Source organism: Bufo gargarizans, chromosome 1 (assembly GCF_014858855.1).
Source record: "Bufo gargarizans isolate SCDJY-AF-19 chromosome 1, ASM1485885v1, whole genome shotgun sequence".
NCBI lineage: Eukaryota > Metazoa > Chordata > Amphibia > Anura > Bufonidae > Bufo > Bufo gargarizans.
The window spans coordinates 661,479,706-661,623,458 of record NC_058080.1 but is presented as its reverse complement, the minus strand read 5'-3'; the positions used below and the strand labels follow the sequence as shown (position 1 = coordinate 661,623,458).

Sequence of the window (143,753 nt, the reverse complement as noted above, 5' to 3'; positions counted from 1 at the left end):
AGACACAGAATACATAGGCCACCTATACATTTCATGTGGATACATTCAGCTAATATCTGACCATCCCTTGAAGTTACAGAGTGAGAGACCCCCACCAGGAGGGGAACATCAACCGAGACCTCTGACGGACCTGAGCCCCCTCCAAAAACCTTTAACAGTCCTAGACACTCTACCAATAATGACTGAAACCTCTGACCAGCCCAGGCCCACCCGTGGCATTACAAACACAGAATACAGAGTCCACCCATACATTTCATGTGGATACATTCAGCTGATATCTGACCATCCCTCAAAGTTACACAGGTGAGGAAACGAGGCAGTCAAAAAAGTGGGAGACCCTTACCATGAGGGTAACATCAGCTGAGACCTCTGACTGACCTGGACTCTAACAAACAGCGATATCTGACCAGCTTAGAACCTCACCAACAGCAGCTAAAAACAATGACCAGCCCGGACCCTCAATCGACAGCTACCTGTGACCGGCCCGGACCCTCAATCATTAGCAACCGAAACCTCTGACTGGCGTGGACTCTCAACAGCGACTAGAACCTCTGACCAGGCCCTCATCAGTAGCAGCTGAAACCTCTGACCGGCCTGGACCCTCAAACCTTGTACACCGAACTTGAGAAACGAAACTCGCTTATCCCTAGTTGTCACTTACAGCTGTAAGAACCGCTGTGACACGGGTCATTGATTGTAAATTACATGTACACAGAAAAACATCTTCCTGGCACTGGCTGCAACCCCGCACTGGTGGGCACTTCCTGTCCTCTACCATCGGATGAGTCAGTGAGCAGAACCTACACTGACAGCATCCATAGTGATGCCCGCTCCTAGTGATGGGATATACGTGTATATCACAGGCAGTACACAGGTCACATGGTGCGATAATGAGCACAGGGTAGCCGCACATCGTTACAAGATCCCCAGGAGCAGAACATCCAAGAAATAATTATCCAATTATCTGTATGTGAAGAGCACAGGCACGCAAGGGTCGCTAACCTGAGCACAGAATGACCACTGGGTGGCACCGAGACCACAGGTGACCAGAACTCACAGGGGGCACATATTTATGAAGCTGGAACCAGGATCAGTCAACAGGACAGGCAGGTTGGGAGCTTCTGCTCCATAAGTGTACGGTGACTGCGCCCTGAGGAATGCTCTCTGGATCGTCAGGGGAAGCAGGACGCAGGGATGGGCGAGTTTCACTACAATTAGTTTCACTGTCAGGAGCAGCAGAGAAAGCGCCTGCTCTTCCTCCTCCAAGCTGCGCCTGTTAAGCTTTCCTCGGCCAGGAGCCGCCAAATTTACCAACCCTCAGAATGCATAGGCCAAGGACAGAACGGGACAGGAACAGGCTACTGCTCCCCGTTAGCCTCTCAGGCCAGGAGAAAATGCCGTACAGCAGGAGAATACAGGCTATTGCCACCATTATCAGTCTCTCAGGACAGGAGAATACAGGCTATTGCCGCCTGTTATCAGCCTCTCAGGACAGGATAAGCTGCCGTACAGTAGGAGAATACAGGCTATTGCCCCCATTATCAGCCTCTCAGCACAGGATAAGCTGCCGTACAGCAGGAGAATACAGGCTATTGCCGCCTGTTATCAGCCTCTCAGGCCAGGAGAAAATGCCGTACAGCAGGAGAATACAGGATATTGCCGCCATTATCAGTCTCTCAGGATAGGAGAAAATGCCGTACAGCAGGAGAATACAGGCTATTGGCCCCATTATCAGCCTCTTAGGACAGGAGAATACAGGCTATTGCCCCCCGTTATCAGCCTCTCAGGACAGGAGAATACAGGCTATTGGCCCCATTATCAGCCTCTCAGGACAGGAGAATACAGGCTATTGCCGCCTGTTATCAGTCTCTCAGGACAGGAGAAAATGCCGTACAGCAGGAGAATACAGGCTATTGCCCCCCGTTATCAGCCTCTCAGGACAGGAGAATACAGGCTATTGCCACCTGTTATCAGTCTCTCAGGACAGGAGAAAATGCCGTACAGCAGGAGAATACAGGCTATTGCCGCCTGTTATCATCCTCTCAGGACAGGAGAAGCTGCCGTACAGCAGCAGAATACAGGATATTGTCCCCCATTATCAGCCTCTCAGGACAGGAGAAGCTGCCGTACAGCAGGAGAATACAGGCTGTTGTCGCCTGTTATCAGTCTTTCAGGACAGGAGAAAAAGCCGTACAGCAGGAGAATACAGGCTATTGGCCCCATTATCAGCCTCTCAGGACAGGAGAATACAGGCTATTGTCCCCCCATTATCAGCCTCTCAGGACAGGAGAATACAGGCTATTGTCGCCTGTTATCAGCCTCTCAGGACAGGAGAAGCTGCCGTACAGCAGGAGAATACAGGCTATTGCCCCCCATTATCAGCCTCTCAGGACAGGAGAAGCTGCCGTACAGCAGGAGAATACAGGCTATTGCCACCATTATCAGTCTCTCAGGACAGGAGAATACAGGCTATTGCCGCCTGTTATCAGCCTCTCAGGACAGGATAAGCTGCCGTACAGTAGGAGAATACAGGCTATTGCCCCCATTATCAGCCTCTCAGCACAGGATAAGCTGCCGTACAGCAGGAGAATACAGGCTATTGCCGCCTGTTATCAGCCTCTCAGGCCAGGAGAAAATGCCGTACAGCAGGAGAATACAGGATATTGCCGCCATTATCAGTCTCTCAGGATAGGAGAAAATGCCGTACAGCAGGAGAATACAGGCTATTGGCCCCATTATCAGCCTCTCAGGACAGGAGAATACAGGCTATTGCCCCCCGTTATCAGCCTCTCAGGACAGGAGAATACAGGCTATTGGCCCCATTATCAGCCTCTCAGGACAGGAGAATACAGGCTATTGCCACCTGTTATCAGCCTCTCAGGACAGGAGAATACAGGCTATTGCCACCTGTTATCAGCCTCTCAGGACAGGAGAAGCTGCCGTACAGCAGGAGAATACAGGCTATTGCCGCCTGTTATCAGTCTCTCAGGACAGGAGAAAATGCCGTACAGCAGGAGAATACAGGCTATTGCCGCCTGTTATCATCCTCTCAGGACAGGAGAAGCTGCCGTACAGCAGCAGAATACAGGATATTGTCCCCCATTATCAGCCTCTCAGGACAGGAGAAGCTGCCGTACAGCAGGAGAATACAGGCTATTGCCGCCTGTTATCAGTCTTTCAGGACAGGAGAAAAAGCCGTACAGCAGGAGAATACAGGCTATTGGCCCCATTATCAGCCTCTCAGGACAGGAGAATACAGGCTATTGTCCCCCCATTATCAGCCTCTCAGGACAGGAGAATACAGGCTATTGTCGCCTGTTATCAGCCTCTCAGGACAGGAGAAGCTGCCGTACAGCAGGAGAATACAGGCTATTGCCCCCCATTATCAGCCTCTCAGGACAGGAGAAGCTGCCGTACAGCAGGAGAATACAGGCTATTGTCGCCTGTTATCAGCCTCTCAGGACAGGAGAAGCTGCCGTACAGCAGCAGAATACAGGATATTGTCCCCCATTATCAGCCTCTCAGGACAGGAGAAAATGCCGTACAGCAGGAGAATACAGGCTGTTGTCGCCTGTTATCAGCCTCTCAGGACAGGAGAAAATGCCGTACAGCAGGAGAATACAGGATATTGTCCCCCATTATCAGCCTCTCAGGACAGGAGAAAATGCCGTACAGCAGGAGAATACAGGCTATTGGCCCCATTATCAGCCTCTCAGGACAGGAGAATACAGGCTATTGTCTCCCCATTATCAGCCTCTCAGGACAGGAGAATACAGGCTATTGTCGCCTGTTATCAGCCTCTCAGGACAGGAGAAGCTGCCGTACAGCAGGAGAATACAGGCTATTGGCCCCATTATCAGCCTCTCAGGACAGGAGAAGCTGCCGTACAGCAGGAGAATACAGGCTGTTGTCGCCTGTTATCAGCCTCTCAGGACAGGAGAAAATGCCGTACAGCAGGAGAATACAGGCTATTGGCCCCATTATCAGCCTCTCAGGACAGGAGAAGCTGCCGTACAGCAGGAGAATACAGGCTGTTGTCGCCTGTTATCAGCCTCTCAGGACAGGAGAAAATGCCGTACAGCAGGAGAATACAGGCTGTTGTCGCCTGTTATCAGCCTCTCAGGACAGGAGAAGCTGGCTGCACCGTTCCTGGGTGACAGGAAGTGTAGAAACCTCCAAGCTGACCACTTTATGTCCCAGATCTCCAATATGTCACTAATGTCAGCCAATTCTCTTATAACTCTGCAGCACGGTTATAAACTGCAGACTGTAAGTTTACTGGCCCTTTAAATGTAGCACCCCTGCAGTCTGATGACATCACAAAGACAAGGTTGTTCCTATGACGTCATTATTAATGTAAAGTTGTGGGGGGGGGAGGGGGGGTTAAAGACACAACGGACACCAGCAATGAGAAGTCCATCAGCAGCAGGGGAGGGGACACTGACCATTGTGTACCCCATGCTCCCCTCGTACAGGCGTCCTGGCTGCATAGGATCTGTCACACGATGGATCTAATCTACAAGGCTGATCTCACATGAGCGACACATTGTGCCCATCAGGTTGGGCACCCCTCTTTTATGGGTCTCCTGGTGCAACGTGACCATTTCAAATACACAGGCTCTGCTTGTTCTGACCAGACTTACCGCCGGCAGTGTGTAATTAACCTTGGCCGGGCGTTTATCTGCTCCTAATCTATCATTACCTACAGGAAGATGAACACCCGCAACTAAGCAAGGCTGAGCTTTCGTGTCAGCAGAGCTCCTCCACATATATCAGTGCAGCAAAGCAAAGGTCTCTGGGGATATCAGGTTGGGCCCCTGTAGATTGAGGGCTTCCAGAGTGGCACCCTGACCTGGCATTAGAGACACAGAATACATAGGCCACCTATACATTTCATGTGGATACATTCAGCTAATATCTGACCATCCCTTGAAGTTACAGAGTGAGAGACCCCCACCAGGAGGGGAACAGAGACCCCCATATGTAATGCTAGGGCGGCCCCAACTCTCTGTAATACAGAGACCCCCCCGTATGTAATGCTAGGGCGGCCCCAACCACCCTGTAATACAGAGACCCCCGTATGTAATGCTAGATCAGTCTCTCAGGACAGGAGAAAAAGCCGTACAGCAGGAGAATACAGGCTATTGGCCCCATTATCAGCCTCTCAGGACAGGAGAATACAGGCTATTGTCCCCCCATTATCAGCCTCTCAGGACAGGAGAATACAGGCTATTGTCGCCTGTTATCAGCCTCTCAGGACAGGATAAGCTGCCGTACAGTAGGAGAATACAGGCTATTGCCGCCTGTTATCAGTCTTTCAGGACAGGAGAAAAAGCCGTACAGCAGGAGAATACAGGCTATTGGCCCCATTATCAGCCTCTCAGGACAGGAGAATACAGGCTATTGCCACCATTATCAGCCTCTCAGGACAGGAGAATACAGGCTATTGTCGCCTGTTATCAGCCTCTCAGGACAGGAGAAGCTGCCGTACAGCAGGAGAATACAGGCTATTGTCGCCTGTTATCAGCCTCTCAGGACAGGAGAAGCTGCCGTACAGCAGCAGAATACAGGATATTGTCCCCCATTATCAGCCTCTCAGGACAGGAGAAAATGCCGTACAGCAGGAGAATACAGGCTGTTGTCGCCTGTTATCAGCCTCTCAGGACAGGAGAAAATGCCGTACAGCAGGAGAATACAGGATATTGTCCCCCATTATCAGCCTCTCAGGACAGGAGAAAATGCCGTACAGCAGGAGAATACAGGCTATTGGCCCCATTATCAGCCTCTCAGGACAGGAGAATACAGGCTATTGTCTCCCCATTATCAGCCTCTCAGGACAGGAGAATACAGGCTATTGTCGCCTGTTATCAGCCTCTCAGGACAGGAGAAGCTGCCGTACAGCAGGAGAATACAGGCTATTGGCCCCATTATCAGCCTCTCAGGACAGGAGAAGCTGCCGTACAGCAGGAGAATACAGGCTATTGCCGCCTGTTATCAGTCTCTCAGGACAGGAGAAAATGCCGTACAGCAGGAGAATACAGGCTATTGGCCCCATTATCAGCCTCTCAGGACAGGAGAATACAGGCTATTGTCCCCCCATTATCAGCCTCTCAGGACAGGAGAAGCTGCCGTACAGCAGCAGAATACAGGATATTGTCCCCCATTATCAGCCTCTCAGGACAGGAGAAGCTGCCGTACAGCAGGAGAATACAGGCTATTGCCGCCTGTTATCAGTCTCTCAGGACAGGAGAAAAAGCCGTACAGCAGGAGAATACAGGCTATTGGCCCCATTATCAGCCTCTCAGGACAGGAGAATACAGGCTATTGTCCCCCCATTATCAGCCTCTCAGGACAGGAGAATACAGGCTATTGTCGCCTGTTATCAGCCTCTCAGGACAGGAGAAGCTGCCGTACAGCAGGAGAATACAGGCTGTTGTCGCCTGTTATCAGCCTCTCAGGACAGGAGAAAATGCCGTACAGCAGGAGAATACAGGCTATTGGCCCCATTATCAGCCTCTCAGGACAGGAGAAGCTGCCGTACAGCAGGAGAATACAGGCTGTTGTCGCCTGTTATCAGCCTCTCAGGACAGGAGAAAATGCCGTACAGCAGGAGAATACAGGCTGTTGTCGCCTGTTATCAGCCTCTCAGGACAGGAGAAGCTGGCTGCACCGTTCCTGGGTGACAGGAAGTGTAGAAACCTCCAAGCTGACCACTTTATGTCCCAGATCTCCAATATGTCACTAATGTCAGCCAATTCTCTTATAACTCTGCAGCACGGTTATAAACTGCAGACTGTAAGTTTACTGGCCCTTTAAATGTAGCACCCCTGCAGTCTGATGACATCACAAAGACAAGGTTGTTCCTATGACGTCATTATTAATGTAAAGTTGTGGGGGGGGAGGGGGGGTTAAAGACACAACGGACACCAGCAATGAGAAGTCCATCAGCAGCAGGGGAGGGGACACTGACCATTGTGTACCCCATGCTCCCCTCGTACAGGCGTCCTGGCTGCATAGGATCTGTCACACGATGGATCTAATCTACAAGGCTGATCTCACATGAGCGACACAGATTGAGTCAGAATCTGTTCAGGGAAAACCTGATCGTTCTGCACGTTCTCCAATCCGTTTTTATCTGCGACTGCGTTCAGTGTGTGAATTAGTTCTGTCTGGATTGTATCCGGACAGGCAGTTTTCACATGAGTGGAGTAAAACTGACAGGGGGCACACGCTAACTAACACACGGGGACGGGGGGGGGGGGCACACGATAACTAACACACAGGGACGGGGGGCATATAATAACACACAGGGACGGGGGGCATATAATAACACACAGGGACGGGGGGCATATAATAACACACAGGGACGGGGGGCATATAATAACACACAGGGACGGGGGGCATATAATAACACACAGGGACGGGGGGCATATAATAACACACAGGGACAGGGGGTATATAATAACACACAGGGACGGGGGGCATATAATAACACACAGGGACGGGGGGGCATATAATAACACACAGGGACGGGGGGTATATAATAACACACAGGGACGGGGGGCATATAATAACACACAGGGACGGGGGGCATATAATAACACACAGGGACGGGGGGCATATAATAACACACAGGGACGGGGGGCATATAATAACACACAGGGACGGGGGGCATATAATAACACACAGGGACAGGGGGTATATAATAACACACAGGGACGGGGGGGCATATAATAACACACAGGGACGGGGGGCATATAATAACACACAGGGACGGGGGGCATATAATAACACACAGGGACGGGGGGCATATAATAACACACAGGGACGGGGGGCATATAATAACACACAGGGACAGGGGGTATATAATAACACACAGGGACGGGGGGGCATATAATAACACACAGGGACAGGGGGCATATAATAACACACAGGGACAGGGGGCATATAATAACACACAGGGACAGGGGGCATATAATAACACACAGGGACAGGGGGCATATAATAACACACAGGGACAGGGGGTATATAATAACACAGGGACAGGGGGCATATAATAACACACAGGGACAGGGGGTATATAATAACACAGGGACGGGGGGCATATAATAACACACAGGGACAGGGGGCATATAATAACACACAGGGACAGGGGGCATATAATAACACACAGGGACAGGGGGTATATAATAACACACAGGGACGGGGGTGTATATAATAACACAGGGACAGGGGGTGTATAATAACACACAGGGACAGGGGGTATATAATAACACAGGGACAGGGGGCATATAATAACACACAGGGACAGGGGGTATATAATAACACAGGGACGGGGGGCATATAATAACACACAGGGACAGGGGGCATATAATAACACACAGGGACAGGGGGCATATAATAACACACAGGGACAGGGGGTATATAATAACACACAGGGACGGGGGGTGTATATAATAACACAGGGACAGGGGGTGTATAATAACACACAGGGACAGGGGGTATATAATAACACACAGGGACAGGGGGCATATAATAACACACAGGGACAGGGGGCATATAATAACACAGGGACAGGGGGCATATAATAACACACAGGGACAGGGGGCATATAATAACACACAGGGACAGGGGGCATATAATAACACACAGGGACAGGGGGCATATAATAACACACAGGGACAGGGGGCATATAATAACACACAGGGACAGGGGTATATAATAACACAGGGACGGGGGGCATATAATAACACACAGGGACAGGGGGCATATAATAACACACAGGACAGGGGGCATATAATAACACACAGGGACAGGGGGTATATAATAACACACAGGGACGGGGGTGTATATAATAACACAGGGACAGGGGGTGTATAATAACACACAGGGACAGGGGGTATATAATAACAAACAGGGACAGGGGGCATATAATAACACACAGGGACAGGGGGTGTATAATAACACACAGGGACAGGGGGTATATAATAACACACAGGGACAGGGGGCATATAATAACACACAGGGACAGGGGGCATATAATAACACACAGGGACAGGGGGCATATAATAACACACAGGGACAGGGGGTATATAATAACACACAGGGACGGGGGGTGTATATAATAACACAGGGACAGGGGGCATATAATAACACACAGGGACAGGGGTATATAATACAACAGGGACAGGGGTATATAATAACAAACAGGGACAGGGGGCATATAATAACACACAGGGACAGGGGGTATATAATAACACACAGGGACAGGGGGTATATAATAACACACAGGGACAGGGGGTATATAATAACACACAGGGACAGGGGGTATATAATAACACACAGGGACAGGGGGTATATAATAACACACAGGGACAGGGTGTATATAATAACACACAGGGACAGGGTGTATATAATAACACACAGGGACAGGGGGTATATAATAACACACAGGGACAGGGGGTATATAATAACACACAGGGACAGGGGTATATAATAACAACAGGGACAGGGTGTATATACTAACACACAGGGACAGGGGGTATATAATAACACACAGGACAGGGGTATATAACAGGGACAGGGGTATATAATAACACACAGGGACAGGGGGTATATAATAACACACAGGGACAGGGGTATATAATAACACACAGGGACAGGGGTATATAATAACCACAGGGACAGGGGTATATAATAACACACGGGACAGGGGGTATATAATAACACCAGGGACAGGGGGTATATAATAACACACAGGGACAGGGGGGTATATAATAACACACAGGGACAGGGGGTATATAATAACACACAGGGACAGGGGGTATATAATAACACACAGGGACAGGGGGTATATAATAACACACAGGGACAGGGGGTATATAATAACACACAGGGACGGGGGGCATATAATAACACACAGGGACAGGGGGTATATAATAACACACAGGGACAGGGGGTGTATATAATAACACACAGGACAGGTGTAATACACAGCATATAATAAGACACAGGTCGGGGTACTACCGGAACACAATCAGACGTTACCTTAGGTCCGGCTCTCACCTCCTTCCTTGGTCCTCTCCAACCTGACACTGAGCTGCACCTCCAGCCGCACAACGCCCCTCCCTGCGGACCCGCCCCTCAAAACACCGGTACCAATTACAACCCTCCATCCTCTTTCCCCACACCCTTTCCTCCATATCATTGGTGGGAGGGAGGAGGAGGCGGAGACAGAAGGTGAGCTCGCGCACAACCTGAGGCAGAGCGGGTCACGTGACGGGCGCCATGTTTCTGGTTGTTAAGCAACCATGGTTTGGTGACACCTGTCCGCGACTCGGAGCTGTCACCCGGCAGAGCTGTCACCCGGCAGAGCTCTAGCGCAGTGACCGAGCGGAGACGCATGGCTGTCACACCGGCAGTGCAGGGCAGCGCTCCCCGCGGCTCATCGTCCGTAGCCCTGCACCTCAGTATACGGCGGGGGACGGCTCAGGCTAATATCCTCCGCAGCCAGCAAACAGGTCTCAGCCTCCATGCTGTGTGGTGCCTCCTTAGTGCCCCCATGCAGTATGATGCCTCCTTAGTGCCCCCATGCAGTGTGATGCCTCCTTAGTGCCCCCATGCTGTGTGGTGCCTCCTTAGTGCCCCCATGCTGTGTGGTGCCTCCTTAGTGCCCCCATGCGGTATGATGCCTCCTTAGTGCCCCCATGCAGTATGATGCCTCCTTAGTGCCCCCATGCAGTGTGATGCCTCCTTAGTGCCCCCATACAGTATGATGCCTCCTTAGTGCCCCCATGCAGTATGATGCCTCCTTTGTGCCCCTATGCAGTATCCTGCCTCCATGCTGTGTGGTGCCCCCATGCAGTATGATGCCTCCTTAGTGCCCCCATGCAGTATGATGCCTCCTTAGTGCCCCCATGCAGTGTGATGCCTCCTTAGTGCCCCCATGCTGTGTGGTGCCTCCTTAGTGCCCCCATGCTGTGTGGTGCCTCCTTAGTGCCCCCATGCGGTATGATGCCTCCTTAGTGCCCCCATGCAGTATGATGCCTCCTTAGTGCCCCCATGCTGTGTGGTGCCTCCTTAGTGCCCCCATGTAGTATGATGCCTACTTAGTGCCCCCATGTAGTATGATGCCTCCTTAGTGCCCCCATGCAGTATGATGCCTCCTTAGTGCCCCCATGCAGTATGATGCCTCCTTGGTGCCCCCATGCTGTGTGGTGCCTTCTTAGTGCCCCCATGCTGTGTGGTGCCTCCTTAGTGCCCCCATGCAGTATGATGCCTCCTTTGTGCCCCTATGCAGTATCCTGCCTCCATGCTGTGTGGTGCCCCCATGCAGTATGATGCCTCCTTAGTGCCCCCATGCAGTATGATGCCTCCTTAGTGCCCCCCATGCAGTATGATGCCTCCTTAGTGCCCCCATGCAGTATGATGCCTCCTTAGTGCCCCCATGCAGTATGATGCCTCCTTTGTGCCCCTATGCAGTATCCTGCCTCCATGCTGTGTGGTGCCCCCATGCAGTATGATGCCTCCTTAGTGCCCCCATGCAGTATGATGCCTCCTTAGTGCCCCCCATGCAGTATGATGCCTCCTTAGTGCCCACATGCAGTATGATGCCTCCTTAGTGCCCCCATGCAGTATGATGCCTCCTTAGTGCCCCCATGCAGTATGATGCCTCCTTAGTGCCCCCATGCAGTATGATGCCTCCTTAGTGCCCCCATGCTGTGTGGTGCCTCCTTAGTGCCCCCATGCAGTATGATGCCTCCTTAGTGCCCCCATGCTGTGTGGTGCCTCCTTAGTGCCCCCATGCAGTATGATGCCTCCTTAGTGCCCCCCATGCAGTATGATGCCTCCATGCAGTATGATGCCTCCATGCAGTATGATGCCTCCATGCAGTATGATGCCTGCATTGCCCACAGACTGCTCACCTACCGCCCATCTCCCAGTGTCGCCCCCACTCCACGCTGGTGGTTCAGGGCCGGCAGGCAGGACGCAGTGAGGTGATCACGCCCGCCCAGGTGGCGGTACTGTCTGTGGCTCCGCGCATCATGGCCTCATGGTGGGGGACAGAGCTGTATTCAGCGGTATGTGCGTCCTCAGGGCATGCAGGGGTCCGGACGGCGGTATACCCCCGGATATTACACACCAGATATACTGCTGCACACCAGGCCATACATCTGCTGCACGGGCCGCACCATAAAGCCTTATCTGCCGCCATAAAGTCATTCCAGGAGTCAAAATCCACAGATCCGCAGCACCATGTAGCAGGAGGTGGAGGAGCAATGCTCTGCACAGATCAGGGGTGTGATCATCTGCAGGATACAGTGCCTTCAGCCTCTATCACCTTCCTCACAAAGGGGCCGAAGACTTATGTCCCGAGTAAAGGGGCCGAGGACTTATGTCCTGAGGAAAGGGGCTGAAGACTTATGTCCTGAGTAAAGGGGCTGAAGACTTATGTCCTGAGTAAAGGGGCTGAAGACTTATGTCCTGAGTAAAGGGGCTGAAGACTTATGTCCTGAGTAAAGGGGCCGAAGACTTATGTCCTGAGTAAAGGGGCCGAAGACTTATGTCCTGAGTAAAGGGGCTGAAGACTTATGTCCTGAGTAAAGGGGCCGAAGACTAATGTCCCGAGTAAAGGGGCCGAAGACTTATGTCCTGAGTAAAGGGGCCGAAGACTTATGTCCTGAGTAAAGGGGCCGAAGACTTATGTCCTGAGTAAGGGGCCGAAGACTTATGTCCTGAGGAAAGGGGCCGAAGACTTATGTCCTGAGTAAAGGGGCTGAAGACTTATGTCCCGAGTAAAGGGGCTGAAGACTTATTTCCTGAGGAAAGGGGCCGAAGACTTATGTCCTGAGTAAAGAGGCCGAAGACTTATGTCTGAGGAAAGGGGCCGAAGACTTATGTCCTGAGTAAAGGGGCTGAAGACTTATGTCCTGAGTAAAGAGGCCGAAGACTTATGTCCTGAGTAAGGGGCCGAGACTTATGTCCCTGAGTAAAGGGGCTGAAGACTTATGTCCTGAGTAAAGGGGCTGAAGACTTATGTCCTGAGGAAAGGGGCTGAAGACTTATGTCCTGAGTAAAGGGGCCGAAGACTTATGTCCTGAGTAAGGGGCCGAAGACTTATGTCCTGAGGAAAGGGGCCGAAGACCTTATGTCCTGAGTAAAGGGGCTGAAGACTTATGTCCTGAGGTAAAGGGGCCGAAGACTTATGTCCTGAGGAAAGGGGCCGAAGACTTATGTCCTGAGTAAAGAGGCCAAAGACTTATGTCCTGAGTAAAGAGGCCGAAGACTTATGTCCCGAGTAAAGGGGCTGAAGACTTATGTCCTGAGTAAAGAGGCCGAAGACTTATGTCCTGAGGAAAGGGGCCGAAGACTTATGTCCTGAGTAAAGGGGCCGAAGACTTATGTCCTGAGTAAAGGGGCTGAAGACTTATGTCCTGAGGAAAGGGGCTGAAGACTTATGTCCTGAGTAAAGGGGCTGAAGACTTATGTCCTGAGGAAAGGGGCCGAAGACTTATGTCCTGAGTAAAGGGGCCGAAGACTTATGTCCCGAGTAAAGGGGCCGAAGACTTATGTCCTGAGTAAAGGGGCCGAAGACTTATGTCCTGAGGAAAGGGGCCGAAGACTTATGTCCTGAGTAAAGGGGCTGAAGACTTATGTCCTGAGTAAAGGGGCCGAAGACTTATGTCCTGAGTAAAGGGGCTGAAGACTTATGTCCCGAGTAAAGGGGCCGAAGACTTATGTCCCGAGTAAAGGGGCCGAAGACTTATGTCCTGAGGAAAGGGGCCGAAGACTTATGTCCTGAGTAAAGGGGCCGAAGACTTATGTCCTGAGTAAAGGGGCCGAAGACTTATGTCCTGAGTACAGGGGCCGAAGACTTATGTCCTGAGTAAAGGGGCCGAAGACTTATGTCCTGAGTAAAGGGGCCGAAGACTTATGTCCTGAGTAAAGGGGCCGAAGACTTATGTCCTGAGTAAAGGGGGCCGAAGACTTATGTCCTGAGTAAAGGGGCCGAAGACCTATGTCCTGAGGAAAGGGGCCGAAGACTTATGTCCTGAGTAAAGAGGCCGAAGACTTATGTCCTGAGTAAAGGGGCTGAAGACTTATGTCCTGAGTAAAGGGGCCGAAGACTTATGTCCTGAGGAAAGGGGCCGAAGACTTATGTCCTGAGTAAAGGGGCCGAAGACTTATGTCCTGAGTAAAGGGGCTGAAGACTTATGTCCTGAGTACAGGGGCCGAAGACTTATGTCCTGAGTACAGGGGCCGAAGACTTATGTCCCGAGTAAAGAGGCCGAAGACTTATGTCCTGAGTAAGGGCGGCTGAAGACTTATGTCCTGAGTAAAGGGGCCGAAGACTTATGTCCTGAGTAAAGGGGCCGAAGACTTATGTCCTGAGTAAAGGGGCTGAAGACTTATGTCCTGAGTAAAGGGGCCGAAGACCTATGTCCCGAGTAAAGAGGCCGAAGACTTATGTCCCGAGTAAAGGGGCTGAAGACTTATGTCCTGAGTAAAGGGGCCGAAGACCTATGTCCCGAGTAAAGAGGCCGAAGACTTATGTCCCGAGTAAAGGGGCTGAAGACTTATGTCCCGAGTAAAGGGGCCGAAGACTTATGTCCTGAGGAAAGGGGCCGAAGACTTATGTCCTGAGGAAAGGGGCTGAAGACTTATGTCCTGAGTAAAGGGGCCGAAGACTTATGTCCTGAGTAAAGGGGCCGAAGACTTATGTCCTGAGTAAAGGGGCCGAAGACTTATGTCCTGAGTAAAGGGGCCGAAGACTTATGTCCTGAGTAAAGAGGCCGAAGACTTATGTCCTGAGTAAGGGCGGCTGAAGACTTATGTCCTGAGTAAAGAGGCCGAAGACTTATGTCCTGAGTAAAGGGGCTGAAGACTTATGTCCTGAGTAAAGGGGCTGAAGACTTATGTCCTGAGTAAAGGGGCCGAAGACTTATGTCCTGAGTAAAGGGGCTGAAGACTTATGTCCTGAGTAAAGGGGCTGAAGACTTATGTCCTGAGTAAAGGGGCCGAAGACTTATGTCCTGAGTAAAGGGGCCGAAGACTTATGTCCTGAGTAAAGAGGCCGAAGACTTATGTCCTGAGTAAAGAGGCCGAAGACTTATGTCCTGAGTAAGGGCGGCTGAAGACTTATGTCCTGAGTAAAGGGGCTGAAGACTTATGTCCTGAGTAAGGGCGGCTGAAGACTTATGTCCTGAGTAAAGAGGCCAAAGACTTATGTCCTGAGTAAAGGGGCCGAAGACTTATGTCCTGAGTAAAGGGGCTGAAGACTTATGTCCTGAGTAAGGGCGGCTGAAGACTTATGTCCTGAGTAAAGGGGCTGAAGACTTATGTCCTGAGTAAGGGCGGCTGAAGACTTATGTCCTGAGTAAAGAGGCCGAAGACTTATGTCCTGAGTAAGGGCGGCTGAAGACTTATGTCCTGAGTAAAGAGGCCGAAGACTTATGTCCTGAGTAAAGAGGCCGAAGACTTATGTCCTGAGTAAGGGCGGCTGAAGACTTATGTCCTGAGTAAAGGGGCTGAAGACTTATGTCCTGAGTAAGGGCGGCTGAAGACTTATGTCCTGAGTAAAGAGGCCGAAGACTTATGTCCTGAGTAAGGGCGGCTGAAGACTTATGTCTTCAGAGGGCAGCACGATGGGGGAACTGATGGCACAAGGAGCGAGAGGACAGAATGTGAGGACAGTGGAAGGGTGTGAGGACTTTCCCAATGCATATCACCAAGTCTCTGTCAGGAGGTAGAGGGGTCAGAGTGATTCAGTCCAGGGTCTTCTTCGCTCCTGAGCGCCCTCCTGTGGTTCATGGCTCTCAGCGCTGACTGTTGGCTCCTTCTCGCATGTGGAGAAGGATCAGGGAGCGGTTAATAATCCTGTGGTGTTTGTGGCAGCGTTTTGTCATGTCTGGGCGGCTTCAGCGACCTATCACTCTCATCATTTGTGTAGAATAGGAAGCATGATCGGAGAATGCTAATCCCTGTATAAGAGTATAATGCTCTCCCTGTAATCCGCCGCTTCATCCTGATAATCCAGAACAGGTCCATGCTGCTGGGGTGCCAGTGAGTGCCGGAGGAGCAGCCGCAGTGTGTTTGTAAGAGGGCTGCCAACTCTGACCCCTGCGGGATGGTGCAGTCATGCTTCCCATCCGTCCTGGGTCTAGAGTGTGCCCCCCGTACACCCTAATATTGTATGACCAGGAGACCCACAGATAAGCGTAATCACTTACTGTCATCGATCGGCGCCACTCATCACAGTCCTGACAGCGGAGCTTACAGTCACATTCACCAACAAGGCACACCTTGTACCCCCCAGTGCGGGGCCCCTGAGCCATCGCTCTCCCATGCCTCTCCTGACAATCGTGTCTGGTGTGAACTGTGTCTCCACCTGCTGGTCACACGTGATACTGCAGCAGTGAGGATCTGCAGACAGGGCAGAACTGACACCTGATATTCTTCTGATGGGGAGTGCTATAAAAATATCCATTATGTAAACGTGTAAATAATGATCAGATATCATCGCGCCTCCGCAGAGCGAAATACAGAGAGGAGCCAGTCACTGTGTACGTGTCGCCCCCATAATGAGAAGGGATCGTGAACCCAGGGTCCCTGCCACCAGCTCTTACAAGATGCTGGCACAGTATAAAACAAGGTGGCGTTCCCACCAGCGCCAATGACTGCCACATCCGACACTTCACTGACAGCGCCAAGCAAACCACCTCCGACTATAATGGCACAGCAGAGTGCGATATTTCTTCTGATAAATAGATTTTTGTCTGATATTTTTGGTAGAATCTGGAGCCCCATGAGATGCACCCAGCCCCAGAATCTGAATACTTATAACTGCAGATAAATAAAGTGCGGGGCTTACCTCTGTATAGCGCCACCTGCTGTTTGTTCTTTCCCTTATTTCTCTGGCTGTTTAAAGGATGAGCTGGTTACACATGCTCAGTTCTATCTTTCAACTTCCAAAAGCCATATTTACTGTGAATCTGTGACAATTACAGGGAGGGAGCTGCAGCACAAAGGGCACGCCTCCTAAGCTGTAATAGGGAGAGAGCTGCAGCAGATAGGGCACGCCTCCTAGGCTGTAATAGGGAGAGAGCTGCAGCAGATAGGGCACACCTCCTCATTTGTGATAGGGAGAGAGCTGCAGCAGATAGGGCACACCTCCTCATATGTGATAGGGAGAGAGCTGCAGCAGATAGGGCACACCTCCTAAGCTGTAATAGGGAGAGAGCTGCAGCAGATAGGGCACACCTCCTCATATGTGATAGGGAGAGAGCTGGAGCAGAAAGGACACATCCCCTGATCCGTGATAGAGAGAGAGCGCTGCAGCAGAAAGGACACACCCTCTGCCCTGTGATAGGTAGAGAGCTGCTTATTTATATGTGTATTTCACGGGCACTAAATGTTCTTATACACTTCTCTTTAATGTAACCATTCAAGGTACAAATCGCAGCAAATATCCAGAGGTGTAGGAGCAACATACCGCACCTCACCACGTGACGCCCGAGAGCTATGCCCCCTTCTTCAAGCTTGTGCCATTGCTACGTTTCATGCATATTTAAACTCCCTTTGTGGTGACGATTCTCAGTATATTCAGGTAGAAATATAATAAAACTCCTAGTCTCTGAGGATTAACGCTCTGAGTACCACCACACCACCGACTATTTGTGTAAGGTCTAGGTGTATGAGGACTATTTGTGTAAGGTCTAGGTGTATAAGGACTATTTGTGTAAGGTCTAGGTGTATGAGGACTATTTGTGTAAGGTCTAGGTGTATGAGGACTATTTGTGTAAGGTCTAGGTATATAAGGACTATTTGTGTAAGGTCTAGGTGTATGAGGACTATTTGTGTAAGGTCTAGGTGTATAAGGACTATTTGTGTAAGGTCTAGGTGTATGAGGACTATTTGTGTAAGGTCTAGGTGTATAAGGACTATTTGTGTAAGGTCTAGGTGTATGAGGACTATTTGTGTAAGGTCTAGGTGTATAAGGACTATTTGTGTAAGGTCTAGGTGTATGAGGACTATTTGTGTAAGGTCTAGGTGTATAAGGACTATTTGTGTAAGGTCTAGGTGTATAAGGACTATTTGTGTAAGGTCTAGGTGTATGAGGACTATTTGTGTAAGGTCTAGGTGTATGAGGACTATTTGTATAAGGTCTAGGTGTATGAGGACTATTTGTATAAGGTCTAGGTGTATGAGGACTATTTGTATAAGGTCTAGGTGTATGAGGACTATTTGTATAAGGTCTAGGTGTATGAGGACTATTTGTGTAAGGTCTAGGTATATAAGGACTATTTGTGTAAGGTCTAGGTGTATGAGGACTATTTGTGTAAGGTCTAGGTGTATGAGGACTATTTGTGTAAGGTCCTAGGTGTATAAGGACTATTTGTGTAAGGTCTAGGTTATGAGGACTATTTGTGTAAGGTCTAGGTTTATAAGGACTATTTGTGTAAGGTCTAGGTGTATAAGGACTATTTGTGTAAGGTCTAGGTGTATGAGGACTATTTGTGGTAAGGTCTAGGTGTATAAGGACTATTTGTGTAAGGTCTAGGTGTATGAGGACTATTTGTATAAGGTCTAGGTGTATGAGGACTATTTGTATAAGGTCTAGGTGTATGAGGACTATTTGTATAAGGTCTAGGTGTATGAGGACTATTTGTATAAGGTCTAGGTGTATGAGGACTATTTGTATAAGGTCTAGGTGTATAAGGACTATTTGTGTAAGGTCTAGGTGTATAAGGACTATTGTGTAAGGTCTAGGTGTATGAGGACTATTTGTGTAAGGTCTAGGTGTATGAGGACTATTTGTTAAGGTCTAGGTGTATGAGGTACTATTTTGTATACGAGGACTATTTGTATAAGGTCTAGGTGTATGAGGACTATTTGTATAAGGTCTAGGTGTATGAGGACTATTTGTATAAGGTCTAGGTGTATAAGGACTATTTGTGTAAGGTCTAGGTGTATAAGGACTATTTGTGTAAGGTCTAGGTGTATGAGGACTATTTGTGTAAGGTCTAGGTGTATGAGGACTATTTGTATAAGGTCTAGGTGTATGAGGACTATTTGTATAAGGTCTAGGTGTATGAGGACTATTTGTATAAGGTCTAGGTGTATGAGGACTATTTGTATAAGGTCTAGGTGTATGAGGACTATTTGTATAAGGTCTAGGTGTATGAGGACTATTTGTATAAGGTCTAGGTGTATAAGGACTATTTGTGTAAGGTCTAGGTGTATGAGGACTATTTGTGTAAGGTCTAGGTGTATGAGGACTATTTGTATAAGGTCTAGGTGTATGAGGACTATTTGTGTAAGGTCTAGGTGTATGAGGACTATTTGTGTAAGGTCTAGGTGTATGAGGACTATTTGTGTAAGGTCTAGGTGTATAAGGACTATTTGTGTAAGGTTGTGGTGTATGAGGACTATTTGTGTAAGGTCTAGGTGTATGAGGACTATTTGTGTAAGGTCCTAGGTGTATGAGGACTATTTGTGTAAGGTCTAGGTGTATGAGGACTATTTGTGTAAGGTCTAGGTGTATGAGGACTATTTGTGTAAGGTCTAGGTGTATGAGGACTATTTGTGTAAGGTCTAGGTGTATGAGGACTATTTGTGTAAGGTCTAGGTGTATGAGGCTATTTGTATAAGGTCTAGGTGTATGAGGACTATTTGTATAAGGTCTAGGTGTATGAGGACTATTTGTGTAAGGTCTAGGTGTATGAGGACTATTTGTATAAGGTCTAGGTGTATGAGGACTATTTGTATAAGGTCTAGGTGTATGAGGACTATTTGTATAAGGTCTAGGTGTATAAGGACTATTTGTGTAAGGTCTAGGTGTATGAGGACTCTTGTGTAAGGTCTAGGTGTATGAGGACTATTTGTGTAAGGTCTAGGTGTATGAGGACTATTTGTATAAGGTCTAGGTGTATGAGGACTATTTGTATAAGGTCTAGGTGTATGAGGACTATTTGTATAAGGTCTAGGTGTATGAGGACTATTTGTATAAGGTCTAGGTGTATGAGGACTATTTGTATAAGGTCTAGGTGTATAAGGACTATTTGTGTAAGGTCTAGGTGTATAAGGACTATTTGTGTAAGGTCTAGGTGTATGAGGACTATTTGTGTAAGGTCTAGGTGTATGAGGACTATTTGTGTAAGGTCTAGGTGTATAAGGACTATTTGTGTAAGGTCTAGGTTTATAAGGACTATTTATATAAGGTCGTGGTGTATAAAGATTATTTGTAGAAGGTCTAGGTTTATAAGGACTATTTGTGTAAGGTTGTGGTGTATGAGGACTATTTGTGTAAGGTCTAGGTGTATGAGGACTATTTGTGTAAGGTCTAGGTGTATGAGGACTATTTGTGTAAGGTCTAGGTGTATGAGGACTATTTGTGGTGTATGAGGACTATTTGTGTAAGGTCTAGGTGTATGAGGACTATTTGTGTAAGGTCTAGGTGTATGAGGACTATTTGTGTAAGGTCTAGGTGTATGAGGACTATTTGTGTAAGGTCTAGGTGTATAAGGACTATTTGTGTAAGGTCTAGGTGTATGAGGACTATTTGTATAAGGTCTAGGTGTATGAGGACTATTTGTATAAGGTCTAGGTGTATGAGGACTATTTGTATAAGGTCTAGGTGTATGATGACTATTTGTATAAGGTCTAGGTGTATGAGGACTATTTGTATAAGGTCTAGGTGTATAAGGACTATTTGTGTAAGGTCTAGGTGTATAAGGACTATTTGTGTAAGGTCTAGGTGTATGAGGACTATTTGTGTAAGGTCTAGGTGTATGAGGACTATTTGTATAAGGTCTAGGTGTATGAGGACTATTTGTATAAGGTCTAGGTGTATGAGGACTATTTGTATAAGGTCTAGGTGTATGAGGACTATTTGTATAAGGTCTAGGTGTATGAGGACTATTTGTATAAGGTCTAGGTGTATAGGACTATTTGTGTAAGGTCTAGGTGTATAAGGACTATTTGTGTAAGGTCTAGGTGTATGAGGACTATTTGTGTAAGGTCTAGGTGTATGAGGACTATTTGTATAAGGTCTAGGTGTATGAGGACTATTTGTATAAGGTCTAGGTGTATGAGGACTATTTGTATATGGTCTAGGTGTATGAGGACTATTTGTATAAGGTCTAGGTGTATGAGGACTATTTGTATAAGGTCTAGGTGTATAAGGACTATTTGTGTAAGGTCTATGTGTATAAGGACTATTTGTGTAAGGTCTAGGTGTATAAGGACTATTTGTGTAAGGTCTAGGTGTATGAGGACTATTTGTGTAAGGTCTAGGTGTATGAGGACTATTTGTGTAAGGTCAAGGTGTATAAGGACTATTTGTGTAAGGTCTAGGTTTATAAGGACTATTTATATAAGGTCGTGGTGTATAAAGATTATTTGTAGAAGGTCTAGGTTTATAAGGACTATTTGTGTAAGGTTGTGGTGTATGAGGACTATTTGTGTAAGGTCTAGGTGTATGAGGACTATTTGTGTAAGGTCTAGGTGTATGAGGACTATTTGTGTAAGGTCTAGGTGTATGAGGACTATTTGTGTAAGGTCTAGGTGTATGAGGACTATTTGTGTAAGGTCTAGGTGTATGAGGACTATTTGTGTAAGGTCTAGGTGTATGAGGACTATTTGTGTAAGGTCTAGGTGTATGAGGACTATTTTGTGTAAGGTCTAGGTGTATGAGGACTATTTGTGTAAGGTCTAGGTGTATGAGGACTATTTGTGTAAGGTCTAGGTGTATGAGGACTATTTGTGTAAGGTCTAGGTGTATGAGGACTATTTGTGTAAGGTCTAGGTGTATGAGGACTATTTGTGTAAGGTCTAGGTGTATGAGGACTATTTGTGTAAGGTCTAGGTGTATGAGGACTATTTGTGTAAGGTCTAGGTGTATGAGGACTATTTGTGTAAGGTCTAGGTGTATGAGGACTATTTGTGTAGGTCTAGGTGTATGAGGGACTATTTGTGTAAGGTCTAGGTGTATGAGGACTATTTGTGTAAGGTCTAGGTGTATGAGGACTATTTGTGTAAGGTCTAGGTTGTATGAGGACTATTTGTGTAAGGTCTAGGTGTATGAGGACTATTTGTGTAAGGTCTAGGTGTATAAGGACTATTTGTGTAAGGTCTAGGTGTATGAGGACTATTTGTGTAAGGTCTAGGTGTATGAGGATATTTGTGTAAGGTCTAGGTGTATGAGGACTATTTGTGATAGAGTCTAGGTGTATGAGGACTATTTGTGTAAGGTCTAGGTGTATGAGGACTATTTGTGTAAGGTCTAGGTGTATGAGGACTATTTGTGTAAGGTCTAGGTGTATGAGGACTATTTGTGTAAGGTCTAGGTGTATGAGGACTATTTGTGTAAGGTCTAGGTGTATGAGGACTATTTGTGTAAGGTCTAGGTGTATGAGGACTATTTGTGTAAGGTCTAGTGTGTATGAGGACTATTTGTGTAAGGTCTAGGTGTATGAGGACTATTTGTGTAAGGTCTAGGTGTATGAGGACTATTTGTGTAAGGTCTAGGTGTATGAGGACTATTTGTGTAAGGTCTAGGTGTATGAGGACTATTTGGTGTAAGGTCTAGGTGTATGAGGACTATTTGTGTAAGGTCTAGGTGTATGAGGACTATTTGTGTAAGGTCTAGGTGTATGAGGACTATTTGTGTAAGGTCTAGGTGTATGAGGACTATTTGTGTAAGGTCTAGGTGTATGAGGACTATTTGTGTAAGGTCTAGGTGTATGAGGACTATTTGTGTAAGGTCTAGGTGTATGAGGGACTATTTGTGTAAGGTCTAGGTGTATGAGGACTATTTGTGTAAGGTCTAGGTGTATGAGGACTATTTGTGTAAGGTCTAGGTGTATGAGGACTATTTGTGTAAGGTCTAGGTGTATGAGGACTATTTGTGTAAGGTCTAGGTGTATGAGGACTATTTGTGTAAGGTCTAGGTGTATGAGGACTATTTGTATAAGGTCTAGGTGTATGAGGACTATTTGTATAAGGTCTAGGTGTATGAGGACTATTTGTATAAGGTCTAGGTGTATAAGGACTATTTGTGTAAGGTCTAGGTGTATGAGGACTATTTGTATAAGGTCTAGGTGTATGAGGACTATTTGTGTAAGGTCTAGGTGTATGAGGACTATTTGTATAAGGTCTAGGTGTATGAGGACTATTTGTATAAGGTCTAGGTGTATAAGGACTATTTGTGTAAGGTCTAGGTGTATGAGGACTATTTGTGTAAGGTCTAGGTGTATAAGGACTATTTGTGTAAGGTCTAGGTTTATAAGGACTATTTATATAAGGTCGTGGTGTATAAAGATTATTTGTAGAAGGTCTAGGTTTATAAGGACTATTTGTGTAAGGTTGTGGTGTATGAGGACTATTTGTGTAAGGTCTAGGTGTATAAGGACTATTTGTGTAAGGTCTAGGTGTATGAGGACTATTTGTGTAAGGTCTAGGTGTATGAGGACTATTTGTATAAGGTCTAGGTGTATGAGGACTATTTGTATAAGGTCTAGGTGTATGAGGACTATTTGTATAAGGTCTAGGTGTATAAGGACTATTTGTGTAAGGTCTAGGTGTATGAGGACTATTTGTGTAAGGTCTAGGTGTATAAGGACTATTTGTGTAAGGTCTAGGTTTATAAGGACTATTTATATAAGGTCGTGGTGTATAAAGATTATTTGTAGAAGGTCTAGGTTTATAAGGACTATTTGTGTAAGGTTGTGGTGTATGAGGACTATTTGTGTAAGGTCTAGGTGTATAAGGACTATTTGTGTAAGGTCTAGGTGTATGAGGACTATTTGTGTAAGGTCTAGGTGTATGAGGACTATTTGTATAAGGTCTAGGTGTATGATGACTATTTGTGTAAGGTCTAGGTGTATGAGGACTATTTGTGTAAGGTCTAGGTGTATGAGGACTATTTGTGTAAGGTCTAGGTGTATGAGGACTATTTGTGTAAGGTCTAGGTGTATGAGGACTATTTGTGTAAGGTCTAGGTGTATGAGGACTATTTGTGTAAGGTCTAGGTGTATGAGGACTATTTGTATAAGGTCTAGGTGTATGAGGACTATTTGTGTAAGGTCTAGGTGTATGAGGACTATTTGTGTAAGGTCTAGGTGTATGAGGACTATTTGTGTAAGGTCTAGGTGTATGAGGACTATTTGTGTAAGGTCTAGGTGTATGAGGACTATTTGTGTAAGGTCTAGGTGTATGAGGACTATTTGTGTAAGGTCTAGGTGTATGAGGACTATTTGTGTAAGGTCTAGGTGTATGAGGACTATTTGTGTAAGGTCTAGGTGTATGAGGACTATTTGTGTAAGGTCTAGGTGTATAAGGAGTATGGGGCACATTTATAAACACGAGCCGTTTAGACACCGGTCTTATTAAGCCTTATACCTCGCGGTGGATCCACCGGAGACATGAAGGTTTCTCCATAACTTTGGCGCATCCACCACCGATTCTATATGCAAGATAGCTTCCTTGCTGTCCTATGTTAAGAACATTTTCTACGCCTAAAACAGGCGTAGGAAATGGTAATTGAGACGGGCCTGCCGGCCCTTCACTGCTCTCGCCATGATGACTTTTTTAGACCAGGCATGATCGGGGAGAAGTCACAGATTGTGGCATAAACTACCCCCAATTTGTTTAAGGTCTAGGTGTATAAGGACTATGGGGGTCATTTATCAAACTGGTGTAAAGTAGAACTGGCTTAGTCGCCCATAGCAACCAATCAGATTTCACCTTTCATTTTTAACAGCTCCTTTGGAAAATGAAAGGTGGAATCGGATTGGTTGCTATGGGAAACTAAGCCAGTTCTAATTTACACCAGTTTGATAAATGACCCCCTATTTGCATAAGGACGGTTTGTGTAAGGAGTAGTAGCGGACATCTCAGATGTGTTGGACGACACGTCAGAGACACAAAATGGCCGCCCATGAACCGCTCACAGCCTGTCTTGAGCTCTGGGCAGGGCCACCATGGTTGTCCTCTGTCTTCCTGCTCTCCGGGAGAGGTTTCTCCATGACAGGAGCAGACATGATGATGAAGTGCTTGCTGTGTACCCCAATACTTTAATTGAGCCCCCACACACTGACGGTGGGGTACATTCAGCTGTGCCAGTTACTGCAAGGTATTAACACACGTGGTTGGGGTGTATAACCCCAGTACCAGTAAAGAAGGCCGCTGTGACCCCAACCAGTGATTCCGGACTTCACTGATCACTGGGATGCCCCAGTGGAGTGAGGAGAATTCAGTGTCAGGGGCTGCCGGGGTTATTGGGGAAATAAACGCTCTTCCTTACAGGCTTCAAGACAAAATCATAATTTCTTGAGATGGACCCCAAAGGATGCAATGTGATTTTGGGGTACAGTGCTATGCTCTTACTTACTCTGCTTCCTGGGTCTCTAACATTTTGGGGTACACATCATATAACAGGGCCACTTTCCATTCTTACTTGTTGGCTCCTATCATTTTTGGGGTGCAGTAGGCCACTCTCCATTCTTGTTTGGTGGGTCCTATAATTTTTGGGGTGCAGTAGGCCTCTCTCCATTCTTATTTGGTGGCTCCTGTCATTTTTGGGGTGCAGTAGGCCTCTCTCCATTCTTATTTGGTGGCTCCTATCTTTTTTGGGGTGCAGTAGGCCACTCTCCATTCTTATTTGTTGGCTCCTGTCATTTTTGGGGTGCAGTAGGCCACTCTCCATTCTTGTTTGGTGGGTCCTATAATTTTTGGGGTACAGTAGGCCACTCTCCATTCCTATTTGGAGGCTCCTGTCATTTTTGGAGTGCAGTAGACAACTCTACATTCTTACTTATTGGGTCCTTTCATTTTTGGGGTGCAGTGGGCCACTCTACATTCTTATTTGGAGGCTCCTGTCATTTTTGGGGTGCAGTGGGCCTCTCTCCATTCTTATTTGGTGGCTCCTATCATTTTTGGGGTGCAGTAGGCCTCTCTCCATTCTTATTTGGTGGCTCCTATCTTTTTTGGGGTGCAGTAGGCCACTCTCCATTCTTATTTGTTGGCTCCTGTCATTTTTGGGGTGCAGTAGGCCACTCTCCATTCTTGTTTGGTGGGTCCTATAATTTTTGGGGTACAGTAGGCCACTCTCCATTCCTATTTGGAGGCTCCTGTCATTTTTGGAGTGCAGTAGACAACTCTACATTCTTACTTATTGGGTCCTTTCATTTTTGGGGTGCAGTGGGCCACTCTACATTCTTATTTGGAGGCTCCTGTCATTTTTGGGGTGCAGTGGGCCTCTCTCCATTCTTATTTGGTGGCTCCTATAATTTTTGGGTTGCAGTAGGCCTCTCTCCATTCTTATTTGGTGGCTCCTATAATTTTTGGGTTGCAGTAGGCCACTCTCTATTCTTATTTGGTGGTTCCTGTCATTTTTGGGGTGCAGTGGGCCACTCTCCATTCCTATTTGGAGGCTCCTGTCATTTTTGGGGTGCAGTGGGCCTCTCTCCATTCTTATTTGGTGGCTCCTATAATTTTTGGGTTGCAGTAGGCCACTCTCTATTCTTATTTGGTGGCTCCTGTCATTTTTGGGGTGCAGTAGGCCACTCTCCATTCTTATTTGATGTCTCCTATCATTTTGGGGTGCAGTGGGCCACTCTCCATTCTTACTTGTTGGCTCCTGTCATTTTTAGGGAGCAGTAGGCCACTGTCCATTCTTATTTGGTGGCTCCTGTCATTTTTGGGGTGCAGTAGACAACTCTACATTCTTACTTGTTGGCTCCTGTCATTTTTGGGGTGCAGTAGGCCACTCTCCATTCTTATTTGCTGGCTCCTATCATTTTGGGGGGGCAGTAGGCCACTCTCCGTTCTTACTTGTTGGCTCCTGTCATTTTGGGGGGGGGGGGCAGCGGGCCACTCTCCGTTCTTACTTGTTGGCTCCTGTCATTTTGGAGGGCAGCGGACCACTCTCGGTTCTTACTTACCTATAATTTTTGGGTTGCAATAGGTCACTCTCCATTCTTATTTGGTGGCTCCTGTCATTTTTGGGGTGCAGTAGGCCACTCTCCATTCTTATTTGTTGGCTCCTGTCATTTTTGGGGTGCAGTAGGCCACTCTCCATTCTTGTTTGGTGGGTCCTATAATTTTTGGGGTACAGTAGGCCACTCTCCATTCCTATTTGGAGGCTCCTGTCATTTTTGGAGTGCAGTAGACAACTCTACATTCTTACTTATTGGGTCCTTTCATTTTTGGGGTGCAGTGGGCCACTCTACATTCTTATTTGGTGGCTCCTGTCATTTTTGGGGTGCAGTGGGCCACTCTACATTCTTATTTGGTGGTTCCTGTCATTTTTGGGGTGCAGTGGGCCACTCTCCATTCCTATTTGGAGGCTCCTGTCATTTTTGGGGTGCAGTAGGCCTCTCTCCATTCTTATTTGGTGGCTCCTATAATTTTTGGGTTGCAGTAGGCCACTCTCTATTCTTATTTGGTGGCTCCTGTCATTTTTGGGGAGCAGTAGGCCACTCTCCATTCTTATTTGATGTCTCCTATCATTTTGGGGTGCAGTGGGCCACTCTCCATTCTTACTTGTTGGCTCCTGTCATTTTTAGGGAGCAGTAGGCCACTGTCCATTCTTATTTGGTGGCTCCTGTCATTTTTGGGGTGCAGTAGACAACTCTACATTCTTACTTGTTGGCTCCTGTCATTTTTGGGGTGCAGTAGGCCACTCTCCATTCTTATTTGCTGGCTCCTATCATTTTGGGGGGGCAGTAGGCCACTCTCCGTTCTTACTTGTTGGCTCCTGTCATTTTGGGGGGGGGGGGGCAGCGGGCCACTCTCTGTTCTTACTTGTTGGCTCCTGTCATTTTGGGGGGGGGGGGGCAGCGGGCCACTCTCCGTTCTTGTTGGCTCCTGTCATTTTGGAGGGCAGCGGACCACTCTCGGTTCTTACTTACCTATAATTTTTGGGTTGCAATAGGTCACTCTCCATTCTTATTTGGTGGCTCCTGTCATTTTTGGGGTGCAGTAGGCCACGCTCCATTCTTATTTGGTGGCTCCTATCTTTTTTGGGGTGCAGTAGGCCACTCTCCATTCTTATTTGTTGGCTCCTGTCATTTTTGGGGTGCAGTAGGCCACTCTCCATTCTTGTTTGGTGGGTCCTATAATTTTTGGGGTACAGTAGGCCACTCTCCATTCCTATTTGGAGGCTCCTGTCATTTTTGGAGTGCAGTAGACAACTCTACATTCTTACTTATTGGGTCCTTTCATTTTTGGGGTGCAGTGGGCCACTCTACATTCTTATTTGGTGGCTCCTGTCATTTTTGGGGTGCAGTGGGCCACTCTACATTCTTATTTGGTGGTTCCTGTCATTTTTGGGGTGCAGTGGCCCACTCTCCATTCCTATTTGGAGGCTCCTGTCATTTTTGGGGTGCAGTAGGCCTCTCTCCATTCTTATTTGGTGGCTCCTATAATTTTTGGGGTGCAGTAGGCCACTCTCCATTCTTATTTGATGTCTCCTATCATTTTGGGGTGCAGTGGGCCACTCTCCATTCTTACTTGTTGGCTCCTGTCATTTTTAGGGAGCAGTAGGCCACTGTCCATTCTTATTTGGTGGCTCCTGTCATTTTTGGGGTGCAGTAGACAACTCTACATTCTTACTTGTTGGCTCCTGTCATTTTTGGGGTGCAGTGGGCCACTCTCCATTCTTATTTGCTGGCTCCTATCATTTTGGGGGGGCAGTAGGCCACTCTCCGTTCTTACTTGTTGGCTCCTGTCATTTTGGAGGGCAGCGGACCACTCTCGGTTCTTACTTACCTATAATTTTTGGGTTGCAATAGGTCACTCTCCATTCTTATTTGGTGGCTCCTGTCATTTTTGGGGTGCAGTAGGCCACGCTCCATTCTTATTTGGTGGCTCCTGTCATTTTTGGTGTGCAGTAGGCCTCTCTCCATTCTTATTTGGTGGCTCTTATCTTTTTTGGGGTGCAGTAGGCCACTCTCCATTCTTATTTGTTGGCTCCTGTCATTTTTGGGGTGCAGTAAGCCTCTCTCCATTCTTGTTTGGTGGGTCCTATAATTTTTGGGGTGCAGTAGGCCACTCTCCATTCTTATTTGGTGGCTCCTATAATTTTGGAGTGATGTAGGCCACTCTCCATTCTTATTTGGTGGCTCCTGTCATTTTTGGGGTGCAGTGGGCCACTCTCCATTCCTATTTGGTGGCTCCTATAATTTTTGGGTTGCAGTAGGCCACTCTCCATTCTTATTTGGTGGCTCCTGTCATTTTTGGGGTGCAGTAGGCCACTCTCCATTCTTATTTGGTGTCTCCTATCATTTTGGGGTGCAGTGGGCCACTCTCCATTCTTATTTGATGGCCCCTGTCATTTTTAGGGAGCAGTAGGCCACTGTCCATTCTTATTTGGTGGCTCCTGTCATTTTTGGGGTGCAGTAGACAACTCTACATTCTTACTTGTTGGCTCCTGTCATTTTTGGGGTGCAGTGGGCCACTCTCCATTCCTATTTGGTGGCTCCTGTCATTTTTGGGGTGCAGTAGGCCACTCTCCATTCTTATTTGGTGGCTCCTATAATTTTTGGGGTGCAGTAGGCCACTCTCCATTCTTATTTGGTGGCTCCTGTCATTTTTGGGGTGCAGTAGGCCACTCTCCATTCTTATCTTGTGTCTCCTATCATTTTGGGGTGCAGTGGGCCACTCTCCATTCTTATTTGATGGCCCCTGTCATTTTTAGGGAGCAGTAGGCCACTGTCCATTCTTATTTGGTGGCTCCTGTCTTTTTTGGGGTGCAGTAGACAACTCTACATTCTTACTTGTTGGCTCCTGTCATTTTTGGGGTGCAGTGGGCCACTCTGCATTCTTATTTGGTGGTCCCTGTCATTTTTGGGGTGCAGTAGGCCACTCTCCATTCTTATTTGCTGGCTCCTATCATTTTGGGGGGGCAGTAGGCCACTCTCCGTTCTTACTTGTTGGCTCCTGTCATTTTGGGGGGCAGCGGGCCACTGTCGGTTCTTACTTGTTGGCTCCTGTCATTTTGGGGGGCAGCGGGCCACTGTCGGTTCTTACTTGTTGGCTCCTGTCTGTCACGGTCCCTCAGGTGACTGATATAAGGAAATCAAGGAGATTGGCTGAGCATGGAGGAATGTGACTGCCTCCTTGATTTCTGTTGATTCAGTGTTGCTAGGGTTAATGACCACTTCCCTTTTCTCAGCTGTTGCTCAGTGGTCATCACTTCTACCCTTTATAGTCTCACCCCACCCTTCTGACTGTGCGGTTGATAGCTACATTTGGGTTTGGCTAAGCTGGTGGTAGATCCTCTCTTGTGTTCCGATTTTTCCATCTCTACAGAAGTTAAGTGTCGGATCATATGTCTGCACTGCCCGAACAGCTGCAGGGACTGTCTTTGGAGGTAGCTGACCTCCGCGCGACAGTCTAACGGATTCAGAGACCACAGGCGGCTGGTTCCAATGGTGGGTACCGGGCCTGCCCTCAACCTAAGGTTGCCCTCCTGGACAGATTTTCTGGGGGTAGTGACAATTTTATTCGGTTCAGGGAATCGTGCAAGTTATACTTTAAGCTGCGTCCATACTCTTCTGGGGATGAGAGTCAACGTGTGGGTATGATCATTTCTTTTCTTAAGGATGATGCACAGTCTTGGGCTTTTTCTCTATCGACCGGATCACCGTACCTCCAGTCGGTAGATTAATTTTTTAGAGCCTTAGGTCTTATTTCTGATTACCCAGATCGGATCTCTCAGGCTGAGACCAAGTTACGCGGTTTACCGCAGGGAGAGCGCTCTGCAGAGATCTATGAATTTAGGAGATGGGCTATGGAAACGGGGTGGAATGATCCTGCTCTCCGTAGCCAGTTCTGTCAGGGTCTCTCTGAGAGGCTGCAGGACGCGTTAGCCTGTCATGAAAAACCTGAGTCATTGGAAGCAGCTACAGTATGTCCCTTGCTGTACATCTGGATAGACCCCTGAGGGGTAGATCTAAGGGTCCTCATCTTCAGGACGTACGGTCAAATATGGTGGCTGCTTCCTTTGACACTTATGGTAAAGAGACACCTATGGTCACGCCTTGGGATGAGCCTTTGCAGTTTGGGGGAGCGACTCCTGGGACTGCTGGTAAGAGCTCTGGTCATATGAAGGGAGTCTGTTTTTGTTGTGGAAAGAAGGGACATTTCGTGAATATTTGTCCGTACATTCAGCGTCAAGGTGTAACAGTGACCGCTGTGGGGATTTGTTCCAGTAGACAGGCTTGTGGACGCAGTACAGAGGCAACGACAACGTCTTCAACTTAAACAGTGCAGTGTTTTATTCACACATAAGGAAAGTGACAACAAAGAGTCAGTTTCAAGGAAACAACAGTCACCTTGAGTCTAGTGTTTTTTCACACCAGGCAGCAACACATGAGTCCTTGGGTGAAGCAGAAGTCCACGTGCTTTCATCCAAACAAGATAGCAGACCTTAATCCCGGCCCAAACTCTCAGGCCCCAACACAGAGACTCCAGAGCTCCACAGTCAGATGAGACTGCTGGCTGGGTTTTATATCCCTAACCAAAACCCGGCCTGGAACATGGGAAACAGCCACCCACCCTGGACTTTGGCTGCTCCCAGTAAGACCCGGCCCGGATCGGCTCTACAGCCATGATAACAAGTAGTGTCAGTCAGCACTAGCTGACTCTTACCTTACCGAGGCCAGGAACCTCGGTGACACATATCTTCTGTTAATGATGGCCCCTTGCGCTTTCCTACACCACCTAACAGTGACTTTCACTGTGACCATCCCTTTAACAGTGACAGCCCCTTTAACAGTGACTTTTACTGTGACCATCCCTTTAACAGTGACTTTCACAGTGGCCACCCCTTTAACAGTGACTTTCACAATGGCCGCCTCTTTAACGGTGACTTTCACAGTGGCCACCCCTGTAATGGTGACCGCCCGTTTAACAGTGACTTTCATAGTGGCCGCCCCTTTAACGGTGACCCCCCTTTAACAGTGACTTTCACAGTGGCCGCCCCTTTAATGGCGACTGCCCCTTTAACAGTGACTTCTGTGACCGCCCCTTTAACAGTGACTTTTACATTGGCTGCCCCTGTAACGGTGATCGCCTGTTTAACAGTGACTTTTATAGTGTCCGCCCTTTTATTGGTGGCTGCCCCTTTAACAGTGACTTTTATAGTGCCCGCCCTTTTATTGGTGGCTGCCCCTTTAACAGTGACTTTTATAGTGTCCGCCCTTTTATTGGTGGCTGCCCCTTTAACAGTGACTTTTATAGTGTCCGCCCTTTTATTGGTGGCTGCCCCTTTAACAGTGACTTTTATAGTGTCCGCCCTTTTATTGGTGGCTGCCCCTTTAACAGTGACTTTTATAGTGTCCGCCCTTTTATTGGTGGCTGCCCCTTTAACAGTGACTTTTACATTGGCTGCCCCTGTAACGGTGATCGCCTGTTTAACAGTGACTTTTATAGTGTCCGCCCTTTTATTGGTGGCTGCCCCTTTAACAGTGACTTTTATAGTGCCCGCCCTTTTATTGGTGGCTGCCCCTTTAACAGTGACTTTTATAGTGTCCGCCCTTTTATTGGTGGCTGCCCCTTTAACAGTGACTTTTATAGTGTCCGCCCTTTTATTGGTGGCTGCCCCTTTAACAGTGACTTTTATAGTGTCCGCCCTTTTATTGGTGGCTGCCCCTTTAACAGTGACTTTCACAGTGGCTACCTTTTTAATGGTGACCGCCTAACAGTGACTTTTACGGTGGCCATCCCTTTAACAGTGACTGCCCCTTTAACAGTGACCTCCACGGTGCCCGCCCCTTTAACAGTAAAATCCGCGGTGCCCATCCGTTTAATAGTGGCCCCTGCCGCCCATGCATGTAGCAGTGTAGTTTTGCCGTAATACGTCATATGACTGAATATTTAAGGACCTGAGCACTGCTAAAACCTGTGATCAGTTGTTATGGCAACCTGGAGTAGGACCTGTGAGCTTCTATTGGCTGATAAGGGACATGTGACCGTGTATATGGCAGTTAGGATTTCAGTGAAAGGCTGGCAGGCTTGTATTGGATAATGTAGGTCATTTTGGGGGAATATCTTTTGAACGGTACATCCTAGACGAGAGCTGAGACCCCCGCAAGATTTCTTTCCAGGTAGCAAGGGATGTGCAGACTGTCAGCTTTACCTGCAGACTGTCAGCTTTACCCGCAGACTGTCAGCTTTACCCACAGACTGTCAGCTTTACCCGCAGACTGTCAGCTTTACCCGCAGACTGTCAGCTTTACCCGCAGACTGTCAGCTTTACCCGCAGACTGTCAGCTTTACCTGCAGACTGTCAGCTTTACCCACAGACTGTCAGCTTTACCCGCAGACTGTCAGCTTTACCCGCAGACTGTCAGCTTTACCCGCAGACTGTCAGCTTTACCCGCAGACTGTCAGCTTTACCCGCAGACTGTCAGCTTTACCCGCAGACTGTCAGCTTTACCCGCAGACTGTCAGCTTTACCCGCAGACTGTCAGCTTTACCCACAGACTGTCAGCTTTACCCGCAGACTGTCAGCTTTACCCACAGACTGTCAGCTTTACCCGCAGACTGTCAGCTTTACCCGCAGACTGTCAGCTTTACCCGCAGACTGTCAGCTTTACCCGCAGACTGTCAGCTTTACCCGCAGACTGTCAGCTTTACCCGCAGACTGTCAGCTTTACCTGCAGACTGTCAGCTGTAATCTGAGGTATTTACATCCAGATCAGGTGACCGGTGCAGGAATTACAGCAGTTACATCTGTGCCTCCCACTTGTTAAGGGACCAGAAGTAATGGGACGGAATAATAATCATAAATCAAACTGTCACTTTTTAATACTTGGTTGCGAATCCTTTGCCGTCAATCACAGCCTGAAGTCTGGAACGCATAGACATCACCAGACGCTGGTCTCATCCCTGGTGATGCTCTGCCAGGCCTCTACTGCAACTGTCCTCCGTTCCTGCTTGTTCTTGCACCAATTTCTACTGGTGTGATTTACCAGTTGCCCCCCCCAAAAACTGATTGAGGCCTGCGATATACCTTCTTCCACAAATACTGCTCTTCGCTAGAGACTTTTGTCACAGGGTCATTTTTAAAATGACAGGCAGATGAAGAGGCAGGCCGCTCCTCGGGGTGGTGGGGTCGGGCAGGTGCACCAGGCCGCAGCCTAAGTGGGAAGTTGGAGAAGGTGCCTGCGATTACGTCAAAGGACGCACCAGACTTGGTTGAGTGGCTCACTCAGACTTCCGCTTCTGCACCCTCTTCACTCTCTGCTGTGTGCACCACCACCACCATATCCCCTCTGCCCGAGGAATTATTTTCCCATCCATTCCCAGACCTTACCGATGCGCAGCCATTCTTGGCATCGTATGAGGAAGAGGAGGTAGCAACGGTGGCCACCCAGCGGTCTGACGACAGTACCCAGATCAGCCCAAGGAGGGAGGTCCCCGCTGTTGCTGCCTACTCCGAGATCTCTAATGTCAGTGGTGGTGAAGGTGACGATGATGTCATGTTGATGGACGTCACATGGATGCCCACAAGAGAGGAAGAGGAGGGGAGTTCAGAGGGAGAGACGGAGCAGCAAATTGGGGGTAGAAAGAGGAGAAGCAGGCAGAACTCGCAGTGCACAGGAGGCAAAAAGCAGACTGCTAATGTATCTGGAGCGAGCCATCCACCATGGCCACATCTGGCGCTCCCAGGACGCCGGAACATGGCTCCGCAGTGTGGGCTTTTTTTAACATGTCCGCTGCTGACAATAGTGTTGCCATCTGCAGCCTGTGCGGTCAACGCATAAATCGCAGTAAGCCCAACACTCACCTAGGGAAGACCGCCTTAAGAAGGCACCTGGCCTTTCATCACTGAGCCGAGTGGGAGCATTACCATCAGAACCCACAAAGCCACACTCCCGGCGCTCCCCGTCCTGCCTCTTCTCCTTCTCCTCCCATTTGTCCTTCACTCCACCTTTCACCATGCCTTCGTCGCATTCATCTGGCAAAAGGCAGTCTTCCGTGGCCCAAATGTTCGAGCGAAAAAAAATGATGACGCCAGATAACCCTATTGCCCAACGGCTGACCGCTGGCTTTTCGGAACTTCTAGCCCGCCAACTACTGCCATATAAACTGGTGGACTCGGAGGCCTTTAGAAAATTTGTGGCCATTGGCACACCGAAACGGAAGGTCCCCAGAAGGAAATAATTCTCCCAGAAGGGCATCCCGGAGCTATATGGCCACATTCAGCGGCAAGTGAATGTATGTCTGGCACACAGTGTCGGTGCCAAGATACATCTGACCACAGACACATGGTCTAGCAAACAAGGGCAGGGAAGGTACATAACTCTTACTGCCCAAAGGGGTGAACCTTCTGACGGCCGTCAAACATGCAACCCGTGGCACCCATGTGGATTTGGTGTTACCGCCACGGATTGCATGCAGGCCGGCCTCTACTTCTCCTCCTCCTACTCCATTCTCCGTCTCCTCCTCAGCTGACTCCTCCTTTTCCACTGCTACCGCCTCTTCCGCTGCACCCCCCAAGCTCCCCAGAACCTATTCGACGTGCCAGGTGAGACGTTGCCATGCTGTGCTGCGGCTGTTGTGCCTGGAAGCCAAGAGCCACACCGGTCCTGCACTGCTTTCAGCTCTGCGGTCACAGGCCGATCAGTGGCTAACCACGCTAAATTTGACAGTTGGCAAAGTGGTGTGCGACAACGGTGCCAATCTGCTGAGCGTGCTGAAAGAGAGCAAAATGACACATGTGCCTTGCATGGCACACGTCCTGAAGTTAGTCGTGCCGCAATTCATTGACAAATACCCTGGGGTCCAGGACGTCTTGCGGCAGGCCAGGAAAATCTCTGGCCATTTTAGAAGTACACGGCTATGGCTCGCCTTGCTGACGTTCAGCACCGGCACCGCCTGCCTATAAGACTACTTTCACACTGCCGTTTTTGGGTCCGCCTGTGAGATCCGTTTCAAGGTTCTCACAAGCCGCCCAAATGGATCAGTTTAGCCCCAATCCATTTAGCCCCAATCCATTCCGCTCTGGAGGCGGACACCAAAACGCTACTTGCAGCGTTTTGGTGTCCGCCTGGCGATGCGGAGCCAAACTGATCCGTCCTGACTTACAATGTAAGTCAATGGAGACGGATCCGTTTACAATGACACAAATATGGTGCAATTGTAAACGGATCCGTACCCCATTGACTTTCAATATAAGTTAGGACGGATCCGTTTGACATAGACTTAGACTTAGATTTTTTTTAGAGACAATAATGCAGACAGATACGTTCTGAACAGATACCAGCGTTTGCATTTATAGGTGCGGATCTGTCTGTGCAGATACCAGACGGATCCGCACCTAACCTGTGAAAGTAGCCTAAGATGATTCGTGACTGCCCGAGGCGATCGAACTATGCGGCAGGACAGGTTCTGGGAAACTTAGTTTTTTTTTCACCATGCCAGTGGCTACTCATGCGCGACGCATGCAGACTTCTGAGGTCATTTGATGAAATCACCAAGCTGGTCAGTCGCAGTGTAATGACCATGTAATCTACCTCCAGCCACATACTTACTTGTTCTTTTCTGTCTGCTGAATGCATAATTTTTGGGGCCTTTAGTACACTGGCCTACTGTAAAATTGATATCCAATGACTGTGTAATCTACCTCCAGCCACATACTTGTTCTTTTCTGTCCGCTGAATGCAACATTTTTGTGGCCTGTAGTCCATTTACCTGCTGTAAAATTGATATCCAATGACCGTGTAATCTACCTCCAGCCACATACTTACTTGTTCTTTTCTGTCCGCTGAACGCATAATTTTTGGGGCCTGTAGTCCACTGGCCTGCTGGAAAATTTATATCCGATGACCGTATACTCTACCTCCAGCTACATACTTGTTCTTTTCTGTCCGTTGAATGCTAAATTTTTGGAGCCTGTATTCCACTGGCCTGCTGGAAAATTGATTTCCAATGACCGTGTAATCTACCTCCAGCCACAAACTTGTTCTTTTCTGTACGCTAAATGCATAATTTTTGAGGCTTGTATTCCACTGGCCTGCTGTAAAATTGATATCCGATGACCGTGTAATCTACCTCCAGCCACATACTTGTGTTTTTTTCTTTCCGATGAATGCATAATTTTTTGGGCCCGTAGTCCACTGGCCTACTGTAAAATTGATATCCAATGACTGTGTAATCTACCTCCATTCACATACTTGTTATTTTTTGTCCGCTGAATGCATAATTTTTGGAGCCTGTAGTCCACTGGCCTGCTGTAAAATTGATATCCAATGACCGTGTAATCTACCTCCAGCCACATGCTTGTGTTTTTTTCTTTCCGATGAATGCATAATTTTTTGGGCCCGTAGTCCACTGGCCTACTGTAAAATTTATATCCAATGACTGTGTAATCTACCTCCATTCACATACATGTTATTTTTTGTCTGCTGAATGCATAATTTTTGGAGCCTGTAGTCCACTGGCCTGCTGTAAAATTGATATCCAATGACCGTGTAATCTATCTCCAGCTACATTCTTACTTGTTCTTTTATGTACACTGAATGCATAATTTTTGGGGCCTGTAGTACTAGTACACTGCCCTACTGTAGAATTTATATCCAATGACCATGTAATCTACCTCCAGCCACATACTTGATCTTTTCTGTCTGCTGAATGCAACATTTCTGGGGCCTGTAGTCCATTGGTCTGCTGGAAAATTGATATCCAATGACCGTGTAATCTACCTCCAGCCACATACTTACTTGCTCTTTTCTGTATGCTGAATGCATAATTTTTGGAGCCTGTAGTCCACTGGCCTGCTGTAAAATTGATTTCCAATGACCGTGTAATCTACCTCCAGCCACATACTTGTTCTTTTCTGTACGCTAAATGCATAATTTTTGGGGCTTGTATTCCACTGGCCTGCTGTAAAATTAATATCCAATGACCGTGTAATCTACCTCCAGCCACATACTTACTTGTTCTTTTCTGTCAGCTGAATGCATAATTTTTTAGGCCTGTAGTCCACTGGTCTGCTGTAAAATTGATATACAATGACCATGTAATCTACCTCCAGACACATTCTTACTTGTTCTTTTATGTACGCTGAATGCATAATTTTTGCGACCTGTAGTACTAGTACATTGGCCTGCTGGAAAATTGATATCCAATGACTGTGTAATCTACTTCCAGCCACATACTTGTTCTTTTATGTCCGCTGAAAGCAACATTTTTGGGGCCTATATTCCGCTGGCCTGCTGTAAAATTGATATCCAATGACCGTGTAATCTACCTCCAGCCACATACTTGTTCTTTTCTGTACGCTGAATACATAATTTTTGGGACTTGTATTCCACTGGCCTGCAGAAAAATTGATATCTAATGACCGTGTAATCTATCTCCAGCCACATACTTGCTTGTTCTTTTCTGTACGGTGAATGTATAATTTTTGAGGCTTGTAGTCCATTGGCCTGCTGAAAAATTGATTTCCAATGACTGTGTAATCTACCTCCAGCCACATACTTATTTGTTATTTTATGTACGCTAAATGCATAATTATTGGGGCCTGTATTCCACTCGCCTGCTGTAAAATTGATATCCAATGACCGTGTAATCTACCTCCAGCCACATACTTACTTGTTCTTTTCTGTACGCTGAATGCATAATTTTTTAGGCCTGTAGTCCATTGGCCTGCTGGAAAATTGATATCCAATGACCGTGTAATCTACCTCCAGCCACATGCTTGTTCTTTTCTGTCCGCTAAATGCATAATTTTTGGTCCTGTAGTCCACTGGCCTACTGTAAAATTGATATCCAATGACCGTGTAATCTACCTCCATCACATACTTATTTTTTGTCTGCTGAATGCATAATTTTTGAGGCCTGTAGTCCACTGCTCTGCTGCAAAATTGATATCCAATGACCATGTAATCTACCTCCAGACACATTCTTACTTGTTCTTTTATGTACGCTGAATGCATAATTTTTGCGGCCTGTAGTCCATTGGCCTGCTGGAAAATTGATATCCAATGACCGTGTAATCTACGTCCAGCCACATGCTTGTTCTTTTCTGTCCGCTGAATGCATAATTTTTGGGGCCTGTAGTCCATTGGCCTGCTGTAAAATTGATATCCAAAGACCGTGTAATCTACCTTCAGCCACATACTTACTTGTTATTTTCTGTCCGCTGAATGCATATTTTTGGGGGCCTGTAGTCCACTGGCCTGCTGTAAAATTGATATCCAATGACCATGTAATCTACCTCCAGCTACATACTTGTTCTTTTCTGTCCGCTAAATGCATAATGTTTTGGTCCTGTAGTCCACTGGTCTTCTGTAAAATTGATATCCAAAGACCGTGTAATCTACCTCGAGCCACATACTTGTTCTTTTATGTACGCTGAATGCATAATTTTTGGGGCCTGTATTCTACTGGCCTGCTGGAAAATTGATATCCAATGACCGTGTAATCTACCTCCAGCCACATACTTACTTCTTCTTTTCTGTATGGTGAATGAATAATTGTTGCGGCCTCGGAGGAAAAAGAACACCAGTGACGACCATGTGTTTTTGAATTTCAACTATTATCCTTAAGGGTTTTTTCAAGAAGAGGGATTTCGTTAGCCACGTTTTTAATCCAATTTTATATTTTTACTTCTTTTAAATATATGTATTTGACCTGTATTTGTTCTGGCCTGCAGTAAAATTGTTATCCATTGACCATCCAATATACCTCCGGCCACATAATCACTTGATCTTTTCTGTCCGGTGAATGCTTAATGTTTGGGGCCTGTAGTCCAGTGGCCTACAGTAGAATTTTTATCCATTGACCGCATAATGTACCTTGAGCCACATAATCTGAATTTATTTTATATGAGGTGAATGCTTAATTTTTAAGGCCTGTACTCCTGTGGCCTAAAATAAAAAATGTCTAGGCTCCAGCAGGGCACATTTTAGAGAATTTCCCTTTAAGATGCATAAAAATGTCCCCTGATTAAGATACATATTTTTTATTTCTTTTTTGTCATTGCTCCCCCTCTAGTATGTCACGGTCCATGTTGTGGGACTATTTGTACACTTCTACTAAGTATTTGGTGGCTGCAAATATGAGCTGAAGGTATTTCAGGTTTGCCTGCCATTAAAGTGAATAGGGCTCGCCGTGAACTTGCGGTTCGCAAACATTTGATTGCATGTTCGCGAACCGCCCCGGCCGATGTTCATCCATCACTACTCCTGAGGGTCATTTTGAAAACCTGGTCATGCCCTTTGGGTTAAACAACGCTCCAGCGGTTTTTCAACACTTTATCAATTACATCTTTCATCATGTGGTGGGGAGATTTGTTGTTGTATATCTGGATGACATACTAATTTATTCTCCAGACATGGATCGTGTGAGACAGGTGTTACGGATCCTAAGAGAGAATAAATTGTATGCGAAGATGGAAAAATGTGTTTTTGCTTTTCAGAAAGTGCAATTCCTGGTTTACCTGCTCTCACCCTCAGGTTTTCGTATGGATCCCGAGAAAGTCAGTGCGGTTTTGGACTGGGATTGATCTGAAAATCTGAAAGCGCTTATGCGGTTTTTGGGATTCACCAACTACTACCGTAAATTCTTCTTGAACTATTCAACTGTGGTTAAACCTTTAACAGACATGACTAGGAAGGGGGCAGATTTCTCTGTTTGGTCTGAAGCAGACTTACAAGCCTTTTCTGCTGTGAAGGAATGTTTTGCTTCAGCCCCTATTCTGGTGCAACTGGACGTGTCTCAGCCATTCATTGTAGAGGTTGACCCATCCGAGATAGGGGTGGGAGCAGTTTTGTCGTAAGGTCCTTCACCTAGTAAATGGCGCCAATGTTCTTTTTTCTCTAAAAAACTGCTGAAAGGAATTATGACGCGGGTGATAGGGAATTGCTGGCCATTAAGTTGGCTTTTGAAAAATGGCGCCATTGGTTGGAAGGAGCAATTCATCCTATTACGGTAATTACTAATCACAAAAATCTGGCTTACCTTGAGTCGGCTAAACGACTGAACCCAAGGCAGGCCAGATGGTCGCTGTTTTTCATCACATTGAACTTCCTTGTCATCTATCGCCCTGGGGTTAAGAACGTCAAGGCGGATGCTTTGCCGCGCAGCTTTCCTAAGATCCTAACCCTATTATTTCTGAAGGGGTAGTCATATCTGCCCCCTATATCCTGATCTTGAGGCTAACATGTTGGAGGCCCAAGAGGATGCTCCGGACTCTTGTCCTCCAGGGAAATTGTTTGTTCCTTCAGACTTACGTCATAAGGTGTTTGAGGAACATCACTGTACTGTCGTGGCTGGACACCCTGGGAGGAGATCCACTGTCAATCTCATCTCGTGCAGATTTTGGTGGCCGGGGCTGCGTAAGTGTGTTGAGGACTATGTGTCAGCCTGTTGTACCTGTGCTCGTGATAAGGTGACACATATTTGGCCTTCTGGATCTTTTCTTCCGTTACCCATCCCGTCCAGACCTTGGACGCATTTGTCAAGGGACTTTATCACGGATTTACTGAATTCTTTGGGAAATAACGTGATCCTGGTGGTAGTTGATCGGTTTAGCAAAATGGCGCATTTTATAACATTGCCTGCTCTACTTAATGCCAAGACTCTTGCACAAGTGTTTGTCGATAACCGTGAAACTACACGGCATTCCCTCTGATGTGGTGTATATAAGCAAAACTTCGTGGCACTCTGCCGTCCGTTTGCCGCTGGAAGTCGGGTTCCCACCCCGTTTCAGTAAGAATATAAAAACTCCAGCAATTGCGTTGCAAAAAAGGAACTTTTTAATAGACATTTGCGGCTGTGTACAATTCGTGACGTTTCGGCCACATGTGGTGGCCGATCAGGGGACTCAGTTTGTTCCCAGATTCTGGAAAGCGTTCTGTACTCGACTGGGTATACAATTTTCCTTCTCTTTGGCTTTTCATCCTCAGTCGAACAGACAGATGGAGCGCATCAATCAGAATCTGGTGACTTACTTGAGATTTTTTGTTTCAGAGAACCAGGAGGAGTGGTCTTCATTCTTATCGTTAGCCGAATTTGACATAAATAACCGTAGACAGCAGTCCACTAATAAATCACCATTTGTGGGGGCATATGGATTCCATCCACAGTTTGGAACATTTTCTGGTTCTCAAACTTCCGGTATTCCTGAGGAGGAACGATTTTCCTCTTCTTTGTCTTTGATTTGGCAGAAAATTCAAAATAACCTGAAAAAGATGGGCAGCAGGTGTAAGAGTGTGGCTGAGGGGAGACGTATGAGTGGTCCGGACCTGAGAGTGGGTGATTCTGTGTGGTTGTCTACAAGAAACATTAAACTTAAGGTACCTTCTTGGAAGTTGGGCCCAAGATTTATTGGTCCATATAAGATCACTGCCATTGTTAACCCTGTAGCCTTCCATCTTGAACTTCCTCAGGCTTTGAAAATTCATAACGTATTTCATAAGTCATTGTTGAAGAAATGTGTTGAACCAGTTGAACTGTCCTCCTTGCCGCCCGCTCCTGTCATGGTGGACGGCAATTTGGAATTTCAGATCAGCAGGATTGTGGACTCCCGAGTTCTCCATAGATCCCTCCGGTATCTCGTCCACTGGAAGAGTTACGGACCAGAGGAGAGGATGTGGGTTCCAGCGGCCGATGTTAATGCGAACCGTCTGATGAAGGCCTTTCGCAGAGCCCATCCTGATATGGTCGGTCCTGGGTGCCCGGAGGTCACCCGTAGAAGGGGGGGGGGGGTACTCTCACGGTCCCTCAGGTGACTGATGTCAGGAAATCAAGGAAATTGGCTGAGCGTGGAGAAATCTAACAGCCTCCTTGATTTCTCTTGATTCAGTGTTGATAGGGTTAATGACCACTTCCCTTTTCTCAGCTGTTGCTCAGTGGCCATCACTTTATAGTCTGACCCCACCCTTCTGACTATGTGGTTGATAGCTTTATTTGGGTTTGGCTGAGCTGGTGTGAGGTCGTCTCCGGTGTTCCTGTTCGTCCGTCTCTACAGAAGTTAAGTGTCGCGTTTGTGTTTGTTATATTCCCTGTTGTTGTATCTGGGCCTGAGACAGAGACTTCCTTTCATCCATCTGGGGAGGAATGGGTTGTCTCTGGTCCTATACTTATTCCAGGGCCTTATAGGAAAATCAGGGCCTAGGTATCCTGCCTATGAATATTCCTACCTTCAAGGTCTAGTCATATTGATAGGTGGTCATGGCCCGGATTAGGGTTGTCTAGGAGGTGACCTGTTTTCAGGCCCAGTTACTGTTCCCCTTCCCTCCTGTGTTCAGTGTGGAGCCCCCCCCGCCCACACACTGATCGTGATACTGTCATTTTGGAGGGCAGTAGGCCCCTCTCCATTTATATTTGGTGGCCCCTGTCATTTTTGGGGGGCAGCGGGCCACTCTTCACTATTATTTGGTGGCCCCTGTCATTTTGGGGGGCAGCAGGCCACTCTTCATTCTTATTTGGTCACCCCTGTCATTTTGGGGGGGCAGTGGGCCACTCTCCATTTTTACTTGTTGGCCCCTGTCATTTTGGGGTGCTGTAGGCCACTCTCCATTATTATTTGGTGTCCCCTGTCATTTTTGGGGGGCAGCGGGCCACTCTCCATTCTTATCTGGTGGCTCTTGTCATTTTGGGGGTGCAGGGGGCTACTTTTCATTCTTATTTGGTTGCCTCTGTTTTTTTGGGGGGGGGGGGGGGTGCTGTAGGCCACTCTCTATTATTATTTAGTGTCTCCTGTCATTTATGGGGGCAGCGGGCCACTCTCTATTCTTATCTGGTGGCTCTTGTCTTTTTGCGGTGTAGGGGGCCACTCTCCCTTCTTATTTGGTGGCTCCTATCATTTTTGGGGTGCAGTAGGCCACTCTTTATTCCTATTTGGTGGCCCCTGTCATTTTAGGGTGCAGTAGGCCACGCTTCATTATTATTTGGTCGCCCCATCATTTTAGGGTGCAGTAGGCCACTCTTCAATATTATTTTGTGGCCCCTGTCATTTTAGGGGGCAGTAGGCCACTGTTCATTATTATTTGGTTGCCCCTGTCATTTTAGGGGTGCAGTAGGCCACTGTTCATTATTATTTGGTGGCCCCTGTCATTTTAGGGGGCAGTAGGCCACTGTTCATTATTATTTGGTGGGCCCTGTCATTTTAGGGTGCAGTAGTATTATTTGGTGGCCCCTGTCATTTTAGGGTGCAGTAGGCCACGCTTCATTATTATTTGGTGGCCCCTGTCATTTTAGGGGTGCAGTAGGCCACTGTTCATTATTATTTGGTGGCCCCTGTCATTTTAGGGGTGCAGTAGGCCACTGTTCATTATTATTTGGTGGCCCCTGTCATTTTAGGGGTGCAGTAGGCCACTGTTCATTATTATTTGGTGGCCCCTGTCATTTTAGGGGGCAGTAGGCCACTGTTCATTATTATTTGGTGGCCCCTGTCATTTTGGGGGTGCAGGGGGCTACTTTTCATTCTTATTTGGTTGCCTCTGTTTTTTTGGGGGTGCTGTATGCCACTCTCTATTATTATTTAGTGTCTCCTGTCATTTATGGGGGCAGCGGGCCACTCTCTATTTTTATCTGGTGGCTCTTGTCATTTTGCGGTGTAGGGGGCCACTCTCCCTTCTTATTTGGTGGCTCCTATCATTTTTGGGATGCAGTAGGCCACTCTTTATTCCTATTTGGTGGCGCCTGTCATTTTAGGGTGCAGTAGGCCACGCTTCATTATTATTTGGTGGCCCCTGTCATTTTAGGGTGCAGTAGGCCACTCTTTATTATTATTTTGTGGCCCCTGTCATTTTAGGGGGCAGTAGGCCACTGTTCATTATTATTTGGTGGCCCCTGTCATTTTAGGGGGCAGTAGGCCACTGTTCATTATTATTTGGTGGGCCCTGTCATTTTAGGGTGCAGTAGTATTATTTGGTGGCCCCTGTCATTTTAGGGTGCAGTAGGCCACGCTTCATTATTATTTGGTGGCCCCTGTCATTTTAGGGGTGCAGTAGGCCACTGTTCATTATTATTTGGTGGCCCCTGTCAGTTTAGGGGTGCAGTAGGCCACTGTTCATTATTATTTGGTGGCCCCTGTCATTTTAGGGGGCAGTAGGCCACTGTTCATTATTATTTGGTGGCCCCTGTCATTTTGGGGGTGCAGGGGGCTACTTTTCATTCTTATTTGGTTGCCTCTGTTTTTTTGGGGGTGCTGTATGCCACTCTCTATTATTATTTAGTGTCTCCTGTCATTTATGGGGGCAGCGGGCCACTCTCTATTTTTATCTGGTGGCTCTTGTCATTTTACGGTGTAGGGGGCCACTCTCCCTTCTTATTTGGTGGCTCCTATCATTTTTGGGATGCAGTAGGCCACTCTTTATTCCTATTTGGTGGCGCCTGTCATTTTAGGGTGCAGTAGGCCACGCTTCATTATTATTTGGTGGCCCCTGTCATTTTAGGGTGCAGTAGGCCACTCTTTATTATTATTTTGTGGCCCCTGTCATTTTAGGGGTGCAGTAGGCCACTGTTCATTATTATTTGGTGGCCCCTGTCATTTTAGGGGTGCAGTAGGCCACTGTTCATTATTATTTGGTGGCCCCTGTCATTTTAGGGGGCAGTAGGCCACTGTTCATTATTATTTGGTGGCCCCTGTCATTTTGGGGGTGCAGGGGGCTACTTTTCATTCTTATTTGGTTGCCTCTGTTTTTTTGGGGGTGCTGTATGCCACTCTCTATTATTATTTAGTGTCTCCTGTCATTTATGGGGGCAGCGGGCCACTCTCTATTTTTATCTGGTGGCTCTTGTCATTTTGCGGTGTAGGGGGCCACTCTCCCTTCTTATTTGGTGGCTCCTATCATTTTTGGGATGCAGTAGGCCACTCTTTATTCCTATTTGGTGGCGCCTGTCATTTTAGGGTGCAGTAGGCCACGCTTCATTATTATTTGGTGGCCCCTGTCATTTTAGGGTGCAGTAGGCCACTCTTCATTATTATTTGGTGGCCCCTGTCATTTTAGGGGGCAGTAGGCCACTGTTCATTATTATTTGGTGGCCCCTGTCATTTTAGGGTGCAGTAGGCCACTGTTCATTATTATTTGGTGGCCCCTGTCATTTTTAAGGGTGCAGTAGGCCACTCTTCATTATTTGGTGGCCCCTGTCATTTTAGGGGGCAGTAGGCCACTCTTCATTATTATTTGGTGGCCCCTGTGATTTTAGGGGGCAGTAGGCCACTGTTCATTATTATTTGGTGGCCCCTGTCATTTTTAAGGGTGCAGTAGGCCACTCTCCATTATTATTTGGTGGCCCCTGTCATTTTAGGGGTGCAGTAGGCCACTGTTCATTATTATTTGGTCGCCCCTGTCATTTTAGGGGGCAGTAGGCCACTGTTCATTATTATTTGGTCGCCCCTGTCATTTTAGGGGGCAGTAGGCCACTGTTCATTATTATTTGGTGGCCCCTGTCATTTTGCGGGTAGTAGGCGACTCTCCATTCCTAGTTGCAGCTTCTATCATTTTTTGGGGGCAGCGGGCCACACTCCAATATTATTTGATGGCTCCTGTCATTTTGGAGGGCAGGGGGCCACTCTCCATTCTTATTTGGTGGCCCCTGTCATTTTGGGGGGCAGTGGGCCACTCTATTATTTTTTTTATGGCTCCTGTCATTTTGGAGGGCAGGGGGCAACTCTCCATTCTGATTTGGTGGCCCCTGTCATTTTGGGGGGCAGGGGGCCACTCTCCATTCTGATTTGGTGGCCCCTGTCATTTTGGGGGGCAGGGGGCCACTCTCCATTCTGATTTGGTGGCCCCTGTCATTTTGGAGGGCAGGGGGCCACTCTCCTGTCAGGTGCACACATTTGGGGTGTGGCGTGTGATTTGGCGGTTCAGCAGAGCGGGGGTATCATGCTGCAGGCCCCTCCCTCTTTAGGGGAGGGACACACCATGCGCAGGCGCAGTAGCCATATTGACGGGTGGGCGGGGTTACTAGCCGTTACGTCAGCGCCCGCTCCAGTGTCTCGGCCATTCAGCGTGTGCTGAGGAAATGACGCCATGATATACCTCCGCCGTGACTGAGCCGTGTTCCTCCGCTAGCCTCTCTTTGTACGCAGTGCGCTTGGCTTGGTGGTGGCGGGTGTGAGGCGGCGGAGGAATCCCGGGGCGTGACCGGGCCTACGACCGAGGAGGAGAATCCGGGGCGAGGAAGAGGTGAGTGGCGGGGCAGGGCGAGCACAATCTGGGGGGGAAATCGTTGTGGGACCACGGCAAGCTAGGCCGAGACGTAACTCTCCGCCGCCATGTTGCCTGTGGGGACTATTTTGCGAGGAGGAGCATGATTTGGGGGGCCCTTAGAGGAGCCTAGTGAGGGCCCCCATAGTCAGCGCCTACTCCTGTATGGAGCTCAGAGGTGCAGCACCCGAGGTGTAGACAGCGCCCCCAGGTGGGGGAGATGCTGGCAGAACAATGGAGAAGCCCCAGAAGCTGAGCTGCAGCTCAGGGGCCCCATTACCTGACATCCCTGGGGGTGGAGCCGACCCCGGCGTGTCACGGACATCGCTCGTCACATGTCCACGACACGCATGTAACACGCGCTGTATATAATGTTACCTGCGACTGGATTTTTATACTTTTCTTATTTTTTTCTAGATCTTGGAGGAGAGAATCTGAAATCTTCAGGAGATCCAGAGAGGTAATGAGCGTGGGGGGAATAGCCTGTCCTCTGAGATGGGGGGTGTCCCTCTATGACGTGACATTGAGGACACGCCCCTGAGCGTCCAGTTGTCAGGGTCCTACTGCATTGCTATTGGGATTAATAGAGGAGCACAGTCAGCAGAGGTGAGCGGTCCTTGTCATGTCCTGCCCGTAAGCCCCGAGTAACAGGAGCGAGCGCCATACCAAATCACCCGTCAGATATAAACGGAAAATAAAAGCAGTACCGAATGTTTTACCATGAAGACGGGCGCCGGTTCTGTGGCATCAGATGAATGGCGCCAGAACATTAGAAACTCCTTCAAAGTGACCATATGTTCAGGGATGGCTAACCTCCGGCTTTGGTGAGACTACGACTCCCAGCGTTATCCGTTCATTTCTAGGGAGTTCTGAGAACAGCAAGGGAGCATCTTGGGAGTCGTAGTTGTACCACAGCGGGAGTGCCGCCATCACAGCCCTAAGGTTTGGACACGTTAACCCTTTCACTACAGGAGGATTTTTTTTTCGTTTTCATTTTTCTTCCCCATCTTCCTTGAGCCATAACTTTTTTATATTTCCAGTCACATAGCCGTAGGAGGGCTTATTTTGTTAGCGGGACGAGTTGTACTTTCTAATGCTGCCGTTAATTATGGTATAAAATGTAGTGGGAAGCGGTAAAAAAAATCCAAATGGGGTGGAATTGGAAAAAATAGCAATTCCTCCACTGTTTTATGGGTTTGTTTCCGCGGCGTTTCATTCTCTGGGTCAGTACGATTTCCATCACCATATTCTGACCCCCACTACTTATTTTGTATAGTTTTATCTACTGAGCGGTGTGGGGCTCATTCTACTGAGCGGTGTGGGGCTCATTCTACTGAGCGGTGTGGGGCTCATTCTACTGAGCGGTGTGGGGCTCATTCTACTGAGCGGTGTGGGGCTCATTCTACTGAGCGGTGTGGGGCTCATTCTACTGAGCGGTGTGGGGCTCATTCTACTGAGCGGTGTGGGGCTCATTCTACTGAGCGGTGTGGGGGCTCATTCTACTGAGCGGTGGTGGGGGGCTCATTCTACTGAGCAGTGGTGGGCTCAGTCTACGAGCAGTGGGGGGCTCATTCTACTGAGCGGTGTGGGGGCTCATTCTACTGAGCGGTGGGGGGCTCTTCGACTGAGCGGTGGGGGGCTCATTCTACTGAGCGGTGGGGGGCTCATGCTACTGACGGTGGGGGGCTCATTCTACTGAGCGGTGTGGGGCTCATTCTACTGAGCGGTGTGGGGGCTCATTCTACTGAGCGGTGTGGGGCTCATTTCTACTGAGGCGGGTGGGGGGCTCATTCTACTGAGGCGGGTGTGGGGGCTCATTCTAACTGAGCGGTGTGGGGGCTCATTCTACTGAGCGGTGTGGGGGCTCATTCTACTGAGCGGTGTGGGGCTCATTCTACTGAGCGGTGTGGGGCTCATTCTACTGAGCGGCGTGGGGGCTCATTCTACTGAGCGGGCGTGGGGGCTCATTCTACTGAGCGGCGTGGGGGCTCAGAGCGCGTGGGGGGCTCATTCTACTGGAGCGGCGTGGGGGCTCATTCTACTGAGCGGCGTGGGGGCTCATTCTACTGAGCGGCGTGGGGGCTCATTCTACTGAGCGGTGTGGGGGCTCATTCTAACTGAGCGGTGTGGGGGCTCATTCTACTGAGCGGTGTGGGGGCTCATTCTACTGAGCGGTGTGGGGGCTCATTCTACTGAGCGGTGTGGGGGCTCATTCTACTGAGGCGGTGGTGGGGGCTCATTCTACTGAGCGGTGTGGGGGCTCATTCTACTGAGCGGTGTGGGGGCTCATTCTACTGAGCGGTGTGGGGGCTCATTCTACTGAGCGGTGTGGGGGCTCATTCTACTGAGCGGTGTGGGGGCTCATTCTACTGAGCGGTGTGGGGGCTCATTCTACTGAGCGGTGTGGGGGCTCATTCTACTGAGCGGTGTGGGGCTCATTCTACTGAGCGTGTGGGGGGCTCATTCTACTGAGCGGTGTGGGGGCTCATTCTACTGAGCGGTGTGGGGGCTCATTCTACTGAGCGGTGTGGGGGCTCATTCTACTGAGCGGTGTGGGGGCTCATTCTACTGAGCGGTGTGGGGGCTCATTCTACTGAGCGGTGTGGGGGCTCATTCTACTGAGCGGTGTGGGGGCTCATTCTACTGAGCGGTGTGGGGGCTCATTCTACTGAGGCGGTGTGGGGGCTCATTCTACTGAGCGGTGTGGGGGCTCATTCTACTGAGCGGTGTGGGGGCTCATTCTACTGAGCGGTGTGGGGCTTTGAGCGGTGGGGGGCTCATTCTACTGAGCGGTGTGGGGGCTCATTCTACTGAGCGGTGTGGGGGCTCATTCTACTGAGCGGCGTGGGGGCTCATTCTACTGAGCGGTGTGGGGGCTCATTCTACTGAGCGGTGTGGGGGCTCATTCTACTGAGCGGTGTGGGGGCTCATTCTACTGAGCGGTGTGGGGGCTCATTCTTGGCAGGAGGCCATTTTGGAGTGTGTGTGACTTTTTGATCAAATTTTATTACTTTTATTTGGATAAGAGAAGCAATGAAAAAATAGCAAATTGTCCATTTTGACCCATTTTCCATTAGACCATTCGCCGTCTTGTATTTTTTTGATATATTTTTTAATAGTACAGGTGTTTCCGGTCTCTGATACCTATGATGTTCATATTTGTTATTTAGGTTTTTTAATTTTTATTTTATTATACGAAAAGGGGGTGATTTAAACTTTTTTTTTTTTTTTTATATATATATATATATTAACTTTTTTTTGTGTTATTATTTTAAAGCGCATATGTGAACCTATAAATTCAGATTTTTTTTTTATTTTGTGCCATCAGGGTTTTTTAAAATTTAGTTTTAGACCGCAAATCTGCCACCTGGTGGCCAAAATAAGAATTGCAGCATGATCACTATAGGCCATGCATCGGGGCTTAGTGTTCAGCGCAACTACCGATTCCCCCTTGGCTGCATGGGGTAGGAAGCCTAGAAGCCCCCGATACACCCCCACACGCACTCTCCGGTCCTCACAAGACCTCCTTCTGTCCCCTCCCTACATCTCTGAGCCCCCGATACACCCCCACACGCACTCTCCGGTCCTCACAAGACCTCCTTCTGTCCCCTCCCTACATCTCTGAGCCCCCGATACACCCCCACACGCCATCTCCGATCCTCACAGGACCTCCTTCTGTCCCCTCCCTACATCTCTGAGCCCCCGATACACCCCCACACGCACTCTCCGGTCCTCACAAGACCTCCTTCTGTCCCCTCCCTACATCTCTGAGCCCCCGATACACCCCCACACGCACTCTCCGGTCCTCACAAGACCTCCTTCTGTCCCCTCCCTACATCTCTGAGCCCCCGATACACCCCCACACGCACTCTCCGATCCTCACAAGACCTCCTTTTCTCCTCTTCCCACAATCGCCTCCAGGATTTCTCCCGTCCATCCCCCATTCTCTGGAACTCGCTGCCCCAACATATCAGACTCTCACCGACAGGGGAAGAAACCTGACAAGCTGACAACCAGTGACCCTGCTGCCTCTATACCGCCATGACCTGCTTCACCCGCACCGACTGTGTCTTTCCCCCACACCATGTAGACTGTAAGCCTCGCGGACAGGGCCCTCTCTCCTTCTGCACCAGTCTGTAACTCGTCTTGTTCATGCTTAGTGCACTTGTCTGTATTATGTGTGTGCACCGCTTATCATATGTACAGCGCCATGGAATGAATGGCGCTTTAATAATAATTGCCGTTCGCGGTAATTAGCCGCAGAGATCTGCCGGCCATTGTGCCTGTGGCAGGTGCGAGCGGGCGCCATGTTTACACATCGCTCCAGCGCCGTACATGTACGATGCTGGTAGCGAAAGGGTTAAGCTTTTTTTGCGCTTGTATACTTTACGTAAAAAACAAAACAAAAACCTGGGAATAATAAATATTGCTAGAATAATCTATTTTAAAAAATGTTATGAAAGAAAAAAGAGAAGTGTCCGTTTGTATATCTTACATACAGTGTCTGCTGTATTATTGCTAAAACTAATTTTTGGGTTTTTTTATGAACAAAAAAGGGAAAACTGTATGTAGTCGACTATACCATTTCTTTTTGTATTTTTTCTTTTAATTCATTATTTTTATGAAAAAAGTGAATTATTCCCTTCTGCCACAGAATATACCGACTGCAGGCCCTCAGTTAACTTTGCAGCCAGCAGGTGGCGCTCTCACATCAATGAGCACGCCCCCTGCCAGCCTTCTCGCTTCACATGGCGATGGATCATATGTCATACGACGCAGGGAGACTGTATAGACTGCTCTCCAGGATACTCTGTGTGAGCGCAGCTGTCTCATGACTGCGCAGTCACCGAGATCTGCTGTAACCTGCGTCAGATAACGGATAAGAGCTTACTACTACGTCTAGAGTCGTGCAGCGGTGAGCTAGGGAGCACAGCAGGCATCATAGCAGCAGGTTCCTTCTAATTTAAGCAGAAAGCACCTGGGGTTAATGTCTGTGATCGGCGATGAGGCCAATCGTAGACGTCTAACCCCGCAGATGCTTCCCTGCGCCATTAGTTTTTTGTGGTAGCCTACCACCACCGCAATAGTTCAGACATGGCTCCATAGGAACATATTGTATGTCCCATAGGCTGCAGTGTTCATTGCAGTCTATGGGACAAGGAATCTACCAATGGCATGTTCCCGTCCCCTAAGGAAACGCAAAGGGGTATTCTGGTTACAATACGTTATCTCCTATGCACAGGATAGGGGGTAACGTGGGAGTCCTACTGCTGGCACCCAGACAGGTACGGCGCAGGCACCAGATTCTGAATCCAGACAGACTTTAGTGGGGTGACAGAAGCCCTTTAAACAATCTGGGCCCCAGAACAGACCCCTGAGGTCCCCACTGGTAACAGGACCCTGGTCTGAATATACTCCAACCCTCTGTCTGTCCCTCAGCCACTGCAGTGCTCCAGCCATTGGCTCCTAAACTAAAAAAATTAGGAGCCAAATTACATTTTTTAGTCGCCAAATTTAAAATGCATATAATAATAATAAAAATAAAAAAAGGACTTTGAGAGGATGAGAGGCAGGTCACAGTAGTGAGCCAGCACTACATCTAGGAGAAAACCACATGGCGCTCACATCCAGGGACATCTTCTGGGGGACAAGGTGACTAAAAATGGAGAAATTGCTTCACCGAGCGGAAATATTTTGTAATATTTTAATAGCTCACACTTTCTGGGACGTGGCGATATGTAATATGTTTATTCTTTATTGTTTGTAAATTTTATATATAAAACTGGGAAGGGGGCCATTTAAACTTTTTTAGTATTTTGGTGTTTTTTTTTTTAACTTAAAAAAAAAAAAATTTAATAACCATTTCTTCCCTTATGGACTAGAACCTGGATCTTTTCATCCCTTGTGCTATTCACCCTGATAGAGATCTATCAGGGTGAATAGGAGCTCACTCTGTCCCTGCTGCCCTGTGCATAGTACACACAGCAGCAGGGAGGTTACCATGGCAGCCAGGGCTTCAGTAGTGTCTGATAGAGATCTATCAGGGTGAATAGGAGCTCACTCTGTCCCTGCTGCCCTGTGCATAGTGCACACAGCAGCAGGATGGTTACTATGGCAGCCAGGGCTTCAGTAGTGTCTGATAGAGATCTATCAGGGTGAATAGGAGCTCACTCTGTCCCTGCTGCCCTGTGCATAGTACACACAGCAGCAGGGAGGTTACCATGGCAGCCAGGGCTTCAGTAGTGTCTGATAGATCTCTATCAGGGTGAATAGGAGCTCACTCTGTCCCTGCTGCCCTGTGCATAGTACACACAGCAGCAGGGAGGTTACCATGGCAGCCAGGGCTCCAGTAGAGTCTGATAGAGATCTATCAGGGTGACCAGGACCTCACACATCTCCCTGTTTCCCTGGGCTCTGTACACACAGCAGCAGGGAGCTGAACATGGCAGCCAGGGCTCCAGTAGCGTCTGATAGAGCTCTATCAGGGTGAATAGGACCTCACACTCTCCCTGCTGCCCTGTGCATAGTACACACAGCAGCAGGGAGGTTACCATGGCAGCCAGGGCTCCAGTAGAGTCTGATAGAGCTCTATCAGGGTGACCAGGACCTCACACATCTCCCTGTTTCCCTGGGCTCTGTACACACAGCAGCAGGGAGCTGAACATGGCAGCCAGGGCTCCAGTAGCGTCCTGGCTGCCATGGTAACGATCTGAGCCCCAGCAGTACAATCTGCCACTGCCACCAATGGAGGGGATGGGACCCTGTGGCCAGTGATAATAGGGGGGCGCACTGCATCACCAATTAATGTAATTAAAGAGGACCTTTCGTGGGTCCAAAGAATATGAACTTAGTAGTAGGCTGCATAGAGCGGCGCCCAGGGATCTGAGTGCACTTACTATTATTCCTGGGCGCCGCTCCGTTCACCCGCTGTGGCCCCCGGTATTTTCAACATTCAGAGCAAGGAGGAGGAGACGCCAGTGTCTCTCTGTCTCCATGACAGCAGCGCTGACCAATCGCAGTGCAGAGCTCAGAGCCAGGGAGAAGAAAAAACTCCCTCGCTCTGAGCTCTGATTGGTCAGCGCTGCTGTCATGGAGACGGAGAGACACTGGCGTCTCCTCCTCCTTGCTCTGAATGTTGAAAATACCGGGGAACGGAGCGGCGCCCAGGAATAATACTAAGTGCACTCAGATCCCTGGGCGCCGCTCTATGCAGCCTGCTACTAAGTTCATATTCTTTGGACCCATCTGCAGCGGTATCACAGACCAGGCACCCGGCATCAATAACAGGGCATGCGATCTGTGGCACCTGAGGGGTTAATTGGCGCATATGGCATGCCCTGTTATTGAGGCCGGGTCTGTGATACCGCTGCCTATACTTATGTTTTACATTCATTAGTGGCGACAGCTCCTCCCCTCCTATCTCCCCATTGGTGGTAGTGGCGACAGCTCCTCCCCTCCTATCTCCCCATTGGTGGTAGTGGCGACAGCTCCTCCCCTCCTATCTGCCCATTGGTGGTAGTAGGGAGGGAGGGAGGGACTCCTTCCTTCTCCACTGTGCTACTGAGGCTGCGCAGGATCGCCGCGATACAGTCGCAAATGGCGACAAGACTAAAGTCTTGTCGCCTTCTGCAAATTTTAAGGCGCATTGGCGACCATGTTGGTCGCCATCTGTAGCCCTGTACTGCCTAATCCATTCCACAATATGGGAGTCCACGTACAGCCTTATTCTACATAATTAAAAAACAAATCTTTATTTCATGATGGAATAACCTTTGGATGGTAATATATTTTCCTCCAAAAAGCATTTTGTATTTTTAAAAAAATCCGATTTAAATTAAAAAAATATATATTTTTAATCATTGATTTTTATCCTCCGTAAATAAAGATAATTTGCACCGCCGCGTCCCCAAAATACCTGCACTATTAAAATATAAGCGTGTTTATCCTGTACAGTGAATGCAGTAACAGAAAAAAAATCTAAATCTCCATTTGGCCACTTGTTCATTGCTTTGCAATGGGAATTATAATAAATATTTTATTTTAACTATAATAATAAAAATATATATATATATATATATATATATATATATTTATACACACGGTTGAAACCGGAAGTTCATACACTATATAAAAAGACACAGATGAAATCAGAATAAACCTTTCCTGGTTTTGGTCAGTTAGGGTTACCGTAATTATTATTATTTGCCAAATTCCAGAATAATGAGACAGAGGATGTTTTAAGGCATTTTTATTACTTTATGCAAAGTCAAAAGTTTACATACATTTCATTAAAGGGGTTGTCCACTTTCTGGTTATTGTTGACCAATGTGTATATAAGCTTATTATGGCACTTAGTAATATAGCCTATGTGGAAATTCTGCACCATTTTCTATATTTCATAAAGTACATCTATTGTACTGTCCACACAGACATCTTGTCCATAAAATGGCTGCTGAGGGAGGGTCATGTGACCAGGCAAATCACCTCCATGTGACCTTTCATTACAATAACAAATCTAAACTAAGTATACAGACATGGAGAGCGGCGCCCAGGGATCTCCCTGCACTTACTATATTATCCCTGGGCGCCGCTCCGTTCTCCCCATATAGGCTCCGGTATCTTCAGATTTTCAGCTCAACTGGGAGGAGCCTGCTCTTGTTCTCCTGGGCGTCTCCTTCTCCCGGGCTAGAGTGCTGGCCAATCGCAGCGCTCAGCTCATAGCCTGAGAGTTTTTTTTGTTTTGTTTTCCTCCCATGCCATGAGCTGAGCGCTGCGATTGGCCAGCACTCTAGCCTGGGAGAAGGAGACGCCCAGGAGAACAAGAGCAGGCTCCTCCCAGTTGAGCTGAAAATCTTTATTGTAATGAAAGGTCCTCTTTAATCATAGATTGATAGAACACAATATAAGGCCCCTATTCATCCATCCCAGTGATAAGCAGGGTTTTCTAGTGATGATAGATAATCAGTTCTCACCTCTCCTGTCCTTATACTATACACAGTGATGGGTGTTCTAGTGATGATAGATAATCAGTTCTCACCTGTCCTGTCCTTATACTATACACAGTGATAAAGCAGGGTGCTCTAGTGATGATAGATAATTAGTTCTCACCTCTCCTGTCCTTATACTATACACAGTGATAAGCAGGGTGTTCTAGTGATGATAGATAATCAGTTCTCACCTGTCCTGTCCTTATACTATACACAGTGATGGGTGTTCTAGTGATGATAGATAATTAGTTCTCACCTCTCCTGTCCTTATACTATACACAGTGATGGGTGTTCTAGTGATGATGGATAATTAGTTCTCACCTCTCCTGTCCTTGTACTATACACAGTGATAAAACAGGGTGTTCTAGTGATGATAATCAGTTCTCACCTCTCCTGTCCTTGTACTATACACAGTGATAAGCAGGGTGTTCTAGTGATGATAGATAATCAGTTCTCACCTGTCCTGTCCTTATACTATACACAGTGATAAAGCAGGGTGTTCTAGTGATGATAGATAATCAGTTCTCACCTGTCCTGTCCTTATACTATACACAGTGATGGGTGTTCTAGTGATGATAGATAATTAGTTCTCACCTCTCCTGTCCTTATACTATACACAGTGATGGGTGTTCTAGTGATGATGGATAATTAGTTCTCACCTCTCCTGTCCTTGTACTATACACAGTGATAAAACAGGGTGTTCTAGTGATGATAATCAGTTCTCACCTCTCCTGTCCTTGTACTATACACAGTGATGGGTGTTCTAGTGATGATAGATAATTAGTTCTCACCTCTCCTGTCCTTATACTATACACAGTGATGGGTGTTCTAGTGATGATGGATAATTAGTTCTCACCTCTCCTGTCCTTGTACTATACACAGTGATAAAACAGGGTGTTCTAGTGATGATAATCAGTTCTCACCTCTCCTGTCCTTGTACTATACACAGTGATAAGCAGGGTGTTCTAGTGATGATAGATAATCAGTTCTCACCTCTCCTGTGTTCTCCCCTGTCCTTATACTATAAACTAGGGTTGTTTTGATACCTTAAAGCAGGGGTGGCCAACCTGAGGCTCTCCAGCTGTTGCAAAACTACAACTCTCAGCATGCCCAGACTGCCTACAGCAGGGCATGGTGGGAGTTGTAATTTTACAACAACTGGAGAGCCACAGGTTGGCCATGCCTGCCTTGAAGTATTGTGATACTCAATACCATGCGAAAAAAATAAAACCTCAAAAAAGCTGTGTGTATTCAGCATTTTATGGGTCGCCCGGCCCATAATTAAATAGTCCTGTCCTATTTTTATTTTTTAGGGGGTGGCAAGGTGACAAAAAAAAAAATTGCGACTAGTCTGGTTCTTATTTTTTTTTTTTCCTGTTATGGCGTTCACCACAGGATTTTTATTTTAATAGTTTGGACTTTTTAGACGTGGCGATATGTAATGTTTGTTTTATTGATTTTGTATGTAAAATTGGGAAAGGGGGCGATTTATACTTTTAAAAAGTTTGAAAAACAAATTATTATTTATTTAATAACTTGCTCTTAGGGGCTAGATCTTTTAATCCCTTAATCCTTGATCTTTAACCCCTTAGTCCTATTCACCCTAATAGATCTCTATCAGGGTGACTAGGACTTGACACTCTCTCTCTGCTGCCTTGTGCACAGTACACACAGCAGCAGGGAGGTTAATATGGACGGCTTCAGTAGCGTCCTGGCTGCCATGGTAATCGTTCCGAGCCCCAGGATTACACTGCTGGGGCACCGATCACAAGCTGCCACTTCCACCAATGAAGAGGGGACCCTGTGGCCACTGCCACTAATTATTTTAATACTGAGGTGGTTGGTGGGGGCGCACTGTGCCACCAATGACTTTAATACTGGGGGGGGGGCCGCACTGCGCCACCATTGATAATTAACCTTTAATACAGATACAGGAGATGGGTACTGCCTCCTTCATTTGTATTAAAGGTTAATTATCATTGGTGGCACGGTGGCCAGGCACCTGCTATGCTGGCTGCTTGACTCTGGGGAGGAGGCTGCTGACGTTCGCCAAGCTCACTAGCTCAGACTGCGCAACAGTGTATTCCCTCCCCCATCCCGTCTCCTGCTTTAATTAATAGTACATTAATTGGTGGCAATGGTGTGGGCGGCTGCGTCATAGGAGGGACTCCCTCCTTCTCAACTGTCTGCGCGCCATAAAAGGAGGGTCTAGTATAAAAAATTAACATCCTGATAACGAATCGATACTGGCATATAAGTATCAATTGGGTATTGAAAGTTCGATACCCGAAACAACCCTACTACACGGTGATAAGCAGGGTGTGATAGTGCCGATAATCAGTTCTCACCTCTCCTGTCCTTATACTATACACAGTGATAAGCAGGGTGTTCTAGTGATAGATAATCAGTTCTCACCTCTCCTGTCCTTATACTATACACAGTGATGGGTGTGATAGTGATGATGATCAGTTCTCACCTCTCCTGTCCTTATACTATACACAGTGATAAGCAGGGTGTTCTAGTGATAGATAATCAGTTCTCACCTCTCCTGTCCTTATACTATACACAGTGATGGGTGTGATAGTGATGATGATCAGTTCTCACCTCTCCTGTCCTTATACTATACACAGTGATGGGTGTGATAGTGCCGATAATCAGTTCTCACCTCTCCTGTCCTTATACTATACACAGTGATGGGTGTGATAGTGATGATGATCAGTTCTCACCTCTCCTGTCCTTATACTATACACAGTGATAAGCAGGGTGTTCTAGTGATGATAGATAATCAGTTCTCACCTCTCCTGTCCTTATACTATACACAGTGATGGGTGTGATAGTGATGATAATCAGTTCTCACCTCTGCTGTGTTTTGTCCCTTATACTCAGTATCTTCATGGTGCTCCCAGGCGAGGGCTGCAGCTAACAATTATTTGAATAATTGATTAGTTGTCGATACTTTCATTGATTAATTGGGAAAAAACACCAAAATGAAAAAAAATAAAAAAAAATTGCGTATCGGTAATTCCCTTTTCATGAATCCTCCATGACGGCATACCATGAGATGACCCGCCTCCAACCAGGTAGGGACAGGAAGTATAAATTTGACTCTCCTCCGGCTCCTCCTCAGTGTCTTTCTGGATCGACAGCCTAGAGAGTGTTCTTTCGAATCATTTTTTTCATTTATACCCTTTTTTTTTTTTTTTTTTTTTTTGCACACCATCACACACACCATAACCTATGTGTAGGCCTATCATATTCTTATGAATATATATATATATAATATTTTAAAGAAAATAATGGCGGTACCGGATGCAGACAATATGGGTGCTAGGTCCAGGGATGTAGCTGCTTACCCCAAATGAACAAAAACGAAGAAAGGAAGGAACTCCATGTAAAAAGTAGTGGTCTTTAATCACCCATGTGGATGGCAACGTTTCAGCTCAAACAAGAGCCTTTTTCAAATATATATATATATATATTTATTTATATATATTTTTTTCTTTTTTGGGTGGGAAACCCCTATGCCGTCATGGAGGATTCATGAAAAGGGAATTACTGGTACGTAATTTGGTTTTTCCCTTTCATCCTCCATGACGGCATACCATGAGGTATAACATATTAAACAACTTAGGGGGGGATTATAGCCTGAAGGACTTTCCTCCCAAAGGCTAGATCTTGACCTGCCTTAACATGGACTCTGTAATGTTTGATAAAAGTATTTGGGCTAGACCAAGTGGCCGCCCTACGGATCTGTTCTAGTGAAGCGTTAGCCCTCTCTGCCCAAGAGGCAGAAACCGATCTCGTAGAATGGGCTGTAAAGGCTTCAGGAGGCGATTTCCCTAGCGCTTTATATGATTCTGAGATCGCTGTTTTAATCCATCTGGAAATAGTATTTTTTTGTCGCTCTCTGCCCTTTATTTGTGCCAAGAAACTGAACAAATAAGGAATCCGTCTTTCTGAAAGCCTTCGTGGCCTCTAAATATATTAGCACTGCTCTCCGCACGTCCAACTTATGAAACCTCTCCTCCCCTTCTGTTTTCGGGTTGTCACAAAACGAGGGAACCAATATTTCTTCTTGCCTGTGGAAATTAGACACAACTTTGGGAAGGAAGGAGTAATTCTATCTGAAGAAATAACACAGAAAGGTTCATTAATTTCCAGGGCCTGGATTTCCCCCACCCTGTGGGCTGATGTAATTGCTACTAAGAACAGGGTTTTAAGTGTTATATATTTTACTGAGACAATGATAAGGGTTCAAAGGGGGCTTTCTGCTAAGCCCGATAAAACTACATTGAGATCCCAGGGGGGAGTCATAGCTTTCAATGACGGTCTCAGTCTATCTGCCCCTTTAAGGAATCTGACAACCCAAGAATGATTGGCAATTTTTTCATCAAAAACTGCACTAAGGGCTGATACGTGAACCCTCAGAGCATTGGGACGAAGACCTTTCTCCAGCCCAGATTGTGAAAAACCTAGAACTGAAAGGACTGAAAATTTTTCAGGGGATACTTTCTCTTTTATACACCAGGTATTAAAGGCTCTCCATACTTTATTATAGATCTTTGAGGTTGTCTCCTTTCTACTAGCCGACATAGTATTGATGACAGGATCTGTCAGGCCTTTAGCTTTTAAGATCAAATGCAGCTTTTCCACCTCTGGATGGAGAAGTGGACCCTGCGACAACAAATCCTGATCCCAAGGAAGGATCCATGGACTTTGGATGGACATGATCTTCAAGAGAGGAAACCATGATTTTTTTTGGGCCATAAGGGGGCTATCAAAATAACATGAGCCCTGTCTTGCCTTATCATCTTTATCACTCGAGGAATTAGGTGCGGGGGGGGAGGCATAAGCTAGATGGAAACTCCATTTTATTGAAAAGGCATCTATGCCTTCGCTTTTGTCTCTTGGATTGAGGGAAAGGAAACTACCTACTTTTGCGTTTGTGGCTGATGCAAAGAGGTCTATCTGGGGAACCCCCCACTTTTTGGTTATTTGGAGAAAAACTTGTTCCTTCAAACTCCATTCTGTTCGACATATTTTGACCCTGCTTAGGAAGTCTGCTTTTACATTTAAGCTTCCTTTTAAATGGACTGCTGAAAGGGATCTTATATTTCCTTCTGCCCAGGAAAAAATCTTTTCTGTTATTTGGCTCAGACATTGGCTTCTTGTTCCACCCTGATGGTTTAAATATGCTACCACTGTTGTGTTGTCTGATCTTATTTGGACATCTTTTCCTTCTATGTATTGACTCGCCACTTTTATAGTCTCCCAAACTGCCATCAATTCCTTTTGGTTTGAGGACCAAGTCTTCTGGTGGTCTGCCAGGCCCCTTGGAAATAGTGATGAGAGTAATGCGCTCCCCACCCCCAAGGACTTGCATCTGTAGTGACGAACACCTGTTCCTCCGAATTCCATGGAATTCCCTGGCATAGGTGACTTACTTGTTTCCACCACAGAAGACTCTGGTTTACTGTAAAGGGAATCAGAACGGTTTGTTCCAATGAGCTTTGGTTTCTGTCCCAGCAGGCTAATATCCAATGTTGCAGAGTTCGAGAGTGGAACTGAGCCCACTTTACTGCAGGGATGCAAGAGGTCAAGGTCCCTTGTAGTCTCATAGCCTCTCGTATCGAACAAGATGGATGACTCTGAAACTTTGAGCCCTTTTCTACCACTCCAGAGACTTTTTGCTCTGTAAGAGACGTCCTCTGACGAGTGGTGTCCAGGGAGAGACCCAAGAAAATTATTTCCTGGGACGGGACTGGCTTCGATTTTATATATATTTTTTTCTTCTCCCCCAATTTATCAGCCATCCTGCTAGATACAGCGTCTGGCAGGTCACTAAGAGATTGTTCTCCAGTGACTGTCTTGACTCGCCTACTATCAGTAGGTCGTCTAGATACGGAATAATCAGGATGTTTCTCCTTCTCAAGTGGGCCACCAGCTCCAGCATCACCTTTGTGAAGACCCTGGGGGCCGAGGTTATCCCAAAGGGTAATACCTGGAACTGAAAATGGAGCAGATCTTTCCCCAAATAAACCGCTATCCGCAGGAATTTTGGGGACTGTTTGCATACCGGAATATAGTAGTATGCGTCTCTTAAGTCTAGGGCGGCTAAGAAGTCTCCCTTTTTCAGCAGATTCACGGTTGATCTTATTGTTTCCATTTTTTATTTGTTGTACTGTATGAACGTTTAAGTTTTTTAGGTTTATTATTAACTGAAATTTCCCGTCTGTTTTTTTTACTAGAAAAACGGTTGAATAATATCCCTGACCTTTTTGAGAATAGGGAACCGGAATTATGGCTTTTTGAGCCAGTAGCTTCCGAATCCCTTCTTCCAGATTTGTTTGGAGAACAGCTGTTTTTTAATAGGAGTTACCCTGAAAATATTTGAGGGAGGAGGAAGACGGAAAACTATTTTGTAGCCTTCTGATATTATATTTAAGACCCAAGGGTTTGTTGTAATCTTTTCCCAATAGTCTAGAAAAAAACTTAGTCTCCCTCCTACCTGAGCACTGGCGTCATTGCTTTGACGGTTCCGTATTCTTTGTAGAGAACAGGTGCCCTCTACTCTTCTGGTTTCTTCCCCTTGACCAGCCTGAATCCCTATTCGTTTTCTTTGCTTGAAAGGGGGTCCCTTTTTTTAACCCTCCGAAAGGGAAATTTCCTTTTCCCGGAATCTCTGGGAAAGGTTTTCTTTGAATCGGAAGCCTTTTCTAGGATGGACTCTAAATCTTCTCCAAACAACAAATTACCATGAAAAGGTAAGGTACATAACTTTAATTTTGAACTGACCTCACCTGACCAAGACTTTAACCAGAGGGACCTTCTTGCCACGACCGCTAACCCAGATGCCTTTGCAGCTATCCTGACAGATTCCGCAGTGGCGTCTGATAGGAAATCCACAGCTTTAATTAAGAGCGGAAAGGAATCTTTTAGATCACCATATGTATTTCCGCTTTTCAGTAAGGATTCTAACTGCGCGAGCCATTTCTTTAGTGATCTGGATACCGATGTTGGAGCTAGGTTTGGTTTGAACAGGGCCGCACAAGCTTCCCATGTCTTTTTGAGGGTCTGATCCGTCTTTTTATCCATGGGGTCCCTTAATGATCCCTTATCTTCAAATGGTAAGGCGTTTGGACCCTTCACTAATTTAGATAGGGAAACGTCTATCTTAGGACAGGTTGTTAAGAGCTTCATCTTCACTAGAAAAGGGGAGCCGTCGCCTTATTGTCTTAGGAATGAACAGTTTCCTATCCGGGGACCTCCATTCCCTTTTTATTAGATCGTGCATGTTTTTATGTACCGGAAAGCCTCGGTTAGACCTCTGCTCAAATCCACTGAACATCTCGTCATGGACTGAGCTGTGGCTCTAACTGCCTTAATTAACTCTCTGGTATCCTCAGATGAAAAGAGTTTTTAAATTCTGAATCGGATCCAGAATCTTCAGACCCGAGTTCACCTGACTCTGAATCGGACGTTTTGTCGCTGGTCCCTGCGCCTGTTTGGAGCAGGAAGGGATTAATGAGGTGTCTGACATGGCAGCCCTGATTTCTTCCCTAATTGTGTTTTTAAGTTCTTCTTTTAGGGACGGAACTATTTCCTTAGAAACGTTGTCCGTGCATTTTTTACAAACTTTCCTAGTAGAGGAATCTGAAAGTTTAACAGAACAGAGACTGCACTTTTTTGCCCTCTGACTAGATTTTGCTTTCTGAGCGCTCTTTCTCACTCTGCACACATACAGAAAGAATGAAAATACATAAGGGTTAACTTAACAGAATCTACTGCCTTTACCCTTGTCCTGGTGACATTACTCACTGGTACGGATCCCTGAGTGGTCTCCATAACTTCACCTGGATCCAGCATGATTTTAGGGTAACAAGCCAGCTCAACGTTCCCCCTTAAATAGCTTTACCTTAAGACCTCAGATCAGAGGACGACCTCCGTCATAATCCTGCGCGATTTTGAATCTCCCGCCGCCGGCATGCGATCCACCGCCCTGAAGTGCTCTCAGGCCCCATACCGGAAGTAAGCCTGTGGAACGTATGGAGCGCGTCCACTTCTGGTGACGACACTGTGAGCGCCGGCCATGCCGGATCGCAGTGTGGAGTTTAGCAACCGACCGGAGGGACTCCCTGAGTGTCCGGCCCCACGTGGACCTGTCTGCCCGCGCTACCAGCAGGTAAGAGACAGGTCTTTAGAGCCCGTTTCCCCAACTAGGGTCCGGACTCTGCTGCCTCCTCACATCCTTCTTCTTTCTTCAGGGTCGGCAACCATAAGGGAAAACCCTATCTCCTACCTGTTGGGACAGGAAGACACTGAGGAGGAGCCGGAGGAGAGTCAAATTTATACTTCCTGTCCCTACCTGGTTGGAGGCGGGTCATCTCATGGTAGTGCCATCATGGAGGATGAAAGGGAAAAAAGGAGTTTATGATTTTACTTGAAAAATTATGTTCAAAAGCCATATTAAAACAAATTGTGGATGGCGCTGTTATGGGGAAGGGGGAGATCCGTGGATGGCGCTGTTATGGGGAGGGGGGAGATTAGTGGATGGCACTATATAGCATCCTAGCTGTACAATGACTCTGCTAATACACACAGGATCTTCCCCCTACCTGCAATGCTCTGCAGAACTTCTTTCAGCTCTTGTGCCCAGCATTTGTCTCCTCACTGCCTGCAGCTACACAGTAAACACTTCAGCCCTGAGTCTGTGCAGCTGAAGGGGTTAAGAATCCTGGGAGAGCAATAAGCAGCAGCTGGCAGTGCAGGGGGGCGTGGCCAGCACAGTGGCAGTGCAGGGGGGCGTGGCCAGCACAGTGGCAGTGCAGGGGGGCGTGGCCAGCACAGTGGCAGTGCAGGGGGGCGTGGCCAGCACAGTGGCAGTGCAGGGGGGCGTGGCCAGCACAGTGGCAGTGCAGGGGGGCGTGGCCAGCACAGTGGCAGTGCAGGGGGCGTGGCCAGCACAGTGGCAGTGCAGGGGGCGTGGCCAGCACAGTGGCAGTGCAGGGGGCGTGGCCAGCACAGTGGCAGTGCAGGGGGCGTGGCCAGCACAGTGGGGGGGCGTGGCCAGCACAGTGGCAGTGCAGGGGGCGTGGCCAGCACAGTGGCAGTGCAGGGGGCGTGGCCAGCACAGTGGCAGTGCAGGGGGCGTGGCCAGCACAGTGGCAGTGCAGGGGGCGTGGCCAGCACAGTGACTTCTGGTGTACAGGTCTCTCAGGCTTGTGCACTAACATTATCAGAGCAGGGAGAGGAGCTGACATCACAGGTCATGTGACCCTCGGTGAAATCTGAGAAACCAGCCGCTGCAGATAGTGAGTTCATTGGAAAGCTGTTACATTTGCCAGTTAGAAAGGTAGAATAAAAAATAGGTCGTACAGCCCCTTCAAAGGGGTAGTCTGGTAATACGTAACTTCTCACAGGAGCGCGCATCCTCTGCTATGGAAACAATCATACTTACCTGCTCCGGTTTTGTGCGCTGTGTGTCCGTCTTCTGGTCACTTCCTCCATGAATCTTCCCGTAGCGGAGGTCGGCTGCAGACAAACCCTTTAAGGCTGCGCTGAATATGGCAGCTCCACTTATTACGGGTCTCTCATATTCCCGTTCAGACCGGCACAGCATTTCCAGCACGCAGAAAAGCACGGTGCGCCAGCGTTATTCAGTCCTGCAAACAAAAAACTATGCAGTTATACAGGTCCTTCTCAAAAAATTAGCATATTGTGATAAAGTTCATTATTTTCTGTAATGTGCTGATAAACATTAGACTTTCATATATTTTAGATTCATTACACACAACTGAAGTAGTTCAAGCCTTTTATTGTTTAAATATTGATGATTTTGTCATACAGCTCATGAAAACCCAAATTTCCTATCTCAAAAAATTAGCATATTTCATCCGACCAATAAAAGAAAAGTGTTTTTAATACAAAAAAAGCCAACCTTCAAATAATTATGTTCAGTTCTGCACTCAATACTTGGTCGGGAATCCTTTTGCAGAAATGACTGCTTCAATGCGGCGTGGCATGGAGGCGATCAGCCTGTGGCACTGCTGAGGTGTTATGGAGGCCCAGGATGCTTCAATGCGGCGTGGCATGGAGGCAATCAGCCTGTGGCACTGCTGAGGTGTTATGGAGGCCCAGGAGGCTTCACTGCGGCGTGGCATGGAGGCAATCAGCCTGTGGCACTGCTGAGGTGTTATGGAGGCCCAGGATGCTTCACTGCGGCGTGGCATGGAGGCAATCAGCCTGTGGCACTGCTGAGGTGTTATGGAGGCCCAGGATGCTTCGATAGCGGCCTTAAGCTCATCCAGAGTGTTGGGTCTTGCGTCTCTCAACTTTCTCTTCCCAATATCCCACAGATTCTCTATGGGGTTCAGGTCAGGAGAGTTGGCAGCCAATTGAGCCCAGTAATCCCATGGTCAGTAAACCAGTTACCAGTGGTGTTGGCGCTGTGAGCAGGTGCCAGGTCGTGCTGAAAAATGACATCTTCATCTCCATAAAGCTTTTCAGCAGATGGAAGCATGAAGTGCTCCAAAATCTCCTGATAGCGGCTGCATTGACCCTGCCCTTGATAAAACACAGTGGACCAACACCAGCAGCTGACATGGCCCCTCAGACCATCACTGACTGTGGGTACTTGACACTGGACTTCAGGCATTTTGGCATTTCCCTCTCCCCAGTCTTCCTCCAGACTCTGGCACCTTGATTTCTGAATGACATGCAAAATTAGCTTTCCAGTCCAGTGCTGCTTCTCTGTAGCCCGGGTCAGGCGCTTCTGCCACTGTTTCTGGTTCATAAGTGGCTTGACCTGGGGAATGCAGCACCTGTAGCCCATTTCCTGCACACGCCTGTACACGGTGGCTCTGGATGTTTCTACTCCAGACTCAGTCCACTGCTTCTGCAGGTCCCCCAAGGTCTGGAATCGGTCCTTCTCCACAATCTTCCTCAGGGTCCGGTCACGTCTTCTCGTTGTGCAGCGTTTTCTGCCACACTTTTTCCTTCCCACAGACTTCCCGCTGAGGGGCCTTGATACAGCGCTCTGGGAACAGCCTATTCGTTCAGAAATTTCTTTCTGTGTCTTACCCTCTTGCTTGAGGTGTCAATGATGGCCTTCTGGACAGCAGTCAGGTCGGCAGTCTTACCCATGATTGCGGTTTTGAGTAATGAACCAGGCTGGGAGTTTTTAAAAGCCTCAGGAATCTTTTGCAGGTGTTTAGAGTTAATTAGTTGATTCAGATGATTAGGTTAATAGCTCGTTTAGAGAACCTTTTCGTGATATGCTAATTTTTTTAGATAGGAATTTTGGGTTTTCATGAGCTGTGGCCAAAATCATCAATATTAAAACAATAAAAGGCTTGAACTACTTCAGTTGTGTGTAATGAATCTAAAATATATGAAAGTCTAATGTTTATCAGCACATTACAGAAAATAATGAACTTTATCACAATATGCAAATTTTTTGAGAAGGACCTGTAGTTAGGGGTGCACCGAAATGAAAATTCTGGTCCGAAACCGAAAATTCAGGATACCCCTTGACCGAAACCGAAACTGCCTTTTTGCCCAGATACTTTTAAAAGACCCCCCCCACCTCATAACAGTGCCATCCACAGACCCCCACCCACCCCATAACAGTGCCATCCACAGACCCCCACCCACCCCATAACAGTGCCATCCACAGACCCCCACCCACCCCATAACAGTGCCATCCACAGCCCCCATTGTACAATTAATAGATTAATAGAAAATAGCGGGGAGGGACTGGGAGGAGGAGCTGGGGGCCGGTGCGTTCACTGTGCTCCGCCCCCAGCTCCAGTAGTTATAAAATGTTGTACAATTAATAAGCATTCTATTAATTTGGCCCCCCTCTGCAGTATTACATTCAATACAGCCACATCCTACTCACAGGGCTGTCATCTTAATGCTGGCCGGGCAGACGAGCGGCAGCGTCACGACTGACGTCATGTGCCCGGCCTACTTTCTGAATGAAGGAGGCGGCGCAGGCATGTGACGTCAGTCGTGACGCTGCCGCTCGTCTGCCCGGCCGGCCAGCACAGCCCTGTGAGTAGGATGTGGCTGTATTGAATGTAATACTGCAGAGGGGGCCTCATGAATAGAATGCTTATTAATTGTACAACATTTTATAACTACTGGAGCTGGGGCCGGAGCACAGTGAACGCACCGGCCCCCAGCTCCTCCCCGCTATTTCCGGCCGATATGTAAAAATATCGGCAGAAACAGATTAGGTGCATTCTCGGCCGATATTTTCGGCCGCCGAAATTTCGGTGCACCCCTAGTTATAGTCCATGGGTGCGTCAAGCCATAGGTTTCTATACGAGATGACAACGGCCCCCGTTTCACCCCAGAAAATGACTGGCCGCCAGAATGTGGTTGGAGTCGAGCGTTGGCTTCCAGACTCCACCTCCCTGGTAGTCAGGGGTTTAGTCCTTCAGCCGCCACTAGAGGGAGCTGGTTGGGCTTGGGTAAAGGTTGGTGTCTGCAGGCAGCTCCCCCTAGTGGCCGGTGCAGGCAGGCTGAATGTGGTGGAGCTCATTGTGTTCAGCCGATTCTTCATATATCATTTGGTAATCAAACAATACGTTCTGCAAAATGGCATCAGGGCTGAATCTGCTTCCTGTGACATCACCGCCCTCCTGCCGCGGAACAGCAGCCGCCGCCGGGTCTACAGAGCCAGGACCCCTCACTAGACCTAAGGACAGGCCACCAGCACTGGGGCCTGCAGAACCTCTTTACCAACCAGAACGCCCCCTGCTGATCTCCTGTTGGGTCGACAACTGTGGACTTGTCATGTATTCTGGGACTTGTAGTCCTCACTGCGGCAGCGGTGCGGTCATGTGTGTCTTCCTGTTTGCAGGAGCCATGGACACGGATCTATTCATGGAGTGTGAGGAGGAGGAGCTGGAGCCGTGGCAGAAGATCAGCGATGTGATTGAGGACTCTGTGGTGGAGGACTACAGCTACCTGGACAAGACCAACACAGGTAACCACTGCAGAATCCTGGAGACATCTGACATGATGATCCTGTCTACATACATCCGCTGGGGGTTGTAGTCTGATGAGCACATCATTCTTGTCATATTGCAGTTTCCATCAGCCTCCAGCCAGTCACAGCTTCCCTGCCTGTAATGCAGCCCACCCTGGGCAGTCAGTTTACCACAGCAACCACCATAGCCAACACCCTCACCCAGAATACGGACAACACAAAGAAAACCGTAGTCACTCTGATCGCAAATAATAGCGGTAAGTGGGCAGACGCCTCGCACTCTGTAGACATCTGCAAAACAGTCTTCTGACACTTGTGTCTTTCTGCTTCAGGTCCGACGCCTATCATGCAGCAGAGTCCTCAGCCACTCATTCTGACCCAGAACACAGCGTCGGGCCTGGGCACAATGGTTACTCAGCCTGTACTGCGCCCCATGCAGGTGATGCAGAATGCCAACCATTCTGCCAACAACTCCATCGCAGCGCAGCCCATCTTCATAACAGCGCAGGTAGGAGCGTACCGCAACCTGTCCTCGTTCATGACATATTCCCTGCAGTACTTCTGTGGGACGGCGGTCTGTGAGGATCGTGTCAGGGGGCACTCGTAAATACTTTGTTCTTGTCGCAGGGCTTTCCTGTCCGAAACATCAGACCGGTCCAAAATACAGTGAACGCCATGAATCAAGTAGGCATCGTTCTGAACGTCCAGCAGGGCCAAACTGTTAGGCCCATCACCATTGTACCGGGTAGGTTGGAACACTTAAATCGCTAGTTTACCCTTCCGTTATCGGTGGCCCAGCTTCTCCTAACTCTTCCCTCACTCTTTCCAGCAGCGGGCACACAGTTCATGAAACCAGGCGTTGGTGTTCCTCAAGTGTTTTCTCAAATGACTCAGGTGCGGCCAGCAACCACTGTCGCCGTGCGCCCAGCCACAAACACCTTCACCACGGTCATCCCTGCCACCCTGACAATACGCAGCACGGTGCCACAGTCCCAGAACCAGCTCAACAAATCCATCTGCAGCACTTTGACCACATCCGCACCTAGCCAACAACCTCTCCGGCAAATCACTGTGCAGCAGCCAACGCAGGCGCTGGCCATCACTCAGAACCAGAATAATCCCAACAGCAGCCCCAAGCTGGGTGAGTATATGACTGGGCTCAGGCTGTGCTCCCCTCCCTGTGCCACATCCATTGTGTCTGTCCCCGTTATCCCACTGTATTCCTGCTCCTTGTCGCGTTCCCTCGTCTTACCCGCGCGTTCCCTCGTCTTACCCGCGCGTTCCCTCGTCTTACCCGCGCGTTCCCCTCGTCTTACCCGCGCGTTCCCTCGTCTTACCCGCGCGTTCCCTCGTCTTACCCGCGCGTTCCCCTTTCGTCTTACCCGCGCGTTCCCTCGTCTTACCCGCGCGTTCCCTTCGTCTTCCCGCGCGTTTCCCTCGTCTTACCCCGCGCTGTTCCCTCGTCTTACCCGCGACGTTTCCCTCGTCTTACCCGCGCGTTCCCTCGTCTTACCCGCGCGTTCCCTCGTCTTACCCGCGCGTTTCCCTCGTCTTACCCGCGATGTTTCCTCGTTCTTACCCCCGGGGGGGCGCGTTCCCTCGTCTTTACCCGCGCGTTCCCTCGTCTTACCCGCGCGTTCCCTCGTCTTACCCGCGCGTTCCCTCGTCTTACCCGCGCGTTCCCTCGTCTTACCCGCGCGTTCCCTCGTCTTACCCGCGCGTTCCCTCGTCCCCCGTCCTCTTACCCGCGCGTTCCCTCGTCTTACCCGCGCGTTCCCCTCGTCTTACCCGCGCGTTCCCTCGTCTTACCCGCGCGTTCCCTCGTCTTACCCGCGCGTTCCCTCGTCTTACCCGCGCGTTCCCTCGTCCCATCCAGTGTTCTGTGAGTCGTCTGTCCCCCGCTGGGTAACACTTTCCTCTGTCTTTATGCCATGCAGTAAATATTTCCAGCTTGGTCACTGTGAAGAGACCTGGTGAAACCAATGATGTGGTAAAATTTGTGAATGCGGTCAGTGGCTGCCAGACCACCACCCAGAATTCCACACAGCTCATCTTTTCCAGCACAATTGGCAACAATGGCACAAACGTGGGCACCCTGCAAAGGAGCATCCAGTTAGAGTCTGTTGGCCTGAAAGGTAGGACTTTAGATGGAGCCCTGTAGCCTCACATACAGTAGGTGCTCGTACGGGGTGTGTCCTCATTGATGTTTGCTCTCTGCTCCTCCAGCAGCTGCGCCCTCTGGAGCTCAGATGGAGAATCCTGACTCCTCTAGGAAGTACTGCCCAAGGTGTCAGACGCCATTCCGGGTTACAGAAGCTCTTCGAGGTCATATGTGTGTAAGTGACAAGTTCTGGTAATGGTCGTGTCCGTCACAGACAGGACAGGAGGAGTTCTCGGGACTGAAGGCCCATCGCACCTAACCATAGTCATGGGTGCCTGACATAGTGATCATAGCAGTAGTGATGAGGACTATGCCTACGTGATACGTAACCTATAACTCATCAGCCTTTCCTGAGACCCTCAGTGTGAAAGGCATTACAAATGGTGGAAGCAGCCGTCCATCTCATACTGGACCAGTTACCATGTTAATGGAGGTCACTTGATGTCTCTTTCTAGTACTGCTGTCCTGACCTGGTGGACTTCTCCAAGAAAGGGAAATCTGATTCTGAGCTACCCAGCCAGCCCAGCCCAGATAAAGCGGCCAGTACACTGAGTGGTGCAGCGCCCCCAGCTGGCAAGGCCCAGGATAGCACTGCAGATGATGCCTCACAGGGCAAGCTCATCATGCTTGTAGATGACTTCTATTATGGCCGTGATGTTGGTCAGACATACCAGATGCAAGGAGTTCCTAAAGTGGCCACGACTTTCCGCTGTATGCACTGCTCCAAGCGGCTGAAGAATAATATCAGGTGGGCGCTGGTTGAGTTTGGTCATGACACCCTGGCATTCATCTGCCGTTTTCATAACTCTGAATGTCTCTGGTTTCCTCAAGGTTCATGAATCACATGAGGCACCACGTGGAGTTGGACCAACAGAACGGCGAGGTGGACGGGCACACTACATGCCAGCACTGCTATCGGCAGTTCTCCACTCCATTCCAGCTACAGTGCCACCTGGAGAACGTGCACAGCTCCTACGAGTCCACCAGTGAGTGTAAACCACACACCTCCTCCAGTCCAACCATTATCCCCTGTGGAGACCTATGTGCTCAGAGGAGCTAATAATAATGATGATGATTGGTGTGACCCTTCAGACGAGGGGAGCAGTGTGAGGGCTTGTAGTGTAAACGTGCAGCTTGTGTAGATGGGCGGCTTTATCCGGCCGCTCGCACATGGACTGGCGACTTCCCTGATTACCGCTGGAGAGATTTATTCATTTAATTTATTTGCAGCTAAATGTAAGATTTGTGAATGGGCGTTTGACAGTGAACCGCTCTTCCTGCAACACATGAAAGACACCCACAAACCTGGGGAGATGCCATACGTGTGCCAGGTAAGTGCCATGCCGGTCTGATCGCCTGCCTCAGATGCAGCACATCTTCTCCATGTCCGCTTCTCTTCCAGGTGTGTTCTTACCGCTCCTCCATCTATTCGGAGGTGGACACCCATTTCCGACTGAACCATGAGGACACGCGGCACCTGCTGTGCGTTTATTGTCTGAAGGTGTTTAAGAATGGCAACGCCTTCCAGCAGCACTTCATGCGGCACCAGGTACAGTGCATCAGTCTCATCGGCTGCACCGCCTCCGAGACCCGCTCCAACGCTTTCCCTTCTGATTTCTGCTGTCATGCCAAGCATTGAGCCAGAGGGACTTGTGTGCCCGCTCTGGACATGGCAGGAATTAGAACAGGAAATGCCATGCGAGCACATGCCAGACTTGAGCTGGCCACACATTGCCTTGTTTCTCTGTATACATGCATGCCTAGCTCATGTTGGGGAGAAAGCCGCTGCCACACTCTCACGTGATCTGATCGGTGGCCTGGTGTGTATGGCCCGCTCAGGACCGCTGGGCACGTGTCGCCATGACCACCTGGGTTTTACAACATGAATTCTTTTTTTCTGTGGCGGCCTCTTCACTCCACCTTTGGACAAGCAGAAGAGCGTCTACCATTGCAACAAATGCCGTCTACAGTTTCTGTTTGCGAAAGACAAGATCGAACACAAGTTACAGCACCACAAAACCTTCCGCAAACCTCGCCAGCTGGAGGGTCTGAAGCCTGGCACCAAGGTGAGCCTTCCGAATGCTCCTAGTGTGTGACGCAGCCTGTGCGCTCCCAGTCTGCAGCATGTGAATGGTGTCTATTGTGTACCCACAGGTAACCATCAGAGCCTCTCGGGCGCCTGCACGGGCTCTTCCTCTCTCCTCGGATACCCCCTTGTTGCCCCTGCCAGACATGATCCCCATCCCTCCTATCCCGCCTACAGAGTCCATGGAAATTGAAGACTACTCCAACCGGTCAGTCATGAGGCACTTGGGAATCTAGTACAAGGACGGCCATAGGTTTTCTTTTATGGGCGGTGGAGAGCTGGGGCGCAGGATGCACAGTGATGGTGTATGATGTTCCCCACCAAACGATTAACCCTCTGTTCCCCATTGCTCTTTTCAGGGTCACCATAGGGAAGCAGTCGTGCCTGGAGTGCAGCTTCGACATCCCTGATTTCCACAATCATTTCCCCACTTACGTGCACTGCTCCCTCTGCCGCTATGGTACCTGCTGCTCCCGAGCTTATGCCAATCACATGATCAAGTGAGTGGACCGTGCTGCCTGATGCAATATATGTCTGTGTGGCTGGTAACCTAACCCCTGTCTCTCATCATTCAGCAACCACGTGCCACGGAAGAGTCCAAAGTACCAGTCGCTGTTTAAGAGCTGTCTGCCCAGGTGAGTGATGTGCCAGGAGCAGGGCCTCAGAGTCTGAGCAGCAGATGGCTGACCCTGATCTTTCCTCTGCAGTGACGACATGGTGCTGACCTGCTCCTCCTGCCCTTTTGTCACACGAATCGGCGATGCCATGGCTAAACATCTGATTTTCAACACCTCGCACTGCGGTGCTTCGGTCATGGGCACAAGTAAGTATAACGGGCGTTCCCTGCGTACCCACTACTGTAATGTGCAGACCACAGGACGGTAACCCTATTGTTTTTCTCCCACAGGTTCTACCTCGCCTGACCTTTCCTGGTAATTATCCGGCAGGGTAAAAATCCCTCAAAATCTTCACTAAAGCCAAAATAAGGGTCCATATAACCAGCATATAAGTGTGCTTACAGTGCTCGTCCTGCCCGACAGATGGGGGCACTGTGCACTATGTCCATTATGTTGAAGGTAACGTCCATTTTCTTAATCGTAATACTTTTTGTTTTCACCCAACTTGCAGGGTCTTGGGGCCTGTAGAGGAAACTAATGTCAGGACCAGTCCACAGCTTATAGGGGAAAGTGAGGTCAAGGATGGTGAAAAAGGGAAAATGTCACCTGTATCCGATCCCTCCAGCCCAGAGCAGAAAGACGCGAGAATCGACGTGAACGAGCTTGATGAGGCAGAGGATGGTGACGCTGAAGAAGACGAGGAGACCGAGCAGCAGCTGAGTGTGAAGAGGCTTCGTGTCGTACTGTTTGCCTTGTGCTGCGGCATCCACCAGGCAGCTGAGCACTTCCACAACTCTCCAAGTGACATCAGACGATGGGTCCAGAGGTTCCAGGACGAGAACCAAGACAACCTGTCCGAGGGCAAATACCTCAGCTCCGAGGCGGAGGAGAAACTGGCTGAGTGGGTGCTGACCCAGAGAGAGCAGCAGCAGCCGGTCAATGAAGAGAGCCTCTTCCAAAAGGCCACCAAGATTGGCCGCTCTCTGGAAGGAGGCTTCAAGATCTCCTATGAATGGGCGGTAAAGTTCATGCTACGGCACTGTCTAAGCTCCCATGAGAAAGTGGCCGTAGCCAACCGGCTGCCCAGGGAAATGGAGGACAACGCACAAACGTTCATCAGTTTTGTGCAGCGACAGATACCCAGCCAGGACCTCCCATTGTCCATGATCGCTGCAGTGGATGAAATTTCTCTCTTCCTCGACCAGGAACATCTGCGTGGTGAGTGTAAGGAGAGCGCGTTGCAGACTGTGGGGACAGGGGAGCCGTGGTGTGACATCGTGCTGACCATTTTAGCTGACGGAAGCCTGTTACCCACACTGGTGTGTTGTCGAGGTGGCCCCATAAGGCCGGAGCATGTCTCTGAGTCCATCAGACTAGAAACCAGGGAAGAAGGGTTTAATGACGATGAAGTCATGGAGCTGTGGTCGTCCGTTGTCTGGCGGAAACACGTGGATGCTCCAAATAACAAAGGTATGGCAGTATTGGACTGTCACCGATCACACCTGTCAGATGAGGTCCTCTCCCTCCTCAGCTCCACCTGCACGTTGCCTGCTGTTGTCCCTGCCGGCTGTAGCTCCAAGATACAACCCTTGTATGTCTGCATTAGGAGAGCGATTACCAACTTCCTGCACAAGAAGTGGAGAGAGCAGGCCCAAGAGATGGCGGAGGAAAGCTGCAGCTTGGAACGGTTGCTTCAGCTTGTGCTCCGCTGGCTAACGGAGGTCCTAGACGTGATAAGTGATCACCCAGAACTGGTGCAGCAATCATTCCTGGTGGCCAGCGTCCTGCCGGGGCCCGACGGCACGGCCAATACAAGCAAACGTAATGCAGAAATGCAGGAAGAGCTCATAGACCTGCTAGAAGGAGAGCTCCAGCTGACCCACGACTACGACTCCGACCAGAGCATGGACAGCCCCTGCCACACGTACGCTGACCCGGAGGTTCTGCAGCGACTTTTTGAGGACAGTGACCCAGAATCGTTCTATGGCTTTGATGAGACTGAACTGTAACCCCCTCAGCGCCTGTTCAGTTATTTATCACGATCACTTTCCGAGAAGGGGCTGTAGCTCGCCTGGTCTACCTCTCCTGTAGATGAAGACCCCGGGGCCTCCCCCCCCCCCCCGGAGGATTGTCGGCCCCTCCACCTTGAATTATGTAAGGATGCCGAGATGGGAGCAGGCTACCCCGGCCGCTCGCTCGTGCGTTTAGTAAGCTTTTATTTGGTTTAGTTTTTCTTTTAACCTCCCCATGTCCCTGAGACGGCCTGGTCTGGCCTAGTGCCCAGCAGGCGGTAGGACCCGTGTACAGTACTAAAGCTCTAGCTTGTATATATGAAACGCAGAATAAAGGCGGCTCGAGGCGATTCTGTGCTTTTATTAGGTGAAGATGTGAATTTTTTTTTATATAATATATATATAAAGTGTTCTGGTTCTGACACCCTGCAGCGTCCACTTCTTCCGGGTCTGGTACTAAGCGAAATTAACCCTTTATACGTGACCGTGCCCTGTACAGATCCTAACTCCTGTATTTTTTGTATTGTTGATTTGTGTTGGTCCCACCCCGGGGGTCCCTGGGGCGAGAGAGACACTAGCGGTTTATGGAGGTAGAGCGCACAGACCAGCATGGGACACCTAGAATTTTAACCTTTTTTTTTTTATTTCTAATAAAACAGTATAAACTGAATCTAGTGTATGTGGTGACTTGATTGAGGGTGGCTGTGCGGTCTGGGGACCCTATTGAAGGGCTCATCACCATGACTTGTCGTGCAGCCGTGCGCTGACTTCACCCCATATACAATCAGGGGCGCTGCAGCCGCTTGTGACATGTAAACCTCCTTTCTACCCTCTGCTCTGATGTAAGGCAGCTGTGGAACCTCCACCGAGAAATGGAGCGTCCACACGTGGCAAGTCCTCGAGGGGAGGAAAGGAACCCGATGCTGGTGTCATCTGCCCGCCGGGTACTTTCCCGTGAGACTGGGTGCAGTCACTTTCTTTTAGGATGGCAAGTCAGCGTTGTGCGCTATCATTTCTGATCCTTAGCACTCATGTCCTGGTGAAGGGGAGCCTGTGTGACACACCACCACCCCCCCCCCCCACTAATTTCCTGGAAACAATGACCGCCAGCTACACCCATCCCCATTGGAAGTGTAGACTCAGATTCCTAGATGTCATTGTTCGGGATCATTGAAAAACAGCGCCACCCCTGTCCACAGGTTGGGGTTGGAATTACAGCACACCCCCAGAGACTGTCCTCTTGGTTTACTGATCTCTTACGAGTTTCCAGCCGAGCATGCCTTGTTGTTAAAGGGGTGGTCCGGATTAGAAGAACTTGGCTGCTTCTATAAAGGGCATCACAGCTCAGAAAAAGGCCACGTTCTTCTAATCCCGGACATCCCCTTTAAATATAAAGCCTCCAGCTTGTGGACGGCAGGTGATCCCATCTGTTACAGGACCCCTTTTAATAAGTATTGAATATCAGATGCTACGGCCGTGTGGAGGTGTAGGACCGCCATTGTGTGCACAGGTCGAGAGGCTCAGGCTACACGGATACAGTCCGACATTCAGATTTATTTCTCATATACAAAAGACAAATGGTAAAGCAGAAGGATGTCATCTCAGGAGGCCGCGGTCCTCATTCAAACCCACTGCAAGAGAAAGAGCAGCCATGATTATGGTTATACGTGGCTCGTCAGTGGTACTGGGGGAGGGGCAACACCACCAACCTGATCAGATGTGCAATCTCCCAGTTGGTGTCAGAAGACAGCGGCCCCTCGATCTCCACTCCGCTCTCTGTGACGGTGGCGATTTCAAACTGAAAGATAAGAGGACGGTTAGCCCTGCCCAGCGCACGCGGGTCCGAGCCTCCAGTACGGCTGACTTACTCTGTTGTAGGATCGGGCGTCCCGGTAGTACAGCACCTTCATGCAGCGCTCTATCAGCTGGCGCGCCTCCTCCCGGGTCAGCTGGGCCTTGTTCTCCACCTGGTCCCGCATCAGCGGCTGCAGAAGGAAAGATGTGGTAACTACACCTGTAAGCACTGCCATCCTGCCCCAACACCCCCAGGTACATACCTGAGCTAGGTAAGCGCCAAAGCCAGTGGCTATGGTCGGGGCTTCATAGGCCACACCCAACTTGTCCACATAACCCAGGAAACTGGAAATGCAAATAGAAACTGGTCAGAACTTGATGAAGGAGTAGATCCCTGAGGATGGGCAGACGAGGACTGCGGGCGCACCTCTCTCCTTTGTAGAACCCCGCCAGCACCACCGTGTTCCAGAGCGGGTTCATCTTGCTCCTGCGGTTGTACATGACACGGGTGAGCCACGAGTGGACGGCTTTAGGACTGTAGCCGTGTCCGTCTCCCACCAGCTCCTCGTCAATCCTGTGACACAAACAAGGCAGTCACCCAAAGTCCTTCCATTACTGGAGGTTACAGGTACTCGCCTCAGATTAGGCCTGTACAGTAATAACCTGAGGGGCAAGTGGTAGCAGAGACCCCAATAACAGTGAACCGATCAGCAGTAGCCATTATGTACTGAGCGAGTGATGGGCAGGACGGGGTCGGTACTCAGTATAGGCACTGAGCGGGTGATGGGCAGGATGACAGGACGGGGCCAGTACTCAGTATAGGCACTGAGCGGGTGATGGGCAGGACGGGGCCGGTACTCAGTATAGGCACTGAGCAGGTGATGGGCAGATGACAGGACGGGGCCAGGTACTCAGTATAGGCACTGAGCAGGGTGATGGGCAGGACGGGGCCAGTACTCAGTATAGGCACTGAGCGGGTGATGGGCAGGACGGGGCCAGGTACTCAGTATAGGCACTGAGCGAGTGATGGGCAGGATGACAGGACGGGGCCAGTACTCAGTATAGGCACTGAGCGGGTGATGGGCAGGATGACAGGGACGTGGGCCAGTACTCAGTATAGGCACTGAGCAGGGTGATGGGCAGGATGGAAGGACGGGGCCAGTACTCAGTATAGGCACTGAGCGGGTGATGGGCAGGACCGGGGCACGGTACTCAGTATAGGCACTGAGCGGGTGATGGGCAGGACGGGGCCGGTACTCAGTATAGGCACGAGCGGGTGATGGGCAGGACGGGGCCGGTACTCAGTATAGGCACTGAGCGGGTGATGGGCAGGACGGGGCCGGTACTCAGTATAGGCACTGAGCGGGTGATGGGCAGGACGGGGCCGGTACTCAGTATAGGCACTGAGCGGGTGATGGGCAGGACGGGGCCAGTACTCAGTATAGGCACTGAGCGGGTGATGGGCAGGACGGGGCCAGTACTCAGTATAGGCACTGAGCGGGTGATGGGCGGACGGGGCCAGTACTCAGTATAGGCACTGAGCGGGTGATGGGCAGGACGGGGCCAGTACTCAGTATAGGCACTGAGCGGGTGATGGGCAGGACAGGACGGGGCCGTACTCAGTATAGGCACTGAGCGGTGATGGGCAGGACAGGACGGGCCAGTACTCAGTATAGGCACTGAGCGGTGATGGGCAGGACGGGGCCGGTACTCAGTATAGGCGTGGGCAGGACGGGCCGGTACTCAGTATAGGCACTGAGCGGTGATGGGCAGGACGGGGCCAGTACTCAGTATAGGCACTGAGCGGGTGATGGGCAGGATGACAGGACGGGGCCAGTACTCAGTATAGGCACTGAGCGGTGATGGGCAGGATGACAGGACGGGGCCAGTACTCAGTATAGGCACTGAGCGGGTGATGGGCAGGACTGGGCCGTACTGTATAGGCACTGAGCGGGTGATGGGCAGGACGGGGCCAGTACTCAGTATAGGCACTGAGCAGTGATGGGCAGGATGACAGGACGGGGCCGGTACTCAGTATAGGCACTGAGCGGGTGATGGGCAGGTACGTGGCCAGTACTCCGTATAGGCACTGAGCGGGTGATGGGCAGGACGGGGCCGGTACTCAGTATAGGCACTGAGAGGGTGATGGGCAGGAAGGGCCGCTACTCAGTATAGGCACTGAGCGGGTGATGGCAGGAGACAGGACGGGGCCAGTACTCAAGTATAGGCACTGAGCGGGTGATGGCAGGACGGGGCCAGTACTCAGTATAGGCACTGAGCGGGTGATGGGCAGGACGGGGCCGGTACTCAGTATAGGCACTGAGCGGGTGATGGGCAGGACGGGGCCGGTACTCAGTATAGGCACTGAGCGGGTGATGGGCAGGACGGGGCCGGTACTCAGTATAGGCACTGAGCGGGTGATGGGCAGGACGGGGCCAGTACTCAGTATAGGCACTGAGCGGGTGATGGGCAGGACGGGGCCGGTACTCAGTATAGGCACTGAGCGGGTGATGGGCAGGACGGGGCCGTTACTCAGTATAGGCACTGAGCGGGTGATGGGCAGGACGGGGCCAGGTACTCAGTATAGGCACTGAGCGGGTGATGGGCAGGCCGGGGCCGGTACTCAGTATAGGCACTGAGGGGTGATGGGCAGGACGGGGCCGGTACTCAGTATAGGCACTGAGCGGGTGATGGGCAGGACGGGGCCGGTACTCAGTACTAGGCATGAGCGGGTGCTGGGCAGGACGGGGCCGGTACTCAGTATAGGCTACTGAGCGGGTGATGGGCAGGACGGGCCGGTACTCAGTATAGGCACTGAGCGGGTGATGGGCAGGACGGGGCCGGTACTCAGTATAGGCACTGAGCGGGTGATGGGCAGGACGGGGCCGTACTCAGTATAGGCACTGAAGCGGGTGGATGGGCCAAGGACGGGGGCCGGTACTTCAGTATAGGCACTGAGGGCTGGTTGATGGGCAGGACGGGGCCGGTACTCAGTATAGGCACTGAGCGGGTGATGGGCAGGACGGGGCCGGTACTCAGTATAGGCACTGAGCGGTGATGGGCAGGAATCGGGGCCGGTAACTCAGTAAGGCACATGAGCGGGTGATGGGTCAGGACGGGGGCCAGTCTCAGTATAGGCACTGAGCGGGTGATGGGCAGGATGACAGGACGGGGCCAGTACTCAGTATAGGCACTGAGCAGGTGATGGGCAGGATGACAGGACGGGGCCAGTACTCAGTATAGGCACTGAGCGGGTGATGGGCAGGACGGGGCCAGTACTCAGTATAGGCACTGAGCGGGTGATGGGCAGGACGGGGCCAGTACTCAGTATAGGCACTGAGCGGGTGATGGCAGGATGACAGGACGGGGCAGTACTCAGTATAGGCACTGAGCGGGTGATGGGCAGGACGGGGCCAGGTACTCAGTATAGGCACTGAGCGGGTGATGGGCCAGGACGGGGCCGGTACTCAGTATAGGCACTGAGCGGGTGATGGGCAGGACGGGGCCGGTACTCAGTATAGGCACTGAGCGGGTGATGGGCAGGGACGGGGGCCAGGTACTCAGTATAGGCACTGAGCGGGTGATGGGCAGGGACGGGCACGGTACTCAGTATAGGCACTGAGCGGGTGATGGGCAGGACGGGGGACGGTACTCAGTATAGGCATGAGCGGGTGATGGGCAGGACGGGGCCGGTAACTCAGTTAGGCACTGGGGCATGACGGGCCGGTACTCTATAGGCACTGAGCGGTGATGGCAGGACGGGGCCGGTACTCAGTATAGGCACTGAGCGGGTGAGGGCAGGACGGGGCCGGTACTCAGTATAGGCACTGAGCGGGTGATGGGCAGGACGGGGCCGGTACTCAGTATAGGCACTGAGCGGGTGATGGCAGGACGGGGCCGGTACTCAGTATAGGCACTGAGCGGGTGATGGGCAGGACGGGGCCGGTACTCAGTATAGGCACTGAGCGGGTGATGGGCAGGACGGGGCCGGTACTCAGTATAGGCACTGAGCGGGTGATGGGCAGGACGGGGCCGGTACTCAGTATAGGCACTGAGCGGGTGATGGGCAGGACGGGGCCGGTACTCAGTATAGGCACTGAGCGGGTGATGGGCAGGACGGGGCCGGTACTCAGTATAGGCACTGAGCGGGTGATGGGCAGGACGGGGCCGGTACTCAGTATAGGCACTGAGCGGGTGATGGGCAGGACGGGGCCGGTACTCAGTATAGGCACTGAGCGAGTGATGGGCAGGACGGGGCCGGTACTCAGTATAGGCACTGAGCGAGTGATGGGCAGGACGGGGCCGGTACTCAGTATAGGCACTGAGCGAGTGATGGGCAGGACGGGGTCGGTACTCAGTATAGGCACTGAGCGAGTGATGGGCAGGATGACAGGACGGGGCCGGTACTCAGTATAGGCACTGAGCGGGTGATGGGCAGGAGGACAGTACAGGGCCAGTACTCAGTATAGGCACTGAGCGGGTGATGGGCAGGATGACAGTACAGGGCCAGTCCTCAGTATAGGCACTGAGCGGGTGATGGGCAGGAGGACAGTACGGGGCCAGTACTCAGTATAGGCACTGAGCGGGTGATGGGCAGGAGGACAGTACGGGGCCAGTACTCAGTATAGGCACTGAGCAGGATGACAGGACGGGGCCAGTACTCAGTATAGGCACTGAGCGGGTGATGGGCAGGACGGGGCCGGTACTCAGTATAGGCACTGAGCGGGTGATGGGCAGGACGGGGCCGGTACTCAGTATAGGCACTGAGCGGGTGATGGGCAGGACTGGGCCGGTACTCAGTATAGGCACTGAGCGGGTGATGGGCAGGATGACAGTACAGGGCCAGTCCTCAGTATAGGCACTGAGCGGGTGATGGGCAGGATGACAGTACAGGGCCAGTACTCAGTATAGGCACTGAGCGGGTGATGGGCAGGATGACAGTACAGGGCCAGTCCTCAGTATAGGCACTGAGCGGGTGATGGGCAGGATGACAGTACAGGGCCAGTCCTCAGTATAGGCACTGAGCGGGTGATGGGCAGGAGGACAGTACGGGGCCAGTATTCAGTATAGGCACTGAGCGGGTGATGGGCAGGAGGACAGTACGGGGCCAGTACTCAGTATAGGCACTGAGCAGGATGACAGGACGGGGCCGGTACTCAGTATAGGCACTGAGCAGGTGATGGGCAGGATGACAGGACGGGGCCGGTACTCAGTATAGGCACTGAGCAGGTGATGGGCAGGATGACAGGACGGGGCCGGTACTCAGTATAGGCACTGAGCGGGTGATGGGCAGGATGACAGGACGGGGCCAGTACTCAGTATAGGCACTGAGCGGGTGATGGGCAGGACGGGGCCGGTACTCAGTATAGGCACTGAGCAGGTGATGGGCAGGACTGGGCCGGTACTCAGTATAGGCACTGAGCGGGTGATGGGCAGGAGGACAGTACAGGGCCAGTACTCAGTATAGGCACTGAGCGGGTGATGGGCAGGATGACAGTACAGGGCCAGTACTCAGTATAGGCACTGAGCGGGTGGAAGGAGGACAGTTAAGCACACACATATGGTGGGATATCGGGAGACATACAGCCTTCGTTACAGCGGTAGGGGCCCCTGGCACACTTACACCATCTGGTCGAGCACCTGCTTCAGATACTGGTAGTCGGCGTAGTCTCCGGAGGCCCCCAGCATGGTGCAGGAATTAACCTTCATTATCCTGGAGATGTTGCGGAATCTGGCCAGGGAGCCGTACGAACCCAACATGTCTGCAGCGATCATCACCCCGCCATCAAACTTCACACCCAGCACCGACGTCCCGGTCACCATGGGATTCCTGCAGAGAGACCAGCTTCCACGTGATGCAGGACCGGACATGAGAACATACAGGACGGGGACGGGTGGGGGTAGGTAGTACTGTCAGCCCGAAATAACTACAACCCGTCATATATGAAAATATATATTAAAAGGGGAACATATAGGAGGAGCGCACACGGAGGAGGGAACATATAGGAGGAGCGCACACGTGTCCAGAAAACTGTCCATTCATTTTATCGTATGTAAAAAATAAGCGATAGAATACTGGATTACTGAAATACTTGTTTACTGCAGCCCGAGTACCCCCCGTATGTCTGTGTACACATATATACAGTACATGTACACCCCATATATTCTATACACGGCGCGCACAGACACATAGGAGGGGGGGGCGCGCACAGACACATAGGAGGGGGGGCGCGCACAGACACATAGGAGGGGGGGGCGCGCACAGACACATAGGAGGGGGGGGCGCGCACAGACACATAGGAGGGGGGGCGCGCACAGACACATAGGAGGGGGGGGCGCGCACAGACACATAGGAGGGGGGGGGCGCGCACAGACACATAGGAGGGGGGGGCGCGCACAGACACATAGGAGGGGGGGGCGCGCACAGACACATAGGAGGGGGGGGCGCGCACAGACACATAGGAGGGGGGGGGCGCGCACAGACACATAGGAGGGGGGGGCGCGCACAGACACATAGGAGGGGGGGGCGCGCACAGACACATAGGAGGGGGGGGCGCGCACAGACACATAGGAGGGGGGGGCGCGCACAGACACATAGGAGGGGGGGGCGCGCACAGACACATAGGAGGGGGGGGCGCGCACAGACACATAGGAGGGGGGGGCGCGCACAGACACATAGGAGGGGGGGGCGCGCACAGACACATAGGAGGGGGGGGCGCGCACAGACAATAGGAGGGGGGGCGCGCACAGACACATAGGAGGGGGGGGCGGCGCACAGACATAGGAGGGGGGGCGCGCACAGACACATAGGAGGGGGGGCGCGCACAGACACATAGGAGGGGGGGGGCGCGCACAGACACATAGGAGGGGGGGGCGCGCACAGACACATAGAGGGGGGGGGCGCGCACAGACACATAGGAGGGGGGGGGGCGCGCACAGACATAGGAGGGGGGGGCGCGCACAGACACATAGGAGGGGGGGGCGCGCACAGACACATAGGAGGGGGGGGGCGCGCACAGACACATAGGAGGGGGGGGCGACGCACAGACACATAGGGGGGGGGGGCGCGCACAGACACATAGGAGGGGGGGGGCGCCACAGACACATAGGAGGGGGGGGCGCGCACAGACACATAGGAGGGGGGGGCGCGCACAGACACATAGGAGGGGGGGGAGCGCACAGACACATAGGAGGGGGGGGCGCGCAACAGACCACATAGAGGGGGTGGGCGCGCACAGACACATAGGAGGGGGGGCGCGCACAGACACATAGGAGGGGGGGCGCGCACAGACACATAGGAGGGGGGGCGCGCACAGACACATAGGAGGGGGGGCGGCGCACAGACACATAGGAGGGGGGGCGCGCACAGACACATAGGAGGGGGGGCGCGCACAGACACATAGGGGGGGGGCGCGCACAGACACATAGGAGGGGGGCGCGCACAGACACATAGGAGGGGGGGCGCGCACAGACACATAGGAGGGGGGGCGCGCACAGACACATAGGAGGGGGGGCGCGCACAGACACATAGGAGGGGGGGCGCGCACAGACACATAGGAGGGGGGGCGCGCACGACACATAGGAGGGGGGGCGCGCACAGACACATAGGAGGGGGGCGCGCACAGACACATAGGAGGGGGGGCGCGCACAGACACATAGGAGGGGGGGCGCGCACAGACACATAGGAGGGGGGGCGCGCACAGACACATAGGGGGGGGGCGCACAGACACATAGGGGGGGGGCGCACAGACATATAGGGGGGGGCGCACACAGACATATAGGGGGGGGCGCACAGACATATAGGGGGGGCGCGCACAGACATATAGGGGGGGCGCGCACAGACATATAGGGGGGGCGCACAGACATATAAGGGGGGCGCGCACAGACATATAGGGGTGGGCGCGCACAGACATATAGGGGGGGCACGCACAGACATATAGGGGGGGCACGCACAGACATATAGGGGTGGGCGCGCACAGACATATAGGGGTGGGCGCGCACAGACATATAGGGGTGGGCGCGCACAGACATATAGGGGGGGTACACAGACATATAGGGGGGGGTGCACAGACATATAGGAGGGGGGTGCACAGACATATAGGGGGGTGTACATATACCTTTTGTTGGCAGTATCAGAAAACGAAAGTGAAAGTAGCGGCTGCGGAGCTCTGCTGATAACTATAGGGACACAGGGGCCCCAGTAACAGGACTCCGCCATTACAGCTGTACCCCCCCCCCCCCCCAATACCAGGGGGTCGGTAGAAGTCGGGAGGGGGGGGGTCTCTTCTCCTCCAGACACAGGACTACCCCCCACTACTTACACAGTGTGTCTGAGGGGGCCCACGCCCGGGAAGGAGTGCAGTTCTCCCGGTGCCGGTCCTCCGGGGAACAGCCGCATCTCGCCGCCCATCATCATCATGCCTGCTCAACAATGACACTGCGCCTCGGCCGGAAACCACGTGACTGGAGGACTTCCGCCCGGCCGCCATGTAAGGGCTGGCACCAGGGGCGGAGCCGGCGATGGCGCCAACCGGAAGATGGAGGAGGCTGGTAGGTACAGTGCTGAGGAGAGGGGCCGGCCTCCGCTCCGAATACTGTTTGTTGAGAGTTGTAGTCCTCTCCTGCTGTGGTGTGAGAACTGTGTGTAAAATTATGTGTACGCTACAATACATATACATGTATACCCCATATATACTATACACCCCATATACAGTACATGTATACCCCATATATACTATACACCCCATATACAGTACATGTATACCCCATATATACTATACACCCCATATATACAGTACATGTATACCCCATATATACTATACACCCCATATACAGTACATGTATACCCCATATATACTATACACCCCATATACAGTACATGTATACCCATATATACTATACACCCCATATACAGTACATGTATACCCCATATATACTATACACCCCATATACAGTACATGTATACCCCATATATACTATACACCTTATATACAGTACATGTATACCCCATATATACTATACACCCCATATACAGTACATGTATACCCCATATATACTATACACCCCATATATACAGTACATGTATACCCCATATATACTATACACCTTATATACAGTACATGTATACCCCATATATACTATACACCCCATATACAGTACATGTATACCCCATATATACTATACACCCCATATACAGTACATGTATACCCCATATATACTATACACCCCATATACAGTACATGTATACCCCATATATACTATACACCCCATATACAGTACATGTATACCCCATATATACTATACACCCATATACAGTACATGTATACCCCATATATACTATACACCCCATATACAGTACATGTATACCCCATATATACTATACACCCCATATACAGTACATGTATACCCCATATATACTATACACCCCATATACAGTACATGTATACCCCATATATACTATACACCCCATATACAGTACATGTATACCCCATATATACTATACACCCCATATACAGTACATGTATACCCCATATATACTATACAACCCATATACAGTACATGTATACCCCATATATACTATACACCCCATATACAGTACATGTATACCCCATATATACTATACACCCTATATACAGTACATGTATACCCCATATATACTATACACCCCATATACAGTACATGTATACCCCATATATACTATACACCCCATATACAGTACATGTATACCCCATATATACTATACACCCCATATACAGTACATGTATACCCCATATATACTATACACCCCATAGATACAGTACAGGTATACCCCATATATACTATACACCCCCATATACAGTACATGTATACCCCTATTATACCATATACACCCCATATACAGTACATGTATACCCCATATATACTATACACCCCATATATACAGTACATGTATACCCCATATATACTATACACCCATATATACAGTACATGTATACCCCATATATACTATACACCCCAATATACAGTACATGTATACCCCATATATACGATACACCTATATACAGTACATGTATACCCCATATATACTATACACACCATATACAGTACATGTATACCCCATATATACTATCACCCCATATACAGTACATGTATACACCCATATATACTATACACCCCATATATACAGTACATGTATACCCCATATATACTATACATCCCCATATACAGTACATGTATACCCATATATACTATACACCCCATATATACAGTACATGTATACCCCATATATACACTATACACCCCATATATACAGTACATGTATACCCCATATATACTATACACACCATATATACAGTACATGTATACCCCATATATACTATACACATATATACCATACACCCCATATACAGTACATGTATACCCCATATATACTATACACCCCATATACAGTACATGTATACCCCATATATACTATACACCCCATATACAGTACATGTATACCCCATATATACTATACACCCCATATATACAGTACATGTATACCCCATATATACTATACACCCCATATATACAGTACATGTATACCCCATATATACTATACACCCCATATATACAGTACATGTATACCCCATATATCTATACACCCCATAGTACAGTACATGTATACCCATATATACTATACACCCCATATACAGTACATGTATACCCCATATATACTATACACCCCATATACAGTACATGTATACCCCATATATACTATACACCCCATCTACAGTACATGTATACCCCATATATACTATACAACCCCATATACAGTACATGTATACCCCATATATACTATACACCCCATATACAGTACATGTATACCCATATATACTATACACCCCATATACAGTACATGTATACCCCATATAATACTATACACCCATATACAGTACATGTAACCCCATATATACTATACACCCATATACAGTACTGTATACCCTATATACACTATACACCCCATATACCAGTACATGTATATCCCCATATATACTATACACACCATATACAGTACATGTATACCCCATATACTCTACACCCCATATACATACATGTATACCCCCATATATACACTATACACCCCTATACAGTACATGTATACCCCATATATACTATACACCCATATACAGTACATGTATACCCCCATATATACTCCATATATACAGTACATGTATACCCCATATATACTATACACCCCATATATACAGTACATGTATACCCCATATATACAGTACATGTATACCCCATATATAGTATACATCCCTTATATACAGTACATGTATACCCCATATATACTATACACCCCATATATACAGTACATGTATACCCCATATATACTATACACCCCATATACAGTACATGTATACCCCATATATACTATACACCCCATATACAGTACATGTATACCCCATATATACTATACACCCCATATACAGTACATGTATACCCCATATATACTATACACCCCATATACAGTACATGTATACCCCATATATACTATACACCCCATATACAGTACATGTATACCCCATATATACTATACACCCCATATACAGTACATGTATACCCCATATATACTATACACCCCATATACAGTACATGTATACCCCATATATACTCTACATCCCATATACAGTACATGTATACCCCATATATACTATACACCCCATATACAGTACATGTATACCCCATATATACTCTACATCCCATATACAGTACATGTATACCCCATATATACTATACACCCCATATATACAGTACATGTATACCCCATATATACTATACACCTTATATACAGTACATGTATACCCATATATACTATACACCCCATATATACAGTACATGTATACCCCATATATACTATACACCCCATATATACAGTACATGTATACCCCATATATACTATACACCTTATATACAGTACATGTATACCCCATATATACTATACACCCCATATATACAGTACATGTATACCCCATATATACTATACACCCCATATACAGTACATGTATACCCCATATATACTATACACCCCATATACAGTACATGTATACCCCATATATACTATACACCCCATATACAGTACATGTATACCCCATATATACTATACACCCCATATACAGTACATGTATACCCCATATATAGTATACACCCCATATATACAGTACATGTATACCCCATATATACTATACACACCATATACAGTACATGTATACCCCATATATACTATACACCCCTTATACAGTACATGTATACCCCATATATAGTATACACCCCATATATACAGTACATGTATACCCCATATATACTATACACACCATATACAGTACATGTATACCCCATATATACTATATACCCCATATACAGTACATGTATACCCATATATACTATACACACCATATACAGTACATGTATACCCCATATATAGTATACATCCCTTATATACAGTACATGTATACCCCATATATACTGTACACCCCATATATACAGTACATGTATACCCCATATATACTATACACCCCATATATACAGTACATGTATACCCCATATATAGTATACATCCCTTATATACAGTACATGTATACCCCATATATACTATACACCCCATATACAGTACATGTATACCCCATATATACTATACACCTTATATACAGTACATGTATACCCCATATATACTATACACCCCCATATATACAGTACATGTATACCCCATATATACTATACACCCATATACAGTACATGTATACCCCATATATACTATACACCCCATATACAGTACATGTATACCCCATATATACTATACACCCCATATACAGTGCATGTATACCCCATATATACTCTACATCCCATATATACAGTACATGTATACACTATATATACTATACACCCTATATACAGTACATGTATACCCCATATATACTATACCCCATATATACAGTACATGTATACCCCATATATACTATACCCCATATATACAGTACATGTATACCCCATTTCCCTTATCGTCCTCGGCAGCACAGAATGGGTTAACGTCGCCCACCTAGATTTAAACAATCAAACAATGAGTCAATCACATAATCAGTCCACCTATAAGGTCTGGTGAATGCAACTGCCCCTTGTATTTTTTTTTATGTCCTCATGTCTGAGGAATCTGCCCACCTGTCTGGTGTGGTGAAGATCGGCCATCCATGCCGTGGGGTGTGTCCCAGGCTCCAGGCCAAGTGTCCAGCAGTGCCACGGGTGTGTCCTTGGCGCTGGCACTATGCCGCATCCACGATGTGCGCACCGGCAGGAGGGATCCATTGCGGTCTGATAGCCGCTACCCTGCCGAAGATTTGCGCATGTGCGCCCGACGCCCGGCACTTAAACTCCCCAGCGTGTGCGCCCGGCGCCTGGCGCTTAACATCCCCAGCATGCCTCTAGGATCGGAGGCCGCCGCACCATATGTACGAATCCTTCCCGATGGGATATTGATTAGAACCATACCTTCCTTTCAACCAAAGGTTCCTTCCACTATGAGTATTAATAGGGAAACCTTCTTGCCTACATTCTTCCCAAATCCGGCGGATGAAGAACAGGAGCAGTTACATATGCTGGATGTGAAAAGAGCAGTGGAAACATATTTGCGAAGAACGGAAGAGTTCCGTTTAGACGAAAGTCTTTTTTTGCTTTATTCTGGACCGAGAAGAGGGCGAACGCTATCCAAGGATTCTCTCGCCCGGTGGATAAAGAACACCATCACAGAAACCTACTTGTCAGAGGGGGAAACTCCACCACTTTCCATCAGGGCTCATTCCACAAGATCGACAGCAGCCTCCTGGGCGGAATACGGGCAGGTGTCTATACAAGAAATCTGCAGCGCAGCCTCCTGGGCGGAATACGGGCAGGTGTCTATACAGGAAATCTGCAGCGCAGCCTCCTGGGCGGAATACGGGCAGGTGTCTATACAGGAAATCTGCAGCGCAGCCTCCTGGGCGGAATACGGGCAGGTGTCTATACAGGAAATCTGCAGCGCAGCCTCCTGGGCGGAATACGGGCAGGTGTCTGTACAGGAAATCTGCAGCGCAGCCTCCTGGGCGGAATACGGGCAGGTGTCTATACAAGAAATCTGCAGCGCAGCCTCCTGGGCGGAATACGGGCAGGTGTCTATACAAGAAATCTGCAGCGCAGCCTCCTGGGCGGAATACGGGCAGGTGTCTGTACAAGAAATCTGCAGCGCAGCCTCCTGGGCGGAATACGGGCAGGTGTCTATACAGGAAATCTGCAGCGCAGCCTCCTGGGCGGAATACGGGCAGGTGTCTATACAGGAAATCTGCAGCGCAGCCTCCTGGGCGAAATACGGGCAGGTGTCTATACAGGAAATCTGCAGCGCAGCCTCCTGGGCGGAATACGGGCAGGTGTCTATACAGGAAATCTGCAGCGCAGCCTCCTGGGCGGAATACGGGCAGGTGTCTGTACAGGAAATCTGCAGCGCAGCCTCCTGGGCGGAATACGGGCAGGTGTCTATACAAGAAATCTGCAGCGCAGCCTCCTGGGCGGAATACGGGCAGGTGTCTGTACAGGAAATCTGCAGCGCAGCCTCCTGGGCGAAATACGGGCAGGTGTCTATACAGGAAATCTGCAGCGCAGCCTCCTGGGCGGAATACGGGCAGGTGTCTATACAGGAAATCTGCAGCGCAGCCTCCTGGGCGGAATACGGGCAGGTGTCTATACAGGAAATCTGCAGCGCAGCCTCTTGGGCGGAATATGGACAGGTGTCTATACAGGAAATCTGCAGCGCAGCCTCCTGGGCGAAATACGGGCAGGTGTCTATACAGGAAATCTGCAGCGCAGCCTCCTGGGCGGAATACGGGCAGGTGTCTATACAGGAAATCTGCAGCGCAGCCTCCTGGGCGGAATACGGGCAGGTGTCTATACAGGAAATCTGCAGCGCAGCCTCCTGGGCGAATACGGGCAGGTGTCTATACAAGAAATCTGCAGCGCAGCCTCCTGGGCGGAATACGGGCAGGTGTCTATACAAGAAATCTGCAGCGCAGCCTCCTGGGCGGAATACGGGCAGGTGTCTATACAGGAAATCTGCAGCGCAGCCTCCTGGGCGGAATACGGGCAGGTGTCTATACAGGAAATCTGCAGCGCAGCCTCCTGGGCGAAATACGGGCAGGTGTCTATACAAGAAATCTGCAGCGCAGCCTCCTGGGCGGAATACGGGCAGGTGTCTATACAAGAAATCTGCAGCGCAGCCTCCTGGGCGGAATACGGGCAGGTGTCTATACAGGAAATCTGCAGCGCAGCCTCCTGGGCGGAATACGGGCAGGTGTCTATACAGGAAATCTGCAGCGCAGCCTCCTGGGCGGAATACGGGCAGGTGTCTATACAAGAAATCTGCAGCGCAGCCTCCTGGGCGGAATACGGGCAGGTGTCTATACAAGAAATCTGCAGCGCAGCCTCCTGGGCGGAATACGGGCAGGTGTCTATACAAGAAATCTGCAGCGCAGCCTCCTGGGCGGAATACGGGCAGGTGTCTATACAGGAAATCTGCAGCGCAGCCTCCTGGGCGGAATATGGGCAGGTGTCTATACAGGAAATCTGCAGCGCAGCCTCCTGGGCGGAATACGGGCAGGTGTCTATACAAGAAATCTGCAGCGCAGCCTCCTGGGCGGAATACGGGCAGGTGTCTATACAGGAAATCTGCAGCGCAGCCTCCTGGGCGGAATACGGGCAGGTGTCTATACAGGAAATCTGCAGCCAGCCTCCTGGGCGGAATACGGGCAGGTGTCTATACAGGAAATCTGCAGCGCAGCCTCCTGGGCGGAATACGGGCAGGTGTCTATACAGGAAATCTGCAGCGCAGCCTCCTGGGCGGAATACAGGCAGGTGTCTGTACAGGAAATCTGCAGCGCAGCCTCCTGGGCGGAATACGGGCAGGTGTCTATACAGGAAATCTGCAGCGCAGCCTCCTGGGCGGAATACGGGCAGGTGTCTATACAAGAAATCTGCAGCGCAGCCTCCTGGGCGGAATACGGGCAGGTGTCTATACAGGAAATCTGCAGCGCAGCCTCCTGGGCGGAATACGGGCAGGTGTCTGTACAGGAAATCTGCAGCGCAGCCTCCTGGGCGGAATACGGGCAGGTGTCTATACAGGAAATCTGCAGCGCAGCCTCCTGGGCGGAATACGGGCAGGTGTCTATACAGGAAATCTGCAGCGCAGCCTCCTGGGCGGAATACGGGCAGGTGTCTATACAGGAAATCTGCAGCGCAGCCTCCTGGGCGGAATACGGGCAGGTGTCTATACAAGAAATCTGCAGCGCAGCCTCCTGGGCGGAATACGGGCAGGTGTCTATACAAGAAATCTGCAGCGCAGCCTCCTGGGCGGAATACGGGCAGGTGTCTATACAAGAAATCTGCAGCGCAGCCTCCTGGGCGGAATACGGGCAGGTGTCTATACAGGAAATCTGCAGCGCAGCCTCCTGGGCGGAATACGGGCAGGTGTCTATACAAGAAATCTGCAGCGCAGCCTCCTGGGCGGAATATGGGCAGGTGTCCTATACAAGAAATCTGCAGCGCAGCCTCCTGGGCGGAATACGGGCAGGTGTCTATACAGGAAATCTGCAGCGCAGCCTCCTGGGCGGAATACGGGCAGGTGTCTATACAGGAAATCTGCAGCGCAGCCTCCTGGGCGGAATACGGGCAGGTGTCTGTACAAGAAATCTGCAGCGCAGCCTCCTGGGCGGAATACGGGCAGGTGTCTATACAAGAAATCTGCAGCGCACCCTCCTGGGCGGAATACGGGCAGGTGTCTATACAAGAAATCTGCAGCGCAGCCTCCTGGGCGGAATACGGGCAGGTGTCTGTACAAGAAATCTGCAGCGCAGCCTCCTGGGCGGAATACGGGCAGGTGTCTATACAAGAAATCTGCAGCGCAGCCTCCTGGGCGGAATACGGGCAGGTGTCTATACAGGAAATCTGCAGCGCAGCCTCCTGGGCGGAATACGGGCAGGTGTCTATACAGGAAATCTGCAGCGCAGCCTCCTGGGCGGAATACGGGCAGGTGTCTATACAAGAAATCTGCAGCGCAGCCTCCTGGGCGGAATACGGGCAGGTGTCTGTACAAGAAATCTGCAGCGCAGCCTCCTGGGCGGAATACGGGCAGGTGTCTATACAAGAAATCTGCAGCGCAGCCTCCTGGGCGGAATACGGGCAGGTGTCTATACAGGAAATCTGCAGCGCAGCCTCCTGGGCGGAATACGGGCAGGTGTCTATACAGGAAATCTGCAGCGCAGCCTCCTGGGCGGAATACGGGCAGGTGTCTATACAGGAAATCTGCAGCGCAGCCTCCTGGGCGGAATACGGGCAGGTGTCTATACAAGAAATCTGCAGCGCAGCCTCCTGGGCGGAATACGGGCAGGTGTCTATACAAGAAATCTGCAGCGCAGCCTCCTGGGCGGAATATGGGCAGGTGTCTGTACAGGAAATCTGCAGCGCAGCCTCCTGGGCGGAATACGGGCAGGTGTCTATACAGGAAATCTGCAGCGCAGCCTCCTGGGCGGAATACGGGCAGGTGTCTGTACAGGAAATCTGCAGCGCAGCCTCCTGGGCGGAATACGGGCAGGTGTCTATACAAGAAATCTGCAGCGCAGCCTCCTGGGCGGAATACGGGCAGGTGTCTATACAGGAAATCTGCAGCGCAGCCTCCTGGGCGGAATACGGGCAGGTGTCTATACAAGAAATCTGCAGCGCAGCCTCCTGGGCGGAATACGGGCAGGTGTCTATACAGGAAATCTGCAGCGCAGCCTCCTGGGCGGAATATGGGCAGGTGTCTATACAAGAAATCTGCAGCGCAGCCTCCTGGGCGGAATACGGGCAGGTGTCTATACAGGAAATCTGCAGCTCAGCCTCCTGGGCGGAATACGTGCAGGTGTCTATACAAGAAATCTGCAGCGCAGCCTCCTGGGCGGAATACGGGCAGGTGTCTATACAGGAAATCTGCAGCGCAGCCTCCTGGGCGGAATACGGGCAGGTGTCTATACAAGAAATCTGCAGCGCAGCCTCCTGGGCGGAATACGGGCAGGTGTCTATACAGGAAATCTGCAGCGCAGCCTCCTGGGCAGAATACGGGCAGGTGTCTATACAGGAAATCTGCAGCGCAGCCTCCTGGGCGGAATACGGGCAGGTGTCTATACAGGAAATCTGCAGCGCAGCCTCCTGGGCGGAATACGGGCAGGTGTCTATACAAGAAATCTGCAGCGCAGCCTCCTGGGCGGAATACGGGCAGGTGTCTATACAGGAAATCTGCAGCGCAGCCTCCTGGGCGGAATACGGGCAGGTGTCTATACAAGAAATCTGCAGCGCAGCCTCCTGGGCGGAATACGGGCAGTGTCTATACAAGAAATCTGCAGCGCAGCCTCCTGGGCGGAATACGGGCAGGTTGTCTATACAAGAAATCTGCAGCGCAGCCTCCTGGGCGGAATACGGGCAGGTGTCTATACAAGAAATCTGCAGCGCAGCCTCCTGGGCGGAATACGGGCAGGTGTCTATACAAGGAAATCTGCAGCGCAGCCTCCTGGGCAGAATACGGGCAGGTGTCTATACAGGAAATCTGCAGCGCAGCCTCCTGGGCGGAATACGGGCAGGTGTCTATACAGGAAATCTGCAGCGCAGCCTCCTGGGCGGAATACGGGCAGGTGTCTGTACAGGAAATCTGCAGCGCAGCCTCCTGGGCGGAATACGGGCAGGTGTCTATACAAGAAATCTGCAGCGCAGCCTCCTGGGCGGAATCGGGCAGGTGTCTATACAGGAAATCTGCAGCGCAGCCTCCTGGGAGGAATACGGGCAGGTGTCTATACAGGAAATCTGCAGCGCAGCCTCCTGGGCGGGAATACGGGCAGGTGTCTATACAAGAAATCTGCAGCGCAGCCTCCTGGGCGGAATACGGGCAGGTGTCTATACAAGAAATCTGCAGCGCAGCCTCCTGGGCTGAATACGGGCAGGTGTCTACAAGAAATCTGCAGCGCAGCTCCTGGGCGGAATACGGGCAGGTGTCTATACAGGAAATCTGCAGCGCAGCCTCCTGGGCGGAATATGGGCAGGTGTCTATACAAGAAATCTGCAGCGCAGCCTCCTGGGCGGAATACGGGCAGGTGTCTATACAGGAAATCTGCAGCGCAGCCTCCTGGGCGGAATACGGGCAGGTGTCTATACAGGAAATCTGCAGCGCAGCCTCCTGGGCGGAATACGGGCAGGTGTCTATACAAGAAATCTGCAGCGCAGCCTCCTGGGCGGAATACGGGCAGGTGTCTATACAGGAAATCTGCAGCGCAGCCTCCTGGGCGGAATACGGGCAGGTGTCTATACAGGAAATCTGCAGCGCAGCCTCCTGGGCGGAATACGGGCAGGTGTCTATACAAGAAATCTGCAGCGCAGCCTCCTGGGCGGAATACGGGCAGGTGTCTATACAAGAAATCTGCAGCGCAGCCTCCTGGGCGGAATACGGGCAGGTGTCTATACAGGAAATCTGCAGCGCAGCCTCCTGGGCGGAATACGGGCAGGTGTCTATACAAGAAATCTGCAGCGCAGCCTCCTGGGCGGAATATGGGCAGGTGTCTATACAAGAAATCTGCAGCGCAGCCTCCTGGGCGGAATACGGGCAGGTGTCTATACAGGAAATCTGCAGCGCAGCCTCCTGGGCGGAATACGGGCAGGTGTCTATACAAGAAATCTGCAGCGCAGCCTCCTGGGCGGAATACGGGCAGGTGTCTATACAGGAAATCTGCAGCGCAGCCTCCTGGGCGGAATACGGGCAGGTGTCTATACAGGAAATCTGCAGCGCAGCCTCCTGGGCGGAATACGGGCAGGTGTCTATACAGGAAATCTGCAGCGCAGCCTCCTGGGCGGAATACGGGCAGGTGTCTATACAGGAAATCTGCAGCGCAGCCTCCTGGGCGGAATACGGGCAGGTGTCTATACAAGAAATCTGCAGCGCAGCCTCCTGGGCGGAATACGGGCAGGTGTCTGTACAAGAAATCTGCAGCGCAGCCTCCTGGGCGGAATACGGGCAGGTGTCTATACAGGAAATCTGCAGCGCAGCCTCCTGGGCGGAATACGGGCAGGTGTCTATACAAGAAATCTGCAGCGCAGCCTCCTGGGCGGAATACGGGCAGGTGTCTATACAGGAAATCTGCAGCGCAGCCTCCTGGGCGGAATATGGGCAGGTGTCTATACAGGAAATCTGCAGCGCAGCCTCCTGGGCGGAATACGGGCAGGTGTCTATACAAGAAATCTGCAGCGCAGCCTCCTGGGCGGAATACTGGGCAGGTGTCTATACAGGAAATCTGCAGCGCAGCCTCCTGGGCGGAATACGGGCAGGTGTCTATACAGGAAATCTGCAGCGCAGCCTCCTGGGCGGAATACGGGCAGGTGTCTATACAAGAAATCTGCAGCGCAGCCTCCTGGGCGGAATACGGGCAGGTGTCTACAAGAAATCTGCAGCGCAGCCTCCTGGGCGGAATACGGCAGGTGTCTGTACAAGAAATCTGCAGCGCAGCCTCCTGGGCGGAATACGGGCAGGTGTCTATACAAGAAATCTGCAGCGCAGCCTCCTGGGCGGAATACGGGCAGTGTCTATACAAGAAATCTGCAGCGCAGCCTCCTGGGCGGAATACGGGCAGGTGTCTATACAAGAAATCTGCAGCGCAGCCTCCTGGGCAGAATACGGGCAGGTGTCTGATACAAGAAATCTGCAGCGCAGCCTCCTGGGCGGAATACGGGCAGGTGTCTGTACAGGAAATCTGCAGCGCAGCCCTCCTGGGCGGAATACGGGCAGGTGTCTATACAGGAAATCTGCAGCGCAGCCTCCTGGGCGGAATACGGGCAGGTGTCTATACAGGAAATCTGCAGCGCAGCCTCCTGGGCGGAATACGGGCAGGTGTCTATACAGGAAATCTGCAGCGCAGCCTCCTGGGCGGAATACGGGCAGGTGTCTATACAGGAAATCTGCAGCGCAGCCTCCTGGGCGGAATACGGGCAGGTGTCTATACAAGAAATCTGCAGCGCAGCCTCCTGGGCGGAATACGGGCAGGTGTCTATACAAGAAATCTGCAGCGCAGCCTCCTGGGCGAATACGGGCAGGTGTCTATACAAGAAATCTGCAGCGCAGCCTCCTGGGCGGAATACGGGCAGGTGTCTATACAGGAAATCTGCAGCGCAGCCTCCTGGGCGGAATACGGGCAGGTGTCTATACAGGAAATCTGCAGCGCAGCCTCCTGGGCGGAATACGGGCAGGTGTCTATACAAGAAATCTGCAGCGCAGCCTCCTGGGCGGAATACGGGCAGGTGTCTATACAAGAAATCTGCAGCGCAGCCTCCTGGGCGGAATACTGGGCAGGTGTCTATACAAGAAATCTGCAGCGCAGCCTCCTGGGCGGAATACGGGCAGGTGTCTATACAAGAAATCTGCAGCGCAGCCTCCTGGGGAATACGGGCAGGTGTCTATACAGGAAATCTGCAGCGCCGCCTCCTGGTCCACGCCTTCCACCTTCGCAAAGCATTATCGCCTCGACCTCGAGGTCCAGGAGGCGCAGCCTTTGAGCCTATTACTAGACACCCCATATACATGTACATGTATACCCAATATATACTATACACCCCATATACAGTACATGATACCCCATATATACTATACACCCCATATCAGTTACATGTAGACCCCATAATATACTATACCCCATATACAGTACATGTATACCCCCACATATATACTATACACCCCATATACAGTACATGTATACCCCATATATACTATACACCCCATTATACAGTACATGTATACCCATATATACTATACACCCCTTATACAGTACATGTATACCCCATATATACTATATACCCCATATACAGTACATGTATACCCCATATATACTATACACCCTGTATATACAGTACATGTATACCCCATATATACTATACACCCCATATATACAGTACATGTATACCCCATATATACTATACATGTATACCCCATATATACTATACCCCATATATACAGTACATGTATACCCCATATATACTATACACCTTATATACAGTACAGGTATACCCCATATATACTATACACCTTATATACAGTACATGTATACCCCATATATACTATACACCCCATATATACAGTACATGTATACCACATATATACTATACACCTTATATACAGTACATGTATACCCCATATATACTATATACCCCATATATACAGTACATGTATACCCCATATATACTATACACCTTATATACAGTACATGTATACCCCATATATACTATACACCTTATATACAGTTCATGTATACCCCATATATACTATACACCCCATATACAGTACATGTATACCCCATATATACTATATACCCCATATATACAGTACATGTATACCCCATATATACTATACACCCCATATATACAGTACACGTATACCCCATATATACTATACATCCTATATACAGTACATGTATACCCCATATATACTATACATCCTATATACAGTACATGTATACCCCATATATACTATACAGTCCTTAATAGAGACCGATTCTGGGTCAGGGTCACTTGGCCATCCAGAATGATGGGGCCTCCTCTTACTCTTGGCTCACGCAGGGCTCGGGATGAAACAGCTGAAGTGAGGGGCCTTCTGAGCAAATTCGGATGAAATCCTCCAGTGTAGACCTATGAAGTGACCTGGGTACTTGTGATTTCATTCTGTTTTGCGCAGAGAAGCCTCGTTCACACCGCGCAGCAGTTATAGGAAGTGTGAGCTCAATGTTCACCAGATGTAGAACAGTTGTGTGGTCGGTGGAGCGAGGCTCTTCTGTCAGGATGACCTCCCACAACTGCTATAAGACATGGCTGCAAACTGGCCTTTGATTGAGAATTTTAGCTGTGGATTGCCTCCAAATCCCAGTGATTCTTCAGCAAGATGGCCGTATACCACTGTATGTCAATGTCCTCCTCTCCATACGTGATGAAGTCTTCAGGCCGAGAATCGTGACCAAAGATAGAGAGACATGGGATGTTATCTTCCTGGTCTTTCCCGATCATCATTCCAGATCTTTTTTCCAGTTCTGTAATTGTTACCTCTACAGTTTTTTTGATATGTTCTTTAAGGATATCCATAAAACTGGGTGGCTTTCTTTCAGTTGAGTATTGTGACACGTGGGGCATGCGGCACGTGGGGTTCCATCTCGCCTTTCTGAACATGCATTTCTTTACCAGCTATTTGCAGGAAATTATTCTGCACTTTCCCGTTTCTTAGTGGCTTCTCTTTAATGCTTTCCGTTGACATATTACAACCAGTAATAGCAGCGGCAGCTGGTGGTAACGTGTGGAGACGTTCTCTGAAGGCTCAACTGTGAGATTTCTCCAAAGAGGTCAAGGAGAAAGTGACAGAATCCAACACACACGATGCTCTCCATTCGCTCTTCCAGATCGATCACAGTTTTTGGAGGAGGCGGCAGGGTGCTCCATGGGATGATGTCCTGTTTCATCATCCGAGGAGAGTGGCCAACGCTGGGTCTTCACTGCCCCGGGGCAGCCGATTGTACAGCCTAACTCTGCGCCAATTGCTCTCAACTCCCTTTTACTTTTGGAACCATAATGATAAGTCTTCCAAACAAAATGCAACCGGTCATACACTTTTGGAACCATAGGAAGACACGTTTGTGCTCAGCCTTATATCTTGTCTTATCAGTGCCCCCATATTAGCCCTGGCTCCATCTGCACCAGAGGCACGGAGCTTCTCTTGCCACCAATTTGGATGACTTTGGTCATGTTATTGCTGTAAATAATCCCTGCGCATGACAATGCTGACGCTGCGCTAATCCAACAAGACTGTTTACCGGGACACCAGACAAAAACACAATCACATTTTCGCTTCCGGACACATCTGTTCCACAGTCTGTTAGGACTGAAATGTAAGTTCCTTGTTCGCCTTATTTACTGTCTGGGCTCCTAAGTCATTCAGCGCACGCAGTGTCGTTATCATACAATTTGGATATTTCCAGTCCGTTTTTTGCGATAAGCAAGATTTGAGAGGCAAGCGCTGTAAATGGTAGCTCCTCACGTGCAATCATGTCGGCGGCATTACATTTAGGCTTCATTTCTTTAGGATCTTTCTCTGCCGTTTCTTCACAGAACGGGCTGACGGTGCCTCTGCGGGCCGCCTGGCCGTGATACCGTCACCAGCATGTCTGGGCCTCTGACATGTTCTTTATAGTTTCTTTCATGAAACGATGCGTTCCTGCAGTATCCGGGCGGCCGTAGAGCCACACTCCCAGCACATCATTTCTTTCTCTTTATTATATCTAAGCCAAGCAAATTCCGGAAGCCATAAACGTATACAATGTCGCTCAGCTCCGTCCCACCACTGGCTGATGGTGGATCAGATGAACTGTTGTCTGTGACTAATGAAAGGGCTTCACTTCAATTTTGATGATCTAGTGAAGAGGTACAAGACTCTGGAGGATGGAGCTTTCAAAAAGTCTGTGATTTTACATGTTGCCATAGTAGCCTGTGAATAACAATGATGTATAATTACCTGATCTGCCTAGATGACAAAACACGAGAATCAGTGGTGATGCGGCCTACCAGAATCTTCCTTGCTGTAACTCGCAAGTGAGTGGCGGGCTTTCCTGTCTGCGCAGGCGACCAGTGGCGGGCTTTTCTGTCTGCGCAGGCAAGCAGTGGCGGGCTTTCCTGTCTGTGCGGGTGAGGAGTGGCGGGCTTTCCTGTCTGCGCAGGCGAGCAGTGGCGGGCTTTCCTGTCTGCGCAGGCGAGCAGTGGCGGGCTTTCCTGTCTGCGCAGGCGACCAGTGGCGGGCTTTTCTGTCTGCGCAGGCAAGCAGTGGCGGGCTTTCCTGTCTGTGCGGGTGAGGAGTGGCGGGCTTTCCTGTCTGCGCAGGCAAGCAGTGACAGGCTTTCCTGTCTGCACAGGTGAGCAGTGGCGGGGTTTCCTGTCTGCACAGGCAACCAGTGGCGGGCTTTTCTGTCTGCGCAGGCAAGCAGTGGCGGGCTTTCCTGTCTGTGCGGGTGAGGAGTGGCGGGCTTTCCTGTCTGCGCAGGCAAGCAGTGACAGGCTTTCCTGTCTGCGCAGGCGAGCAGTGGCGGGCTTTCCTGTCTGCGCAGGCGAGCAGTGGCGGGCTTTCCTGTCTGCGCAGGCGAACAGTTGCGGGCTTTCCTGTCTGTGCGGGCGAGCAGAGGCGGGCTTTCCTGTCTGCGGGGGTGAAGAGTGGCGGGCTTTCCTGTGTGCGCAGGCGAACAGTGGCGGGCTTTCCTGTCTGCACAGGCGAGCAGTGGCGGGCTTTCCTGTCTGTGCGGGTGAGGAGTGGCAGGCTTTCCTGTCTGTGCAGGTGAACAGTTGCGGGCTTTCCTGTCTGTGCGGGTGAGGAGTGGCGGGCTTTCCTGTCTGTGCGGGTGAGGAGTGGCGGGCTTTCCTGTCTGCGCAGGCGAGCAGTGGCGGGCTTTCCTGTCTGTGCAGGCGAGCAGTGGCGGGCTTTCCTGTCTGCGCAGGCGAGCAGTGGCGGGCTTTCCTGTCTGCGCAGCGAGCAGTGGCGGGCTTTCCTGTCTGCGCAGGCGAACAGTTGCGGGCTTTCCTGTCTGTGCGGGCGAGCAGAGGCGGGCTTTCCTGTCTGCGGGGGTGAAGAGTGGCGGGCTTTCCTGTGTGCGCAGGCGAACAGTGGCGGGCTTTCCTGTCTGCAGAGGCGAGCAGTGGCGGGCTTTCCTGTCTGTGCGGGTGAGGAGTGGCGGGCTTTCCTGTCTGTGCGGGTGAGGAGTGGCAGGCTTTCCTGTCTGTGCAGGTGAACAGTTGCGGGCTTTCCTGTCTGTGCGGGTGAGGAGTGGCGGGCTTTCCTGTCTGTGCGGGTGAGGAGTGGCGGGCTTTCCTGTCTGCGCAGGCGAGCAGTGGCGGGCTTTCCTGTCTGCGCAGGCGAGCAGTGGCGGGCTTTCCTGTCTGCGCAGGCGAGCAGTGGCGGGCTTTCCTGTCTGCGCAGGCGAACAGTTGCGGGCTTTCCTGTCTGTGCGGGCGAGCAGAGGCGGGATTTCCTGTCTGCGGGGGTGAAGAGTGGCGGGCTTTCCTGTGTGCGCAGGCGAACAGTGGCGGGCTTTCCTGTCTGTGCGGGTGAGGAGTGGCGGGCTTTCCTGTCTGCGCAGGCGAGCAGTGGCGGGCTTTCCTGTCTGCGCAGGCGAGCAGTGGCAGGCCTTCCTGTCTGTGCGGGTGAGGAGTGGCAGGCTTTCCTGTCTGTGCAGGTGAACAGTTGCGGGCTTTCCTGTCTGTGCAGGTGAACAGTTGCGGGCTTTCCTGTCTGTGCGGATGAGGAGTGGCGGGCTTTCCTGTCTGCGCAGGCGAGCAGTGGCAGGCTTTCCTGTCTGCGCAGGCGAGCAGTGGCGGGCTTTCCTGTCTGCGCAGGCGAGCAGTGGCGGGCTTTCCTGTCTGCGCAGGCGAACAGTTGCGGGCTTTCCTGTCTGTGCGGGCGAGCAGAGGCGGGCTTTCCTGTCTGCGGGGGTGAAGAGTGGCGGGCTTTCCTGTGTGCGCAGGCGAACAGTGGCGGGCTTTCCTGTCTGCGCAGGTGAGCAGTGGCGGGCTTTCCTGTCTGCGCAGGTGAGCAGTCGCGGGCTTTCCTGTCTGCGCAGGTGAGCAGTCGCGGGCTTTCCTGCTGTGTGTCAGAGATGAGTCTAGATAAGCTACTTAAAGATACTCCCTATGGATAAAGCATATACTATAATATCCACAAACACTGTTCCTCCTTCACCCCCAGCCATCACTCTGGAGGCTCGCCGTACTCCATTACCCCCCTCACTGTTCCTCCTTCACCCCCAGCCATCACTCTGGAGGCTCGCCGTACTCCATTACCCCCCTCACTGTTCCTCCTTCACCCCCAGCCATCACTCTGGAGGCTCGCCGTACTCCATTACCCCCCTCACTGTTCCTCCTTCACCCCCAGCCATCACTCTGGAGGCTCGCCGTACTCCATTACCCCCCTCACTGTTCCTCCTTCACCCCCGGCCATCACTCTGGAGGCTCGCCGTACTCCATTACCCCCCTCACTGTTCCTCCTTCACCCCCGGCCATCACTCTGGAGGCTCGCCGTACTCCATTACACCCCCTCACTGTTCCTCCTTCACCCCCGGCCATCACTCTGGAGGCTCGCCGTACTCCATTACCCCCCTCACTGTTCCTCCTTCACCCCCGGCCATCACTCTGGAGGCTCGCCGTACTCCATTACCCCCCTCACTGTTCCTCCTTCACCCCCGGCCATCACTCTGGAGGCTCGCCGTACTCCATTACCCCCCTCACTGTTCCTCCTTCACCCCCAGCCATCACTCTGGAGGCTCGCCGTACTCCATTACCCCCCTCACTGTTCCTCCTTCACCCCCGGCCATCACTCTGGAGGCTCGCCGTACTCCATTACACCCCCTCACTGTTCCTCCTTCACCCCCGGCCATCACTCTGGAGGCTCGCCGTACTCCATTACCCCCCTCACTGTTCCTCCTTCACCCCCGGCCATCACTCTGGAGGCTCACCGTACTCCATTACCCCCTCACTGTTCCTCCTTCACCCCCGGCCATCACTCTGGAGGCTCGCCGTACTCCATTACCCCCCTCACTGTTCCTCCTTCACCCCCAGCCATCACTCTGGAGGCTCGCCGTACTCCATTACACCCCCTCACTGTTCCTCCTTCACCCCCAGCCATCACTCTGGAGGCTCGCCGTACTCCATTACCCCCCTCACTGTTCCTCCTTCACCCCCGGCCATCACTCTGGAGGCTCGCCGTACTCCATTACCCCCCTCACTGTTCCTCCTTCACCCCCAGCCATCACTCTGGAGGCTCGCCGTACTCCATTACCCCCCTCACTGTTCCTCCTTCACCCCCGGCCATCACTCTGGAGGCTCGCCGTACTCCATTACACCCCCTCACTGTTCCTCCTTCACCCCCGGCCATCACTCTGGAGGCTCGCCGTACTCCATTACCCCCCTCACTGTTCCTCCTTCACCCCCGGCCATCACTCTGGAGGCTCGCCGTACTCCATTACCCCCCTCACTGTTCCTCCTTCACCCCCGGCCATCACTCTGGAGGCTCGCCGTACTCCATTACCCCCCTCACTGTTCCTCCTTCACCCCAGCCATCACTCTGGAGGCTCGCCGTACTCCATTACCCCCCTCACTGTTCCTCCTTCACCCCCGGCCATCACTCTGGAGGCTCGCCGTACTCCATTACACCCCCTCACTGTTCCTCCTTCACCCCCGGCCATCACTCTGGAGGCTCGCCGTACTCCATTACCCCCCTCACTGTTCCTCCTTCACCCCCGGCCATCACTCTGGAGGCTCGCCGTACTCCATTACCCCCCTCACTGTTCCTCCTTCACCCCCAGCCATCACTCTGGAGGCTCGCCGTACTCCATTACACCCCTCACTGTTCCTCCTTCACCCCCGGCCATCACTCTGGAGGCTCGCCGTACTCCATTACCCCCCTCACTGTTCCTCCTTCACCCCCGGCCATCACTCTGGAGGCTCGCCGTACTCCATTACCCCCCTCACTGTTCCTCCTTCACCCCCAGCCATCACTCTGGAGGCTCGCCGTACTCCATTACACCCCCTCACTGTTCCTCCTTCACCCCCAGCCATCACTCTGGAGGCTCGCCGTACTCCATTACCCCCCTCACTGTTCCTCCTTCACCCCCAGCCATCACTCTGGAGGCTCACCGTACTCCATTATCCCCTCACTGTTCCTCCTTCACCCCCGGCCATCACTCTGGAGGCTCGCCGTACTCCATTACACCCCCTCACTGTTCCTCCTTCACCCCCGGCCATCACTCTGGAGGCTCGCCGTACTCCATTACCCCCCTCACTGTTCCTCCTTCACCCCCAGCCATCACTCTGGAGGCTCGCCGTACTCCATTACCCCCCTCACTGTTCCTCCTTCACCCCCGGCCATCACTCTGGAGGCTCGCCGTACTCCATTACCCCCCTCACTGTTCCTCCTTCACCCCCAGCCATCACTCTGGAGGCTCGCCATACTCCATTACACCCCTCACTGTTCCTCCTTCACCCCCAGCCATCACTCTGGAGGCTCGCCGTACTCCATTACCCCCTCACTGTTCTTCCTTCACTCCCGGCCATCACTCTGGAGGCTCGCCGTACTCCATTACCCCCCTCACTGTTCTTCCTTCACCCCCGGCCATCACTCTGGAGGCTCGCCGTACTCCATTACCCCCTCACTGTTCCTCCTTCACTCCCGGCCATCACTCTGGAGGCTCGCCGTACTCCATTACCCCCTTACTGTTCCTCCTTCACCCCCAGCCATCACTCTGGAGGCTCGCCGTACTCCATTACCCCCTCACTGTTCCTCCTTCACCCCCAGCCATCACTCTGGAGGCTCGCCGTACTCCATTACCCCCCTCACTGTTCCTCCTTCACCCCCAGCCATCACTCTGGAGGCTCGCCGTACTCCATTACCCCCCTCACTGTTCCTCCTTCACCCCCGGCCATCACTCTGGAGGCTCGCCGTACTCCATTACCCCCCTCACTGTTCCTCCTTCACCCCCGGCCATCACTCTGGAGGCTCGCCGTACTCCATTACCCCCCTCACTGTTCCTCCTTCACCCCCGGCCATCACTCTGGAGGCTCGCCGTACTCCATTACACCCCCTCACTGTTCCTCCTTCACCCCCAGCCATCACTCTGGAGGCTAGCCTTACTCCATTACCCCCCTCACTGTTCCTCTCTCGGACTGAATCCACCTTTCTCGAGGCACCGAGTCTGTCCCGTAGGGCTTGCAGCGGTAGATTCTGCAAAACTCAATGCAGTAAGAACTGAATAGGGACGTGTGGTGGTTGTGTCAAGGAGCAGTGGGCAGCTTGGTGGCACTTGGTGGCGGACTGGGAGGAATGCAGAGGAGGCAGTTTTAGGACAGTCTTATACAGAATATGTGTGAACAATGTTAGCTCTAGTCCCATCACATCCAATGGGGGCATATCGCTAGGATGTGCCCCCATTGTCTGATAGGCGCGGGTCTCACCGCTGGGACCCGCACCTACAATGAGAACGGAGCGGGGAGAGCCTATATACAGTACATGTATACCCCATATATACTATACACCCCATATATACAGTACATGTATACCCCATATATACTATACACCTTATATACAGTACATGTATACCCCATATATACTATACACCTTATATACAGTACATGTATACGCCATATATACTATACACACCATATATACAGTACATGTATACCCTATATATACTATACACCATATATACAGTATATGTATACCCCATATATACTATACACACCATATATACAGTACATGTATACCCCATATATACTATACACATATATACAGTACATGTATACCCCATATATACTATACACACCATATATACAGTACATGTATACCCTATATATACTATACACCATATATACAGTACATGTATACCCCATATATACTATACACCATATATACAGTATATGTATACCCCATATATACTATACACACCATATATACAGTACATGTATACCCCATATATACTATACACATATATACAGTACATGTATACCCTATATATACTATTCACCATATATACAGTATATGTATACCCCATATATACTATACACATATATACAGTACATGTATACCCCATATATACTATACACACCATATATACAGTACATGTATACCCTATATATACTGTTAACACCCTATATATTATCTTTATGGGTTCTTTAAAGGGCTTCTGTCACCCCCCATTTAGTAATTTTCAGTTTCGGACTTCAGCTATTTGCTACTGTCAGTTGACTCCATATTTACCCCTCTTACCGCTCTCTGTGCTGTCATTTCTTTAAAAATCGTACTTTTATACTACGCTAATTACTTCACTACCAGCAGCTTGGGTGGTTACTTGCTGGTAGCCGCCGCATCCTCGGACTATAAACACCCCCCTCCTCTAATTCATAGACAGCGAGCGCTCTCCTCCTCCCGCTGGCCCTGTCTGCTTATGAAAGCCTGCGCCGTACTGGTCCTCATTCGGCGCAGGCGCTCTGAGAGAGGGACGCTTTTCCGGGTGTAGGCTGACATCGTCGGCACAGGCGCACTGAGGCAGGAGTGGGCAAGCGAGCGTCCCTCTCTCAGAGCGCCTGCGCCGAATGAGGACCAGTACGGCGCAGGCTTTCATGGGCAGACAGGGCCAGCAGGAGGAGGAGAGCGCTCGCTGTCTATGAATTGGAGGAGGGGGCGTGTTTATAGTCCGAGGATGTGCCGGCTACCAGCAAGTAACCGCCTAAGCTGCTGGCATTGAAGTAATTAGCGTGAGAAAAGGAGGGTTCCAATAGCACTTTATTTCGTATCCAAATGTAAAAACTTCCAGGTACAGATAATGTTGGTCTACGCGTTTCAGGCATCAGAACAGCCACAGCCCTTACTCATGACCATTGGACACACACTAAGTCCTCCCATTTATCGGAGGAGAAAACCGGTCACAGGGTCGCGGCCGCTCCCTCCTGCACATATATAACAGTAAAAACACGTACAATGTTCCCATGATTAGTATGGAGAATACTGGAGTCTGGTGTCCAGTACTGAAGGACCTGCCCTTGGATTTAGTCCTAGAGGTTGGCGGCTTTCTAGTCTGAAAATCTGTGTAGACGTTTCCTTCTTCTGTCGCCGCCTCTTGCTGGTCTATTGACCCTTTTATTGCCTTGCACAAGCATATCCGATGTATCGCCTCCATGAACTACCGCAAAATGAAGGCTGGCCGCAGAAACATAGCGGCTTTCATGGTGCGGTACATCGGCAGATTGTCCGGCAGAGCTTACCCCAAAGGCTGATGATAAAGCACAGTGCAGAGGGTCTCGGCGTGAGCAGGACACTGATAAATATGGAAACATAGCGGCTTTCATGGTGCGGTACATCGGCAGATTGTCCGGCAGAGCTTACCCCAAAGGCTGATGATAAAGCACAGTGCAGAGGGTCTTGGCGTGAGCAGGAGACTGATAAATATGGAAACATAGCGGCTTTCATGGAGCGGTACATCGGCAGATTGTCCGGCAGAGCTTACCCCAAAGGCTGATGATAACGCACAGTGCAGAGGATCTCGGCGTGAGCAGGACACTGATAAATATGGAAACATAACGGCTTTCATGGTGCGGTACATCGGCAGATTGTCCGGCAGAGCTTACCCCAAAGGCTGATGATAAAGCACGGTGCAGAGGGTCTCGGCGTGAGCAGGACACTGATAAATATGGAACCATAGCGGCTTTCATGGAGCGGTACATCGGCAGATTGTCCGGCAGAGCTTACCCCAAAGGCTGATGATAAAGCACGGTGCAGAGGGTCTCGGCGTGAGCAGGACACTGATAAATATGGAACCATAGCGGCTTTCATGGAGCGGTACATCGGCAGATTGTCCGGCAGAGCTTGCCCCAAAGGCTGATGATAAAGCACAGTGCAGAGGGTCTCGGCGTGAGCAGGACACTGATAAATATGGAAACATAGCGGCTTTCATGGTGCGGTACATCGGCAGATTGTCCGGCAGAGCTTACCCCAAAGGCTGATGATAACGCACCGTGCAGAGGGTCTCGGCGTGAGCAGGACACTGATAAATATGGAAACATAGCGGCTTTCATGGTGCGGTACATCGGCAGATTGTCCGGCAGAGCTTACCCCAAAGGCTGATGATAAAGCACAGTGCAGAGGGTCTCGGCGTGAGCAGGACACTGATAAATATGGAACCATAGCGGCTTTCATGGAGCGGTACATCGGCAGATTGTCCGGCAGAGCTTACCCCAAAGGCTGATGATAAAGCACAGTGCAGAGGGTCTCGGCGTGAGCAGGACACTGATAAATATGGAAACATAGCGGCTTTCATGGTGCGGTACATCGGCAGATTGTCCGGCAGAGCTTACCCCAAAGGCTGATGATAACGCACAGTGCAGAGGGTCTTGGCGTGAGCAGGACACTGATAAATATGGAAACATAGCGGCTTTCATGGTACGGTACATCGGCAGATTGTCCGGCAGAGCTTACCCCAAAGGCTGATGATAAAGCACAGTGCAGAGGGTCTCGGCGTGAGCAGGACACTGATAAATATGGAACCATAGCGGCTTTCATGGAGCGGTACATCGGCAGATTGTCCGGCAGAGCTTACCCCAAAGGCTGATGATAAAGCACAGTGCAGAGGGTCTCGGCGTGAGCAGGACACTGATAAATATGGAAACATAGCGGCTTTCATGGTGCGGTACATCGGCAGATTGTCCGGCAGAGCTTACCCCAAAGGCTGATGATAACGCACAGTGCAGAGGGTCTTGGCGTGAGCAGGACACTGATAAATATGGAAACATAGCGGCTTTCATGGTGCGGTACATCGGCAGATTGTCCGGCAGAGCTTGCCCCAAAGGCTGATGATAAAGCACAGTGCAGAGGGTCTCGGCGTGAGCAGGACACTGATAAATATGGAAACATAGCGGCTTTCATGGAGCGGTACATCGGCAGATTGTCCGGCAGAGCTTGCCCCAAAGGCTGATGATAAAGCACAGTGCAGAGGGTCTTGGCGTGAGCAGGACACTGATAAATATGGAACCATAGCGGCTTTCATGGTGCGGTACATCGGCAGATTGTCCGGCAGAGCTTACCCCAAAGGCTGATGATAAAGCACAGTGCAGAGGGTCTTGGCGTGAGCAGGACACTGATAAATATGGAAACATAGCGGCTTTCATGGAGCGGTACATCGGCAGATTGTCCGGCAGAGCTTACCCCAAAGGCTGATGATAAAGCACAGTGCAGAGGGTCTTGGCGTGAGCAGGACACTGATAAATATGGAAACATAGCGGCTTTCATGGTGCGGTACATCGGCAGATTGTCCGGCAGAGCTTACCCCAAAGGCTGATGATAAAGCACAGTGCAGAGGGTCTCGGCGTGAGCAGGACACTGATAAATATGGAAACATAGCGGCTTTCATGGTGCGGTACATCGGCAGATTGTCCGGCAGAGCTTACCCCAAAGGCTGATGATAAAGCACAGTGCAGAGGGTCTCGGCGTGAGCAGGACACTGATAAATATGGAAACATAGCGGCTTTCATGGTGCGGTACATCGGCAGATTGTCCGGCAGAGCTTACCCCAAAGGCTGATGATAAAGCACAGTGCAGAGGGTCTCGGCGTGAGCAGGACACTGATAAATATGGAAACATAGCGGCTTTCATGGTGCGGTACATCGGCAGATTGTCCGGCAGAGCTTACCCCAAAGGCTGATGATAAAGCACAGTGCAGAGGGTCTCGGCGTGAGCAGGAGACACTGATAAATATGGATGTCAAAAGAACTCAAATGAACTGAGATGCAAATTACACCAAAAAGAATGTTTGTGTTACAGTCAGCAGCGAATACACACAGATCTGCAACATCATTAAAAAACATTTTCCAGTACTAGCATGTGATGGAAACTGGAGTGAGGTGGCCTTAACTGGTATAAAATGTGCAGCACGTCGAGCCCTACAATCGCAGATACGGTGATCCCCAAAAACAAAGGACCGTCGCCTCTACTAAACACCACGAAAATACCCAGATCACTAGAATCCTGTCTCTGGCCTTTGCAATACAATCTTCCCCAAATTGCAACACGACGTCTTCCACCTATTTGATCACATGCACTAAATGTTCGGTCCGATACATGGGAAGCACCAAGAACCCTGGATAAGAAAGCCTGTATCCGATGTACCGCTCCATGAAAGCCGCTATGTTTCTGCGGCCAGCCTTCATTTTGCGGTAGTTCATGGTGGCGATACATCGGATATGCTTGTGCAAGGCATTGAAAGGGTCAATAGACCAGCAAGAGGCGGCGATAGAAGAAGGAAACGTCTACACAGAGAATCCTCTTGGATTTTCAGACTAGAAAGCCGCCAACCTCTAGGACTAAATCCAAGGGCAGGTCCTTCAGTGCTGGACACCAGACTCCCCGTATTCTCCATACTAATCATGGGAACATTGTACGTGTTTTTACTGTTATATATGTGCAGGAGGGAGCGGCCGCGACCCTGAGATCGGCTCTCTCCTCCGATAAATGGGAGGACTTAGTGTGTGTCCAATGGTCATGAGTAAGGGCTGTTTTGATGCCTGAAACGCGTAGACCAGTGATGCCCAACCTATGGCCCACGAAGCCGTGTCATGCGGCCCGCGCAGTGAATGGCCTGCAATCTCCTGGCAGAGCCGCCTCCTAGCTAAGTTATTTACTGCACTTGCCTCTGTGAAAAAGAAGAGAGGCGCCGTAATCTCGCACTGGCATTGAAGTGCGCATGCACCGTCTTCCTGGCCTCTGCGCGGCGCTTCTCTTCAATTTCACTGAGGCAAGTGCAGTGAATAAATTAGCTAGGAGGCGACTCTGGGCGGGGGGGATATCTGTGGAGGACACTGAAGGGGGGATATCTGTGGAGGACACTGAAGGGGGGATATCTGTGGAGGACACTGAAGGGGGGATATCTGTGGACGGCACTGAAGGGGGGATATCTGTGGACGGCACTGAAGGGGGGATATCTGTGGAGGACACTGAGGGGGGATATCTGTGGATGGCACTGAAGGGGGGATATCTGTGGACAGCACTGAAGGGGGGGTATCTGGACGGCACTGAAGGGGGATATCTGTGGAGGACACTGAGGGGGGATATCTGTGGAGGACACTGAGGGGGGGATATCTGTGGAGGACACTGAGGGGGGGATATCTGTGGAGGACACTGAGGGGGGATATCTGTGGAGGACACTGAGGGGGGGATATCTGTGGAGGACACTGAAGGGGGGATATCTGTGAAGGACACTGAGGGGGGGATATCTGTGGAGGACACTGAGGGGGGGATATCTGTGGAGGACACTGAGGGGGGATATCTGTGGAGGACACTGAAGGGGGGATATCTGTGGAGGACACAGGGGGGGATATCTGTGGACGGCACTGAAGGGGTGATATCTGTGGACGGCACTGAAGGGGGGGTATCTGTGGAGGACACTGAGGGGGGATATCTGTGGAGGACACTGAAGGGGGATATCTGTGGAGGACACTGAGGGGGGGATATCTGGACGGCACTGAAGGGGTGATATCTGTGGACGGCACTGAAGGGGGGATATCTGTGGAGGACACTGAGGGGGGGATATCTGTGGAGGACACTGAGGGGGGGATATCTGTGGAGGACACTGAGGGGGGGGATATCTGTGGAGGACACTGAGGGGGGGATATCTGTGGAGGACACTGAGGGGGGATATCTGTGAAGGACACTGAAGGGGGGATATCTGTGGAGGACACTGAGGGGTGATATCTGTGGACGGCACTGAAGGGGGGATATCTGTGGAGTACACTGAAGGGGGGATATCTGTGGACAGCACTGAAGGGGGGATATCTGTGGAGGACACTGAGGGGGGATGTCTGTGGAGGACACTGAGGGGGGATGTCTGTGGAGGACACTGAGGGGGGATATCTGTGGACAGCACTGAAGGGGGGATATCTGTGGAGGACACTGAGGGGGGGATCTCTGTGGATGACACTGAAGGGGGATCTATGGAGGGGTGTGGGGATGTCGGGTGGGAGATCCGGGAGGGGGGGCCCATAATTTTTTTTGCTATGGGGCCCAGTCATTTCTAGCTACGCCCCTGTTTGTTAAGATTGGGCGGGCACTGGAGCGATAGAGCGCCCTGCTATAGGAGATGAAAGGAGGAGGGGCAGCTCCTGGTGGTGTCGGGCACACGGCTCAAGCATGGCGGTGGAGGATCTGACTGAAGCCTAAAGACCAGACATCAAGGTAGACCTGCAGAAGAAGGTGACAGCGCAGTATGTGATGTATACATGTGTGATCATCAGATACTGCACTACATACATCACACACATGTATACATCACGTGCCCCCTCACAGTAATGCCAAGGTGTGCCCTCTTCACAGACGTAATGCTCACACATGCCCCCTCACAGTAGTTATGCCCAGATATGTGCCCCCTCACAGTAGTTATGCCCAGATATGTGCCCCCTCACAGTAGTTATGCCCAGATATGTGCCCCCTCACAGTAGTTATACCCTGATATGTGCCCCCTCACAGTAGTTATGCTCAGATATATGCCCCTCACAGTAGTTATGCCCAGTATTGTGCCCCCTCACAGTAGTTATGCCAGATATGTGCGCCTTTTCACAGTAGTTATGCTAATTTCTGCCCCCTCACAGTAGTAATCCCCGGATATGTGCCCTCCTCACAGCTCACAGTAGTTATACCCTGATATGTGCCCTCCTCACAGTAGTTATACCCTGATATGTACCCTCCTCACAGCTCACAGTAGTTATACCCTGATATGTGCCCTCCTCACAGTAGTTATACCCTGATATGTACCCTCCTCACAGCTCACAGTAGTTATACCCTGATATGTGCCCTCCTCACAGTATTTATACCCTGATATGTACCCTCCTCACAGCTCACAGTAGTTATACCCTGATATGTGCCCTCCTCACAGTAGTTATACCCTGATATGTACCCTCCTCACAGCTCACAGTAGTTATACCCTGATATGTGCCCTCCTCACAGTAGTTATACCCTGATATGTGCCCTCCTCACAGTAGTTATACCCTGATATGTGCCTTCCTCACAGTAGTTATACCCTGATATGTACCCTCCTCACAGTAGTTATACCCTGATATGTGCCCTCCTCACAGTATTTATACCCTGATATGTACCGTCCTCACAGTAGTTATACCCTGATATGTGCCCTCCTCACAGTAGTTATACCCTGATATGTGCCCTCCTCACAGTAGTTATACCCTGATATGTGCCCTCCTCACAGTAGTTATACCCTGACATGTGCCCTCCTCACAGTAGTTATACCCTGACATGTGCCCTCCTCACAGTAGTTATATCCTGATATGTGCCCTCCTCACAGTAGTTATACCCTGATATGTACCCTCCTCACAGCTCACAGTAGTTATACCCTGATATGTGCCCTCCTCACAGTAGTTATACCCTGATATGTACCCTCCTCACAGCTCACAGTAGTTATACCCTGATATGTGCCCTCCTCACAGTATTTATACCCTGATATGTACCCTCCTCACAGCTCACAGTAGTTATACCCTGATATGTGCCCTCCTCACAGTAGTTATACCCTGATATGTACCCTCCTCACAGCTCACAGTAGTTATACCCTGATATGTGCCCTCCTCACAGTAGTTATACCCTGATATGTGCCCTCCTCACAGTAGTTATACCCTGATATGTGCCTTCCTCACAGTAGTTATACCCTGATATGTACCCTCCTCACAGCTCACAGTAGTTATACCCTGATATGTGCCCTCCTCACAGTATTTATACCCTGATATGTACCGTCCTCACAGCTCACAGTAGTTATACCCTGATATGTGCCCTCCTCACAGTAGTTATACCCTGATATGTGCCCTCCTCACAGTAGTTATACCCTGATATGTGCCCTCCTCACAGTAGTTATACCCTGACATGTGCCCTCCTCACAGTAGTTATACCCTGACATGTGCCCTCCTCACAGTAGTTATACCCTGATATGTGCCCTCCTCACAGTAGTTATGCCAGATATTTGCCCTCTTTACAGTAGTAATGCTCACACGTGCCCCCTCACAGTTTTTGCATTTCTTTCTGGCAAAGCTACCTGGTTCGGGCCCACGGAATTTATGCCAAGTCTTTTGCGGCCCTCAGACGAAAAATGGTTGGGCACCACTGGCGTAGACCAATATTATCTGTACCTGGATGTTTTTAAATTTTGATACGAAATAATGTGCTATTGGAACTTCTCAAGCAAAGGCTGGACAACCCCCCTTTTTTCATTCATTTACATCCTGCTCCCAGTCCGTGCCTCCATGATTGAAGTCTCCAGACAGGTGAGAGCTGCTCTGACTACCTTTGAATAGACTGAAGTAATTGGCGTATTATAAAAGTACGATTTTTAAAGAAATGACAGCACAGAGAGCGGTAAGAGGGGTAAATATGTACTCAACTGACATTACCAAATAGCTGAAGGCATAAAGGAATAAAGCTTTCACGTATCTTGCGTAAATCTATCTTGCCGTAAAACAGTTAAGCTTGTTTTATTCTTTATTGTCCAAAGATAAATAGGGGAAAAGGGAGGAGGAGGAGGACAGGGATTATTACCAGCGACCACTGATCTGAGGGCAGGAGCAGAAACCTCATAAGGAGAGGCAGTGGAGCCGGCATGGAGACTGCCTGGGTCACTGAGCACGCTGCATTCTGGTCCCACTGGCCCCTGGGGTCTCCTGTCTACAAGGATGGGGAACCTCGAATCAGCTCTTCTTGATACCAGGTTGTTAGGCTTGTTTCACACTAAAGTTAGACATCTCCAGCAGGCTGTTCTGTCAAGGAGCAGCGGGCCAGAGACGTCTGGATCTACATGTCTAAGTGGGAAACGCTAGAGGTTCGTTTGGTGAGATACAAGAAGATCCAGGAGAGGACCAGGTCTCTGATGCTGAGGGATGAGAGGGTTGGCAAAAGGAGACAATGGTAGACAGAGGCAGAGGACAGGTCCAAGAGGAGGCGCACAGAGAAATGTAGAAGGTAGAGGACAAGTCAATAATGAGGAGAACAGATTAATGTAGAAGGCAGAGGACCGGTCTAAAAGGAGGAGAACATGGTAATGTAGATAGCAGAGGACAGGTCCAAGAGGAGGCGCACAGAGTAATGTAAAAGGTAGAGGACAAGTCAAGAAGGAGGAGGACAGAGTAATGTAGACGGTAGAGGACAGGTCAAGAAGGAGGAGGACAGAGTAATGTAAAAGGTAGAGGACAAGTCAAGAAGGAGGAGGAGAAAGTAATGTAGACGGTAGAGGACAGGTCAAGAAGGAGGAGGAGAGAGTAATGTAGAAGGTAGAGGACAGGTCAAGAAGGAGGACACAGTAATGTAGAAGGCAGAGGACAGGTCTAGAAGGAGGAGGACAGAGTAATGTAGACGGTAGACGACAGGTCAAGAAGGAGGAGGACAGAGTAATGTAAAAGGTAGAGGACAAGTCAAGAAGGAGGACACAGTAATGTAGAAGGCAGAGGACAGGTCTAGAAGGAGGAGGACAGAGTAATGTAGAAGGCAGAGAACAGGTCTAGAAGGAGGAGGACAGAGTAATGTAGAAGGCAGAGAACAGGTCTAGAAGGAGGAGGACAGAGTAATGTAGAAGGTAGAGGACAGGTCTAGAAGGAGCAGGACAGAGTAATGTAGAAGGTAGAGGACAGGTCTAGAAGGAGGAGGACAGAGTAATGTAGAAGGTAGAGGACAGGTCAAGAAGGAGGAGAGAGTAATGTAGAAGGTAGAGGACAAGTCAAGAAGGAGGAGGACAGAGTAATCTAGAAGGAGCAGGACAGAGTAATGTAGAAGGTAGAGGACAGGTCTAGAAGGAGCAGGACAGAGTAATCTAGAAGGCAGAGGACACGTCTAGAAGGAGCAGGACAGAGTAATGTAGAAGGCAGAGGTCTCTCTGCTCTGTCTGTGGTCAGCACTGGCAGGTGTGATGATATAATTGGATCTCACCCCATGGACCCCTACAGGGGGCGCCTCTATACCCCACTGTCCACCAGAGCAGCACTTTACAGATTGGGGTCAGCAGTGTGATGGTGAGTATTATGGGTACACCCTAATGTCTGCTCAGACCCCGGGGCGGTGACACAACTCCATGTGCTGATAGTGGCCGCCCCGCCTGTGGGTGTGAGATGTGGAGACAGCCAGTCAGTGCTGCCCTCCCCTGTCCACCCCCAGACTATATAAGAAGAGACAGCAGCCTGCACCCGGAGAGATAGCAACCTGCACCCAGAGAGACAGCAGCCTGCAGAGACCTGCACCCAGAGAGGCAGAGACCTTCACTCAGAGAGACAGCAGCCTGCAGAGACCTGCACCCAGAGAGACAGCAGCCTGCAGAGACCTGCACCCAGAGAGACAGCAGCCTGCAGAGACCTGCACCCAGAGAGACAGCAGCCTGCAGAGACCTGTACCGTGTTAAAGAGACAGCAGATACACCATGGGTGAGAGTCCACGTCCTCTTCTCTGTCCCCTTAAACTTTCCGCCGCCTGCAGTGCAGAGTTTACTCTTGTCTGTGGGAGGAGCGGCCAGAGATGATAACACGGAGCTGGGTGATTTAACCCATTATATCCCAGGAGTAGTGTTAATTATGTCATGTGGTCATCACTCCACTGTCGCATGCTGTCCATGTAAGTGACCGTTACTTCCTGCTGTCCATGTAAGTGACCGTCACTTCCTGCTGTCCATGTAAGTGACCGTCCCTTCCTGCTGTCCATGTAAGTGACCGTCACTTCCTGCTGACCATGTAAGTGACCATCACTTCCTGCTGACCATGTAAGTGACCGTCACTTCCTGCTGACCATGTAAGTGACCATCACTTCCTGCTGTCCATGTTAGTGACGTCACTTCCTGCTGTCCATGTAAGTGACCATCACTTCCTGCTGTCCATGTAAGTGACCATCACTTCCTGCTGACCATGTAAGTGACCGTTACTTCCTGCTGTCCATGTAAGTGACCGTCACTTCCTGCTGTCCATGTAAGTGACTGTCACTTCCTGCTGTCCATGTAAGTGACTGTCACTTCCTGCTGTCCATGTAAGTGACCGTCACTTCCTGCTGTCCATGTAAGTGACCGTCACTTCCTGCTGTCCATGTAAGTGACCGTCACTGCCTGCTGTCCATGTAAGTGACCGTCACTTCCTGCTGTCCATGTAAGTGACCGTCACTTCCTGCTGTCCATGTAAGTGACTGTCACTTCCTGCTGTCCAGCATGCATCCAGAGAGACAGCAACCTGCAGAGACCTGCACCCAGAGAGACAGCAGCCTGCAGAGACCTGTATGGCAGTAGTCCTGTCTCCTGTATGGGTGGTATATGGCAGTAGTCCTGTCTCCTGTATGGGTGGTATATGGCAGTAGTCCTGTCTCCTGTATGGGTGGTATATGGCAGTAGTCCTGTATCCTGTATGGGTGGTATATGGCAGTAGTCCTGTCTCCTGTATGGGTGGTATATAGCAGTAGTCCTGTCTCCTGTATGGGTGGTATATGGCAGTAGTCCTGTCTCCTGTATGGGTGGTATATGGCAGTAGTCCTGTCTCCTGTATGGGTGGTATATGACAGTAGTTCTGTCTCCTGTATGGGTGGTATATGGCAGTAGTCCTGTCTCCTGTATGGGTGGTATATGGCAGTAGTCCTGTCTCCTGTATGGGTGGTATATGACAGTAGTCCTGTCTCCTGTATGGGTGGTATATGGCAGTAGTCCTGTCTCCTGTATGGGTGGTATATAGCAGTAGTCCTGTCTCCTGTATGGGTGGTATATGGCAGTAGTCCTGTCTCCTGTATGGGTGGTATATAGCAGTAGTCCTGTATGGGTGGTATATGGCAGTAGTCCTGTCTCCTGTATGGGTGGTATATGGCAGTAGTCCTGTCTCCTGTATGGGTGGTATATGGCAGTAGTCCTGTCTCCTGTATGGGTGGTATATAGCAGTAGTCCTGTCTCCTGTATGGGTGGTATATGGCAGTAGTCCTGTCTCCTGTATTGGTGGTATATGGCAGTAGTCCTGTCTCCTGTATGGGTGGTATATGGCAGTAGTCCTGTCTCCTGTATGGGTGGTATATGGCAGTAGTCCTGTCTCCTGTATGGGTGGTATATGGCAGTAGTCCTGTCTCCTGTATGGGTGGTATATGGCAGTAGTCCTGTCTCCTGTATGGGTGGTATATGGCAGTAGTCCTGTCTCCTGTATGGGTGGTATATGGCAGTAGTCCTGTCTCCTGTATGGGTGGTATATGGCAGTAGTCCTGTCTCCTGTATGGGTGGTATATGGCAGTAGTCCTGTCCTCCTGTATGGGTGGTATATGGCAGTAGTCCTGTCTCCTGTATGGGTGGTATATGCAGTAGTCCTGTCTCCTGTATGGGTGGTATATGGCAGTAGTCCTGTCTCCTGTATGGGTGGTATATAGCAGTGCAGTAGTCCTGTCTCCTGTATGGGTGGTATATGGCAGTAGTCCTGTCTCCTGTATGGGTGGTATATGGCAGTAGTCCTGTCTCCTGTATGGGTGGTATATAGCAGTAGTCCTGTCTCCTGTATGGGTGGTATATGGCAGTAGTCCTGTCTCCTGTATGGGTGGTATATAGCAGTAGTCCTGTCTCCTGTATGGGTGGTATATGGCAGTAGTCCTGTCTCCTGTATGGGTGGTATATGGCAGTAGTCCTGTCTCCTGTATGGGTGGTATATGGCAGTAGTCCTGTCTCCTGTATGGGTGGTATATAGCAGTAGTCCTGTCTCCTGTATGGGGTGGTATATGGCAGTAGTCCTGTCTCCTGTATGGGTGGTATATAGCAGTAGTCCTGTCTCCTGTATGGGGTGGTATATGGCAGTAGTCCTGTCTCCTGTATGGGTGGTATATGGCAGTAGTCCTGTCTCCTGTATGGGTGGTATATGGCAGTAGTCCTGTCTCCTGTATGGGTGGTATATGGCAGTAGTCCTGTCTCCTGTATGGGTGGTATATAGGCAGTAGTCCTGTCTCCTGTATGGGTGGTATATGGCAGTAGTCCTGTCTCCTGTATGGGTGGTATATGGCAGTAGTCCTGTCTCCTGTATGGGTGGTATATGGCAGTAGTCCTGTCTCCTGTATGGGTGGTATATGGCAGTAGTCCTGTCTCCTGTATGGGTGGTATATGGCAGTAGTCCTGTCTCCTGTATGGGTGGTATATGGCAGTAGTCCTGTCTCCTGTATGGGTGGTATATGGCAGTAGTCCTGTCTCCTGTATGGGTGGTATATGGCAGTAGTCCTGTCTCCTGTATGGGTGGTATATGGCAGTAGTCCTGTCTCCTGTATGGGTGGTATATGGCAGTAGTCCTGTCTCCTGTATGGGTGGTATATGGCAGTAGTCCTGTCTCCTGTATGGGTGGTATATGGCAGTAGTCCTGTCTCCTGTATGGGTGGTATATGGCAGTAGTCCTGTCTCCTGTATGGGTGGTATATGGCAGTAGTCCTGTCTCCTGTATGGGTGGTATATGGCAGTAGTCCTGTCTCCTGTATGGGTGGTATATGGCAGTAGTCCTGTCTCCTGTATGGGTGGTATATGGCAGTAGTTCCTGTCTCCTGTATGGGTGGTATATGGCAGTAGTCCTGTCTCCTGTATGGGTGGTATATGGCAGTAGTCCTGTCTCCTGTATGGGTGGTATATGGCAGTAGTCCTGTCTCCTGTATGGGTGGTATATGGCAGTAGTCCTGTCTCCTGTATTGGTGGTATATGGCAGTAGTCCTGTCTCCTGTATGGGGTGTATATGGCAGTAGTCCTGTCTCCTGTATGGGTGGTATATGGCAGTAGTCCTGTCTCCTGTATGGGTGGTATATGGCAGTAGTCCTGTCTCCTGTATGGGTGGTATATGGCAGTAGTCCTGTCTCCTGTATGGGTGGTATATGGCAGTAGTCCTGTCTCCTGTATGGGTGGTATAGTGGCAGTAGTCCTGTCTCCTGTATGGGTGGTATATGGCAGTAGTCCTGTCTCCTGTATGGGTGGTATATGGCAGTAGTCCTGTCTCCTGTATGGGTGGTATATGGCAGTAGTCCTGTCTCCTGTATGGGTGGTATATGGCAGTAGTCCTGTCTCCTGTATGGGTGGTATATGGCAGTAGTCCTGTCTCCTGTATGGGTGGTATATGGCAGTAGTCCTGTCTCCTGTATGGGTGGTATATGGCAGTAGTCGTGTCTCCTGTATGGGTGGTATATGGCAGTAGTCCTGTCTCCTGTATGGGTGGTATATGGCAGTAGTCCTGTCTCCTGTATGGGTGGTATATGGCAGTAGTCCTGTCTCCTGTATGGGGGGTATATGGCAGTAGTCCTGTCTCCTGTATGGGTGGTATATGGCAGTAGTCCTGTCTCCTGTATGGGTGGTATATGGCAGTAGTCCTGTCTCCTGTATGGGTGGTATATGGCAGTAGTCCACATCCAGTTGGCCCCTCTGTACAGGGACGTCTCTTCCTGGTCTGCAGTCGTTCCTGGACGCCTCCATGGATTCTCACAGCTGTGCCTCATCAGGACATGTCTGCCCCTCTGCACGTAGTCCCCTCGTTGCGTGCCGCAATAACTCTGCTTCTATGGGCAATAAATCTGAGAGATGTGACCAGAGCTGCGTCCGCACCATAAAATGGTCTCATAAAAAAGTGATGACTGCTCGTTCTGTGACCCTGTATCAGCCTGACTGCTCTCTGCCAGCTGCTGCCGTCCAGTGCACTCACATCAGAGGGCCAGTAAAAATGCTGCTGTCTATGGCCACCAGATTCTCACCAGTGAGCCTCTCCATAGAGAGTAGTGGAGTGGACTGGGGGAGCACTCTGTAGAGAGTAGTGGCGGGACTTGGGGAGCGCTCTATAGAGAGTAGTAGGAGGAGCGCTCTATGGAGAGTAGGGGAGAGACTAGGGGAGCACTATAGAGAGTAGTGGTGGGACTGGGGGAGCGCTCTATAGAGAGTAGTAGGAGGAGCACTCTATGGAGAGTAGTGGGGAGACTAGGGGAGCACTATAGAGAGTAGTGGCGGGACTAGGGGAGCGCTCTATAGAGAGTAGTAGGAGGAGCACTCTGGAGAGTAGTGGAGAGACTTGGGGAGCACTATAGAGAGTAGTGGCGGGACTAGGGGAGCACTCTATAGAGAGTAGTGGGGAGACTAGGGGAGAGCTCTGTAGAGAGTAGTGGCGGGACTAGGGCAGCGCTCTATAGAGAGTAGTGGTGGGACTGGGGGAGCGCTCTATAGAGAGTAGTGGCGGGACTGGGGGAGCGCCTGCTGTCCATGTTAGTGACGTCACTTCCTGCTGTCCATGTTAGTGACGTCACTTCCTGCTGTCCATGTTAGTGACGTCACTTCCTGCTGTCCATGTTAGTGACGTCACTTCCTGCTGTCCATGTTAGTGACGTCACTTCCTGCTGTCCATGTAAGTGACCGTCACTTCCTGCTGTCCATGTAAGTGACCGTCACTTCCTGCTGTCCATGTAAGTGACCGTCACTTCCTGCTGTCCATGTAAGTGACCGTCACTTCCTGCTGTCCAGCATGCATCCAGAGAGACAGCAACCTGCAGAGACCTGCGCCCAGAGAGACAGCAGCCTGCAGAGACCTGTATGGGTGGTATATGGCAGTAGTCCTGTCTCCTGTATGGGTGGTATATGGCAGTAGTCCTGTCTCCTGTATGGGTGGTATACTCTCTTTAGAGAGTAGTGGTGGGACTGGGGGAGCGCTCTGTAGAGAGTAGTGGGGAGACTAGGGGAGCGCTCTGTAGAGAGTAGTGGTGGGACTGGGGGAGCGCTCTATAGAGAGTAGTGGTGGGACTGGGGGAGCGCTCTGTAGAGAGTAGTGGGGAGACTAGGGGAGCGCTCTGTAGAGAGTAGTGGTGGGACTAGGGGAGTGCTCTATAGAGAGTGGTGGGACTGGGGGAGCGCTCTATAGAGAGTAGTAGTGGGGAGACTAGGGGAGCGCTCTGTAGAGAGTAGTGGTGGGACTGGGGGAGCGCTCTATAGAGAGTAGTGGTGGGACTAGGGGAGAGCTCTGTAGAGAGTAGTGGTGGGACTGGGGGAGCGCTCTATAGAGAGTAGTGGTGGGACTAGGGGAGTGCTCTATAGAGAGTGGTGGGACTGGGGGAGCGCTCTATAGAGAGTAGTAGTGGGACTGGGGGAGCGCTCTATAGAAAGTAGTGGTGGGACTGGGGGAGCGCTCTATAGAGAGTAGTGGCGGGACTAGGGGAGAGCTCTGTAGAGAGTAGTGGTGGGACTGGGGGAGTGCTCTATAGAGAGTAGTGGTGGGACTGGGGGAGAGCTCTATAGAGAGTAGTGGTGGGACTGGGGGAGCGCTCTATAGAGAGTGGTGGGACTGGGGGAGCGCTCTATAGAGAGTAGTGGTGGGACTGGGGGAGCGCTCTATAGAGAGTAGTGGTGGGACTAGGGGAGAGCTCTGTAGAGAGTAGTGGTGGGACTGGGGGAGTGCTCTATAGAGAGTAGTGGTGGGACTGGGGGAGCGCTCTATAGAGTGTAGTGGTGGGACTAGGGGAGTGCTCTATAGAGAGTGGTGGGACTGGGGGAGCGCTCTATAGAGAGTAGTGGTGGGACTGGGGGAGCGCTCTATAGAAAGTAGTGGTGGGACTGGGGGAGCGCTCTATAGAGAGTAGTGGTGGGACTAGGGGAGAGCTCTGTAGAGAGTAGTGGTGGGACTGGGGGAGTGCTCTATAGAGAGTAGTGGTGGGACTGGGGGAGTGCTCTATAGAGAGTAGTGGTGGGACTGGGGGAGTGCTCTATAGAGAGTAGTGGTGGGACTGGGGGAGCGCTCTATAGAGTGTAGTGGTGGGACTAGGGGAGCGCTCTATAGAGAGTAGTGGCGGGACTGGGGGAGCGCTCTATAGAGAGTAGTGGTGGGACTAGGGGAGCGCTCTATAGAGAGTAGTGGTGGGACTGGGGGAGCGCTCTATAGAGAGTAGTGGTGGGACTAGGGGAGCGCTCTATAGAGAGTAGTGGTGGGACTGGGGGAGCGCTCTATAGTGGTGGGACTAGGGGAGCGCTCTATAGAGAGTAGTGGTGGGACTAGTGGAGCGCTCTATAGAGAGTACTAGCGGGACTGGGGGAGCAGAGTTCTCCCTGCAGGATGGATATACAGAGCACCCACTGCTCCAGAAGTGATAACCCTAGAGACGTCCTCACATACTGTCTTCTTCTTTCTAGCTCAGTGCCGATCATCCTGTGGCCCCGGGTACAAGACTCCTCTGGATGCCATGAAAGGTACAGACCGGTCCTAATATGGCCTGAAATCTTCCATATATGTGACTATATGAAACTGTGTAATGTATTTTATTAGAGGACAGTGACCTCCCTCCACCTGCAGCCTCTGCACCGGCTCCCCTCTAGTCTGCTATGGTCCCTGATCTCGAGGGTGGTGGCTTCAGATGCGGCCTCATCCATGACTACGTGATGTACAGTGGATATAAAAATGTCAGGTGTCTGCTGTAAAGAAATGAGACAAAGATAAATCATTTCAGAACTTTTTCCACCTTTGATGTGACCTATAAACCGTACAACTCAGTCAAAAAACAGACTGAAATCTTTTAGGTGGAGGGACGAAAACAAAAAAAAACTAAAATAGTCTGGTTGCATAAGTGTGCACACCCTTACACTGATACTTTGTTGAAGCCCCTTTTGATGTTATTCCAGCACTCAGTCTTTTTGGGTCTGAGTCTATCAGCACGGCACATTGTGACTCTTCTTTGCAGAAACCCTCTAAATCTGTCAGATTGCGAGGGCATCTCCTGGGCACAGCCCTCTTCAGATCACCCCACAGAATGCGAGGGCATCTCCTGGGCACGGCCCTCTTCAGATCACCCCACAGAATGCGAGGGCATCTCCTGGGCACGGCCCTCTTCAGATCACCCCACAGATTGCGAGGGCATCTCCTGGGCACGCCCCTCTTCAGATCACCCCACAGAATGCGAGGGCATCTCTTGGGCACGGCCCTCTTCAGATCACCCCACAGAATGCGAGGGCATCTCCTAGGCACAGCCCTCTTCAGATCACCCCACAGAATGCGAGGGCATCTCTTGGGCACGGCCCTCTTCAGATCACCCCACAGATTGCGAGGGCATCTCTTGGGCACGGCCCTCTTCAGATCACCCCACAGATTGCGAGGGCATCTCCTGGGCACAGCCCTCTTCAGATCACCCCACAGAATGCGAGGGCATCTCCTGGGCACAGCCCTCTTCAGATCACCCCACAGAATGCGAGGGCATCTCTTGGGCACAGCCCTCTTCAGATCACCCCACAGATTGCGAGGGCATCTCCTGGGCACGCCCCTCTTCAGATCACCCCACAGAATGCGAGGGCATCTCTTGGGCACGGCCCTCTTCAGATCACCCCACAGAATTCGAGGGCATCTCCTAGGCACAGCCCTCTTCAGATCACCCCACAGAATGCGAGGGCATCTCTTGGGCACGGCCCTCTTCAGATCACCCCACAGAATGCGAGGGCATCTCTTGGGCACGGCCCTCTTCAGATCACCCCACAGAATGCGAGGGCATCTCCTAGGCACGGCCCTCTTCAGATCACCCCACAGAATGCGAGGGCATCTCTTGGGCACGGCCCTCTTCAGATCACCCCACAGAATGCGAGGGCATCTCCTGGGCACGGCCCTCTTCAGATCACCCCACAGAATGCGAGGGCATCTCCTAGGCACAGCCCTCTTCAGATCACCCCACAGAATGCGAGGGCATCTCCTGGGCACAGCCCTCTTCAGATCACCCCACAGAATGCGAGGGCATCTCCTGGTCACGGCCCTCTTCAGATCACCCCACAGATTGCAAGGGCATCTCCTGGGCACGGCCCTCTTCAGCGCACCCCACAGATGGCGAGGGCATCTCCTGGGCACGGCCCTCTTCAGATCAGCCCACAGATTGCGAGGGCATCTCCTGGGCACGGCCCTCTTCAGATCACCCCACAGATTGCGAGGGCATCTCCTGGGCACGGCCCTCTTCAGATCACCCCACAGATTGCGAGGGCATCTCCTGGGCACGGCCCTCTTCAGATCACCCCACAGATTGGGAGGGCATCTCCTGGGCACGGCCCTCTTCAGATCACCCCACAGATTGCGAGGGCATCTCCTGGGCACGGCCCTCTTCAGATCACCCCCACAGATTGTCAATCGGATTCAGGTCTGGGCTCTGGCTGGGCCATTCCAAAGCTTTACTCTTCTTCTGGTGAAGCCATTCCTTGGTTGATTTGGATGTTTGCTTTGGGTCGTTGTCCTGCTGAAAGAAGCCGGAAGGTTTTGGGCCAATATTGACCGGTATTTGGAACTGTTCAGAATTCCCTCCAGCTTAACTAAGGCCCCAGTTCCAGCTGAAGAAGAACATCCCCTTGGCATGATGCTGCCCCCACCAGGCTTCACTGTGGGGATGGGGTTCTTCTGGTGATGTGCAGGGTTGTTTTTGCGCCAAACCTATCTTTTGGAATTATAGCCAAAAAGTTCAACCTTGGTTTCATCAGACCATAACACCTTTTCCCACAGGCTTTTGGGAGACTTCAGAGGTGTTTTTGCAGAATGTAGCCTGGCCTGGGTGTTTTTCTTGGTAAGAAGAGGCTTCCGTCTTGCCGCTCTGCCCCATAGCCCAGACATATGAAGAATACAGGAGATTGTTGTCACATGGACCACACAGCCAGGACTTGCCAGATATTCCTGCAGCTCCTGTAATGTTGCTGTAGGCCTCTTGGTCGCCTCCCAGACCAGTTTTCTTCTCGTCTTTTCATCAGTTTTGGAGGGACATCAAGTTCTTGGTGATGTCACTGTTGGGCAATATTTCCTCCACTTGATGATGACGGTCTCCACTGTGTTCCATGGTAGATCTAATGCTTTGGAAATTCTTTTGTCCCCTTCTCCTGACTGATACCTTCTAACACTGAGATCCCTCTGATGCTTTGGAAGCTCTCTGTGGACCATGGCTTCTGCTGTGGGATGTGACCAAGAACATTTCAGGAAAGACCAACTAGAGCAGCTGCACTTTATTTGGGGTTAATCGGAGGCCCTTTACATGACGGCCGGTGTATGCTGACTGCTATCTAACAGGATTCTGCACACAGCTACATCCCCAGTTATTTTAGTTTTTTTTGTTTTCTTCCCTCCACCTAAAAGACTTCAGTTTGTTTTTCCATTGAGTTGTACAGTTTATAGGTCACATTAAAGGCAGAAAAAGTTCTGAAATGATTTATCTTTGTCTCATTTTTTTACAGCACAGAAACCCGACATTTTACCAGGGGCGTGTAGACTTTATATATCCACTGTATATAAGTATCCCACATGTGTGAACAGGAGGTAGAGCCGCTGATGGGAAGAGCAGAGCCGTCTGTTATTTGCAGTCTGGTAATCACTCTGTCACACACGACTTGGGGATGGGGCCTCCTGCCGGTGGTGCCTTTCTCAGGGGGTCCTCTGTTTACCTGTAATGATGCTTCATGTTCAGGTCCACGTGAAGAGCTGGTTTACGTTCCCTGCATCTATCGTAACACCGGGATCAAGAAGCCGGATTACTTGTCCACCGTGGATGTGAACCCTGAATCTGCGCAGTACTCGCAGGTAATGGCCGTGTCAGCCCGTCCCTGCTGCATTGACCTGGGATATTTACTCCAAGGTTCTAGATAAGGTGACTGTACGTCCATAGGAGGCTCCAGTGTATGAGTGTGAGCTCTGTGGGTGAGTGTAGGTCCTCCTTGGGGAGCACAGGAGGTGATACGTTCTCCATTTTCCAGGTAATTCACCGTCTGCCGATGCTCCACCTGGACGATGAGCTGCACCACTCGGGCTGGAACACCTGCAGCAGTTGCTTTGGGGACCCTTCTAAAGTGAGGAACAAGCTGATCCTGCCCTGTCTCATATCCTCCAGGGTCTACGTGGTAGATGTGGGCACTGACCCACGAGCCCCTCGCCTGCACAAGGTGGGTATCCCCTGAGGTTGTCGAGTTTTTCTGGGTCTCCTGGGTACTGACCGCTATGTGTCTGCTCTACAGGTTGTGGAAGCTGAAGATGTGAAGAAGAAGTGCGGCCTGGGGAACCTGCACACCTCGCACTGCCTGGGCTGTGGGGAGATCATGATCAGCGCCCTGGGAGACCCTGAAGGGAATGGCAAAGGTGAGAGTGCCCCCTAATGTTACCGCGATCTGAGTGCTGGCCATAATACATGGGACTGCGCCAGTAACTTCTGCTCCACATCTCAGGAGGCTTTGTTTTGCTGGATGGTGAGACGTTTGAAGTGAAGGGGAACTGGGAGGCAGAAGGACAAGCGGCACCTTTCGGCTACGACTTCTGGTACCAACCGCGGCACAACGTCATGATCAGCACCGAGTGGGGAACCCCAAAAGTTTTCTGTGATGGATTCAATATAGAGGATGTCGCAGCAGGTAGGATGTCTACCAGTCACTTCCATCTTATCTGAAACTCGTGATTTCAGGGTGCACAATGTGGTCTAGGCCTGACCCATCTTCTGTTCTCCAGGACACTATGGCCACCACATTCACGTGTGGGACTGGAGCGAGCACACCCGCATACAGAGCCTGGACCTGGGAGATGATGGGCTGATCCCCCTGGAGGTCCGCTTCCTGCACAATCCAGATGCTGATGAGGGGTTTGTCGGCTGCGCCCTCAGCAGCTCTGTCTTCAGATTCTATAAGGCAGAGGTGAGGAGGTGGTGGGGCTCAGGGTTTGGATTTGTGGGGTGCACGTCTTCGGATACAATTGTAGACTGGAGACGTTCACTTCAGATGTCGGACTGATGTCTAATGTCTTCTTTCCTCAGGATGGAAAATGGGCAGCAGAGAAAGTGATCAAGGTGCCAGCCAAGAAAGTCCAGGGCTGGGCGCTCCCGGAGATGCCAGGTGGGTGGTTCTGTGTGTCATTGTCCCTCTGACCATCCAGTCATAAAACTGGTGGGCGTGCTGATCCAGGTCCCTGGACTCTCCCGTGTGCAGGTTGTGGGTGAGCTACAGTTATGTGGCTTATGATCCCTTTGCTCCAGTCACATCCAAAGCTGCCGCTCCCTACAACAGAACAGGTTTTTCACATGTTGCGCAGGATTCTTCCATAGATCACAAGACATGTTGTCTCCGTGAGGTGAGCAGGTTTATAATCGGCACACCCTAAACTGTGCTGCACGTACACTCCTGTCTGCCGTGTGCAGGTTGTCTTTGTGGGGGTAAATTAGGATGATTTGGGGTGTCTGTGTGGGGTCTCTCATGATGATTTGAGGTATCTGTGTGGGGCCTGTTATGATGATTTGGGGTGTCTGTGTGCAGTGTCCAGGTTTGGGGCGGCCCCAATGCTATGCTGGTTCCCCCGGACACCGCTGAGGTGTCACCATGTGTTGCAGCTCTCCGGAAGGGATGGTAAGGCGTGATGCACCCCAATGGGAAATAAGTCCAGAGAGTCAGTGTCTGCAGGGTGCTTCTTTAATGGAGGAATTCAGGTGCAAGGCGAGGCACAGGGTAGGCTTCTCCAGTGTCCTCCCTGAGAAGAGGCACAGGGCAGGCTTCTCCAGTCTCCTCCCTGAGAAGAGGCACAGGGCTGGCTTCTCCAGTCTCCTCCCTGAGAAGAGGCACAGGGCAGGCTTCTCTAGTGTCCTCCCTGAGAAGAGGCACAGGGCAGGCTTCTTCAGTCTCCTCCCTGAGAAGAGGCACAGGGCTGGCTTCTCCAGTCTCCTCCCTGAGAAGAGGCACAGGGCTGGCTTCTCCAGTCTCCTCCCTGAGAAAAGGCACAGGGATGACTTCTCCAGTCTCCTCCCTGAGAAGAGGCACAGGGCTGGCTTCTCCAGTCTCCTCCCTGAGAAGAGGCACAGGGCTGACTTCTCCAGTCTCCTCCCTGAGAAGAGGCACAGGGCAGGCTTCTCCAGTCTCCTCCCTGAGAAGAGGCACAGGGCTGGCTTCTCCAGTCTCCTCCCTGAGAAGAGGCACAGGGCAGGCTTCTCTAGTGTCCTCCCTGAGAAGAGGCACAGGGCAGGCTTCTTCAGTCTCCTCCCTGAGAAGAGGCACAGGGCTGGCTTCCCCAGTCTCCTCCCTGAGAAGAGGCACAGGGCTGGCTTCTCCAGTCTCCTCCCTGAGAAAAGGCACAGGGCTGACTTCTCCAGTCTCCTCCCTGAGAAGAGGCACAGGGCTGGCTTCTCCAGTCTCCTCCCTGAGAAGAGGCACAGGGCTGACTTCTCCAGTCTCCTCCCTGAGAAGAGGCACAGGGCAGGCTTCTCCAGTCTCCTCCCTGAGAAGAGGCACAGGGCTGGCTTCTCCAGTCTCCTCCCTGAGAAGAGGCACAGGGCAGGCTTCTCTAGTGTCCTCCCTGAGAAGAGGCACAGGGCAGGCTTCTTCAGTCTCCTCCCTGAGAAGAGGCACAGGGCTGGCTTCTCCAGTCTCCTCCCTGAGAAGAGGCACAGGGCTGGCTTCTCCAGTCTCCTCCCTGAGAAAAGGCACAGGGATGACTTCTCCAGTCTCCTCCCTGAGAAGAGGCACAGGGCTGGCTTCTCCAGTCTCCTCCCTGAGAAGAGGCACAGGGCTGACTTCTCCAGTCTCCTCCCTGAGAAGAGGCACAGGGCAGGCTTCTCTAGTGTCCTCCCTGAGAAGAGGCACAGGGCAGGCTTCTTCAGTCTCCTCCCTGAGAAGAGGCACAGGGCTGGCTTCTCCAGTCTCCTCCCTGAGAAGAGGCACAGGGCTGGCTTCTCCAGTCTCCTCCCTGAGAAAAGGCACAGGGATGACTTCTCCAGTCTCCTCCCTGAGAAGAGGCACAGGGCAGGCTTCTCCAGTCTCCTCCCTGAGAAGAGGCACAGGGCTGGCTTCTCCAGTCTCCTCCCTGAGAAAAGGCACAGGGATGACTTCTCCAGTCTCCTCCCTGAGAAGAGGCACAGGGCTGACTTCTCCAGTCTCCTCCCTGAGAAGAGGCACAGGGATGACTTTTCCAGTCTCCTCCCTGAGAAGAGGCACAGGGCTGGCTTCTCCAGTCTCCTCCCTGAGAAGAGGCATAAGCCTGGCTTCTCCAGTCTCCTCCGTGAGAAGAGGCACAGGGCAGGCTTCTCCAGTCTCCTCCCTGAGAAGAGGCACAGGGCTAACTTCTCCAGTCTCCTCCATGAGAAGAGGCACAGGGCTGACTTCTCCAGTCTCCTCCCTGAGAAGAGGCACAGGGCAGGCTTCTCCAGTCTCTTCCCTGAGAAGAGGCACAGGGCAGGCTTCTCCAGTCTCCTCCCTGAGAAGAAGCACAGGGCTGACTTCTCCAGTCTCCTCCCTGAGAAGAGGCACAGGGCAGGCTTCTCCAGTGTCCTCCCTGAGAAGAGGCACAGGGCTGACTTCTCCAGTCTCCTCCCTGAGAAGAGGCACAGGGCAGGCTTCTTCAGTCTCCTCCCTGAGAAGAAGCACAGGGCTGACTTCTCCAGTCTCCTCCCTGAGAAGAGGCACATGGCAGGCTTCTCCAGTGTCCTCCCTGATCCCTGAGAAGAGGCACATGGCTGACTTCTCCAGTCTCCTCCCTGAAAAGAGGCACAGGGCTGACTTCTCTTCTCCAGACTCCTCCCTGAGAAGAGGCACAGGGTAGGCTTCTCCAGTCTCCTCCCTGAGAAGAGGCACAGGGCAGGCTTCTCCAGTCTCCTCCCTGAGAAGAGGCACAGGGCTAACTTCTCCAGTCTCCTCCATGAGAAGAGGCACAGGGCTGACTTCTCCAGTCTCCTCCCTGAGAAGAGGCACAGGGCAGGCTTCTCCAGTCTCTTCCCTGAGAAGAGGCACAGGGCAGGCTTCTCCAGTCTCCTCCCTGAGAAGAAGCACAGGGCTGTCTTCTCCAGTCTCCTCCCTGAGAAGAGGCACAGGGCAGGCTTCTCCAGTGTCCTCCCTGAGAAGAGGCACAGGGCTGACTTCTCCAGTCTCCTCCCTGAGAAGAGGCACAGGGCAGGCTTCTTCAGTCTCCTCCCTGAGAAGAAGCACAGGGCTGACTTCTCCAGTCTCCTCCCTGAGAAGAGGCACATGGCAGGCTTCTCCAGTGTCCTCCCTGATCCCTGAGAAGAGGCACATGGCTGACTTCTCCAGTCTCCTCCCTGAAAAGAGGCACAGGGCTGACTTCTCTTCTCCAGACTCCTCCCTGAGAAGAGGCACAGGGTAGGCTTCTCCAGTCTCCTCCCTGAGAAGAGGCACAGGGCTGGCTTCTCCAGTCTCCTCCCTGAGAAGAGGCATAGGGCTGCCTTCTCCAGTCTCTACCCTGAGAAGAGGCACAGGGCAGGCTTCTCCAGTCTCTTCCCTGAGAAGAGGCACAGGGCTGACTTTTCCAGACTCCTCCCTGAGAAGAGGCATTGGGCAGGCTTCTTCAGTCTCCTCCCTGAGAAGAGGCACAGGGCTGGCTTCTCTTCTCCAGTCTCTTCCCTGAGAAGAGGCACAGGGCTGACTTTTCCAGACTCCTCCCTGAGAAGAGGCATTGGGCAGGCTTCTCCACTCTCTTCCCTGAGAAGAGGCACAAGGCTGACTTCTCCAGTCTCCTCCCTGAGAAGAGGCACAGGGCAGGCTTCTCCAGTCTCCTCCCTGAGAAGAGGCACAGGGCTGGCTTCTCCAGTCTCCTCCCTGAGAAGAGGCACAGGGCTGGCTTCTCCAGTCTCTTCCCTGAGAAGAGGCACAGGGCTGACTTTTCCAGACTCCTCCCTGAGAAGAGGCATTGGGCAGGCTTCTCCACTCTCTTCCCTGAGAAGAGGCACAAGGCTGACTTCTCCAGTCTCCTCCCTGAGAAGAGGCACAGGGCTGGCTTCTCCAGTCTCCTCCCTAAGAAGAGGCACAGGGCTGGCTTCTCCAGTCTCTTCCCTGAGAAGAGGCACAGGGCTGACTTTTCCAGACTCCTCCCTGAGAAGAGGCATTGGGCAGGCTTCTCCAGTCTCTTCCCTGAGAAGAGGCACAAGGCTGACTTCTCCAGTCTCCTCCCTGAGAAGAGGCACAGGGCAGGCTTCTTCAGTCTCCTCCCTGAGAAGAGGCACAGGGCTGGCTTCTCCAGTCTCTTCCCTGAGAAGAGGCACAGGGCTGACTTTTCCAGACTCCTCCCTGAGAAGAGGCACATGGCAGGCTTCTCCACTCTCTTCCCTGAGAAGAGGCACAAGGCTGACTTCTCCAGTCTCCTCCCTGAGAAGAGGCACAGGGCTGACTTCTCCAGTCTCCTCCCTGAAAAGAGGCACAGGGCTGGCTTCTCCAGTCTCCTCCCTGAAAAGAGGCACAGGGCAGGCTTCTTCAGTCTCCTCCCTGAGAAGAGGCACAGGGCTGGCTTCTCCAGTCTCTTCCCTGAGAAGAGGCACAGGGCTGACTTTTCCAGACTCCTCCCTGAGAAGAGGCACATGGCAGGCTTCTCCACTCTCTTCCCTGAGAAGAGGCACAAGGCTGACTTCTCCAGTCTCCTCCCTGAGAAGAGGCACAGGGCAGGCTTCTTCAGTCTCCTCCCTGAGAAGAGGCACAGGGCTGGCTTCTCTTCTCCAGACTCCTCCCTGAGAAGAGGCACAGGGCAGGCTTGTCCAGTCTCCTCCCCGATGGCGCTAGGAAACCAGGGGGTATGTGACAGACACGCAACATACAAGATGGCGGCCAAACCTAATCTCATCGAGGGTGCACCCCGATTAGATGTCCTGGGCTGATTAACCCTCTGTTCTCTGCTCCCCAGGTCTGATCACGGATATCCTGATCTCATTGGACGACCATTTCCTGTACTTCAGTAACTGGCTGCACGGTGACATCAGACAGTATGACATCACTGACACCAAGCAGCCCAAGATGGTAGGACAGGTAAGTGGCAGCCTGGAGCCCCCAGAGCATCATAAGACAGCTCCCAGGATACCGCCGCTCACCTGACGGTGTCTCCTCTGCAGGTCTTCCTTGCGGGCAGCATCCTGCGCGGGGGTCCGGTCACCGTGCTGGACGACCAGGAACTGACGAGTCAGCCAGAGCCAGTGACTGTGAAGGTGAGGGGTCACAGTCCTGCAGCCCCCATAGCATCATGTCCCCCCACTGTCCTGGTCCCTGGGGCCCCATACTACCATGTCTCTTTACCTGTGTGTCTTATAGGGGAGGAGGGTCCCCGGGGGCCCCCAGATGATCCAGCTCAGCCTGGACGGGAAGAGGCTCTATGTGACCACGTCTCTGTACAGCGCCTGGGACAAGCAGTTCTACCCCGACATGATCCGGTAAGAGACGCCCGCAGAACACAACAGGGGCCGATCAGGGCCTCGAAAGCTTCAGAGGGTTAGATGCAAGCTGCCGAGGAGTCCACATGGTATGTAATATACAGGTTCCTCCAGGCCTGGCAGACCCAGGGCGTTAGATACAGGCTGCCGGGGGCCCTCATGGTATGTAATATACAGGTTCCTCCAGGCCCGGCAGACTCAGGAGGTTAGATACAGGCTGCTGGGGGCCCTCATGGTATGTAATATACAGGTTCCTCCAGGCCCGGCAGACTCAGGAGGTTAGATACAGGCAGCCGGGTGTCCTCATGGTATGTAATATACAGGTTCCTCCAGGCCCGGCAGACTCAGGAGGTTAGATACAGGCTGCTGGGGGCCCTCATGGTATGTAATATACAGGTTCCTCCAGGCCCGGCAGACTCAGGAGGTTAGATACAGGCACCTGGGTGCCCTCATGGTATGTAATATACAGGTTCCTCCTGGCCCGGCAGACTCAGGGGGTTAGATACAGGCTGCTGGGGGCCCTCATGGTATGTAATATACAGGTTCCTCCAGGCCTAGCAGACTCAGGAGGTTAGATACAGGCACTTGGTTGTCCTCATGGTATGTAATATACAGGTTCCTCCAGGAACGGCAGACTCAGGTTAGATACAGGCAGCCGGGTGTCCTCATGGTATGTAATATACAGGTTCCTCCAGGCCGGCAGACTCAGGAGGTTAGATACAGGCTGCTGGGGGCCCTCATGGTATGTAATATACAGGTTCCTCCAGGCCCGGCAGACTCAGGAGGTTAGATACAGGCACCTGGGTGCCCTCATGGTATGTAATATACAGGTTCCTCCAGGCCCAGCAGACTCAGGGGGTTAGATGCAGGCTTCCGGGTGTCCTCATGGTATGTAATATACAGGTTCCTCCAGGCCTGGCAGACTCAGGGGGTTAGATACAAGCTGGCGGGGAGTCCGCATGGTATGTAATATGCAGGTTCCTCCAGGCCCGGCAGACTCAGGGGGTTAGATACAAGCTGGCGAGGAGTCCGCATTGTATGTAATATACAGGTTCCTCTTAGTTTGGTGGAGCAGTCATGGGGCTGTTGATGTTAATGTCGCCGCCCTTTGGGGCCCAGCGCGGTCTCATATGCGTTCCCTCCTTGTGTCCACCACAGGGACGGCTCCGTCATGTTACAGATCGATGTGGACACTGACAAGGGAGGCCTCACTCTGAACCCCAACTTCATGGTGGATTATGGGACGGAGCCGGATGGTCCGGTCTTGGCTCACGAAGTTCGCTATCCAGGCGGAGACTGCAGCTCTGACATCTGGGTCTAGAGCTTCCTCAGACGAATAAACCCTCTGATGGGATGTACTACTACTCCCAGCAGGCACCTCTCAGGTTACAGGTTTTACTTCCACTGATTTTGAGGATTTCAGACATGAATGTGTCGGCACCACGTCCATGCGACCACCATTGCTGATCAGATTTTATACTTGTGATTCTGCGGCTTTAACCCTTTACTATCCATTAAATTACTTGGTTTTGTCACCTCCTCGCTTCCGCTGTCCTGTGTTTAGAACTTCAAACTGTGTAGGGGGCAGAGTAAAAAGGGCATAATACAGTATGTACCTCGGGGGAGGAGCCAAAGCTGATAATACAGGATGTACCTCGGGGGAGGAGCCAAAAGAGATAATACAGGATGTACCTCAGGAACAGAGAATTTTTTTTTTTTTATTGAGGCAGGAAAGAAGATGTGAAGGATGATACAGGTGACAGGTGCCGATGACTTGAGAAGCCCCTCATCTCCTTCACCCATGGCGTATCCATGGTAATTATCTGCCTGGGGGTACATAGCTCCTACTAATCCAGTCATCGTAACAGTCCCAAATTTTCAGAGACCGCCCTGATAATTGCTTGTTCTGTCCTGAAAGGTGGTTCTTATTTAAACCCTGCTCACTATTGAGAGCTTCAGGCAGGATTTGGGTGTGCCCCGAATTTACACAAAAGTTCATATAATCAAATTGTGTTCTAAAGTGATAGGTGTCACATATACGACCTCTGTACAGTGTCTGTATTATTACACCTATCTATTACACCGCTCCTCCCTCTCTGTGCTGTGTGATGTCACATATACGAGGTGGACATATAAAACGCCTCAAAAAGATATTGTTGTTAATTTTATTATGTTGTGCAATCATTAAAAGAAGGTACAATCGTCTATGCAAAAATATAAATGATTTATTATATAATAATTCAGAATACAATCAAAGCTTAATCAGTAGAAAAACACAATAATATGCAATAACACAATGCACCACTAGATGGCTCTAACACCAAGACAAAAGTATACACAATACCTACCAAACATAAAATGTAATACAATGTAATACAACCGTCTCAACAGCAATTATTAGATATAAAACTCGATGATGTTAATGATAGATACGAACCCTTGCTCTGCACAAACTATGACAAATCTCGGGTAATCGGGTAGTATTGCGACACAACTTATAAATTATCAAGCCTGATATGGCTATGGAATTAAATTATTCCAATCAGAGAGTTTCCTCTGAAATCAATATTAGGTCTCTTATTCAGTAATATGCATCTTTACTGAATAGCGATAATATTGATGTAGTACACTATGCATCTGCAATAAAGCAGGAATTTTCCTAAATATCAGGCTAATTAATTAAATCAATACTACATATAATGAAATTATACATTACTCGAGAGTGCAGTTGATATACAGAGTCTAAGGGGGGGAGTCAGCTCTAAGGTCTGTTCTCATCGTTGGGATTTTCTCCCGGGGGTCTGCTTCCTTTCTTTGTTTCTCTGGGTCTTTTGTTGCTCCCTGTTGTTTGTTGTTCTTCTCTGTTGTTCTTCCCTTCGTGTGTGTGTGTGTGTGTGTGTGTGGTTTATGAGCACAAACTTATCAGTTAGACACACCTTCCTAGCTTGGAGTTTCAAATCATTGTCTGCTAGGCGTGTATATGTGATAATGACTGTGATGTCATTGTATTACCTAAAAAGGAACTTCTGCTGTTGGTGTAATGTTACTCATTCACCCCTAGGTAACACTATTACCTAAGCTATTAGTATCATTCTAGTAAGAGTTAAATATCCAAGCTTGACTTTATCTCACATTCTGTACACATGACCTATGGAACCTTAAATCAGAGCTGAGGGATTAATTTTGACACAAAAACTAACTAAAACACAGACATTTGGGAACCATTTAGACTTTTCCCATACTCTCAGATTTATGTACCGATAATAATATAATGAACCTTGTTCTCTCTCAGAGATAACTGTGCCTCCTCTGCTGCGCCAATGGGTGATTGATTGTTAGTTAAAATTAAAATTTGTGCTTTAGGAGGAGTATATGCGTTCCTAGTGAGAAATATATATATATGATAACAGATACATAAATGTCCTTAATACGTAACAATATAAAACAATACATACAGAGGATATAAAAAGTCTACACACCTCTGTTAAAATGTCAGGTTTCTGTGATGTAAAAAAAATTAAAAACATAGATAAATCATTTCAGAACTTTTTCCACCTTTAATGTGACCTATAAACTGTACAACTCAATGGAAAAACAAACTGAAATCTTTTAGGTGGAGGGAAGAAAAAATATAAAGATAAAATATGGTTGCATAAGTGTGCACAAACTAATACTTTGTTGAAGCACCTTTTGATTTGATTACAGCCTTTTTAGGTCTGAGTCTATCAGCATGGCACATTTTGACTCTTCTTTGCAAAAACACTCCAAATCTGTCAGACTGTGAGGGCATCTCCTGGGCACGGCCCTCTTCAGATCACCTCCCATATTCTGAGGGCATCTCCTGGGCATGGCCCTCTTTAGATCACCTCACATATTCTGAGGGCATCTCCTGGGCACGGCCCTCTTTAGATCACCTCACATATTGTGAGGGCATCTCCTGGGCACAGCCCTCTTCAGATCACCCCACAGATTGTCAATCGGAATTAGGTCTGGGCTCTGGCTGGGCCATTCCAAAACTTTCATCTTCTTCTGGTGAAGCCATTCCTTTGTTGATTGGGATGTCTGCTTTGGGTCGTTGTCCTGCTGATAGATGAAGTTCCTCTTCATGTTCAGCTTTCTAGCAGAAGCCTGAAGGTTTTGGGCCAATATTGACCGGTATTTGGGACTGTTCAGAATTCCCTCCAGCTTAACTAAGGCCTCAGTTCCAGCTGAAGAAGAACAGCCCCTTGGCATGATGCTGCCACCACCAGGCTTCACTGTGGGGATGTTTTTTTTTTTTTGGGGGGGGGGGGGGGGGGGTTGTGCAGTGTTGTTTCTGCGCCAAACATATCTTTTGGAATTATGGCCAAAAAGTCCAACCATGGTTTCATTAGACCATAACACCTTTTCCCACAGGCTTTTGGGAGACTTCAGATGTGTTTTTGCAGAATGTAGCCTGGCTTGGATGTTTTTCTTGGTAAGAAGAGGCTTTCGTCTTGCCCCTCTGCCCCATAGCCCAGACATATGAAGAATACGGGAGATTGTTGGCACATGGACCACACAGCCAGGACTTGCCAGATATTCCTGCAGCTCCTTTAATGTTGCTGTTGGCCTCTTGGTCGCCTCTCAGACCAGTTTTCTTCTCATCTTTTCATCAGTTTTGGAGGGACGTCCAGTTCTTGGTGATGTCACTGTTCGGCCATATTTCCTCTACTTAATGATGACGGTCTCCACTGTGTTCCATTGTAGATCTAATGCTTTGGACATTCTTTTGTCCCCTTCTCCTGACTGATACCTTCTAACAATGAGATCCTCTGATGCTTTGGAAGCTCTCTGTGGACCGTGGCTTCTGCTGTGGGAGGCGACTAAGAACATTTCAGGGAAGACCAACTAGAGCAGCTGAGCTTTATCTGGGGTTAATCAGAGGCCCTTTACATGATGGCCGGTGTCTGCTGACTCCTATTTACCCGGATTCAGAATGTGATTGCCTAATTCTGAACCCAGCTACATCCCCAGTTATAAGAGGGTGTGCACACTTATACAGCCACATTATTTTAGTTTTCTTCCCTCCACCTAAAAGATTTCAGTTTGGTTTTCAATTGAGTTGTACAGTTTATAGGTCACATTAAAGGTGGAAAAAGTTCTGAAATTATTTATCTTTGTCTCATTTATTTTTTCAGCAGTGAAACCTGACATTTTAACAGGGGCGTGTAGACTTTTTATATCCACTGTAGGTCATACTGATTTTCTTATACAAAAACTAAGGTTGATTATACGTGTATATAGATATTACAGATTTTCTGCCTTATTAATAGATATCAAACTGTAGAGGTAATTAGCACCAGCTGCATCTAGAAAATATCCTTATCTTAGTAATAAATCCATAAGGAAACAAGAAGGCCTCTTCTCAGACTGGTTCATCCATGAGAAAACAAACCTTATGAACCGTGTCCTTTCCATGAACTTCTTTCAGCCTACTTTAAAATACATAACATATAACAGTATGGCCTCTTATGGGTCTAATAAAATCCACTGTAATTAGGATATTTAGATATAGATATTATATACCTATGAAAAGGCACAATTATGACACCTCTCTCTTTATTACACCGCTCCTCCCTCTCTGTGTTGTGTGATGTCACATATACTACCTCTGTACAGTCTCTGTATTATTACACCGCTCCTTCCTCTCTGTGCTGTGTGATGTCACATATACTACCTCTGTACAGTCTCTGTATTATTACACCGCTCCTCCCTCTCTGTGCTGTGTGATGTCACATATACTACCTCTGTACAGTCTCCTGTGTGATGTCACATATACTACCTCTGTACAGTCTCTGTATTATTACACCGCTCCTCCCTCTCTGTGCTGTGTGATGTCACATATACTACCTCTGTACAGTCTCTGTATTATTACACCGCTCCCCCCTCTCTGTGCTGTGTGATGTCACATGTATGATCCTGCCTCTGCCTTGCCTTATGTATTATATGTATGTGTTAATGGTGTACACCACAAATGTTGGCAAGAATGATGAAGATTAGCTGATGGTGCTGTGCACGTCACGTGACAAAAAAGTTTACATTTTCAGCCCAGCAACTATGAACTGATTGGTTGTTGTAGGGAAAACTGGCGTTATTTTATTTTATTGGTGGATTGTTCATTATGAAATGATCTCTACTGCCTTCCACTGGCCATTCTGTGCTACTACATTTATTTATTCTCCTGGTGACAGGTAGCAGTGTTCTATTACCAGGGATTGCCTTGTATTTTTTTACATTTGAGGTTTGGACTAATTTCAGGGGTACGTCTATAGGGGGCGCTGTGTTTGGACCCTCCTAGGTCAGTACCTCTAGGTGTAAACAGATCATGTGAAATGTATTGTACAAATACACGGATGGTTTTCTTCCAGGAACAGCGCCTCCCCTGTCCGTGGTCGTGTGTGGTACTGCAGCTCTGTTACTCCAGAAGGGACTGAGCGTTAATACCGCACACACGCTGTGGACGGGCGGTGCTGGGACTGCAGGAAAGTAGAAGCCCAGGGGGTCGGAGAAGCCCGAAAGGTTTTACAACCTCCAGTATCGTAGAAGAAAGCCGCCATGTTTGTTGTTCTCATTCCTACCGGTGCCTGATCTCTTAATCCCGTCTGATAGAAGTGGTGTCCCTTTAATTACTCCCTGCCCTCTGTCCTCCGCCTCTCCTCCCTGCCCTCTGTCCTCCCCCTCTCCTCCCCGCCCTCTGTCCTCCACCTCTCCTCCCTGCCCTCGGTCCTCCCGCCTCTCCTCCCTGCGCTCTGTCCTCCGCCTCTCCTCCCTGCGCTCTGTCCTCCGCCTCTCCTCCCTGCGCTCTGTCCTCCGCCTCTCCTCCCTGCCTTCAGTCCTCCTCTCCTCCCCGCGCTCTGTCCTCCGCCTCTCCTCCCTGCGCTCTGTCCTCCGCCTCTCCTCCCTGCCCTCAGTCCTCCTCCTCTCCTCCCTGCGCTCTGTCCTCCGCCTCTCCTCCCTGCCCTCAGTCCTCCCGCCTCTCCTCCCTGCGCTCTGTCCTCCGCCTCTCCTCTCCTCCCTGCCCTCAGTCCTCCCGCCTCTCCTCCCCGCCCTCGGTCCTCCCGCCTCTCCTCCCTGCGCTCTGTCCTCCGCCTCTCCTCCCTGCCCTCAGTCCTCCCGCCTCTCCTCCCTGCGCTCTGTCCTCCACCTCTCCTCGCGCTCTCTCCTCCCCGCGCTCTGTCCTCCTCCGGCCAGTGAACAGGTCGATGGCTTCCTGATGGTCAGTGAGGGGTCTGAGGTGAGGAGAAGCTCATGCTCCTGGTGCTCATCTGTCTTCTCCTGAAATAAACCCCGCCTCTGTGGTAGCCATTTTGAATAATTATAATTTCAACCAATAGAAATTGATTTCATTTGCATAATTACCCACAATGCACTGCAAAAAGTCTCCCTAAGTTAAATGAATAAAGTAAAGAATATATTCATTCAGGAGTTAGGACTTAAAAATGGAATTTCATAATGAAGTGGGCGGAGCCTAGCAGAGCCCCAGAAAGGATGCATCCTGGTGTCAGGACTGTGGTGGTTTCTCAATTTTTTTTTTATTTAATTTTATAAAAACTGAATTATTTGATGTAAAACTAACTGTCCTGCTGAAGTAACAGTGCAAAAACTATGAGAGCAAATATTCACATCACACACATGGAGCTGGTTAACCTTCCGCAGCTCACCCCAGTCAGCATCATCCCCATCACAGACAGGGGGCGCTGTTTGTCAAGACAGCCTCTGGCCTCCACAAGTCAGCACCTGCCCCAACACAGCCAGGGGCCGCTGTCCACAGTGGTCAGCCTCCTGCCACCACACACTGCGGTAGCTCAGGCCTCCACCAGGGGGCAGCCGTCCCAGCCCACGTGGCCATTGAGAGGCTAAAAAGCATTCTATATAACAGCTCTTGTGCACACAGCGCCATCTTCCCTGCCATGTTCATGTAACCTAAGGAGAGGAGAAGGCAATGCATTATGGGAATTATGCAAATCAGAGGTTGGAGGTGTGTCTTTTATATACCATGTGGGAGGAGCATCCTTGTCCAGCCTTCACCATTGGGGCGGAGCTAATCAGTACACAACCTGTACACAGGCGGCGCTGTTCACACATAGAGTGCAGGGAGGGGACCTACTGCTCAATGGGCTTCTTCTTGGGTCAGAAATCTCACTGACTCATGGATCATA

General features: G+C 50.2%; 5 protein-coding genes and 1 long non-coding RNA gene across 8 annotated transcripts in view; 2 read left to right on the top strand and 4 right to left on the bottom strand.

The window, feature by feature from the left end:
* Window positions 1–10,116, bottom strand: part of CGN (cingulin) — a 21,689-nt gene extending 11,573 nt beyond the window's left edge. The window contains exon 1 of the mRNA XM_044282893.1: window positions 10,048–10,116. The gene's annotated coding sequence lies outside the window, so the exon portion shown is untranslated. The remainder of the gene's footprint in view (window positions 1–10,047) is intronic.
* Window positions 10,117–46,968: 36,852 nt separating this feature from the next.
* POGZ (pogo transposable element derived with ZNF domain) lies at window positions 46,969–77,416 on the top strand. 3 transcript variants are annotated; one of them, XM_044276059.1, is made up of 20 exons: window positions 46,969–47,156; window positions 47,595–47,637; window positions 69,033–69,158; window positions 69,263–69,418; window positions 69,494–69,669; window positions 69,789–69,906; window positions 69,994–70,302; window positions 71,099–71,296; window positions 71,388–71,497; window positions 71,778–72,070; window positions 72,154–72,308; window positions 72,553–72,653; window positions 72,725–72,871; window positions 73,257–73,388; window positions 73,477–73,616; window positions 73,768–73,908; window positions 73,984–74,043; window positions 74,116–74,231; window positions 74,316–74,340; window positions 74,537–77,416. In XM_044276059.1, exons 3-20 carry the CDS (start codon window positions 69,038–69,040, stop codon window positions 76,032–76,034), a joined length of 3,996 nt encoding a protein of 1,331 aa, XP_044131994.1. In that variant the 5' UTR covers window positions 46,969–47,156; window positions 47,595–47,637; window positions 69,033–69,037; the 3' UTR covers window positions 76,035–77,416. The 3 variants fall into 3 exon arrangements, with proteins under 3 accessions (XP_044131994.1, XP_044131993.1, XP_044131992.1); XM_044276058.1 differs by having other exon boundaries at window positions 69,991–70,302; window positions 71,391–71,497; XM_044276057.1 differs by having other exon boundaries at window positions 69,991–70,302.
* Window positions 77,417–77,571: 155 nt separating this feature from the next.
* On the bottom strand, window positions 77,572–86,309 carry PSMB4 (proteasome 20S subunit beta 4). The gene is made up of 7 exons (XM_044276062.1): window positions 86,153–86,309; window positions 83,455–83,661; window positions 78,259–78,405; window positions 78,095–78,176; window positions 77,906–78,022; window positions 77,747–77,835; window positions 77,572–77,668 (listed from the first exon to the last, which is right to left on the bottom strand). Exons 1-7 carry the CDS (start codon window positions 86,248–86,250, stop codon window positions 77,656–77,658), a joined length of 753 nt encoding a protein of 250 aa, XP_044131997.1. The 5' UTR covers window positions 86,251–86,309; the 3' UTR covers window positions 77,572–77,655.
* Window positions 86,310–86,376: 67 nt separating this feature from the next.
* Window positions 86,377–108,969, bottom strand: LOC122929328 (nascent polypeptide-associated complex subunit alpha, muscle-specific form-like). The gene is made up of 3 exons (XM_044282860.1): window positions 108,909–108,969; window positions 100,476–104,538; window positions 86,377–86,455 (listed from the first exon to the last, which is right to left on the bottom strand). The coding sequence occupies exons 1-2, from the start codon at window positions 108,967–108,969 to the stop codon at window positions 102,473–102,475; spliced, it is 2,127 nt and encodes a 708-aa protein (XP_044138795.1). The 3' UTR covers window positions 86,377–86,455; window positions 100,476–102,472.
* Window positions 108,970–118,661: 9,692 nt separating this feature from the next.
* Window positions 118,662–137,108, top strand: SELENBP1 (selenium binding protein 1). Its single transcript, XM_044276061.1, has 12 exons — window positions 118,662–118,889; window positions 125,591–125,647; window positions 128,872–128,984; window positions 129,158–129,343; window positions 129,416–129,536; window positions 129,623–129,805; window positions 129,900–130,081; window positions 130,201–130,279; window positions 135,054–135,175; window positions 135,259–135,351; window positions 135,455–135,573; window positions 136,732–137,108. Exons 1-12 carry the CDS (start codon window positions 118,886–118,888, stop codon window positions 136,892–136,894), a joined length of 1,422 nt encoding a protein of 473 aa, XP_044131996.1. The 5' UTR covers window positions 118,662–118,885; the 3' UTR covers window positions 136,895–137,108.
* On the bottom strand, window positions 122,719–124,248 carry LOC122924713. The gene is made up of 2 exons (XR_006387428.1): window positions 124,000–124,248; window positions 122,719–122,806 (listed from the first exon to the last, which is right to left on the bottom strand). It is a non-coding gene; the product is annotated as an uncharacterized LOC122924713 (long non-coding RNA).
* Window positions 137,109–143,753: the final 6,645 nt, after the last annotated feature.

Excerpts from the sequence above, each read along its gene's own strand:
- POGZ (XM_044276057.1), top strand. The coding sequence starts at position 69,038 with ATGGACACGGATCTATTCATGGAGTGTGAGGAGGAGGAGCTGGAGCCG. Across the intron at positions 72,654-72,724 it reads AGATGCCATACGTGTGCCAG|GTGTGTTCTTACCGCTCCTC; the intron begins GTAAGTGCCATG and ends CTTCTCTTCCAG. Across the intron at positions 74,341-74,536 it reads ACCTCGCCTGACCTTTCCTG|GGTCTTGGGGCCTGTAGAGG; the intron begins GTAATTATCCGG and ends CCCAACTTGCAG.
- PSMB4 (XM_044276062.1), bottom strand. The coding sequence starts at position 86,250 with ATGATGATGATGGGCGGCGAGATGCGGCTGTTCCCCGGAGGACCGGCA. Across the intron at positions 78,406-83,454 it reads CAGGTGCTCGACCAGATGGT|GATTGACGAGGAGCTGGTGG; the intron begins GTAAGTGTGCCA and ends TTTGTGTCACAG. Across the intron at positions 78,177-78,258 it reads GGGTTCTACAAAGGAGAGAG|TTTCCTGGGTTATGTGGACA; the intron begins GTGCGCCCGCAG and ends TTGCATTTCCAG.
- LOC122929328 (XM_044282860.1), bottom strand. The coding sequence starts at position 108,969 with ATGTCAGCCTACACCCGGAAAAGCGTCCCTCTCTCAGAGCGCCTGCGC. Across the intron at positions 104,539-108,908 it reads CCTGCGCCGAATGAGGACCA|CAGGAAAGCCCGCGACTGCT; the intron begins GTACGGCGCAGG and ends TCTGACACACAG.
- SELENBP1 (XM_044276061.1), top strand. Across the intron at positions 129,344-129,415 it reads GAGCCCCTCGCCTGCACAAG|GTTGTGGAAGCTGAAGATGT; the intron begins GTGGGTATCCCC and ends TCTGCTCTACAG. Across the intron at positions 130,280-135,053 it reads GGCGCTCCCGGAGATGCCAG|GTCTGATCACGGATATCCTG; the intron begins GTGGGTGGTTCT and ends TCTGCTCCCCAG.